This window comes from Lygodium microphyllum, chromosome 25, assembly GCF_053477565.2.
Source record: "Lygodium microphyllum isolate KBCC chromosome 25, Lygodium_microphyllum_v1.1.10, whole genome shotgun sequence".
NCBI lineage: Eukaryota > Viridiplantae > Streptophyta > Polypodiopsida > Schizaeales > Lygodiaceae > Lygodium > Lygodium microphyllum.
Window position 1 is genome coordinate 11,958,851 of NC_141159.1, and position 144,179 is coordinate 12,103,029.

General features: G+C 38.7%; 1 protein-coding gene across 12 annotated transcripts; it reads right to left on the reverse strand.

The window, feature by feature from the left end:
* Positions 1 to 49,884: 49,884 nt before the first annotated feature.
* LOC148013917 (uncharacterized) lies at positions 49,885 to 116,960 on the reverse strand. Of its 12 annotated transcripts, none has more exons than XR_015688655.1 (6): positions 116,805 to 116,960; positions 116,454 to 116,560; positions 98,313 to 98,464; positions 75,846 to 75,935; positions 50,372 to 50,509; positions 49,885 to 50,138 (listed from the first exon to the last, which is right to left on the reverse strand). XR_015688655.1 is itself a non-coding variant. In XM_087666792.1 (6 exons), exons 1-6 carry the CDS (start codon positions 116,898 to 116,900, stop codon positions 50,084 to 50,086), a joined length of 651 nt encoding a protein of 216 aa, XP_087522918.1. In that variant the 5' UTR covers positions 116,901 to 116,960; the 3' UTR covers positions 49,885 to 50,083. The 12 variants fall into 12 exon arrangements, 9 of the variants coding, with proteins under 9 accessions (XP_087522918.1, XP_087522923.1, XP_087522919.1 ...); XM_087666792.1 differs by lacking the exon at positions 75,846 to 75,935 and adding an exon at positions 96,475 to 96,581 and having other exon boundaries at positions 98,317 to 98,464; XM_087666797.1 differs by lacking the exon at positions 49,885 to 50,138 and adding an exon at positions 75,048 to 75,116 and having other exon boundaries at positions 50,374 to 50,509; positions 98,317 to 98,464.
* Positions 116,961 to 144,179: the final 27,219 nt, after the last annotated feature.

Here is a 144,179-nt window from a genome sequence, read left to right on the forward strand (position 1 = left end):
TAGGCAGGTCTACTAGGGTATCGTGATTGTGGGTGGATCTAAAGTTGTTAGAGATCCTTAATAAGGTGTCTTTGACTACCATAATCCAAATTCTTTTAGCTCTTAGGTGATGAACCAAATCCTCCTAAGTGTGCTCTAGAGATACTAAGTTGAGCTCATAGATATACTCTATACTTTCCAAGATACCAATGATTAGACCCCCATTCTACCCCAATCATTCTCTGAGCTCCTTAGGATCCTTTGATTGTGAAGTGCAAGCTCATTATTTAAAATATCTCGCAATAAAAAAATAATCTCTGAAATTGGACCGTTGGGGTTATCGAAAACAGCGAGATCTACAACTTTCGTGTTGGATATTTTTTCATCCAAACAATGCACAAAGAAATATCTCAAAATTAGTGTTGCAGAGTGAAACAACCACATCTTGCATGAAGATCAACTCAACTCTCTCTCCAAGAAGAGAAGCTCTTGAAAGCCTATAAAAGAGGAGGCTCTCCTTGGGTGTAAGGGAGAGGGGAAGGAAGCATCACTTTGTATGTATCCAAGAGGAGAAGAGAAGGTGCAAGTGCTGCGGAAGCCCTGCTGAAATCAAGTGCTGCAGAAGCTCTGTTGAAATCAAGTTCTAAGAGGAGAAGAGAAGGTGCAAGTGTTATGGAAGCTATGTCGAAATCAAGTTCTAAGAGGAGAAGAGAAGGTGCAACTGCTATGGAAGCTTTGTTGAAATCAAGCGCCAAGAGGAGAGCCCTACACATATTGTGTAGGAGAGAAGGAGACTCAAGAAGGATCAAAAGGTACCAACTTCCAAGTTGTGCAAGTGTTAGCCGGTTGTATGCCGTGCAAGGAACCATGATCTTGTTTCCAAGATCTAGAAGTAAGAACTGGCTTATGTGTAATGGAGGAGCTTGCTCCTTGTTAATAATATAACTCCACAAGGGGGGGATTGGCCCACCTTCTAGTATCTCGGATTCTATAACAATGAATCATCCCTAAGAATCTACTAGGTCTTAGTAAGGTATGAATATCAGCTCTTGGAATTTTCATTCCTTTATTTTTTAATTTTAGGGGTTAGAAACTCTTTTAACACATCTCCACATTATATATATTTCAAATATATTCATTGGTTTTTTTTTCTCTTTGACTTGGTAGGCTTTCCTAGCTACCCCACAACTAACATGGATTCCTAGAAACAATGGCCTAGCACGCTAGCAGAACAAGGTCACTTAGACTAACCTCAAAAAAAACTCTTAGAGTGCTTGACAATGTATTTATAGGAGGCACACAACTACTCAAACCTCCCCAAACACATCTATCCTAACCCTAGGGCTTCATGCCTTGAATGCAAATCTCCAACAAAAAAAAATACCCCACATACATATACATATACATCAAAAAGAAAAAGAACTCGTAAATGAAGGATATCACCTCGACTTGGCCACAAGAAGCTTTTACGCAACAAGAGGCTCCCTCCAAGTGCTCCATTGAATCTATTTAGTGTAGTACTAAAACAAAAAAACATTAACTGCACCTGCATCAAACAAATAAATGGCCCTCGTGGCCTAATGAAATAAACATTTAATTACTTAGATCAAGATGTATTAGGCTACTTAGCAAGTGTGAGACTATCTAAATAATAAAGGGAGAATATGAGAGCTGCTAGCTCTGTGTTATCCTATCTCTCTCTCAATCTTTGAACATGGTATCAGAGCAAGGTCTTGGTGAGAATAAGCATGACTAGAGCTGAATAGGGAATGCAGTCAATGGCAATCACAAGTAAGAAATACCAACTAGTTGAGTGTTGACTAGTTAGGCATCAACTAGAGCAAACACGTGTGCTACTGGTACATCTATTCAGCATCAGCGTGGACAGGAATGTGAACATCCTGGATCATCGTGGATAGTAGTGTGGACTATAGATATTGTGCATGGCTTCCTGGTTGATAGCATGGATTGACTGCAAAGATTGTGCCTTTTTTCTTCTACTTGCCAATGTGGAGAGCATTTAAGCTATAGTAATGCTTAACTACATCACTCAAAGGTGGTACCTCTATGTTGAGGCCTTCTGAAGAGGAACTAATGGTAGAAGATAGAGCACTTGAGTGTGCTGATTGAAGTCAAGGTTAAGCAAGGGCAGATTTGTGTCTCTTTGGGTTGATTGGCATCTGGTTTAGAAGTGATCTAGATCTACAATTCATTGGTTGTTTGATTCTTGGTGAGTGATGAAAGGATAATGCTTGTTAAGGAAAGAATGCTTGAGTGGTATGCCACTTGATTTGACCAAGGCCATGGACTGAAATGCATATGCTTCAAAGCTGAATCTGAGTTGGAGTATGAATGGTACTATGCCTTGGGAGCATAAGACACAAGTTCATGGAGCCCTTGTACATGAGATTGAGAGCCCATGTTTTTACTGGAATGCTAAGTCAGTGATCAGCCTATGAGCTATAGGAATATGCTTGCTTGATGTTTATGAATCATCCTAAGGGCTGAATATGTATTGAGAATATTGGTTGCATCCTAAAGGGAGTACTTTTGTTGTCTCCATTGTATGGGAAGCATTACTACTAATAATTCGAGCTTCTCTTGGTCTACATTGGGTACATGTGTCAGTAGTTAGTTGGCACTGTTGTAAGCCTATTAGAACGTGATGGCCAAAAATTCAATAGAGTGACATAATCAAAGTCTGCTATTATGTGTGACTGAAAGGTCCAACCATATTCAATGATCAATGCAGAAAGGAATAGAACTTGGACACTGAACAAAATGTTGGCTTTGAACTTGTCATGCAACTTATGTGGCTGAATACTTGGGCAAACAAATTGGAGGAATAGTTGCATGTCATGTGATGCAAGGAAGTCTAGATAGGTTGTTTTTCATTGACAATAACTCATTGAAGCATGACTTGATGCTCATACATGCTTGGGTGTTGCTATATGATTATGTATTGCTATTTGAGTAGCTATGAGCACAAATTGTGAGCTAAGGTTGTACTGAATACTACAATTTCAAACTGTTAGAAGTTCTTTTTTTACATGAATACGAGAAGCTTGAGCTACTATTATGACCGTAATGCTTAAGTGTTGATGCTCAATTGAGAGTATACATGTTGGAACATGTTTGGACAAGCTTGGAAGCTAAGATAATGTGCATACTGCAGTGAATTTACTATTGAAAACAGAAGGACTGAAATTGTCTTGAATATATAGTGAATAGAATAATTGTTCTAAGTAAAGTGTATCTTGGCTTGCAAGGTGTTAGGCAATAATAGGTTATTATTGCATTGAGTATATTGAACTGTTAAGATTGCAAATGCAGAGAGAACAGATAATATAACTCAGATAGTGGGAGACAAACTTGATAACAACAATCATGCTATTTGTAAGTTTTGGATGGAGAACTTCTTGATTGGAAAGGATCATTGGGATTTAGTTACGGGTGTTGAAGCTAAACCCAAAATTCCAAACAAAAATCCTACGATTGAATAGAGATGGGCACATCGAGCATGGATGGAAAGAGCCCTGATGAGTGTTGCATTGGTTGTCCTTGTGCATCTTTGATGCAATGGTCATGTAAATTTTAATGAATTGTAAGTCACTAGAGGATGCTTGGAATATTTTGATGCGGTATTATGTCACGACCACTAGTGCTCACAAAATCCATCTAAAGCAGAAGCTCAACAATATGGATAGGACATGTCGATGTATACAGGACTATGTGACTTAAACTAAGACCATTGTAGATCAGCTAGCGCTAGTCGAAGCTGATGTTGATGATGAGGATTTAGTGGTTATTACTCTAAATGGTTTGGGACCTAAGCACAAATCATTTGACACCTCTATATCCATGTGGGCTGAAATGCCAGACTTTAATGAGCTTGTGTCATTGCTAATCCATGAAGAAGTCAAATTGGGGTTAGCTATAGGATCAAGTAGCTCTAAAGGCAAAGATGTTGTGTTCTATTCTAATCGACGAGGTCATAGCAGTCGAGGAAGAGGGTTTGCTCATGGACGAGGAGCACATCAGCATGCATCTCACAGTAGTAGTGCCCTACAAGGTCAGCATGCAAGAGGTGGTGGTCATTCTAGAGTGAGAGGGAGATCTATCCTTAGGGGCAGAGGATCCTGGCAGTCATAGCATACTCATGACAATTCAAATAAAGATAAGGATTGTCACTACTATGGCAAGTATGGCCACATTGCCAAAGAGTGTTGGAAAAAGTAGGATAATAAAAAAGGCAAACAACAGGGACATTATATATCATCAAGTCATACAGAGGATGCTTCCACTAATAGATTGTTTGCTATGACATATGTTCAAAATCGCACACTTAAGGATGCTAAAATAGATAATGTTTGGTACATTGATTCTAGAGCTTCAAAACACATGACATCTCATGGTGATTGGTTTACAAATATGGTTCTTGAAAAGAATGGATATGTGTGTATAGGGGATGATACTCAGCACACCATTGAGAATAAGGGCATAGTACCCTTGGTCATATATGATGGGTAGAAGAAAAGTTTGCATGATTTATTACATGTGCCCTCCATTACAAAAAACTTGTTATTAGTTGGTCAGATGACTGAACAAAACTTGCAGGTTCAATTTAATAAACATGGTTGCTTCATAGAAGATTTGGTAATGGTTGTAAGCTCATTGCTCAAGGTCATAGACATGACAAAATGTTCACATTGGATGCAACATTACCTTAGCTGAAATCAACCATGTTTGCACAAGGCCAAGATAGCATTAGAGATTTGGAAATATGGCACAAAAGGGTTGGTCATGTAAATATTCAGAGGCTGCAAGCTATGTAGAGAAATCAGCTCGTGACAAGTTTACCAAAGTTTGCATATAGTGAGATTGGTCATGTCTGTAATGCATGCCAATTTGGAAAAAAATATTACTTTCCATTTGTAAATCATGTTCGGAATAGTACAAGATCGTTACGATTGATACACTTTGATGTATGGGGACCATCCCATAATGCCTCTTTGGGAGGACCTATATATTATGTGACTTTTATAGATAATTTTAGTCGATATACTTGGGTATATATCTTGAAACACAAGGACAAAGTTTTTGCTATTTTTAAAGAGTTCAAGAGGCAAGTTGAGAAGGAATTTGACCGCTACATCTCATGCTTGGGATTTGACAGTGGTGGGAAATATGTATCTAATGAGTTGGGGATAGGTACTTAACTATGAATGGCATTCGCAAGAAACTCAATGTAGTTACACCCCACAACACAATGGCATGCTAAAAAAAAAAACAGAGTGCTTATGGAGATTGCTCATGTGATGCTAAATGAAAAAACATGCCAATGTACTATTGGGTTGAGGCTGTTATGATAGCCATGTATGTGCTGAATTGAACCCCCATTGTAGGTATACATGAAATGACTCCATACTAGAAACTTTATGGACACAAGCCTGACATAAGTCACATGAAAATTTTTGTTTGTATTGCCTATGTTCATATCCTCGATGAGAAACGTAAGAAATTGGATCCTAAAGCACACGAGTGTGTGTTCATTGGTTATGCACAGGAGAGGAAAGCATATAAATGTTATGATCCATCTACTAGAGAGATACTTTTCAACAGAGATGTCATATTTGATGAAATGGCTTCATGGTATGCATCATCTACATCCATGCTTACTGCTCTAATAAAAACACTAGTTCTCCTATTATTTTGCAGGCAGAGTACTTCTGACTTTGGGCCTATAGGTGGTGTGTCTTCTAGTGTATCTCCATGGACAGGCAACAGAGAAGTTCTACATCACCATCCATTGACACCATTATGTCAGTGAGGGGGAGAAATGAGATAGATAGAAAGCATATGAAAGGAAAAAGTTATTGCTGATATTTCTGGCATGATGACTCTTGGTATGATGACTTCTAGTTATGATTTGGTTGACAGTCTTGATAGTGAACTTGGTATTTCATCTATTTTTACACCTGGTGCTTGGCAAAGCAAGTATGTACTGCCTCATGAAAGAGGGGAATCAAGTAGTGCACCGCAGTTGAGACGCTCATAGAGGGTCAGATACCCAGTGGATAGACTCACATACAGTGGATAAAAGCGTTATGCATACATGACAAAGGTTATGGAGTATGAAGAACCTACTACATTTGCTGAGGCAGTAGTGGATAAGAATTGGTGCAAAGCCAAGGATGAAGAAATGGCTACATTGACTGAAAATTGAACTTGGGATCTTGTTTTATTACCTGATGGTAAGAAGACCAAAAGATCAATTCACTCACTTCAAATAGCTAATTGGTATAAAACTACTATCTTGAACTTGAGGGGGAGTGTTGAGACTTTAAGCTCAACTTGTCGACATGACAACTATGTATCCAGCCATCTCTAGGATGTGTGCATCACTGAATAAGTCAGTTATGACTTAGATGGAGTTATTAGAGCAATATATTTTTGAACTACTTAGATCAAGATGTATTAGGTTACTTAGCAAGTGTGAGACAATCTAATAATGAAGGGAGAATATGAGAGCTGCTAGCTTTGTGTTATCCTATCTCTCTCTCAACTGAACACTTCTTGATGTAACAAAGCTTGAAATCAAATCTCATCTAGATATGCAAGGAAAATTAGCATTTCTTGTAATGATTCTTCTTCACCCAAAGAATGGTTTAGAGAAAACCTTAATGTATGATCGTCTACCCTAGGGATCGGATATCTATTTTTTACAGTGATTTTATTTAGGGCACAATAATCAATGCACATTCTATAAGTGTTGTTTTTCTATATAACTAATAGGACAGATGCACCAAATGGAGAACTACTGGGCTTGATAAGTCCTCGGGTTAACAATTCTTCAACTTGAGTTTGACTTTCTTTCTGTTCAATTTGATTATGTCGATAAGGTGCTTCACATGGTGGTTGAGAACCTGAAATTAAGTCTATTTTATGATCTTCAAGACATGTGGATAGTAAACCAGGTGGTAAGTCAACAGTAAAACAGTCTTGAAATTGTGAAAGAAATTGTGTGTGTCTAGGATACATGCGATTTTCCTTAACTTCAATTTTATTCACCCAGATTAAATAGAATTTACTACATTTTCTTAATGCACGTTTAGCCTGTGTATGACTAAGCAATGGAAAATTATCAAAAGTGTGCATACCATGCAATGTGATTTGTTTTTCATGAGGATGAATCTTCATTGAATGCGTGGAATAATCTATATCGGGATTATATTGATGACGCCAAGGCATTCCTAAAATAATGTCACTAGATTGCAGAGGCACAACTAAGAAATTTCTACGTTCAACATAATCACCAATTTTTATTTCTAAGTCATGCACTTCTTATGTTCTATTGTATCTAGTGCCTAAGATACAATAGAACACAAGAATGCAACGTTGATGCGACAATGAGTAGAAACAGTATGTAAATTTGATTATTTGACCAATTTTGCAAAAATAAAATCGTGTGTACTCCCATCATAATGTAAAACATTCTTTTCTTTACCATGCACAAGACATTTCATCGTTAGTAAAGAATGGGGATTTGGTATACCTGGTAAAGTATCTGAAGTAGTGCCGTTATCGTCATCATCTTCTGTAAAATCTGTTATTTCTTCATGGTCTTCATCTTCAGTTCAAATAGTTGATGTGAACAGTTGGCTTTTTGGATTGATAATTTACCGCTAGATGTCCAGGTTGATGGTATTTATAATAGACTATGGATTTGGCTTTAGACACATTATTGGTAATAGCGGGAAGCTCAGGGACGTTGAGATTTGGCTAAAGAGATGGCTTAGGATTTAGATTTATGTTTGATGGTAAAGCTGGGGGTCGTGTCCAAGATTTATGGAATGAAGATGGAAGAAAGCGGTTTTGATTGAATCTTCGAAAATTAGAATTGAATTGCTTTGTACCAAAGTTACCATTGTTTGAGAATTGTTGTGATCGCTTATCTCATCCTCGAATTTTGTCTTCAGTATCATGGGCCAAGGAAATTGCATCTTCGAGAGCTGGTGGCTTGAACATGTTCACTTCCGCATAGAAGTGACCAAGCAAACCAAATATAAACTTGCGCTTATGGGTCGCCTCAGGTACATCTTCGAGCATTCGAAGTTGCAATAAAGCATTCCAAAAACGCTCAGTATATTGGAAAATAGGCTTGGGATCTCTTTGTTGCAGAAGATCCCACTGTTTGATTGTTTTTTTGTGGAATTGGGGTGAAAAAAAATTCTGCAAAAATTTCTTTTGGAAAGTCTCCCAAGTAGTAGGAAAATCAATGCTTTTGCGGACAACAGTCCACCATAGGGATGCTCTGTCCACTAAATGATTAGTGACACACTTAATTTTGTCTTTTTTGACATACTGTTCTTCATGGAAATAATTATTAAATTGATTGATAAAAGCAAGTACAGTCTTTCTATCGTGTGACCCATTGAAAGTACAAAATTTGAAATTTCTTTTACTTATCTTGGTTTCTTTCCGAATAGATTGCGCTTCAAGTGTCGTATCGATCATACGTCATATAATATCTTCAGGTTGCGGTCCATCTCGATCGGCAATAGATCGTTACAGACTGGCCAATTGAGCTTGCAAAGTTTGACATGCTCTTCGTTCCTCTTGGAGCTACATCATAATCAAGTCCAGTTTTTGCTCCATCATTAGTTCCGGTAAATCACCTTCAGCCATAAAATCTTCCATATTTTGATCGATCATCCTGGAAAATTTCAAACAACCTTATACACTCGAAATCCTGTTAGCGGGATGACCGTAGCTCAAGTTCGGGTTTATAAGGCTTGTCTTTTTTTTATAAAAAAGGTGGCTTTTTATGATCTTTCTTCTTCACAGCTACGGAAATTGATGTCCGCCTTCTTCCAAGCATATACTTTGTCCGTGTAGTCTGTGTATAGCAATCTGTTTGCTGGAATTTGTCTCTGTCAGAGCACAAGTGCGAACAGGGGCTTGCAGGGAGGTTACAAAGTGGGTTTGGAGTTGCTTCAATATGAACAACCACTATGGGAAGTTGAAAATTGAATTAAAGCCTTCGTGTAAAGCTTAGAAGCTTTAGATTTTAGTAATTAATAATTTTAAGGAATCGTTGGCATCATGCAGTACAAGAGGACGTCGTTGCCTGATTCGACGCCGTTCAGAATGTCCTTTTGCTGCAGACAATTCAACTTTGGGGCTTAAGCTTTTTATAAAGCTTACTAAGCTTTATAATTTCCAAACAAAAAGAAAATGTCTTATCTACTTGAGAAAAATGTCTTGATAAAGGAGCTTCCCGTGTGGTCCTCCGCCTCCAGAGAGTGGTCCCTCCCGATTCGACTACGTAGCAGGGGGTTCTTCACTGCCAGGAATGCAGTGGTATTGACAGATTATTGCGAGACCGACTGTAGATCCCGTTCATTCTATGAGCTTCACCTTCGTACGAGATGATAAGCGATTGGAACCCCTCAATCTCAGCTTTGCTCTTAAACCACTGGTGTGCAAATTGGATATCATATGCGTACGTAGCGAGCATCGGAAGGTCCCCAAGAACAAAGAACTCTACTTTTTGCTCGAATTCTAAGAAAGAAGACTTGCATAACATGAAGCAAGAAGACCAATTGGGTACAATCTTCCCCCATGTCTTGTGTGAGAGCTCCACAAAGAATGTATTTTATATATTATTCATCTCCAAGCTCAAAAATAGCCCAAATTTACAATTAGCACGCTTTAGCTTTTGTATTTGCTTTTGTCCAAATAAAGAATAAAACAGTTGGATGTCCCAAGAGTCGAGCTGTGCCCAAATACAATGACCAATAATGAATATTTAAATTATGCGTCCATGCATATACAAAATAATAAATATATATTAAGCACTTTAAATAAGTGTGTTAAAATAAATATTGAAACCACGCCTAAGATGCGCGCCCATAAAAAATGATCATTTTTTCTAAATAACTTGAATACAAGTTATCGCCTAGTGCTTTCCAATGCCACCGCTGCTTGCTCTACACATCAACTAAAGCATTCACAATTGTTTAATAATAATAAAATTAAATCAATAAAAGTGAATATCTAGCAGTCTTTAACTACAAAATAAATAAATAGATTGGAACTCTATCTTAACCTTAATTTAATACGAGTGCACACTCTAAACTCATAAACATCCATTAATTTAAATATGTATTTTGCAGAATCACCCACTATGGAATCACCCACTTGCACATTAAATTAACGAGACGCTCGAAAAGTACAGGCGTCCCCATCGACTTTTCGCACAAGGAATCCACCTTGTGTACGAGCCCCTACAAATATAATTTTACGGAATCTACCGCAAGTTTCACGGAATCGACCATGGAATATGCCTCCTGGCATCAAAATCATCGAGTATAAAGGAACAACCTTCATCGAGATGAAGGACCGAAATAAATACTACAAAGAGGAAAAACTACCGTAGAGGAGCTACCTAGTGGTAGCAGTGTTAGCTTATCGAAGCTATGTATGTTAACACCACTGAGGCTTTCGATTTGCAAGCCATTACAAGAGGACAAAAGGTTAAAGAAGGTGATAGGGGTTGAGATAAACCCCAAACAAGATGATAAGGGGATGCAAGTCCTTAACCCTAATGTAGAAGCTAGTCCTCTAAAAGCTTCTGATAGCAAAGTCGACCCCAATAAGGTGCTGCCAAAGAAGAAGGTAAAAGCTATGAAAGAGGCACCAAAGCCTGCTTAGCCAATGACCAAGAGAAAGAATAGTCTAGCAAGAGAAGAGAACCATTTCTAATTATTATAAATTTAATTTAGCTAGTTCTCTTTGTAAGGTAAAGCCTAATGTGAATCTCCGACAGTTGATCAAGTTATCTCCAGGAGTGTGTAAAGAGTTCAAGAAGATTCTTTACATTGGGTATATTGTTGAACCAGTAGGAATAGCTTGGGTGGAAAATGATTAGTTTGAGCATGCTAAAAAGCATTGCCCAAGGATAACATCTTACGTTGATGACATACTAGTGGAGCATGCCATTGTGCACATGAAATCCTTTGTCAACATTATGAGTTCAGAATTGATGGAAAGATTAGGAATGGAATCCAGAAGGATGCCTCCACAATCTCCAAATGGTTGATGATAGTTTAAGGAAACCTGAAGGTTGCATTACCGAATTCCACGTGACTGTTGCTAATGTGGAATGCATTGTGGACTTTACAGCTATCAAAGTTGCATGGCGTCCAAATATCAAGTATTGTTAGGAATGCTATGGATTTTGCAATCTTACTTTCAGAGTTTATATACACGCCCTAAATCCCTTGGGCACCCATCCCCTTTTTTACATGATCGGGCATCTTGCCAAGGTTATCTTTTCCTATTCCCTTCTATTTACCTTATCCCTTCACCTATACCCATCTATATTTTACAATTTTCCTAGGGAGGGATCGTAGCTCTCTTTTACAAGATTTTAGTGGTGCCTTTGCATTCTAAAATGCACCTTTGCCTTCAACTTGACCTTTGCGATTGCCCTTGTGCTTTTGGAATTTTCTCTTTTATTCCTTGTTTGGCTTCATTTTTTGCATTATTTCATAATTTTAAATTTCTTTTTTCATGTCTTGCATTGGGGTTAATATTATCCCCCTTCTAGACAAGTGCCAATCCCATGGCACTTGCAAGTCGGTGTTGATGAGGGTCCAGTGATCTGAAGGGTGGTCATGGGAGACGATGATGATAGGGCCTCGTAGGGATTGGTCCTAGGGAGAGGTTGATCAAATGATTGGAGAGTGAATTGAGTGGATGCCAGGGCCTTTGAAGTTGGTGGTTTTGCAGCATTTGTATTTACTTGTAAAGAAAGGAAGGTGCACTACCTGGGGTTGTGTCTACCTTACCATCTGGTGCATTATGCTCATGCTAGTGGAAGTGGGAGTTGGGTTGAAACCACAGGCAAGATTGGGTTGTTTTGTCCCATACTTGAGAACCTAATTCGTGCCTAAGGGAGATGTGGTGGATGCAACTTAGGGCAATAGGTCTAACCATAGGTGAGGGTGACCTCCCTAGGTATGTCCTGCCCTTGATGTGCCCTAAGCGGGAAGTGGGGAATCAAGAAAGGGCTAGGGGGTTAGGGGTAGAGCTAGCCGATCAAGGCCACCAAACGTAGCTAACTTGAGGACCCCTAGGTGCAGTGACTATGTTCTACATATAGTAAGGTGAGTCATTTGATTTCTCTTATTATTGTCTTCTCTTTTTCTCCTTTCTTTTTTTCTTTGTATTTTTTTTAAATATAATGAAGAACTAATCCTCGTTGCCATGGTCATGCAAGGGAGAAGCTGGGAGGCTTAATGGATTTGCTAAGAAATTGTCTACTTTGGATGTATCCTTTTAGGCCCATACGAGCATTAAGAGGAGTGGTGGATAGGAAGGATGGTTGCAGCTAGTAAAATAACTATCACTTATATCATCTAGGAGGGCTACATAAAAAGATGGCATGAGGGCAACACATCATTAGCCTAGCCATTGCACATCTATCTATGCCAACATTGAGGTCAAAAAAGAGTAGCGGAAGGTGATATTCTTACCAAGTGGGGTCTTGCCTTAATAATATTCTAAGGAGCCTAAGGTAATTACAAGTGGCTAGGAAGGTGGGGTCTAGTGGGCAAGAGCTAAAACTCAGTGAGGAAGTGATCAATGGAGGCATTCAGGTCTTGCTTAGAGAACGTGATCACTTCTTCGAGCTTGGTGGCATTGACATTGTAAATCTTTGGGAAGCCATATCGGCCATGGATGTCTGGATTGAAGTCCACCCCTACCCTTCTAGATATGGCATGTAAATGGGGTTATTTCACTTGAAGGGTAGGGTGTTGCTGTAGAATGACATCTAGGCATCCATGTTGCTATCCTAGATCCATCTTGATTGGCACTCATAGCCCTTCACCATCTTGGGCACTTCTATGACCTTATTCTCCCAACAATCATGAGCTTCCATTCCCCATAAGGTAGGGTTCTTCTCTCTTTCAGCAAACCACTTGTCCCCTAGCCTTCTTCTAACATTAATCACCTCTTCCACCACCTTTGTTGATAGGACTCTGCTTAATGTAGTGAGGAATTGGAAATTAAATTCGAAGGGCTCTTGGTCAGTTTCCATCCCATACTATAAGTTTTACATTCCAATCCACTGGGAAGCAGTCTTCTCTTGGAGGGATGGGCGTTGCTGGAGTCCTTGCTAGTTGATCTTGTAGCCTTTTTCGTGCATGTTTGAGCATTCTCCTTATTTTCTTTTTGATCTCCACTTTCCTCTCAACATAGGTGTCTACCTCCTGCTCTACTTGGAACTAAATCTTCATCATGGTGCCCCATGTCCAAGCTTGGCCCTGCTTCTTCAATTGGCCTTTACATCTCCTCTCTTTTATGCTCTTGTGGCCCTTCTCCCTCAAGCCCTACTACTTGTGCTTGGGTGTGCAATCCATATCTCAAAGCCTTATGGGAGATTTCCAAATGTTCCCTCAATGATTCAACAGCTTCCTCCTCTTCAGATTGCGTGGCATCTAAGAGAGTATTGAGGAAGGTGCATTGTTGGCCTTCCAAACTTATTTGTGCGGCCTCTGCCCTGTTGTTTGCTAACACCTTGTCACCTTTTGCAAGGGCTAGCTGGCTCCTAAGTCTCTCAACCTTCCTTTGCTCCTACCTGTTGAGATATCGAGCTCCACTCGTGATACGCCAGGGTGACCGTTGAGTACTTATGTCACCGACTTGTCAGTTTGCAGACGCGGTTGGTACACCGTCGATGAATAATAGCTACATGATAGCTATCCTTATCTACTCTAGTTCGTGGCTCAGTTAGTATGCCACCTTAGTTAGTTGAGTTTGGTTTTGAGACCCATATAGGGTTCTTCTATTTCTTTGTAAGAGAGTTCTTTTGGCTTACACAACTAAGAAGAGAAAAACTGTTTTCAGCCTCCACCCTTGTGTGTCTTCCCCCATTGTGCAAGCAAGAAAGCTACAAGTGAGACTCCTTCCTTCTCTCCCACAATCTTGACATGGTATCAGAGCCTTGTTCGTGGTAAGGAGCTCAAGAAAGCAAGCCAAGCTCGCGGTGTTCTGGTAAGAGGAGCAGTGTTGCTTTCATTTTCTGTTTTGGGAGCAGATCTCTACAGGTAGCACAGCCGAAAAGTGCAGGAGTGCATTGTCTCAGGTTGAGACGCCCTTCGCGGTGAAGCAAGAGGGCAGTATATGCTGCGGGAATGGCTTTAGCCCTTGGCGACCTTATTTTTTTGATTTGAGGCCATTTCGGGGCCTGTTTTGGAGGCGGAAGTTTTCTGCACGCACTCAGGAAAAGGCCCAGTTTTATGCTGTGCAGCCACTGTTCTACAAGTCGGTGAAAAGTTTCTGTAGAAATTGCATCGTATGCTTGTGCACAGAGACGTTGGGAGTTACAGAATCATCCTTGGTTCCTGTTTATGCAAAATCGTCATTAGGAAGTGACTGTGTGGTCAAATACCACTTTCGCCAGTTTTGCAGATTTGCCCTTGTGAGGGTGAAGCTGAGTTTTTGCAGTGACAGAATTTTTCGCAGTGTTCTGTAATGGCGTCTGATTCTCTCTCACAGATTGTCACTGAAAAGCTTGACAAGAACAACTTCCAAGCATGGAAGTTTAGAATGACGAATTTCCTTATGGGAAAAGGATATTGGAAATTTGTTGCAGGAAATGAAGAAGAACCAGTTCTTCCTGATGTTCCCAATCAACAGCAAATGCAGGCATTCAAAGCATGGCATGAGAGAGCCAGGAAAGTTATGTACTGGCTGTCTATCAGCATTTCAGACTCTATGATTGTGCATATTCAAGATGCAAGTACGCCAAAGGAGGCATGGGATACTCTGTCAAAGATGTATAGTACAAACACTCAAGCCAGGAAAATGCAGCTCAAGCAAGAGTTGCATAATGTGCAAAGAGAAAATATGAGCATCAATGACTACCACATGAAGGTGAAGAAGATTGCAGATGCACTTGCTTCCATTGGGTCGCCAGTGGAAGATGATGATTTAGTTTCTGTGACCTTGAATGGTCTAGGAAAGGATTATGCACAGTTTCGAACATCCATTTCTGTCCGTGAAAGATTTCCTGATTTTGAGGAGTTGATTGCTCTTCTAATTTTTGAGGAGCAGAGAAATGGTGGTGCATCTTCTTCAGGAGGAACTTCAAAAGAAGCTGTCTTCTACTCAAATGTTGGAAGAGGTAGAGGCAGAGGTAGAGGAGGCCGATTTGGAGGCCATGGTAGAAACCAGAATATGCAGGAAACTCAAGAAAACCAGTCCTATGGAGGAGGACGTGGTAACTCTAGAGGCAGGGGGAGCCAAAGAGGTCGTGGTGGATGGCAAAGAGGTCAAAATGCAAACAGTAATGTTGAATGCTACTACTGTGGTAAAATGGGTCATATGGCTAAAGACTGCTATAAAAAGCAGAATGACATCATGAATGGAAAACTGCAACAAGGAAATTATGCATCTTCTAGTAGACAGGGTGATGACAGAAATGAGCATTTGTTTATGGTGTAGCACATGAACAATTCTGTGACAAGTGCAGAAGGAAGCAATGATGTATGGTATGTTGACTCAGGTGCATCAAACCACATGACAGGTCATGCAGAATGGATGGAGGATGCAAGGAAAATGGAAAAACCAGGATTTGTGGAGACTGGTGATGATACTGCACATCCTATTGTGCAGATTGGAAAAATTCCATTGTCTATGCAGGATGGGAAAAAGAAATACATGTCCGATGTATTTCATGTCCCGAATATCACCAAGAATCTGGTTTCTGTTGGTCAAATGGTTGAGCAGGGCTTGCAGGTCAGATTTAATCCTCATGGATGCTTTGTTGAGGATATGAAAAATAAAGGTCGCTTGATAGCAAAAGGAAAGAAGAAGGGCAGAATGTTTACATTGGATGCAGACATGCCTGAATTGAGTGCAGCAATGTTTGCACATGGGACCGGTGTAGTTGCAGATATTGATATCTGGCATAAACGCATTGGTTATGTTAATGTACAGCGACTTAAATCAATGCAGGCCCAAAACATTGTTGCAGGATTGCCTAAGTTCAAGGTTGCAGAAATGCATAAGGTATGTGAAGCCTGTCAGTTTGGAAAACAGGCAAGGAAACCATTTCCTAGACATCTTCAAGAGAGTAAGAAGCCATTGGAATTAATCCACTCTAATGTGTGGACTACTAAAGCTGCATCTCTTGGAGGCTGTCATTATTTTGTCACTTTTATTGATGACTATAGCAAAAAAGTTTGGGTGTATTTTATGAAAAAGAAAAGTGAAGTTTTTGGGCATTTCAAAACTCTTAAAGCTATGGTTGAAAACGAAACAGGTCTGTAGATAAAATGCCTAAGGTCAGATGGAGGGGGAGAGTACCTCTCAAATGAGTTTGCAAGGTTCCTGCAGGAGCATGGCATAAAGCAGCAATATTCATGCAGTCATACCCCACAACAAAATGGAATTGCAGAAAGGAAAAACAGGCATATTGGAGAGGTATCTCGTGCCATGCTCAATGAAAAAGACTTGCCAGATTTTTATTGGGCTGAAGTAGTTGCTACAGCAGTCTACATAATGAACAGGACTCCCACTGTAGCAATACATGGAATGACTCCAGAGGAGAGGTATACTGGTAGGAAAAAGAGAAGGTTGATCAGCCCATGTTTGATGTGAATGCAGGTCACTCTTATGTGGATGGTGAATCCAGTGGCTCAGAACAGAGCATTGATGATGAGTTGGGTATTCCTTCTATTGTTACACCTGGAGTAAGGAAGACCAGGGATGTTTTGAGAGCACCTGGGAGTGAACCTACTTTGTGCAGGTCTACGAGAGCTAGGTATCCTGTGGATAGGCTGAAATATGATGGATTTACAGCCATTCACTATGCATATATGGTTAAAGTGATACAGGAACCAGAACCCACTTCTTTTGAGGAAGCCATGGGAAAAGAAAAATGGGAGAAAGCCATGGATGAAGAAATGGATGCCTTGGAAGCAAATGCTACATGGGAGTTAGTACCTTTGCCTAAATGTAAGAATGCAATTGGCTGTAAGTGGGTTTATAAGGTGAAGCACAATGCAGATGGTTCTGTGAACAGATACAAGGCAAGATTAGTAGTCAAGGGGTATGCACAAACATATGGCATTGACTATGAAGAAACATTCACTCCGGTTGCAAGGATGGCAACCGTAAGAGCAGTCATTGCTATGGCTGCATCAAAGGGATGGTCTTTACATCAGATGGATGTAAAGAATGCCTTCTTGCATGGTGATTTGCAAGAAGAGGTCTATATGGAGCAGCCACTAGGTTATGTGCATGCTGTTCATCCTGAGTTTGTTTGCAGGTTGAAGAAAGCCTTGTATGGCTTGAAGCAAGCACCTAGAGCATGGTCTGACAAGATAGGACAGTATCTTGTCACTATTGGCTTTCAGATTTCCAAGGCATATTTCTCACTTTATGTGAGAAAAACAGAGAAAGGTATTATGCTACTTATCATTTATGTTGATGATTTGATTATGACAGGTGACAGTGATGAAGATATCCTTCATGTGAAAATGCTATTGAAGCAGAAGTTTGAGATGAAGGATTTGCGAGAGCTGCGTTATTTCTTAGGAATTGAGGTGATTAGATCACCAAGTGGGATACAGCTCTTGCAGAGGTAGTATGGATTGGACATGCTGTCCAAATATGGGATGACAGGCTGTAAGCCTATTTCAGTTCCTTTGGAGCAGAATGTGAAGCTGAGCACAGATGCAGGTGAGCTTCTAAAAGACCCTACTATGTACAGACGCATAGTAGGAAGTTTGATTTATATGACTATTACCAGGCCAGATTTGAGCTATGCTGTTGGGTTGGTAAGTCAGTTTATGCAGGCTCCAAGGAAACCGCATTTGGATGCGGCTAGACGCATACTCAGGTATGTGAAGTCCACATTGCAGTATGGACTATTTTATGAGACTGGGGTTCAGATACAATTGCATGGATACACTGATGCTGATTGGGCTGGTAGTATTTCTGATAGACGATCTACCAGTGGATATGTGTTCTCTTTTGGGAGTGCTGCAGTCACTTGGAGCAGCAAGAAACAGCCTACAATTGCCTTGTCGAGCACAGAGGCTGAGTACAGGGGTGCAGCAATGGCTGCATGTGAGGTAGCCTGGTTGCATAAGCTACTTTATGATATGCATCAGTCTACAGATGGGCCAGTTGTCATTTATTGTGACAACATGAGTAGTATACACTTGGCAAATAACCCAGTCTATCATGCTAGAACAAAGCACATTGAGGTGCATTATCACTATGTGCGAGAGAGGGTTTTACTAGGTCTTATTGATCTAGTTTATGTCAGCACAGAGGATCAGGTAGCTGACATATTCACGAAGGCATTGGGCACAGAGAAGCTGCGCAAGTTCAGAGACCTGCTTGGTGTGCAGGAATTGGGATTGAGCTCGAGGGGGAGTGTTGAGATATCGAGCTCCACTCGTGATACGCCAGGGTGACCGTTGAGTACTTATGTCACCGACTTGTCAGTTTGCAGACGCGGTTGGTACACCGCCGATGAATAATAGCTACATGATAGCTATCCTTATCTACTCTAGTTTGTGGCTCAGTTAGTATGCCACCTTAGTTAGTTGAGTTTGGTTTTGAGACCCATATAGGGTTCTTCTATTTCTTTGTAAGAGAGTTCTTTTGGCTTACACAACTAAGAAGAGAAAAACTGTTTTCAGCCTCCACCCTTGTGTGTCTTCCCCCATTGTGCAAGCAAGAAAGCTACAAGTGAGACTCCTTCCTTCTCTCCCACAATCTTGACACTACCCACCCATTCATCCACTCTTCTCTTCATATCCTCCAAACTTTCATTATGCCTTTGGGCAAGTCATTATAAGTCATAAAGGAATGTGTCAAAGTACCCGTAATGTCTACCAAAGGAATATCCATACTATTAGAATCAATATCTCTTACAAGACTCATAATACTTTGTTTCCCTTCTTGTTGAGAGTGTAGTCCTATAGTACCTAAAGTTACTAAATTAGCCATAACTATGGAGTAAAAGCACCAATCGAAAAAGTTCTCAATTCAAATCAAGGATAACACTTCTCTCTTCAAAGAAAGCACTTAACCATAAATTTTAGATCAAGCTAGGAAAATATATGATAGTTCAAACTTGGCTGGTTGATATTGTCTAAAACTTGCCATGTTTGGATGAGCCGATAAGAGATCTATGCATCCAACTTTGACCCTATTGAACCCTATAGGCTCGCTGAAAGAGCTAAGATCAATTTTTAGGATACCAAGGCACCAATTTATGATCTATGAAAAGCAATCAAAGTCCCATACCACCCACTCTGCAATGAAGGAGTAATGTCCTGAAATCACTATATAAATTGAATCACTACCAAGATGAATCAACCATTGTCAACATGAATATTTGCATTGCCAACATGATCATTGCCATTGCAACATAAGCATCACCTTACCATCACTGTTAACACAAGAAAGACATTTCTATAGACCTATTACCATAAGCATTTAAGTGTTTGACTGAAGGATCCCATGCCATCACAAGCATGTCCTCAGCATAACCAATGAACCAATCAATGCTCTATCATCCAAGAGCTTAGAAAATAATAATAGCTTTCTAGCTTGTTGCCATCAAAAACCCCAAAATTTTTCTTCGAAATTGAATCCCATAGCTCCAAAATCTTCAAACTCTACGAAGGTTAAAGAGCCTTGCTATCAGTAAAATGCTTAATATCAAAGAATCAAAAACCCTATACATTGAAGAAATTCTTGGTGAAGGATTAGTGGTCCTTGTTGTTCATACTTAATCATAGAAGATTGAAGCTCAAGAGGTCAATTATATAGCGAAATCTAGACTTGAATGAAGAGGACGAAGGGTGTAAATGATTGTTAGAGACATTTAAAATAAAGACAAACTTTGAACCACTGAAATTGAAGAAATATCTCACAATTGTCTAAAAAATTCACCATAACTAGGGTTTATACAAGCTTCAAAATGAAGAGGCTACTTGCCCTAGAGTGGGGTAATGGAGTATCAAGCTTGTAGCTATAGTTTGAGTTGACATTTAAGACTAGAAATGGCTGCTTCATGCTCTAAATGTGGAAGAAAATAATATATTTGATGTTTTCCTATTAAGAGAGAATCAATATGAAAGAGGAGTAGTTTCCAATATTCAGTGTATAAGCTCCAAATGTACCACAAATCTTGATAGGATGGGTGTAGAGCTCAAGTTCTTGACAAAAGGTTGAAATCCCTAATAAAATCTAAAGTAAACTATGGCTATCCTGCTTATTTCAACAAAAGTGATTCACTGATGCTTCAATGGTGGAGTAAGAGTCTTTACTAGAGTCAATGGGAGGTTTTCATGGCCAAGAACGAGGCATAAGAATCATACAATGCTCAGAATGAAGAACAAACATCAATCATTTGCATGTAGGAAGAGTTGTAAAACAACACAATTTGCATTGAGTGATCGATTGATCACCTAGAGAAAATGCCAAGTATAATGGTGCTCTACTTCTTCCAAATCATGTGAAAAAGCAAGTTAGATAAGCCATTGGAGGTGAATAGGACATGGAGAGAAGACACAACGAAAAAATCCCCCATGGAAGCTTGATTAAGAACTTGGAGAACAAGGGGGAAAAGTTCTTTTGCAAAAAGTAGTCAAGATTTTAGCCTTCTCTAAAATGTGTAACCCTATTTACCTCAAAACACATCCAAAAATGGTAGAAATTTAACCATGACTTGCTAGCTTTAGGTGATCTACCTCTAACTTGTCCAAGACTCCATTAATGTATCTTGTCTTGTTGTTTTGAAAGTCCACTGGCAGTTAATATATTGCTCCATGTAAAGACTGTATCACATGTACTTAACTGTCACAAATGATCTAACTCAAGAAAAATAGAAAGATTTAGTTGAAACATGACCCATTTGGGATCAAAGAACCATGCTCTAATAGCAGTTGTTAAGGAGTGAACTTGAAGAGAGAAGGAAAGGTGAGAATGATCGAAGCTTGCTTGGAAGAGCTATAGCGGGAGAGCAAGAGCAAGAGCAAGAAAGAGAGAGAGAGAGAGAGCAAATGGAAACTCCAATAGTCATAATGTGTGATCGGGCCTTGCTTTATTCAAACTATCACTAAAAGAATAAATAATTAAGTGACAATGACGAGCACTCGTTGCCTGCAGTGTGTAGTGGTGGGCATTGTCAGTGTAGTAATACATGGACGACTAGGCAAAGGCCCCTTTACCCCCAACAACCTCCCACTTAAAGGCAAATCTGTCCCAATGAGGAGTGAAAAGAAAAAGAAAAAATAGTATAATATACACATGTACAATAGGATGAGGAAAAACGTCATCTCATCCAATGCCCATCAATCTCTTGAGAAAAGCAAAGCGCTCAGTAGTGAGGCTTTTCGTGAGCACATCTGTAGGATTTTCATCAGTGGAGATCTTGACCCTCCATGACCCCACATATAAAGTGATAACTCACTTCAATGTGTTTCATCTTCTCATGGAAGACCGAATTCTTGGCTAGCTAAATAGCACTCATAGAATTCGAATGCAATGTAGGTATAGTATCAATCCCAAGGTCATGAACCAAACAACCTAACCATATGGCCTCCTTGCAAGCCTTAGTACAACCAGATTGCCACCATTATATTACAACCTTGATTTCCCTACTTTGAGCCTCACTCATGCAGAGCTTAATAGTGTGATCAGAGTAGATATAACTAAAGTGGAGACATGAAGGACTTGGTCCACTTTGTAGCCAATAAGGGGATGTGCCAACTTTGTGGATGGAGCCATATTGCAATATTGCAACCAATGTGATCGATGGAGCCATATTGCATCCAATGAGAGGATGTTCGAGCTTTGTGGATTTTCAGCCTATGCCCAGTCTGGTTCTCAACCAATGCAAGCCATCTCTGAAACATAGCCAAGACATTTGACTTAAGCTCAATGGGCTAAACCCATACTTTACGTGGAAAATCATCAATGAACATCACAAAATACTTTGCACTACCCATAGATTAACAGGGCATGGGTCCACAAACATCCAAATGTACCAATGCCATGGGCTCACTCATGTGTGTCCTACCAAAATTCTGTTATATATTCCTAATTTGTCTGCCATAAAGACAATGCTCACATGAATCAAAACATGCATAGTCAAGGGGTGGCAAGTACTATAAAAACTAGAAAGCATTTTCATTCTCTTCAAGGACATACGGCCCAAACAGGCATGCCAAAGAGATACATGTGGGATGGAACTGACTGACAAAACATGGTCAACAGAGGACCCATCAACTATAAGAGGATAGAGGCTGCCAGCCTCGGCACCTCTAGTAAGCACAAGTTTGACGGGTGATCTTCCAGGTAGAATCCCCAAATGAAACATGAAACCCAGCATCATCAAGCTACCCTCCTATAGACATAAGACTATAAGCACAGGTACATGACGTACATCCTGTAATAGAAAAGCACTATAAGTAGAAAACTGCAGACGTACATCCCCAATGCCAATAATAGCAAGTGACCTATCATCACCCAAGTGAACTGAACCGGAGATAGTGCAGTAGGAATGGAACCACTCACAGTATGGTGTAACATGAAATGAAGCACCAGAATCCAAAAGCTAGCACTATGTATACATAGAGTGAACCTTGGTCAACGGCGTAGTATCACAAGAACTAGCTGCAAGTAGTACTTCCCATCGGAGTCATCAGTCTCTGCATGACATTTACCTCCTCGATTTTCACATTTGGATTTCACAAGCATAATGCTGCGATCAGATGACTTTTCATATACTTTGTCTTTCCCCTTCTCTTTGTGGTTCTCATTGTGCAACTCATGACATTGTGAGCATATATGACTCTTCTTGCCGCAATGATAACATGTCACATTACCATTTCTCCCACGAGACTTGCTGTGTGACTTACCACGTGACTTAGACCTAGACTTCTGTGAGTCTCTGCCACGTCCATACCCACGATCATTCTTTCCATTACCATCTTTGCCTCTAACAGTAAAAGCATGTAACACACAAGACGCATCCAAGTTCTTACGGTTGATCTCTTCTTGCAGAAGAGCACTCTCTCTACATCAAGCAAGTTCAAAATAGTAGCAGGAGCACATAAGGCAGTGTGGAATACATCCCATAACTCATTTAGAGTCCCAAGAAAAAAAAATGGAGTAACCTCATCATTAAAGGTAATGCCCTAAAAATTAAAGGTAATGCCTCTAATAGTAAAAGCATGCAACACACAAGACGCATCCAAGTTCTTACGGTTGATCTCTTCTTGCAGAAGAGCACTCTCTCTACATCAGGCAAGTTCAAAATAGTAGCAGGAGCACATAAGGCAGTGTGGAATACATCCCATAACTCACTTAGAGTCCCAAGAAAAAAAATGGAGTAACCTCATCATTAAAGGTAATGCCCTACAAAGTCATGTTCTTGAGAATAGCATGGAACTGGCTCAATTGAGCAGACATTGTCATATTCTCCTTCATACACACGTCCATAAACTGCTTCAATCAATACATCTGACTTGCTGGAATTTTCTTATCATATAGGTTCTTAATTTTATCCCAACACTGCCAAGCACTCTGTACTTCCTCAACCACATTGTAATGCACCTATTCAGTGAGAGAAAAGATGAGGGTGGACTTGCATAACTCATCAAGCTCATCCCATTCGTCATCAATCATAGTTTCAAGCTGCTCGCCATGCATTCTTAGTGGCTTGATTTGAGATTTCTATACCAATACCTACTAAACTTAGCTCTTCTAATAGGCATAATTCATACCATTAAGCTTAGTGATGTTGAAGATAGCTTAGTGGTGCATTTAATCTTAATGTCAACAATATGCTTTGAGAAGCTACCTTATAATTGGATCTATGTTTTTAGCTAAGGGTTGATTGTAGATTGTAAGGATTTTAGTTTTGGGTCATATTTCCAGTAGACCTTCAAGTATTTAATAGCAGTGGCATCCAAAATGGGACTAAATTTTACCTAGCTCTAGTTATAATTGGTGCAATGACTATCTACCATGTATTTTATGGCTTCGTAATGCTAAATCCAATATGTGATATTCTATTTTGACCATGATTTGCATTGTGTGAATTTTTAAGTTTCCAATTTTGTAAGTAGTTTCGTTGAGGATAAATTCAATATGCGATATTTCATTTTACCCATGATTTATTTTTTGTGAATTTTTAGGTTTTCAATGTTTCATATACTTTAGTTGACAATACATTTAATATACAATTGCGCACACTCATTGGTGCATTTTTCTGTTATCAGTGAAGTATAATCCAATTATTAATATATTTTTTTAAAAAGATTGAATTGTCAATTTTATAAATCAGAATCTACTGAAACTTTACCCACATGTCGGTCGGGCATAATAAAAAATCATGGATATTCAAAAATTGACCCCATCAGAAGCCTCTAGGACACTTGTCCAGAGGCTTGTGGAGCCCTAGACAAGCCTTCGAACAAGTTTCCTGGAGACTTTTGATGGGGCTAAATTTTTTTTAGGTGGTTGTTGTGTCTAAGAGGAGTCCACATGTAAAATTTCATATCAGTCAAATCACTGGTCATCTTTTTCCAAAGCCTGGATATATTAATTCAAGTTTAAGGATTTTTATAAAGTTTGGCTATAAGTTTAAAATTTCACCTCATTTTACACATTTCACTTTTGAGTTTTGAGTTTTCTCTTCTAGAAGACATGGCATGTACTAAGAAAGTGGCCTAAAAATACCCCCCTAGAAATCCCATACACAGAACAGAGGCCACCTCCCCCCAGCTCCACCACCACCGTGCAAGCATTGCAAGTGTTGATGGAGGCGAGGCACATTGGCTCTTCGTAAGATCTGCTATTACCAAAAGACCACGCACTGCTTGATACCAAAGGCTCCATTCCAAAAGCTGATAAATCCTACCTTATCAACTTGTTCAGAGACTCGATCTACGCACTGGTGCATGTAGGGAGGATTATTGTTCATGGAGATAGGGATCTACAGATAGTGAGGTTCTTCCGGCATGACGAAAGGATAATCCTCACATAGATCAACAACGATAAGGGTGTATACTGCTTAAACAGATATGATCTCATGTAAATTATTATGATATGAATACAAATTTTTTGGCATGTCTTTTTTTTAGCTGCTTATTATTTATTTTATTTATTTCTTTGAGCTATTGTTACATGTGTTTGAATGAATACATATTGCATACGAATTTGATAAAGCATTGCATATTAAATTTAGGATACGAATCATATTGCATATAAATCTAACAAATAAATGTAGCATTCAAGTAAAAAACAATAATAAACTATATGTATCGCAAACTATGTTGTACGCAAATCCAACAAACATTGGAAATTCATTGCTTCAAGAGAAGATTACAAAGTGCATTTGATGAGATATCATTAGGCAATAAGTATATCTACTCTCTCCTAGGCTTCTTCGAGCTAGGCTCCCATAGTCAAAGCTATTCTTAATCATAAGAAACAATACATTTTGCCCTAATAGTTCATGCCTAATGATATGGGGTCTTCAACACCAGCAACCATGCCATGGGTCACCATGGAAAAAAGTGGACCAAACCTAGTACTAGTGAGTAAGTAGAGTAGCTTTAAATGTTGAAGCAATACTACTTTCTCCAAGCTAGAGTTGCTCGGGATGGACTTGAAGGGCCTAGCCTTCATTACTGCCCTCAACTTCAAGAAGTTCTCAACAAAAGCAAGAGAGCGAGTCTTATGAAATACAATAATGTCACTGATAAGTTGCCCAATATACTCCTTCAATGCCAAGTCATCCTACACCCTTCCTTGGCTACCAGATCTGCCACCTTGCCTAGATAAAAACTTATCTATATAGATAATGTCTTGCATCACACAAGCTTAGTGTCAGACTCACTATGCATGGAGTGTACTAAAGATATATGCATCGGATTTATGTGCAACTTCATCAATAGGGCCTCTAGGGCATCGAGACCCTCCATATCAAATTTTGTTGTTATTGGGCTTCCATAACAGCCATGGCCAGAGACTCGCGTCTAGGGGTTCAATCCCGACAAAATTTGATATGGAGGGTACCAATGCCCTAGGCCCTACTGGAGAAGTTGTGTGGAAAATCAAGAAGCTTACCTTCTCTACATCATCTATCTGCTCTGCTGTAATGGAGCATGCAGGTCTGCTCCTACAATTGGGCTACCCTCATCTCTCTCGTGGAAAGGTACTGTGTAGTTAGGTTGAGGACCAAAAATGATTTCTTGCAACCGCCCAAACTCCTCATTAGATATCTCATACTATGGCACTGCATCCTCAATCTGCACTTGGATGCTCACAATCGCAGAGATGTCATCAATGCTTATACCATTATATGGAGCCACCTCATCAACATGTGCTAGGGCATCCTAGATATTAAAATCTAAAAAATCATTAGGTACATCATGTACCATGATACAGTATAGTTCTTCTTCTCTTAGATCCAAAATCTCTAATACATCATGCACGAGTAGATATTCCAGCCTCTTGATGGTGACATCATGGAGAGAAGTGAGGAGTGGCTCATTGCTTGTCGACGTCTCAACAGGGCAGGGAGGTGGATGCATAATGGCTAAGCTCTGTGCTACCTCTACGCTCATATCAAGAGTGATCTCCTCAAGCTCCCTCTCAAAATACTCTAGTTGTGGCTAAGATGATGCGTCGATATCTTCGTCACTATCCTCTTGCACCTTAGTGCACAAAATATATATGACAAAGGATGCATCGCACTCGATGAGATCCATCATGGCATGGTCCTAGGATGAGGGGGGCACTGCTCTAGCACGGAGATGTTGCCCCACATGCATCAAGGCTCAATTTATCACCTTTGCATGGTTCGATCTAGCATGTAGACTATACAAGAAATCTATGTGAACCCACCTGAGAGTAGAGTCTGGAATAGAGTAAGTGAGAGGGCTCGTCGCATCACAAAATGATGCCACTATACTAGAGCTAGGGTCTACAGTGGAAATCGAGCTCTCTAGACTCAAGGTCACACAAAACCTAGGGTATATTTGGTCTCCTATTATGTGTGGAGCTAATCCATGCAGCAAAGGTGGGAGTGGTAGCCATGGCACACAAAGAGAGAAGAAAGGAGAGCACAAGTGTAAGGAAGTAGAGAATAAAAGTGAAAATAAGTTTAGAGTTATAGATTTTATGTATCTAGGGGTTCTTATAAAAATTAAATTAAGACTCTTATCTTAGTTTCTTTATTTCGATACTTTAAAGTCACTGTTAAAATTACTCATATAGACAAATGTTTCATTCTATATTATTACATCCTTGAATATTATTGGATTGCTAAGTATATTCAAGTCCAACTAGAGAAAATATAGAAATTTTTAAAGAAAAGAAATCTAAAATACCTTCAAAATCCCTTTGAATCCAATTTAATATCTAAATTTAAGAAATAAGTAGAAGAGATGAGCTACAATATATCATTATACAAAGATAATATTCCATAGATTATAGAACTCCAACCTACAGTTCAATTATAATTTTAACTAGCAGGATTGACTAATTACAATATGTATTATCGCATGCTTGGATCACAGTAAACTAACTAAGATTATCAAAATTGAAAGTACTCAGAGTTTAAAAAAGGTTTGGACTCGTTATTTATTAAAAAAATTTACGTACTCGTTCTTTATTAAGAAAATTTATGTGCCCATTCTTTATTTAAAAAATTTACAAGAATTCCACTATCTCAAGGATATGTAGAGAAGCACATTGTTTACATGTCATGGATTGCTCATTACAAGTCCTGACTTTTCTATTATCTAACTTGAAATAGAAGTGGCAGAGAGGCTCATCGGACATTCATTGGATTTCTTGTATCAGAAAAGAAATGGGCCAATGACTCTCTACGCTGACTATAAAAGGATTATGACCATTCCACAAGATAACTACATCTATGAGAGCTCTCTCTTGGGTATCTTGATCCAAGTTGATCCACTTCCCTTGCAAAAGTTGACATCTTCTATATTGAAAGCGAATCCACAGATTTTTTTAGTGATGAAATACATGTAATAAAAACAAAAATAATGGTAAGTAAATGTGACTAACACAACAATTCATCTAAGGAAGACCTATGTTAATTAAATCAAGGCATGCAAAGTAGTAAAAAAGATTTACCTGAATGTAAGATCAGATTGGTTGACCTTGCACTCAATTCTCTCATCAAAATGGGTTCGTTTGACTTGCCAAGACTCACCCAATAGCTGATTCATCCATTCCTCGAATGGATACTTGCATTGATAAGTAATTTTTATTTTTTTTAGAACATCACATGAACCAAACAAATGTGCAAACAATGAGAATGGAATAAACCAACTAAGATGCACATCTTTGGAGCTTGTGATGGTTTTCATAGCACTATTGATGTCAAATTTTATCTTGGACTTACATGCTCCTGATAACTCCAAGCTACCAATCAACCATTCACCAATACAGCATTGCCACCACTAGATAGTGGTGGCAATGGAACATGTTGCAATCTCTGGCTTTCTACTACATATAATAAATTATAAAAAAAGATATTTTGAGTTGCAAGTTGACTTGCAGAGTTATTATCATAGATCAAAGAACCTATGTTTTCATGCCAAACATGTATCTTATTGCTCAAACATTCCACATTCTACCATTCATGCAAAGTTGATGAATATAGAATTGTCAGTAAAATAAGATTGAATTAGAATACCACAAAGATTTTCAACAACTTTGGTGCAAAAGAGTAAACAATGATAAATTTTAAAAAATTTCCTATTTTTTAATAATTTGCAATGTAGTTCTTTTCGTATATAGAGATTTGTTTGTGCGTATAAACATGTTGGATCAACACTTTTGTTACTGTACTTGTTCCATTAAACACTTTTTTGAACTCTAAAATTATACCTTTCCAATGTTTGTTGTGGTTTGCAACATCCTTATGTCACTTGACCTTGAAACTCCCTCCGAGTACTTGGGTGTATCAAAATCCAATCCAACTTATAGTACTTATCACAAATCCAATTACCGCCATTATCTTTCCTATTGAAGACATCCATTACAAGTATTTTACTGATATTTTTCCTTCATGAAGATATCTATAATAACCAAATAGAAAAGTTATCTATCATCATGTATATAATTTGCAAATGTTCTCTGAAGATATCTATAATAACCAAATAGAAAAGTTACCTATCAGCATGTATATAATTTGCAAATGTTCTCTCTGAATAAAATAAAATTTAAATGGAGCAATTTAAACATTATTCTCTCTAAAGAAGCCTAGAGATGTTGATGAACAAGACGTTGACTTATAACAAGACCATTTTTTCTTCACTAACAAATTCCTGGAGTATAAAAACAAAAGAAATCTCGGGTCAAAGCATACATATAACTTACATAGGCTTTGTCCAAATGAGTTGAAATTTAACCATGGAGCAATAGAAAAAAATAACAATACACCTATGGCTCTCATTGCAAAGAAGTCCAAAGATGTTGAAGAAATCAAGTTTTTAAAAAATCATTGTTCTTCACCCTCAAAGATTCTTCTTGTACAAAAACAAAGGAAAGCTTAGTATGTATATAACTTGCACACATTTTGTCCCAATGAGATAAATTTTAACTATGGAGCCAAAACAAAAAGACAACATATGTGTAACTTTGTTTACAAAGAAACCCTAAGATGTTGAAGAAGAAGTTGAGTGTTCAAAAGATCATTATTCTTGACAGCAAGAGACTCCTAGAGTACCAAAACAAAAGAAATTACATGTTAGAGAATGCACATAACTTGCATAAGTTTTGTCCAAATGAGATAAAACATTACCATAGAACATCCATGGAAGAGAACAATATACTTGTAAAGTTTTGTGAAGAAAATCTTAGGCTTTGGTAGAACAAGCTCTGTTCCCATAAAACATGTGAAACTCACTCTGTATTTGTGTAGAGAAAATGAAATTTCACAAGGTTACAGATAGGGCAAGCAACAATGAGACGGTAAAATTTCATCAGGAAAGAAAAAGAAGGGGAAGAGATATGATCAATTTGAGTTTGGGAAAACTAAAAAGGGGAGAAATAAAAAGTCAAACATAAAAATTTAAGAAAATAAAAATTCAAGTCACAAACTTTCAAGAAGTGGCATTGTATTTCTCACATTTTCTCTTATTTTATTATTGAGGGAAGATTTGGGCCAAGATATGGCTAGAAGATTCATGTTACTACATGTGAATCTAGGACTCATGTTACATGAATCTAGAATCCTAGCTCTCTCATTGGTTAGACCTATATTTTTTACTTATTCTTTAAGAGGCAAAAAAGAGAGTCCATATTTCTCCTAATGCATATTTGTGAATTAATCGTGTTGATGGAAAGTGCCAAGTTGGTGAAATTTTCCACGGAGAGCTACTCTTGTACCTTATGCATCCATCACTGCTAGTTGTAATGGTACACATGCTTCAGCACAAAAATCTTTAATTTTTATGATATCATACCCTACTCCCTTAATTGTCCAAGGAATAAACTCTTGCTAGGATATAATGCCCATAGCTACTCTATAAAGGTGATTGAGCAAGGTCACTACACTTATTAGAAGTGAGGGATTCTTTTTTGCTTTGTTGAGAGAGTCTCTAACAAAGGACTGTGGGCTAAAGCTTCTCATTTGATTATACTAGTAATCGCCTAGCTTATATTTCTCACACAACTATTTCCAATTTAGATTTTTCCTTGTTAGATCAAGCAGGAATGCAATTATTGCATTTTTTAGTACCCTAGTAGTCTTCATCTTCCAAGCCATCTCCTCCATGTCCATTCTTTGAAGAGTATGCCTTCCCTTCTTAAGCATTATTTCCTTGTTGAGGAGTGTTGCATGCAATTCTAGGACTTCACTCTTCTCAAGGCCCAAAATTCACTTAAATGATTTGGGCCCTAATGTTACTATTCCTAATACTTGATGAATTTGCCCACCCTTTAGAGCTTAGATTCTTGGACTTTCATTTTGACCTTCTGGTTGAGTTTCTCCCTTTGTATTTGGAAGCTGACCTTGTGCATATAGCCTCATGATCTTTTGCCCAATTCTTCCATATGTCACCCTCATATAAAAGAAAATGTAAATCATTTCTAACTAACCCTTTTGTGAAATGTGCTCTATGGTCTCCACAAAGGCCTGCAAATTTGAAAAGTACAAAATCACTTTCAAGTATAAATCGGTTTACCTTATTAGCATTCATCTCTATAGGGTCTCAAATTGGATATCTCATATTAGTCAATATGAAATGTTATTTGATAAGCATGTATATATGGTTTTTATGATTAATTGTTAGTGCTACAATAGGATATGGAAATGAAGCTCAAACTTGAGTTTGAGGCTCACTAGTTACAACACCATAAATGAGGCTTAAACATAAGATTGAACCTCTCTTGTTGCTAGTATTAAACTAGCATATGGAGATGAGGTTCAACACTTTCTTTACACTTAGGATTAGTTGTAGAGAACCTTATATTTATGTTTGCAAATATTACTTTATTACACATATTAAGAAGAGTAAGGAGACAACATGTATACATGCATTCCTAAGTTTTAGGAAAGAACCAAAAGAGTACCTTCCACGATTCAAACTCCCTCTTTGTTTGGTTGACACTAGGTGGAGGTTTAGGACAACCATTTGCATTCCATTGTAATTGTGCTTACATTAGCTAATTGACAAAGGGCTCCTTTTGCATTGACTTGGTAATAGATATGTTCACATCTTTGGAGATTTCTCATGAGATCTTGAGAGGGCATGTGAGAATTATCTTAGATCTCCTATACTTGGATTGATGACATAGTCAAGAGGTTTCCTTTGGAAGATTTGCATTTTGAAAAATGTTTTACAACACTAATGGAGGGTTGTAAAACATTTTGAAATATGTTTTACAACATCAATGGAGTGCTTATCCAATAGTCAACCTTATGTATATCTTCTCTAGCAAGTTTGTCAAGGGGAAATTTACTAGCACAATCAAAGGGAATCAATATTTCCAGAGTGTTAGAATACTCATCCAATCCGTATTTACGTGTCTATACACATAGTCTAAAGGAACAAGAAAACATCTCACCACATCAATGCTAAAGACATTACCTACACCAAAAGGATAATAATCCTACTTGATTTCTAAGGAATTCATTACCTTGTTATCTTGATTTGAAGCCTCCACTACTAGAAACTTCCCATTAGAACCTTTGGATCTTTTGAACCACTTTGACTCTTGGCTTTTTACCTCTTTAATAACCTTTCTTGAATGTAATCTTTTGAACCACTTGCAGTCTTGGCTTTTTCCTCCTTAATAACTTTTCTTGAACGTGATCTCTCAAACTATTTGCACTCTTGGCTTTTTATCTCTTTAATAACTTTTCTTGAACATGTTCAATACTAGAAGCATCCTTTGCTCTTCTTAATCATCAATGCTTGCACCTCTTGCTCTGGGGAACCTACTTTGCCCACCACCTTTAATTTCACTTGCATGAGGGACTTCATGCACCTTATTTCTTCACTTCCTTCTCATCATGCTTTGAAGAGCTTGCACTACTCACCATTGCTTTGATTTTCTTCTCCACAACCTTCTTATCTTGAGTCTTTGTGGTCTTCTTGCCAAGAAGAGGCTTCCTTTGTAAATCCAAGGCCTGCTTTGCTTGCCGCACCACTTTCACTAGGTCTTTCAAACTATTAATCCATGAATCTCCTTGATTGAAGAGTTTATGATTTCCAATCCTAACTTTACTATAAAAAATTTCTTCCCTTATTACCACTCATATGAAGGTGTCCAATGATAAGCAAAACTTTTTTCTCTTGTGGTCTCTCTTGCTAGCAGTACATTGCAGGTAAAGCATGAGATTTTTGTCCCACCACATCATCATTGGTAGCAACAACAACCCCATATCTACATATATCATATCATGTTCAAAAAGGTAGAGATGAAGGTCAACTTTGAAGTTTTCATTGACGTCATAGTTATCCACAAACCACTTCACTACTTCTTCTTCAGTCACAATTCATAAGTTTTATCTACCTTGATTCTAAGAGTGGTGCTTTTTATTTGACTCACTATTTCAAGAGCATCCAATGTAAAGACTTCTCCACATTATTACAAGGAGGTCGATGTGTTGTTCCTAGAATCTGTTCATATGAAAAGAAAGGCGTATTTCAAGCCTTAAAAGCAATATTGTCTATGACAGCTCTCTAATTGAATCAAAAATCTAAAAATAGATAATCAAATAGAGGCTACATCAATTTTTCATAACTCCTTTTTAGGGTTTCCTTTCCTCAAGATAGCAGAAACTTTTTTTCATTCCTCTCGCAAGTTAAGCATAGCCTAATCCCATTTACCATTCTTAGATAGTTGTGAGCATCGAATGTAATGTGGCAAATAGTCGTTCTTCTTGTAGATATGACATTCGAGTTTTCTTGTGTTAGCTTCGAGGTATACCATATTTTGAAAATGATATTCCTAAGAATGTTTTGGATCCTTTGCAACTGGTTATTGGGATCGAAACCAAAAGAGTATAGACTCTAAGTCCAAATATGGTCATAAAGAGAACTTGACTTATTTGCAACTAGAGTCCTAGTTGAGCCAAGCTAAATCTTGGCTTTACTTATCATGCAAGATTTTATTTTCCAAACTGGCCCTTGCAATTAAGCTTGACATTTCACAAACGCATCTTAAATCTACATTTTTAGATGCATCCCTATTATGTGATGCAATTGAGGCTATTCATGATGCCATGCAAATCTAGATGCAAGTCTTTCCTGAGTTAATGATACAATGCAGGATTCCCATTCATGAAAATTCCTTCTAATGCATTCATGCAATTCGTAAGGCGTGACCTAAATATTCAAATTCGAGTGTGCATGAGTTCACTGTAAATGCGAGTTAATTCACTACAATAGTCTACAGAATGCCATTGACCTATAGTGAATATTTATGTACATTGACAATCTATGATTCATTTGCAAAAGTTCGAACCTAATACTTGACTTACTAATAACCCATAGATGCTTAATCTATTCATGACAACTCATGGTTATTAATCCCTTTTCAGTTACCTCTCAAAGTATGCAAGTTACTCAATGCGAGGTATGACTTCTTCCTAATAATGTCCATGCTTAAATCTTCTATTTCAATCACTAGAAACTGTAGTACTACTTGGTTTTAGAGTGTCGAGTTAGCATTCACGCTTGATAATCCATTCGTGTTGATGGTGGCATCTTTGCTCGATCCTTCTCTCGTAGTCGCGGCTTTTCCAGTTACTTGGGAGAGTTTGTCTTCTTGGGGACATTTTGAAAGCAACCTTCACTTGTCTCAAAGGATTCCTTGGTTCCAGAGTTCCCTACGCCTTGTCTTGAATTTTGTGATCTCCTTGTCTATTTAGAGGCAATCGATGGAGTAGTTATGGAACTCGCGATGGTAAGAGAGGGTACTCGAGCCTTTGCCCAAGAGAGGAGTTGTCCTTGGCCTTCTCTCTCTCTCTCTCTCTCTCTCTCTCTCTCTCTCTCTCTCTCTCTCTCTCTCTCTCTCTCTCTCTCTCTCTCTCTCTCTCTCTCTCTCTCTCTCTCTTTGTACGTTCCCCTTTTCTTTCCTCCCTTCTCTCTTTCTCTCCTTCACTGCCTCTCCCTCTCCCTCTCTCCTTCACAAATTGGCAGCAAAGGGGGGGGGGGGGGGGGAAGAATAGCTTGTCCATAGCATGGAAGGGGGGAAAGATTTACAAAGGAAGAGGGTAATAGTTAGGGAGAAAAGGAAGAGAGGAATTATCATCCTTCATAAAGGGGGGGGGGGGGGGGGGGGGTTATAGGTAAGGAAAGAAGGGTTTTATGGGGGGTAATAACTCATGGCCCCCTCCCTCTGCCTTCACCCTGGCGGCCAGATTGGCTCTCCTACCATGCAAACTTAGACTCCTGGAAGGAGGAGGGATAATGGGGGTTGGAGGTGGCACATGTGTGCCCCTCCCTCATCAAAATCTTAGTCGGCCTCATGATCTTCGGTAGTTCATCTTTGCCCACCACGTCGACTCCTTTACGTGGTCATGATGTCCTCCTCCATTGTCATCTTCTTCGCTTACGTGACACTAAGTTCAACTTCCCCCTCCCTCCGCCAACTAACGGCGTTGATAGGGGGAAGACATATTTTTTTTAAAAAATATCTTTTTTACTTGATTAAAAAGGGGAAAATTTTACGACGACAGGCGTCCCCATCGACTTTTCGCACAAGAAATCCACCTTGTGTACAAGCCCTGGCAAATATAATTTTGCGAAATTCACGGCAAAACCTCATAGAATCCACCGCGGAATATGCCTTCTGGCATCATACCCCCGAGATGGTATAGCAATTGTCCTCAATTGGGATAGCTCAATGTGGAGCAAGCAGTGAAGGGTAAGCACTTAGATCACGAGTGTGCATCCATTGGGCCTCTTCAACAGGATGATTTTTAAATTTCACCAAATATCTAGAATAGCTACAGCCAGTTCTAGTGGTCATAAAGCCAGTATCTAAAATACTCTCAGATTCAAGGATTTCAGTTCCTTCTTCTAACAAAGGAGGATTTTCATAAACAGGGTGGACAGGTAATTGGCCTTTGAAAGGTCGTAACAAACTAATATGAAAAGTATTGTGTATTTTCCAATGTTTGGGTAGTTCTAATTTAAAGGCATTGTCATTGATTTTGTGAATGATTTTGAAAGGTCCATAAAATCTAGGAGCTACTTTACAACAGGGTGTTTCTTAAGACTTTGTAGTCTTCGCTTTTCAATTTGTAACCAAACATAATCATCAACTATGAAATTCATAGCTTTTCTTTTCTTGTTTGCTTGTTTAGTATATGATTGCTGGGCTTTCGTAATCATATCTTTAACTTCATTGAAAATAGTAACATGCATGTGAGCAATATCATCAACAGCTTTAACTTTGTTTGACAATGAAGCAAGAGATGTAGGCAATCTATATCCATAAATGATTTCAAAAGGTACTTTTCATGTAGTTGTATGTGGAGTCTTATTGTATGCAAGCTGAAGTAAATGCAAGCGTGTATACCAGGTTTGTGATTTTGAAATTGTGTATACACGTAAAAGATCCAAGATTGTGCTGTTTGTAGCTTCTATTTGTCCATTTGTTTCAGGATGAAATGTAGATGAAAAATCAATCTTTGTTCCTAAGTTAGCAAACAAAGTAGTTCAAAAATTATTACAGAATCTAGAATCATGATAAAAAATAATAATTTTTGGTAAACCATGGTTAGTGAAAATAGTTTTCAAAAACAATTGAGCAGCTTGAGATGCAGTTAATGTTTTCTTGCATGGAATGAAATATGCATATTTGCTAAATCGATCTATAATGGTCCAAATCATATCGTGATTAGCTTGAGTATTTGGCAAACCAATAATAAAATCCATTGAAATATGCTCCCATAGTCTTTCATAATACTTTGTTGGTTAGTTTTGATCATGAATTCAAATCCCATTAAATAGTGTTTCCACTGACGTAAAGCTTGTACTACAGCTAGCAATTCCTTATCATAGGTAGAATACTTAAGTTCAAAGGGTTTAAATTTGCAGCTAGAGTAGGCTATGGGATGGGAATCTTGCATAAGGACAACTCCTATTCCAAATCCACTAGCGTAGGAAAAATGGTCTATTAAAATCAAGTAATTGCAATACGGGAGCATGAGTTAAAGCATGTTTCAGTAAATCAAAGGACTTTTGTTGATTGTCGAACCAATGATACACAATACCTTTCTTTAGTAATTTTGTCAAAGGTAACACAAGCAATGAAAAATTTCTCGCAAATTTTATGTAAAAGCTAGCAAGTCCTAAGAAAACGTAATTCATGCATATTTTTAGGTATCGGCCAATTCAAAATTGCTTCTATCTTTTTAGGGTCAACTTTAATACCTTCAGATAAAGCAATATGTCCTAAGTATTCAATTTGTGTTTGGAAAAATTCACTCTTTTCAAGATTAGCATATAATTAATTCTCTTTCAATAATTTAAAAACCAAGGATAAATGTTCATAATGCTTGTTCTCATTCTTACTAAAAACCAATATGTCGTCAAAGAAAACAATGACACAATGCTGATACTTCAAAAATATGCGATTCATCATACGACTGAATGTAGTTGGTGGATTAGTTAATCCAAAAGGCATAACAAGAAATTCATAATGTCCAAATTGAGTTCTAAATGTAGTTTTGAAAATGTTAGATGTGTCTAATCGTACTTGATGGTATCCAGATTTAAGATCTATTTTGCTAAATATTGCAGCCCCTAGTATCATTATGCTTCTCTTAAACATGGATATAATAAGCTTTCTCATTGCTATTATGGTCCATATCAAATTTCAAGAAAAGTATAAGATATTATCTACCAACTTGATTTGCCTTCAACTACACATACTCAGAATGTTTTCCATGTCTCTGTGAAAGGATGTGGATCTAGAGCATGGCTATGGCGGATGGAAGATGAAGATTAAGCTCATGATGACATAGAAAAGACTTAACCTGTTACACAAGTGAATTAGATTCCAAGATTGAGACTTAGACTCGTAAATACAATCTTGTGTATAAGACTGACAATGACCAAGACACTAACTAAAATGGTAAAGCATCATGATATTGCATTCATCATATATGTTAAAAAGTGGTAGTCAAGTACAATGCTTTATAGTTGTTTGATGGGTAGCAATTTCCCTTTCTGTGAATATGAGATTCAACCTATCTACATGTCCTAAGCCCAGAATTGCCTTATATAAAGAGGCCGCAGTGGTTGTGATTGTAAATCTCAACAGTCTCTTAGCTCAAAAAGTATACTAGCCTTGATATTCAAGTTCTTAAAGAACTATCTCCCTTTGATGAGGATGGATAAATCATCTATGAACTTGAGAGGATTGTTGGTAAGTGGGAGAAGGTTTCTAAGGAATCATATTGTCATGGAATATCTTATTGAATGGAAGGTTTTCCTATGGAAGAAACTTCTTGGTAGCATGCTTTATATTTGGAACTATTTCCATGGCTTCTCTAAGAGGAAACTAGCTCATTGATGAATAGTGGATAGTTTGTTGTATAAAAATTTTGCATTCAAAATAATTGGCCTACTAATATCAAAATTAAAAATTAAAGATATGGATGGTTATGTACTATTGAATTTTTCTTTTTATTTTAATTCAGTCTAAGCTAAGTTCATTTCACTACTATCCTCAACTAGATTCCATCTAGTCTTCATGCTAGCCAAATTGCAAAACCAACTTGACAATGACAATAGTGTATGGACCAAGGATAGCCAATAGATTGTATTGAGCTACTAGTTTTAAGCTTGTGAGACAATATGGATCTTGTATGTGGAGTTGTGCTTACCCTCCATTCGACACATTGTAGGTATACCTATTACAATCTTTTACATTCTTAGGGAGAAATTTCTTTTAAAAAATTCTCAACTTTTCCCAAGCTGTATGATGAGAAATTTCTTTTTAAAAAACTCTCAACTTTTCCCAAGTTATAGGATGAGTACTAGTATCAAGATCCATCCACCACTTGTAGGCCTTTCCATCAAGTGTTGAGACTTTCCTTGAGGGCTCTAATGGAATCTAATGTGTTATGTAACTGATGCATATTACTTGATTATTACAAAAAAAAATTATTACATGCTTGTTACTATATCTCATTCCTCTCCTAAAAATGCAATTGGCTTTATTTTTTTAAACTTATTAATAGCCTCATGTGCAATGATAAAGCCAAAGCGCTATTAATGTAGTGAATCTAGGAGAAACACCATGAGCAAGAGGAATACCACAAGATGCTTGAAGATTGCTGTTGTACAAGATATTGCAAAAGATCTAGGATCATTGTGAAGTTTTCATTAACAGCAACAAATCTTTCTCTAAGGTCATCATACAAGTGATCATAGGTCAGCACATACCATATCATGTGGCACTTGGTGATTCTAGGCTTTTTCATTGACTATAATAAGGTATGGATGTAGTTGATGATTGTATATCTATCACACGTGTCCTTGTGTGGGTGTTATTGATGAGTCTAAGGGCTTCTCACACGTGTTCTTGTGTATGTGTAATTAGTGATTACAAGATAATTGCATGTTTGCTTTTTGATTCTTTCCCTACTACAACACACTATTATTCTATATACATACTCATGTGGATGCAGTTGGTTCTCACAAGCCTCTCACATGCATGCTCTCTAAGCTTTATGGTAGAGCCTCCTCGAACACCAACATCATGTATATATGGACACCACAACCTCACGCAAAGATAGAAAATAAACAAAGCTTTGTCAACCTCTAAGCCACTCAAGAGAATAGCCTTTGGTGATTGGAGACCTATTTGCATGCTTGCTCTAATGATTACAAGCCTATTTCATGTGTGCTCTTTGATCCAATCTCTACAACAAACCCATTCAAATACCAATGACATGCATGCATGACTACTATAGCCTAAAGCAAACATAAGATGTCAAAAAAGCTATGTTAACCTCCCAATTACTCAAAAGAATAGCATGATTTAGGACGACCATATTGATTTATATAGGTAGAGCTTGGTATATTTCTGTAGATCTTAGTGCATTCATGACCACTTAACCCCATCAACCTTAGCATGATGGCATGTTGTTTAGTATTGATCTTTCGATCCAACTATCCTATGGATCATGTCATTCAAGACACTTTTACTACCATTTTGCGTTGTCATGAGCTCTATCATGTTGCTTTTTCTTGTCATAAAAGAAAATACATTGATATTTTTGTACTTTGGAATCATGCTAATTCCATACCTTGTAATTTCTAGCGCTTGTAAATTCAGCCCTTGCCTATGTAAATGTATCCTTAAATTTGGAGATAAGGAGTTAGGATAAAGAAGGCAAGAGGCTAAGGGAAGACATCTTTTTTGGCTCTTTTACTAAATTGGCTATTCATTTTTCTTGTTGTTAGCTTCCTTCTTGCTAGATGAAGCATCAGCCATGGCTGTCATATATTTCTAGAACTCTCATGATTAATACATGGCAAGATGTCCTGATGAAATAGTTCTTTTGTTAATTTATGTCAATTTCAATTTTTTCTTTCCTTGGCTTTATTACATTGGTATTAGAGCATTAGTTTAGATCCTGTTAGAAGTCATTTTCATGCAATAGATTTAGTTGCAGTGACTAGGGAGTGAAAACCGCAATTAAAATTCAGTCTCACAGGAGTTAGTTCTTTCATAACCGTGGTCTGACAAGGAGATCTCTCACAAACCATGACTAAGATGGAGATTCTTAGCATGAACCAGTGGACAATGGTAGGCTCCAACCAATTTGGCAACTCATGAACAAGCTTTGGACCAAAAATTAGGGTAATTTGGACAAAAAGAAGGTTACAAGACTTAGTTTGGTTCAAACTTGAGTTACTTTTCAAGAATAGGGGTTTCTTCCCTTTATTTTCAAGCTTCCCTCAAGAATCCATGGCCAAAGGCTGAGCAATATCTCTTGCCCATGACTTTTATCATGCAAAAGGACTCCATAGCCTTCTTCTCCATCTCATGAGATTCAAGTAGAATGGTTACTTGGCTTCATTAGCCTTCTTCTTCCTCTCTCCAACACGTGGACAACAACAACGTTAATTGCGCCAACAGTATCCTCTTGCCTATTTCGTCCAAATGATGAGCTATGGAGCTCAAATCATTAATGAATAATGCTCAAGTACTAATGGTAAGTGGTCTCCTTCAAGCTATGGCATGATTTCTCTCTATTGTGGACTCTCCTCTCTCCCATGGAACCCTGTTATTGATAGTTTTGGACAACAAGCTTATTTTCTCAGATTTCTTATCAAGATCATGGGGCTTTTGGTCAATTTCACTTATTGAAGCCTCTACACAAAGGATAGTACCAATGTTGCATGGATTTTTCACCATTGTGGAAGAATGGAGTGGATTCTTGAAGGATTCATGGAAGGGGCAGCCAATGTCAATTAAAGGAAGGGAATTATTGGATTCTCTTTCAAATTTTGAAGTTTCTTTGAAGCCTACTTCATACAATGAAGAGTAATCAGCATCTTCAACTCAAGTGGCATCTCTTTTGAAATCTTCTTCATCAAATTTTGGAACCAATGGATCATGGGAGCACTCTTCATAAAGATTCTTGATCAAGAAGTCAAGCTCTATTTGTGAGAGATTCCTTCATCAACAACAACATTCTTCTCCTATAAGATTAAGAGGTAATCTAATCATTTTTAATCTCTCTTTAAATCCTATTGCTGAGCTAAGTCCAATTGATGAAAGAGGGATTAAAATGATAAAGAACCTCATCCATTTTATCAAATGTATTTCATGGGAAATCCATAGAGCTATTTTAGTGATTGATGATTGCATAATCGATCTCATTCACTGAAATAATCACTTCCAAGTACCTCAAATTCTCATTTCATTTACCTAACCCTGATATTGAATTGTTTGCTCTTTTGTTTCATTGACATGAGAAAAATTTTACCCAATGGTAAGTGGAATAAGAATTGTTAAGCAGTGAGTCACTGATGAGGTTATCTCTTACCTATCCCCATTTCTATTTCAGCCTATTCCATTTAAGCTCTTGCATATCATAAAAGGGGCAATCAAATTCTTTTCATTCCATGCATTTCATGCTGATTTTTAGAGCCCAGCATTGAATTGCCATGTGTATGTATATCCACGAGGAAAAGTGGATACCAAGTGAGTTGGTAGGACAAAAGAGAGGTGACCCTCCCCTACTGACAAGGATCCTGAAGGGGAGCACAACCCGGCTTGAGAGGGAAATTTACACACCCCTCAAGTCTCGGATCCCATGCATTTAAAGTTTAGGTACAAGTGCCACTCAAACGAACAAGAATTCAGTTTTTAACATGGTGTTTTTGACATTGGATCACCATTGAGATTTTGGGACAAGGTATACAAATAGGGTCCCATTAATCTTACAGTCTATAGTGGATTATTCAACCATTTTGGTTATTGTAGAGGGTATTTTCAGCTTTGGCAGGTAGCATTCATAGGTTGCAAGAATTTCCAGACAGCTATAGTAAACTGTTTACAGAATTTTTTGTACTCAACTACTTTCAACACTTGATAATTCAAATATGTACCTTGAGCAACGTGGTCTCTCGGTTAGAGAGTATTCAAATCAGTTTTTAAACCTCTCAATGTATGTTCATGGAGTCTCTGATAGTGCCAAATTGAACAAGTATATATTTGGTTTGGAGTCTACTTTCTCATCCGAAGTTGGAGCTATGAAGCCTACATCTTTGCAAGCTGCCATTCAATTGGTTGAACGTTATAGACAGAAATACAAGAGTTTTCAGCCAAAAACAGGGCATTTATTTCAGCCTACACAATCCCCAAAGAATCAGGCCATTATGGGCATGTAAGGACTGATTTTCAGCATGGTGGGAAGCCAATAAATGTTCACAGCAATACCTACAACAAGATACCAACTTTTCCCACTGTTTATGGAACAAAGCGGGGTAACAATTTCAAATCTAAGGTTGAAAATAAGTTTGATGGAAAAAGGATTGATATTAGTGCCAAAACTTTAGCCCCTATCCAAGGCAAATATGTATCTAATGACAAGCTCAAAGAAATGTATGCCAAAGGACTATGTTTCAAGTGCGGGGAGAAATGGTCACCCGACCATAAGTCCAAGTGTAATGCTAAGAATTTGAAGGTTAGTATGATTTTTGAAGATGATTCTGATGCTGAACCTATTGAGGGAAGTCTAGCACAACTTGAAGGCTCTACTACTCAAGAAGAGATGCATGAAAATGAAGAGAGTATCCATGATGAGTTTTATGACCCAATGGATAGCTTTCCTTTTGATCTGGGTGGTCATTACATGGATGATTCTTGGACTGATTTACATTCCTCGCTATGTTCTATATCAAATGACACATGGAGTGGTTCAAGAGGGGACAATACCCTACGTCGCAAAGGTCCAATCAATGAAAGGACCATTCACATACTCATTGATACTAGTAGCACACATAGCTTTATTAATTCCAAATCACTCAATGGGTTGAAATTGAGCACACACGATGTGCCTTCTTCCCTCAAAATCCAAGTGGCAAATGGAGACTTTTGAAAATAGTAATCAATGCTGCCCAAATGTTCCTATTACTCTATCTCCATTGTGCACTACATCAGTGAGTTTGATTGCATTAGAAATGGGTCCCATTGACATTATACTTGGCTGAAATCTTTGGGCAAATTTGCTACGGATCTTAACAAGCTGGAAATGGAATTTCAATGGTGTGAACAACAAGTAATTTTACATGGTGTTGAGAATAAGAAAATAGAGGTGATCAGTCCCAAGAAGATTAAAAAATAGATAAATGCAAAGGCATGCATGTTCAATATTATTCTTTCAAAGATTGATGAGGATCGGTCCTCTCCTCCTACCAATGACATAGATCCATATCTTTGCAAGTTGCTAAAGGATTATGATGACATTTTTCAGCCATCTACTTATCTTTCTCCCAAAAGAGAAGTGGATCATCCTATAGACTTGCTGCCCAACACCAAGCCTATTAACAAACCACCATATTGCCTCTCCAAGGTGAAAAGGGAAGAGGTAGAGCATCAAGTAAAAGAGCTATTAGAAATGGGTCTCATCAAGGCAAGCCAATCGCCTTTTGCCTCTCCGATCCTTCTTGTAAAGAAGAAAGATGGCTCTTTTCACATGTGTATCGACTACCGCGATCTTAATAAGATCACTATCAAGAATAGGTATCCAATACCTAGAATAGATGACCTCCTAGATGAATTGAAGGATGCTAAGGTGTTCTCCAAGATTGACTTGTGATCGGGCTATCATCAATATGCATGAAGGAAGGAGGTGAGTTTAAAACAACCTTTAGGACGGAAAGAGGCCTCTATCAATTCATGGTTATGCCTTTTGGTTTATCCAATGCTCCAGCCACATTCCAATCTCTTATGAATAAGATACTTCAACCCTTGCTATTTCAGACAGTTTTGGTATTCTTTGATGACATTTTGATCTATAGCAAGAGCAAAGAAGACCATTTACAGCATGTAAAAGAAGACTTCGATATATTGAGAAAGCACAAACTATTTGCCAAGGCAATTAAGTGTTCATTCATGACAAAGGAAGTTGAATACTTGGGTCATGTAGTGGGAGAAGATGGAATCAAAGTGGATCCTAAGAAGGTGCAATGCGTTAAAGAATGGCCTACCCCAACTAATCCTACTTCTTTAAGAGATTTTCTTGGATTATCATATTTTTACCATAGATTTACGAAGATTTATACTCATGTTACAGCTCCTCTTACTGATCGGCTTAAAAAAAGGCCTTCTTTTGGGACGAAATTGCTGACGAGAGCTTTAATGAGCTGAAGTAATTGCTTGTTTCAGCACCAATACTAGTTTGCCCTGATTTTTCCATGACTTTAACTATCTACGCGGATGTTAGTGGTAGAGTTTAAGGGGTTATTTTGTTTCAAGAGCATGGTGTCATTGCATTTGAGAGCAAAAATTTTGATGATAAAGAGAGGGAGATGCATGTGTACAAGCAAGAGATGCTTGCTATTCTACATGCGATAAAAAAATGGTAACATTATCTCTATGGAACACATTTTAAAGTCAAAAGCGATCATAAGGTGTTGAGGTATTTTCTCTCATAGCCCAATCTTTCTCCCAAGAAAAAGAGATGGCTAGCTACCTTGCAATCATATGATTTTGAAATAGCATGCATGGGTGGAAAGGATAACGTTGTGGCTGATGCGTTATCTAGAATGTGGGCATATAGTTTATCTACGGTGTCTACAATTTATAAGGATTGGATAAACGACATCCAAGAAGAATATGTGCTGGATGAGCATGCTATCTAGATTTTACAGAAATTATAGCAAGGACGTGATGAAGAATTTCCAAATTTCAAATTTCATAATGGACTCTTATGGTTTAAGGGTACAGTGTACTTGGTTCCTAACAATATATTCAAGGTGAAAGTGCTCCATCAGATGTACTCATCACCAATGGCTGGACATTTGGGTCTTTTCAAGACCTTTGACAAGGTCCATAAAAGTTTTTATTGGAAGGGTTTATGAAAGGATGTCAAGGAGTATGTATCCAAGTGTTTAGAGTGCCAACAAAATAAGGACTCCACTTTATTACCAACCAAACTCCTTGAGCCTTTACCTATTCCTACAGGCAAATGGACCGACATTTTCATGGAATTTATAACGGGATTACCTAGTACTAGTCATGGATGGAATAGTATCTATGTGGTTGTTGATAGATTGACAAAATGAGCCCACTTTATTCCAACCAAAATACAATATTCAGCAAGGCAAGTACCTGAGCAATTTATGAAAACTGTGTTCAAGCTGCATGGTATGCCAATGAGAATAGTATCGGATAAAGATATAAAATTCATGGGCAACTTTTGGAGAAGTCTATTCTCTTCTATAGATACTTTTCTCACTCCTAGTACAGCCTATCACCCCCCAAACTGATGGGCAAACGGAGAGAGTCAATCATTGGGTGGAAGTGTACCTTAGGCATTATTGTCATGACACACAAGCTTTATGGGATCGTTGGATCCACCTTGCTGAATTTTGCTATAACAACACGTATCACATGAGCATAGGTATGTCCCCATTTTAAGCACTTTATGGGTACAAAGTCCAAATCCCATCAGTTTTGTTTCATAAAGATATCAACCCCCAAGCAAAGGAAGAGTTGGAAAGGATGGAGATGCTCATGAGACAATGCAAGGAAAGCATAAGGAAAGCACAAGAAGTAATGAAAACCTATGTCAATGAGAAGATAAGACATTTGGACTTCAAAGTTGGAGATTGGGTGTTTCTTAAAGTGCCCAAGACATACTATGCTTCATTGAAGGGTGGGAACAATAAGCTTGCTCACAAATTTTATGGACCATATTTGGTAGTGGACAAAGTTGGAGAGCTTGCTTATAAGCTCCAACTACCTTCTTCCACTAGAATACATCATGTATTTCATGTTTCATAGCTTAAGAAGTATGTTGGACCTGAAGTGCAGGTATTGGAAGAGTTGCCACCAATGGATGAAGCAGGACTTGTCATATATGAACTTGAAAGTATTATTGGAAAGAGAGAAAAAGTACTCAAAAATCATACTCTTACTGAGTACCTCATTAAGTGGAAGAGCTACCTATAGAGGAATCTTCTTGGCAACCATCCACTTATGTGAATTATTTTCCTTGGTTATTGCAGTAAGATACATGATAGACTGTGCAGGGGCAACTTGCTGTGAGATATTATTATTGGCAACAAAACTCTCTTGACTTTATCAAAAATTGATTTTGACGTTATAGGGTTATACTAGGGATTGTATACTTCATTTCTATATCTCAAATGTGTAATTTGAACCATTCTATCAAAAGTTATGACAGTTTTTGTAAATTAACCCTGTTTGGACAGCAGCCAGTTTACTCACAATTTGGTATACATCAAGTTCTCTCTTATATGGAAAATGCTTTCCTTTCATATCGGAGCTACATGGACATGATTACTATCATCCTTGGTTTGGATTTGAACTATTTATCCTTGGTTTTGAGGACAAAACCATCTTAGGATGGGATGATTTGTCATAAAAGAAAATACCTTGATATTTTTGTACTTTGGAATCATGCTAATTCCATACCTTGTAATTTTCAGCCCTTGCCTATGCAAATGTACCCTTAACTTTGGAGATGAGGAGTTAGGATAAAGAAGGCAAGAGGCTAAGAGAAGACATCTTTTTTGGCTCATTCACTAAATTGGATGTTCATTTTTCTTGTTGTTAGCTTCTTTCTTGCTAGATGAAGCATCAACCATGGCTATCATGTATTTTTGAAACTCTCATGATTAATACATGGCAAGATGTCTTGGTGCAATAGTTTTTTGGTTATTTTATGTCAATTTCAGTTTTAATTAGATTTCTTTCCCTGGTTGAATGCTTCATTACATTTCTAGGCTAAGACTCATTAGATATTACTCCCTTTCTCTACTCCTCTCCTTATGCAGATATCTATTCAAGTGGCCCTATCTAGTACACTATTGATGTTTGAATGATCTAGGCGTGAGTTATTAGCCATGGGCTCATATATTTGTTCATCTTGAATACCCTAAGACTCTAGTCATAACCTTGCCATTGGGTCTCCTTATTAATGGTATACACTTAATCTTCTGCATACCTTGGACAAGGCTTTAGTCATAGCCTTGGCATAGTTCTCTCTATTAATGGTATACACTTATATATCTCACTTTTGAGACATAGTCTCTCTTGATCTCTCCCTCTTTTTGCTCCATGCCATTAGCTTGACTATGATATTATCCCCATATTGGACCTTTCTAAAGTGCATAATGAAGAGGTCTTTGAGAATGGAGAAATTTTTCTATGGTGTGTAGAACTATTTGAGAGCCACATTTTCCATTATTCTCCTAACCAAGAGACAAAGTCTCGCACTCTCTTTGAGTTAGAGGTGAGTTTTTTTGGATTGAATACTTGCTCAAATTTCTCTACAAAGCTACAGTGGCCATCCCCTGCTTTATATTTCTCTTCTAATCTAGTTCGGTGATTAAGGGTATCTTGAATTGATATTTGGTTTACAAATTGGCTAAACCATGTTAAAATGATCAAGAAACCATCTTTACATAAGGTTCGATAATGTCATTAGATGACCTTGTTGGTCCAATATTTAGAATTAGTCGTCATCAATCTCCCTTTATATTTCTACTCTTTCTCTTTGTGCATCTATTGTCATTTCTAGAATATTTTTGAGAACATTTTTTCCTTCATCTACAATAGTTTGTATTTTTTGCTCTATGAAATCTTGGCTCATTTCATAAGTCAACTATAATAGCAACTTTAAATCTATCTAATGATTTACACAACTCCATGTATCTATTTGTTTCCATGGTGTGTAGGTTGATTGATTTATAGACTTGTGAGCTTGATTATGTTTTCAATTAATAAGGGAATAGGAGTGTTCCTAATCTCCAATTCTCGTAAGGTATATTTGCCTCATTGGTTGGTTCAATCTTATTCTTTTACAAGTTTTGATACTATGTTCAAGAATTTCATTTGTTCTTGCAAGAAAGTTCTAGTTCCCTTGAACTTGTTCGTATGCATTTTTGTCACTTGCATGCTCCCCTTGTATTATATTTCTAGCTACCAAACATGAATAGCTCTAATATTCCAAGAAAAGAAAGAAAAAATGATCACTTAGTTGTTTTGCAACATGTTCAAAAAGAGGATATATGTTTGTAAAGGATCGTGATTTACATGCCAATCCTTCAGATGCATCTTGGGAAGATCTAGGTCCTAACCTCTTCATTTCACCTCACTAGCTTTAATAGCTTTAGGTGCAAATTTCATTTTATGTGACATCTATTAACATCCTCCTATCCCAAAAAATATAATCTCTCCTTAAGATTAAGAAAAAAGAGTAGCTTCCCACGTGAATTGTTTATACCTTTAACCTTAGCTTTTAGTTATGTATGCAACCTAATAAACAAATCCCAAACTAGGTAATCATCCTTGGGGTAAAATTATATAGGCAGTATTACGCAATAGATAAAGCTCCAATTAAACCATAATGAGCACACTAGAGTACAATCTCTCTTATTCTAAGACTCAAGCATTTGCTAATAAAGTTTTCTACCAGAATTTTTTGGAGTAAGTCAAGACACATTGCGTACAAATAATCTAGAATGGAAACTCTTTTTGAAGGGATCTTTCCTATAAAGTATGAAGATGCACGAGATAGAAAAGAGGTATAATCTAGTACATGAAAAATCAGTAATGGATCCAAGAGAATATTATGAGTCTTGTTAGTAGCCATCTACAAGGTTTTGCACTTTCATAGATCAATCACTCACATATCAAAGATAACAATACAAACAAAGTATCATGAGCACTATCCTTCAAAAGGATATTATCAACCTCCTTCAATGCCTTACTCTAAACATTAGAGTGACTATCTTGCTAGTCTAAGTTTCACTTTCCATGCATGCTTATAGATAAGGAGTTTGATGATAAAAGGGACAAGAATCAAGTTTGCAAGAGCTTCCACAATAAATCTCCTAATTTAGATTTCTCACTCCTTCCACCAACATAACTTTTGTTTCTTTGCTTTACTTAGCTCATTCTATGGAACATAAAATATTTTTGTATTCCACTTTTATGTTTGTCTTAGAAAAAAATTTCATGACTAGAGAACACAAAACACATGTTGTATGCTCATTTTATGCTCAAATTTCACTTTCCTCAATACTCATTAACAAGCTACTATTCATGTGGAAGAGATCAACTCTTATTGTAACTAATTGCCACATTAATTACCTTAGTATATTGAGCTAGCCTTTTACCATCTTTATACTGCATTACTATGCATCTACTCATATACATTTGGGAGCATAGTCTACTCTATTGTATATTTATGAAATAGATGATACCCTAAATTTGATAATTGCATCATTCTTCACATGAATTCATCTTAGAAAAATATATAATATGCAAGTTACATGAATGGATTCCTATATCAAGTGGTTTAAGTGATCCTCTTATGACCCAATAGATGCATTTTGTAAACATTTTACATGGCCTCTTTCTTATCTAATGTAAAGATTAATCTCATATCAAAATCCACAACTATACCTTGATGTTGTTATGGACAAATACGTAAAGCGTCAAACGAGTTCAACAAAATGATTTTTAAAAATCTGTTTTTTAGACAACTTCTACATACAAAAGTATATGATTTAATAGGGGTATTCACATGTTGAATAGAAAAAATATATACTTTATTCATTGAAAAAAACATAGATAAGGGGCTTTTAAATTAGGCCTTGAATGCACATGATACTAAGGGTATACATGTATTGAACATCCTTGAGAACTTCACAATACATTGGATAAATAATTTTTTTATGGAATAAAATTCATGGCACATTTTTCTCTAAGCTTTTGGTTTTGTAGAAACTGATTAGTAGTGTGACATGTGTATAGTTGTTGAGTAATCTTGAAGTATATACTAAATGGTTAATTGAATAACCTCCTTGAGATCTTCTTTTCTTGACCTTAATATCCTACATAAATGTGAAGTAGCTCTTTTTGAGAATTCCTCATAAGTTAGGATTGTACACACAAATATGTGTGCGAACACATATAGATCTATGCATGCATGCATGCATGTTAAGGGGTAGTCAATTGCATAGTGAGGTTGCATATTGTCTCTTTAAAGAGTATAAAAACTACAAAGACCTTTTGAATATTTGAAATTCTCCCTAAAACTTGACAATAATTTTTGTACAAGAATTACCTTTGATCTCTCTTTGGTTTCTGAGGTACATATTTGTCAAATGGTGACGACCCTCTCTTATACATTGATCGAATCCTCTCAATGGCTATTTTATGTCTTTTGTAGTAGTGTGCATTATGAATGTGAGTATCTTGATCACTATTTAACAATAAAAAAGGAAAATTTGTGTTAGCATCAATCTTAAAATTTTGGTGTAAATTGTAGGGATACAACACTTGTTATATTTTGAAAATTGATTTCAAGACTGACCTCTTTGAATTTAGTTAATTTTAATGGAAACCTATTTACCAAAGGATCTAATTCCTAAAATTCATTCTATAAGCTATCAGTCCTATTTAATATTTACTTATTGGGATCATTAAAACATAATAATTTTGGTAATAAATTCCTTATATAAGAAGTGTTTGGGAAGTTATATAAGTTGTAAGGGAATATAAATTATGATCCTTATTAGTTTACATACAAAAATTTATATTAAGCACATGTAAAGATACTCAAAGAAAACGCACCCTTGCAAAAGGGAAAAATTATTTCAATTCCCAAACCCTCTCAAAGGTTGGAGGGTGTGGCCCATAAACTATAGAGAAAATTTTAAAATCAAAATCTAACTACACAAGGGTAAATAGAGGCTTATGGTTGAGAGGAATACAATCTTGAGCCTTACATGCATAGGCCAAGAGATACATGGCAAGTATCTCATTGATCTTCTCAAGTGATTGAGAACCCAATTTGAGCTTGTTGAAAATCAAGCTCGTAATCCGTATCACCAACATGATTGACCTTATCTAGATAGCTGTTGTCTTAGCTATCACTCTACATGTGTGTTGTAATAACTCGGTTGGTTAGACTCAACCACAGTCAGCGGTATGGTCAGTTGTTGACCTAGTGTGTTTATCAGTTATGTGTGATTAGACTTTAGTAAGCATTATGGAAGAATGAGATGAAGAGAATAATAAGAGTTCACTACTCTCTAGTATAGCTCCATCTCTCTCTCTCTCTCTCTCCCCCCATCTGAATCTTGAACATGGTATCAGAGCATGAAGCCTAAAGGCTTGGTAGTGGCCATTTGATATCAAGACATTAGATCTAAAGAAAACATCATCAAAGGAGATTGTGCTTACAGCTTGTTTTTTTTTTTGCAAAATCTATATCTTGCTACAGAAATGAATTTTGGAGAAACGGTTAATGGTTCTTGACCGTTTTGATGTGGTCTACAAATTGTAGAAGAATTTTTTTTCAAGTTCTTTACATATTTTGAGATATTTAGCACAAATCTGTATAAATTGGTTGTTTACTGCATGCAATAAACAACAGGTGGTTCCAGAGCATTGGTGCCTTTCATCCTAACAATGTGTATACCCTTATTCTCATGCATTTGAGCATGGTTCCAGAGTATTAAATGCTCAGTTTTAGATCTTATTTTTGCAGGCTGGAAACAATGAATTGATTGCTGTCCTAGATTTGAAAACAGTATATCTATAGGGTTGAAGTATCTGTGATGCTTATTTGCTACTGACAAATGCTTGGATCATACCACTTGAGTAGTAGATGCTTTTTGGGATACTGAAGGATATCTATGATCTTCACTTGACATACATGTAATATATTTTGATCAATTGGACATGTATCAACTCTTGCATAGAGTGGCAACTGAATGAGATGTTTTGGGACTCTTTTGAGGTCTGAATACTCTTGTTTCAATATAGAAAATATTGCTGGTTATAGCAGTGGGATGGCTATATCTAGTATTGCTACTTGCATCCAATACAAACATTGATGCTTGTTTGGCCACATATTGAATCCGCAATATATTAGAACATGTCTATGGTGGTTTTAGGATGTTTTTGAACTAAGAATAACGTGGTTATTACAAAGTTTATGGTGTTGGTCATAACAAGTTGCTTGCATGTCATAAATTGTGGAAAAGTCTAGTAAATGTCAACATTAGTTCTATGCATCTATTTTATGCTTGTTGGACATAGTTTGTTGCTGGGATGTTTTACCATTACCATAGAATGTTTTGAACTGATTTGAGCTTGGTTTATGCCCAATTGACTGTGTTTTTTATTGCTGGAATACATCTAACAACAAGTAGTTTGTCAAAAAACTATTCTTAAGTTGTAGGAAGACTGTTCTTGAACTACAGGAAACTATTCCTCAATTGTAGGAAGACTATTTCTGGACTGTAGGAAACTAATCCTCAACTGTAGGAAAGTGTTCATGAATTGCAGGAAGACTGTTTCTGAACTGCAAAAAGTCTTTTCTTGAACTGTAGGGAGTCAAGCACTTATAGATTGCATATAGCATTGAATACCTTAGTTGCAAATATGGCAAATGCTCAATGCACTGACAATATCACTCAAATTGTGGGAGAGAAGCTTGATAACAAAAACTTTACTTTATGGAAGTCCAAGATGCAAAACTTTTTGATTGGCAGAGGTTATTGGGATTTATCTATGGGGGCTGAAGCTGAACCCAAATTGCCTGAATGGAATCCTACATAAGAAGAGCAAAGAGCTTACTGATAGTGGTTAGAAAGAGCTAGTAAAGTATTGCATTGGTTTTCTTTATGCATTTATGATGTGATGGCTATGCAGATTACCAGTTGCTATTCCCCGAAGGATGCTTGGCATGCACTCATGAAGAATTATGGTGATGTCATGCATGCAAGGAAGATACAACACAACATGTCTAGGAATGGCAAGAGCATTCAAGCATATATGACGAAAATAAAGACCATAGCTGACCAGTTGGCTATATTGGTTCTCGTGTTTCAAAGGATGATATGATTGCACTGACATTAAATGGGTTAGGCAAGGAGTATAAGGTATTTGATATGTCCATTTCTGTGAGAACAAAACCCCCTGATTGGGACGAGTTACTTGCACTTCTGATACATAAAGAAGTAAAGCTTGGATTAAATACATGTTTAAGCACATCTCAAGGTAAAGACACTATCTTTTATTTTAGTCAGTGAGCTAGAGCTGGTAGAGCTTGTGGAGCTTTTTGGGGTCGAAGAGCCACTCAAAACACATATAAATAGTAGCAAAAAAATGCTTGGCATAGCTTAAATACTCAAGGACAATGAGGATTTGGAGCCTTTAGAGGTAGAGGGAGATCACCTAGAGGAAGAGGTGACTCTTGCTAGTTGCATGAGCAATCTAAGAGGGATAAAGACTGTCATTATTTCGAAAGATATGGGTATATCACAAAGGATTGTCATAAAAAGCAAGATGATATGAAGGCAAAAGGTAGGCAACATGGACATTATGCATATTCTAGTGGTACTCATGATGAGCAGGGAGTTAGACTATTTACTATGCAACATGTATTAAAGAATACGCCTAAGCAAGGCAAATATGAGAAATGTTACATAGACTCAGGAGCATCCAATCATATGACTCCTCATGGTGAATGGTTTGATGAGTTAGTAGTAGGGTCTCATCGATTCATATGTATTGGTGATGATACACAACATAATATTTAGCATACAAGTATGGTTCCGTTGCTCATGCCCGATGGCAGAAATAAGAGCCCTTCTATTACCAAGAATTTACTGTCGGTTGGAAAGATGACAGAATAGAATCTACAAGTCAGATTCAACCTGGATGATTTTTATATTGAAGAATATGGAAATGACTGTAAATTTATTGCCAAAGGCAAGAGAGATTGCGTAATGTTTGCTTTGGATGCATCTATCCCTGGAATTGAAGGTAGCCATGTTTTCCCATGATAATGGAGCAGTTTGAGATGTAGAAATCTAGCACAAACACATCGGTCATGTTAATGTATAGAAGCTGAAAAATATGCAACAGAAAGAGGTTGTACTTGGCTTGCCGAAGTTCAAGTACACTGATCTTGGACATGTATGTTGTGCTTGTTAGTTTGGGAAACAAGCAAGTTTCCCATTCATGAGACATGTCAGAAATAGTTCTTAACCTTTTCAATTGATACATTTGGATTTATGGGGTCCTACCCATAATGCATCTTTTGGTGGTGCTAGGTATTATGTATCCTTCATTGATGATTTCAATCGATACACATGGCTATGTATTCTAAAGCACAAGGATGAGGTGCTTGATGTCTTTAAGGACTTTAAGAAGCATGCTAAAAATGAACTTAGCTATTATATCTCATGTTTGAAATTTGATGGAGGTGGAGAATATGTATCTAAAGAGTTTTGATATGTACCTTGCTAAATATGGCATAAAAATGCAGCTCACATGTAGTTACATACCTTAGTAGAACGGTGTGGCAAAGAGAGAAAATTGGATGCTTATGGAAGCTATGATGGCAATGCTTAATGAAAAGAATTTTCCAAATGCTTATTGGATAAAGCAGTGGTTACTGCAATTTATGTGTTGAATCGAACACCTACAGCTGGGATTCATGATTTGACTCCGTATGAGAAACTGTATAGGCACAAGCCAGACATTAGTCACCTAAAAGTATTTGGATGCATTGTCTACATACATGTGCCTGATGAAAAGAGGAAGAAGTTAGATCCCAAGGCTATCAAAAGTAATTTTCTTGCCTATGCACAAGAAAGAAAGGCTTTCAAATGCTATGATCCATCCACTTGGGAAACCTTGATCACCACGGATGTAGTTTTTGATGAGCTAGCCTCATGGTATAGTAATCCGAATGCAGTGGTCTTTGATGGACCAGCCAGCCCTACTTATACTAAAAATTATCCTCCAACTACTAGTACGTCTATGAGTGGGTCAACAGGTTCATCTACAGTTAGTGTAACATCCCGCGGCCATTTCTTGGCCTACTGAACTTTTCCCGCCAATTTTTAAAATAAATATTAGAAATTTTTTTAATCCCCCCTATCGTCGTCAACCGATAGGTGGCAAGGGGAAAAAGAAAAGGAGAAGGATGGCGTGAAGATGATCATGAAGAAGAAAGGGGAAGTTGACATGGATGGGAGGGAGATGAGGGTGACGATGAAGTCGAGGTGGATGCTGATGGCGAAGCTAGAGTCCCCCACCGCCATGCAAAATGGGTGGTGGTCACCACTACCACCACACCACCTTCTCTCTGCGTTTTTTCCCTAATAATACCCCCTTCACAATAATTTAAAAAAAAACCCCATCGCAATGAAGGTAGGGCCACATTACCTCTCGCCCCTCCCCCCCCCCCCCCCCCCCCCCCCGCTACCGTTGTGATGAGAAGAGAGATAGACCACCTCTTGCCCACCCAATCGTTGCCGGCTTGAGAGTGGGGAGAAAGAGAGAGGGAGAGGAAGAGAGAGAGAAAGAGGGAGTTATAGAGAGAGAGGAGAAGAAGAAGAAGAAGAGAGAGAGATAGGGAGAGGAAGAGAGAGGGAGAAGAAGAGAAGAAGAAGAAGAAGAAGAAGAAGGAGCCTTTCCCCTCCACTGGTATACCTTCTCTACCATTCGCCGTGGATCAATACTTCATTTCCACATGATTGTCCCTTGACCGCAAGCTCATCTCACTCCCCAATTGGCCCTTGTTAATTGAATACAAGATGCGAACGTCTTGTGCAAAGCACGTCTAAAAGAGAAGAGATCGGGGATGGCACTCAAGCAGAAGTTGTCGCACCCAGATGGCAATTCTGCAATGAAAGCCTCGAGCGAGGACATCATCACCCATCCAACCATGGTACCAGTCGTAAGTAACATATTTCCATTTTGATAAATGCTTGCTTTGAGTCCCGCATGAGATGCATTAGATCTGTACGAGGATAGGACATTAATAAGGATAAATTGCATTGCAAGTATTCGACAAACTAAATTTTCCAAATGCACATATGAGGAGAAGACCATTGTATTTAAATATTGTACAATGAATTCATAAAATACTCAAGCATTATCAGTTTTCCATCCTCACAATAGTAGGTGCAATTTTCATCATTTCAAAGGTATATGTTGCAACTCGCATATCTGATAGATTGCATGGCAAGCAACTTATTCTAGAAGAGATTCATTTAGAAAGCTCTAGACCTTGGCCAAACTCTCGCTAGTAGCTCATGTTGTTAGATTGGGAATCTTGACATTGTACTTAACTTGTAGAAACAATGATCATAAGGATTAGAGGCTAAGCTGCCTTGGGATCCGCTTGATAAACACTATGTTTATCAATCCAAATATGGGGATTGGGTTAGATACAGACAACTCCAGGCCTCAAAGGCAAGTAGAGAGCTTAAGGGAAACCCGAGACAAAGGAAAGGCCAATGCTTTCGAACTCGCCGAGAAGAGAGTTAGATTATTGATCAATATAAGTGCTTAATAGAATTTACATTCTTACTTAGTTCTATAAGACCTTTGCATGTGTCTTAGCCAAAATGTTAAGTAGATTTTGCATGAAATCACTTAGACCCTAGGGGGGAGAGTGAGTATGCGATGTGAGGTTATTGCAACTGTTCTTGCAATGTTGAAAAATGTTATCATTGTTTTTGTTGAATTGAGATAACATCGCCTTAAAATGCTTTTTCACTAAATTGATTGTGGGTTGTGATTCGGATGATTATTACAAGGACTCATGTTTGATGGAAAATGCATGATTGGGATCAGTGATGACAAGTTGCCATGGGGAAAATAAAGGAATGTTTTTCTTGAGAGATGATATTAGACTGATTGCCTTGATTGTGCTTGATCCTTAAATTGGGTTAATTAAGGAAGGATATTTTTCTAGGGTGGATCATCTCCAAGGTCACGCTGCATTTCAAGCTCCCGAGAGAGCACTACTCGATTCACGAGTTAAAGGTCGAGTGGTGAAAAGGCCAATCACGTAAAGTGTCTCACTCCCAAGTCCCTTGGGATCAATGGAGCTCTGGATACCCCTTGTTGAGTCCGAAACGGAGTTGTAGTCTGTCGTGAGCCCGACGTCTGGAGCATTGGAAGATCCTATTCTAGATATTGGATAAAATTTATGGTGCCATGTGATTTGGACGGGGTACTTTTGTTGGACAAAAGGGATACATAATTCTCATGTAGGGGCAGGAGACAAAGATTAACTTGAAGATAAATTAAGGAACTTGTTTGTCAAAAGGTTTACTTACTTTATTTTTGTGTCTGTACTGTAAATTATACGAACGACCCCTGTTTCCTAAAAGGCTTAATTAATGAAGCTAATTTTTAATGTCACACATAATTGTGATAGGACCTAATTAGAAAACTAGAGCTATCAAGGGAAGCAGATGGGTGGAATCCCTGACGGGTCCGTCCTACGATAGGGTAGTCCTAGAAAATTGGGAGGCTCCTCACAAGGATTTATCTCTGTTTGACTTTAAGTATTGTTAAGTTAGAACCAGATCCATGCCATTTTAGGGGACCGAAATGGGACTATGCCCTACGGGCAGAGAGGTTGAGCAATGCATCCCTCTCATTTTCCATTCTCTTTGAACCAAGTGTGTTATGGATCTGCTTCGGATTAGGTATATCTGCTTAAAGTAGGATGTTCAAAACCCGACGCTAGAATGTTGTTAGGAGACCTTGGCCCTAGGAACTCAGATTTCAGATCAATCCTAGTGGATTCGGCCGTGAATGTTGTGTTGCAAGGTGAACTCAGAAAGCCCTAGGCGATAAATTTTGAAACATTCCCTGGGAGTGCCAAGCGATGACGCTTAGATTTGTTTCTGGATGGATTGCTAAAATGTGCTTGGACAGCTGATAGACGGGGCATGTTACCGTTGGTATCAGAGTGAAACTTCATGATGATGTGTGATTGATTAATGTTTGATTCATAGACATATCCTAAACAGAAATAACATGAGTGGTATGGCTTGATTGTCAAGCACTCTCTGCACCCACGAATGCTGACATGCAAGAGAAGAAATTCATTCTCAAGAAAATTAAGGCACCCAAGTTTGATGAAGAAGGGTTAGACGTCACAGCAAAGGCAGAGACATGGATTGAGTCGATGGATGACTATTTCTATGCTTCGGAAAGTGCCTCCATGAATCAAGCAATGATAGCCAAACTTAAGCTAGTTGGCCAAGCTCGGTTATGGTGGAAGCAATGGTGCAAAGATCAAGGTATTTTTGAAGCTGCTATCACTTGGACTCAGCTGAAAGATGTTGTACGCAAATGATACCTTCCGCCAACGTACCAGACTTTGAAGATGAATTAATTCTTCAAGCTCAAGCAGCTGGAATTAACTCTGAAAGCTTACTACTCAAAGTTTGTAATGCTACTAAAATACACACCGCCTATGGATATTGCGCAGCAAGTTTCCAAGTTTTTCCATGGCCTAAACACTTCTCTGAACCACCGTCTAGAAGCAATGCATCCAACGGACTTGCAAGATGCATTACTTCGAGCAAAGTCAATTTTCTAAGAACTTGGATCGGGCAATTGTGACAAAGATGTTTCTCGAGATAAAGGCAAGAGGTGCCACACGTGCGGAGAGATAGGGCACATCCGTAGGAGATGTCCCAAGGAAATGAGGCTACAAAAGTACGGTCTATGGATATATGGAGGAGTCAGATGAAGATGAAGACCTAGAGCCTACTACACCTCTTCAAGATGATTAGAAATCCTAGAAAATCTATCGATATGTAACACAAATTATATTAGAAATAAACCCTACTTTTGTACCTATGGTTAATTGCAATAATGTGAGTTGTACTATTTGAGTCATTAAAAGCAGCGTAGAGGATGCATGATGCCCTATCCCATAGGCCTTAAGACCCATTAATGCTTGTCTTCCCCAGCTCTTTTGAGATGACAATATCTCGAGTTCTCTAAGGGGAGAGGATGTAACGTCACATAGCCATTCCATGGTCTATTGGACTTTTTCTCCCAATTTTTAAAATAAATATTATAATTTTTTAAATCCCCCCTATCATCGTCAATGACAGATGGCAAGGGGGGAAAGAAAAGGAGAAGGACGGCATGAAGATAATCGTGAAGGAGAAAGGGGAAGTTGATGTGGACAGGAGGGAGATGAGGGTGATGATGAAGCTGAGGTGGATGATGACGACCAAGTTGGAGTCCCCCACCACCATGCAAAACGGGTGGCGGTCACTACCACCACCACACCATTTTCTCTCCGCATTTTTCCCCCACTATCCATGTTTTTCCCCCTAATAATACCCCCCTTCACACTATTAAAAATTAAAAACCCCCCCACCACAATGAAGGTAGGCCCCCCCCCCCCCCCCACTTGCCGTTGTGTGATGAGAAGAGAGATAGACCACCTCTTGCCCCCCCAATTGCTACCGGTCTGAGAGTAGGGAGAGAGAGAGAGAGAGAGAGGAAGAGAGAGAGAGGGAGTGAGAGATAGAGGAGAAGAAGAAGAGAGGTAGAGAGAGAGGAGAAGAAGGGAATAAGGAGAAGAAGAAGGAACCTTTCCCCTCCATAGAAGGGGGAGAGAGAGAGAAGAAGAAGAAGAAGAAGAAGAAGATGAAGAAGAAGAAGAAGAAGAAGAAGAAGAAGGAACCTTTCCCCTCCGTAGAAGGTGTCCACATGTATACCTTCTCTCCCATTCATCAAAGACTGATACTTCGTTTCCGCATGATTGTCCCTCGACCACAAACTAATCTCGCTCCCCAATTGGCCCTTGTTAATTGAATACAAGATGCAAAAGTCATGTGCAAAGCACGTCTAAAAGAGAAGAGATCAGGGATCGCATCCAAGCAGAAGTTGTTGTGCCTAGAAGACAATCCCGCAACGAAAGCCTTGAGCAAGGATATCATTGCCCATCCAACCACGGTAGCAGTCATAAGTAACGTATTTCCAGTTTGATAAATGCTTGCTTTGAGTCTCACATGAGATGCATTAGATCCATACGAAGATAGGACATTAAGAAGAATAAATTGCATCCCAAGTATTCGACAGGCTGAATTTCTCAAACGCGCGTATCAAGAGAAGACCATTGTATTTAAATGTTGTACGATGAATTCATAAAAGACTCAAGCACTATCAGTTTTCTATCCTCGTAATAGTAGGTGCAATTTTTCATCATTTCAAAGTTATATGTTCCAACTCGCATATCTGTTAGATTGCATGGCAAGCAACTTATTCCAAAAGAGATTCATTTACGAAGCTCTAGACCTTGGCCAAACTCTTGCTAGTAGGTCATGCTTTTGTATTAAAATTATTTTACATTAAACTAATTGTGGGTTGTGATTCAGATGATTATTCCAAGTACTCGTGTTTGATGGAAAATGCATGGCAGGTTTCAGTGATGACAAGTTGCCATGGGGAAAATAAAAGAATGTTTTTCTTGATAGATGATATTAGAATGATTGCCTTGATTGTGCTTGATCTTTAAATTGGGTTAATTAAGGAAGGATATTTTGCGTGGGTGGATCATCTCCAAGATCAGGTCTTGTTGGCACTGCTCGATTCACGGGCCGAAGGTCGAGTAGTGAAAAGGTCAACCACGGAAAGTGTGTCTCACTCCCAAGTCACTTGGAGTCAGTGGAGCCTTGAACACCCCTTGCCAAGTCCGGAACACGGAGTTGTAGACTGCTGTGAGCCCAATATCGTCTTAAAATGCTTTTGCATTAAACTAATTGTGGATTGTGATTCGGATGATTATTCCAAGTACTCATGTTTGATGGAAAATGCATGGCTGGGGTCAGTGATTACAAGTTGCCATGGAGGAAATAAAGAAATGCTTTTCCTGAGAGATGATATTAGAATGATTGCCTTGATTGTGCTTGATTCTTAAATTGGGTTAATTAAGATAGGATATTTTGCGAGGGTGGATTATCTCCAAGATCATGTCACGTTTCAACCTGAGAGGGTACTGCTCGATTTTTACGGGCTAAAGATCGAGTAGTGAAAAGGCCAACCACGAAAAGTGTCTCATTCCTAGGTCGCTTGGGGTCAGTGGAGCTCTAGACACCCCTTGCCGAGTCCAAAACGCAGAGCTATAGACTGATGTGAGCCCAACGTCTGGGCATTGGAAGATCCTATTCTAGATACTGAATAAAAATTATGGTGCCATATGATTTGGACCGGGTACTTCTGTTGGACAGAAGGGATACATAATTCTCTTATATGGGTAGGAGACAAAGAAGATAAATTAAGAAACTTGTTTGTCAAAAGGTTTGCTTGCTTTGTTTTCGTGTTTGTGCTGTAAATTACATGAATGAATCTTGTTCCCTAAAAGGTTTAATTAATGAAGCTGATTTTAAATGTCACACATAAATGTGGTAGGACCTAATTAGAAAACTAAAGCTATCAAGGGAAGTAGGTGGGTGGAATCCTTGACGGGTCCGTCCTACACCAGGGTGGTCCCACAAAATTATGAGACTTCTCAGAAGGATTTATCGTCGTTTGACTTTAGGTATAGTTAAGCTAGAATCGGATCCATGCCGTTTTAAGGGACCGAAATGGGACTATGCCCTACGGACAGAGAGGTTGAGCAATGCATCCCTCTCATTTCCCATTCTCTTTAAATCAAGTGTGGTATGGATCTGCTTCGGATTGGGTATCTCTACGTAAAGAAGGATATTCAAAACCTGATGCTAGAATGCTGTTAGGAGACCTTGGCCCTAGGAACCCAGTTTTCATGTCGATCCTAATGGATTCTGCCATGAATGTTTCATTGCGAGGTGGACTCGGGAAGCCCTAGGCGACAAACCCCGGAACATTCCTTGGGAGTGCCAGGCTACAACGCTTAGATTCGTTTCTCGATGGACCGCTAAATTGTGCTTGGACAGCTGATAGGTGGACATGTTACAATTAGTTCTTGGCCATGACGACTCCGTAGTCGTACTACTACATCCATTGACATGGATATATCAATGATGGGGAGATTGGATAAAGGAAAAGAAAAGATGTTAGATGATGTGACTTGCCCATCTGGACATGAGTCACTTGGCAGTGACAATCTTAATAGTGAATTGGGCATACCATTAGTTATGACGCATGTTGTGAGGCAAAGCTAGTATGTGCTACCTCATGAGAGGCAAGCCCAAAGTGCACCGCAATTGAGGAGGTCTGAAAGGGTCAAAAAACCAGTTGATAGGTTGACATACAGTGGATATTCATCCAAAAATTATGCATATATGACTAAAGTGTCAAGCTATAGAGAACCTACGAAGTTCAGTGAGGGAGTTACAGATGAGACTTGGTGTGTTGCCATGGATGAAGAATACATATATATAGCATTGGCTGAAGATGAGACATGGGAATTGCCCTGTTTTCCTGAAGGAAAAGTACCCATTGGTTGCAAATGGGTTTATAAAGTGAAATGCAAGTCAGATGGTTCATTGGAAAGGTATAAAGCCCAGTTGATTGTAAATCAATATGCACAATAGTACAACCTAGATTATGAGGAGACTTTCAACCCAGTTGCCAAGATAGCAATGGTGAGAACAATTATTGCATTAGCAGCTTCTAAGGGCTAGAAATTATGGTAGATGGATGTCAAAAATGTATTCTTGAATGGTGACTTGCTTGAAGAGGCGTATATGGAGCAGCTTGAGGGTTATGTACATCTTGACTATTCAACATGTGTGTAAGCTAAAAAAGGCCTTGTATAGGCTGAAACAGGCACCAAGAGCATGGAACACTCACATAAGCACTTATTTATAGTAACTTGGTTTTTAGATAGGTCATGCATATCAAAGCTTGTTTACAAAGAAGACAGAGCCTGGTTATGTTTTTCTGGAGATTTATGTCGATGATTTGATCATCACTAGAGATGATGATCATGGGATCGTTGAAATTAAAGCAATGTTGCATGCTGAATTCAAAGTCAAGGATCTTGGTGAGTTGAAGTACTTTCACGAGATTGAGATTGTATCTACACCTCAAGGTATATGGCTATTACAAAAATAGTTTGCTCATGATGTGTTGTTGAAATATAGCATGATGGAGTGTAAAATCATGGAAACACCATTGGATCAAAATGTCAAACTTGTGATTGATGTTGGAACTGAGATTGACAATGTCACTATGTACAAATAGATGGTGGATAGCTTGATTTACCCTACTATTACCTGAGTTATATAGTGGGGTTGATTGGCCAGTTTATGCATAGACCTCATAAGCCACACTTACATGCAATCAAGAGGATTATGCGGTACGTGAAGGGTACTGCTGATTATGGGCTGTTTTATGAGCATGGGAAATTATTCGACTTGTCAGGTTATACAGATGTTGATTGGGCTGGTTGTCTCTATGATAGGAGGTCAACCAGTGGTTATGCTTTCAGTTTGGGCAGTAGTGTGATTAGTTGGAGTAGTAAAAAGCAACTCACCATTGCTTTATCTAGTACAGAGGTAGAATACAGGGGTGTAGCCTTAGTGGCATGTGAAGCAATTTGGCTTGTAAAACTGCTACATGACTTGGGTATACAGTTGGACAACAAAGTCACATTGCATTGTGACAATCTGTGTCAAGATTGTGGGAGAGAAGGAAGGAGTCTCACTTGTAGCTTTCTTGCTTGCACAATGGGGGAATACACACAGAGGTGGAGGCTGAAAACAGTTTTCCTCTTCTTAGTTGTGTAAGCCAAAAAGAACTGAAGTACATAGAAATAGAAGAACCCTATATATGGGTCTCAAACCAAACTCAACTAACTAAGGTGGCATACTAACTGAGCCACGAACTAGAATAGATAAGGATAGCTATCACGTAGCTATTATTCATGGGCGGTGTACCAACCGCATCTGCAACTAACACGTCGGTGACATAAATGCACAACGGTCACCCTGGCATATCACGAGTGCAGCTCGATATCTCAACACTCCCCCTCGAGCTCAATCCCAATTCCTGCACACCAAGCAGATCTCTGAACTTGCGCAGCTTCTCTGCGCCCAATGCCTTCGTAAATATGTCAGCTACCTGATCCTCTGTGCTGACATAAACTAGATCAATAAGACCTAGTAAAACCCTCTCCCGCACATAGTGATAATGCACCTCAATGTGCTTTGTTCTAGCCTGATAGACTGGGTTATTTGCCAAGTGTATACTACTCATGTTGTCACAATAAATGACAACTGGCCCATCTGTAGGCTGATGCATATCATAAAGTAGCTTATGCAACCAAGCTACCTCACATGCAGCCATTGCTGCACCCCTGTACTCAGCCTCTGTGCTCGACAAGGCAACTGTAGGTTGTTTTTTGCTGCTCCAAGTGACTGCAGCACTCCCAAAAGAGAACACATATCCACTAGTAGATCGTCTATCAGAAATGCTACTAGCCCAATCAGCATTAGTGTATCCATGCAACTGTATCTGAACCCCAGTCTCATAAAATAGTCCATAATGCAATGTGGACTTCACATACCTGAGTATGCATCTAGCCGCATCCAAATGCGGTTTCCTTGGAGCCTGCATAAACTGACTTACCAATCCAACAGCATAGTTCAAATCTGGCCTGGTAATAGTCATATAAATCAAGCTTTCTACTATGCGTCTGTACATAGTAGGGTCTTCCAGAATTTCACCTGCATCTGCGCTCAGCTTCACATTCTGCTCCAAAGGAACTGAAATAGGCTTACAGCCTGTCATCCCATATTTGGATAACATGTCCAATCCATACTGCCTCTGCAAGAGCTGTATCCCACTTGGTGATCTAATCACCTCAATGCCCAAGAAATAACGCAGCTCTCCCAAATCCTTCATCTCAAACTTCTGCTTCAATAGCATTTTCACATGAAGGATATCTTCATCACTGTCACCTGTCATAATCAAATCATCAACATAAATGACAAGTAGCATAATACATTTCTCTATTTTTCTCACATAAAGTGAGAAATCTGCCTTGGAAATCTGAAAGCCAATAGTGACAAGATACTGTCCTATCTTGTCAGACCATGCTCTAGGTGCTTGCTTCAAGCCATACAAGGCTTTCTTCAACCTGCAAACAAACTCAGGATGAACAGCATGCACATAACCTGGTGGCTGCTCCATATAGACCTCTTCTTGCAAATCACCATGCAAGAAGGCATTCTTTACATCCATCTGATGTAAAGACCATCCCTTTGATGCAGCCATAGCAATGACTGCTCTTACGGTTGCCATCCTTGCAACCGGACTGAATGTTTCTTCATAGTCAATGCCATATGTTTGTGCATACCCCTTGACTACTAATCTTGCCTTGTATCTGTTCACAGAACCATCTGCATTGTGCTTCACCTTATAAACCCACTTACAGTCAATTGCATTTTTACCTTTAGGCAAAGGTACCAATTCCCATGTAGCATTTGCTTCCAAGGCATCCATTTCTTCATCCATGGCTTTCTCCCATTTTTCTTTTCCCATGGCTTGCTCAAAAGAAGTGGGTTCTGGTTCTTGTATCACTTTGACCATATATGCATAGTGAATGGCTGTAAATCCATCATATTTCAGCCTATCCACAGGATACCTAGCTCTCGTAGACCTGTGCAAAGTAGGTTCACTCCCAGGTGCTCTCAAAACATCCCTGGTCTTCCTTACTCCAGGTGTAACAATAGAAGAAATACCCAACTCATCATCAATGCTCTGTTCTGAGCCACTGGATTCACCATCCACATAAGAGTGACCTGCATTCACATCAAACATGGGCTGATCAACCTTCTCTTTTCCTTTTTGTGATACCTGCATACCACTATCTGCATTACTTTGAGAAGATTCTCCTGATCTCAATCTGCCTGTCCATGGCGAAGAATGTGAACCACTGCTAGAGGACGCTCCAGGTCCACTAATATTTTGTGACTGCTGCTATGAATTCTGTGCAGAATTTCCATTTTGTGCATCTACATCATCAATCACATTTACTGGTTTATACCAGCTACTCATCTCATAAAAAACAACATCTCTGCTCACTATAAACTTACGAGTAGAAGGGTTATAGCATCTATACCCTTTTTGATGCAGAGAGTAACCAATAAAGATGCACTTCTCAGCTTTTGGATCCAACTTGGATCTCAACTCATCTGGCACATGTACATAGGCAATGCAACCAAAAAATTTCAAATGAGAAATATCTGGTTTCCTACCAGTATACCTCTCCTCTGGAGTCATTCCATGTATTGCTGCAGTGGGAGTCCTGTTCATTATGTAGACTGCTGTAGCAACTGCTTCAGCCCAATAAAAATCTGGCAAGTCTTTTTCATTGAGCATGGCACGAGATACTTCTCCAATATGCCTGCTTTTCCTTTCTGCAATTCCATTTTGTTGTGGGGTATGACTGCATGAATATTGCTACTTTATGCCATGCTCCTGCAGGAACCTTGCAAACTGATTTGAGAGGTACTCTCCCTCTCCATCTGACCTTAGGCATTTTATTTGCAGGCCTGTTTCTTTTTCAACCATAGCTTTAAGGGTTTTGAAATGCCCAAAAACTTCACTTTTCTTTTTCATAAAATACACCCAAACTTTTCTGCTATAGTCATCAATAAAAGTGATAAAATAATGACAGCCTCTAAGAGATGCAGCTTTAGTAGTCCACACATCAAAGTGGATTAATTCCAATGGCTTCTCACTCTCTTGAACATGTCTAGGAAATGGTTTCCTTGCCTGTTTTCCAAACTGACAGGCTTCACATACCTTATGCATTTCTGCAACCTTGAATTTAGGCAAACCTGCAACAATATTTTGGGCCTGCATTGATTTAAGTCGTTGTACATTAACATGACCAATGCGTTTATGCCAGATATCAATATCTGCAACTACACCGGTTCCATGTGCAAACATTGCTGCACTCAATTTAGACATGTCTGCATCCAATGTAAACATTCTGCCCTTCTTCTTTCCTTTTGCTATCAAGCAACCTTTATTTTTCATATCCTCAACAAAGCATCCATGAGGATTAAATCTGACCTGCAAGCCCTGCTCAACCATTTGACCAACAGAAACCAGATTCTTGGTGATATTCAGGACATGAAATACATCGGACAGGTATTTCTTTTTCCCATCCTGCATAGACAAAGGAATTTTTCCAATCTGCACAATAGGATGTGCAGTATCATCACCAGTCTCCACAAATCCTGGTTTTTTCATTTTTCTTGCATCCTCCATCCATTCTGCATGACCTGTCATGTGGTTTGATGCACCTGAGTCAACATACCATACATCATTGCTTTCTTCAGCACTTGTCACAGAATTGTTCATGTGCTGCACCATAAACAAGTGCTCATTTCTGTCATCACCCTGTCTACTAGAAGATGCATAATTCCCTTATTGCAGTTTTCCATTCATGATGTCATTCTGCTTTTTATAGCAGTCTTTAGCCATATGACCCATTTTACCACAATAGTAGCATTCAACATTACTGTTTGCATTTTGGCCTCTTTGCCATCCACCATGACCTCTTTGGCTCCCCCTGCCTCTAGAGTTACCACGTCCTCCTCCATAGGACTGGTTTTCTTGAGTTTGCTGCATATTTTGATTTCTACCACGGCCTCCATATCGGCCTCCTCTACCTCTCCCTCTACCTCTTCCAGTATTTGAGTAGAAGACAGCTTCTTTTGAAGTTCCTCCTGAAGAAGATGCACCACCATTTCTCTGCTCCTCAGAAATTAGAAGAGCAATCAACTCCTCAAAATCAGGAAATCTTTCACGGACGGAAATGGATGTTCGGAACTGTGCATAATCCTTTCCTAGACCATTCAAGGTCACAGAAACTAAATCATCATCTTCCACTGGCGACCCAATGGAAGCAAGTGCATCTGCAATCTTCTTCACCTTCATGTGGTAGTCATTGATGCTCATATTTTCTCTTTGCACATTATGCAACTCTTGCTTGAGCTGCATTTTCTTGGCTTGAGTATTTGTGCTATACATTTTTGACAAAGTATCCCATGCCTCCTTTGGCGTACTTGCATCCTGAATATGCACAATCATAGAGTCTGAAATACTGATAGACAGCCAGTACATAACTTTCCTGGCTCTCTCATGCCATGCTTTAAATGCCTGCATTTGCTATTGATTGGGAACATCAGGAAGAACTGGTTCTTCTTCATTTCCTGCAACAAATTCCCAATATCCTTTTCCCATAAGGAAATTCGTCATTCTAAACTTCCATGCCTGTCAAGCTTTTCAGTTACAATCTGTGAAAGAGAATCAGACGCCATTACAGAACACTGCAAAAAATTCTGTCACTGCAAAAAACTCAGCTTCACCCTCACAAGGGCAAATCTGCAAAACTGGCGAAAGTGGTATTTGACCACACAGTCACTTCCTAGTGACGATTTTGCATCAACAGGCAACAAGGATGATTCTGTAACTCCCAATGTCTCTGCACACAAGCATACGTTGCAATTTCTACAGCAATTTTTCACCAACCTGTAGAATAGTGGTCGCACAGCATAAAACTGGGCCTTTTCCTGAGTGCGTGCAGAAAACTTCCGCCTCCAAAACAGGCCCCGAAATGGCCTCAAATCAAAAAAACAGGGTCGCCAAGGGCTAAAGCCCTTACCCGCAGCATATACTGCCCTCTTGCTTCACCGCGAAGGGTGTCTCAACCTGAGACAATGCACTCTTGCAATTTTCGGCTGTGCTACCTGCAGAGATCTGCTCCCAAAACAGAAAATGAAAGCAACACTGCTCCTCTTACCAGAACACCTCGAGCTTGGCTTGCTTTCTTGAGCTCCTTACCACGAACAAGGCTCTAATACCATGTCAAGATTGTGGGAGAGAAGGAAGGAGTCTCACTTGTAGCTTTCTTGCTTGCACAATGGGGGAATACACACAGAGGTGGAGGCTGAAAACAGTTTTCCTCTTCTTAGTTGTGTAAGCCAAAAAGAACTCAAGTACATAGAAATAGAAGAACCCTATATATGGGTCTCAAACCAAACTCAACTAACTAAGGTGGCATACTAACTGAGCCACGAACTAGAATAGATAAGGATAGCTATCATGTAGCTATTATTCATGGGCGGTGTACCAACCGCATCTGCAACTAACATGTCGGTGACATAAATGCACAACGGTCACCCTGGCATATCACGAGTGGAGCTCGATATCTCAACAATCTCAGTAGTATAATGTTGGCTAGCAACCCTGTCTATCATGTTAGATTCAAATACATAGAAGTTCATTATCATTTTATTAGAGAGATAGTACTTGCTGGAAAGATTGATCTACTCCATGTGAAGACAAAAGACCATGTAGCAGATATCTTTACCAAATCACTTGGTAAAGAGAAGTTTGTGCATTTAAGGGAGCTACTTGGAATACAACAGTTAGCTTGAGCTTGAGGGGGAGTGTTGAGAATCAAGATTGTGAGATCAGTATTACCGACATGACCAACCTTATCTAGACATCTGTCATCTTAGCTATTACTCTACATGTGTGTTGCAATAACTGAGTTGGTTAGACTCAACCACAGTTAGTGGTACAGTCAGTTAGTAACCTAGTGTGTTTATCAGTTATGTGTGATTAGACTTCAATAAGCATTATGGAAGAATGAGAAGAAGAGAACAATGAGAGTTCACTACTCTCTATTGTTACAGCTCCATGTCTTTGTCTCCCTCTCTCCCTCTGAATCTTGAACATAGCTTTCTTTACCCAAAGCACGCTCCAAGGTGCTTGAAGGCAATAAAAATTCATCACATTTCCTTGCCAACCCAAAAAATTCTATTAATTGACCAAAAATGACTTCCCCCAATTCATTTGAAAGCTAATAAATTTAGCACAAACAATGATTGAATAACCTATTAGACTTTGTTCAAATTCATTTTATACCTTGAGAAGTATGAATTGATCATGTGAAAAACATTGGCCCATTAGTACTTTTGTTTGTTTGCACATTATCCTTTCTAGTGAGTTTCTCTCTTAGATAGATTATCTAGCATGAAAAAGAATGGATGTACACAAATTGAAAAAAGAAGATGAATTTTGAAGGTATGCCTTTGAAGAAAAAGTATATTAATGGCTTTGCTCAAAACAAACCCTTTTCCTATTCAACTTATGTATATGCCCAATCAAAATTATACCCTTATATCCTTTTCTATTGAATCCACATGGAAAAATCACATATTTATGAATGACCCCCACACCCCACATCCATTGGAGTATGAAACTAGGAAAAGTAAAAACATAACTAATAAAGACTTTGCCAATCCACAAGTACAAGGAACTTGTACTCTCAACATCGGTGAGGTAAAAATGATCTATGAGATCAAAAGGTAAATATACTCTATGCATCCTAGATGAGACTAAGGAAAAAAAAGTGATAAAGATTCTACCAATCCAAGAGTATGAGAGGATCAATGAGACCTTTTTGGGGATAATCTTGTAGGTGACAATGGTAAGCCTTCAAAGAAACATAGAGGTTTGAGCCCTTTGTTGAGGGTATAATAACAAAGATATTGCAGATTTTATGTGTTCATATTGAGGGATTTGGGCCATCCAAGGGGTGGGTAGCATGTATATTTGATATCATGTCATGATGCAGGGGATAATGAAGAGCAAGATGTGTAGGTTGATGAGACAAGGTACTTGAAGGATCATATGAGAAGCACTCATGGATGTAGATGGTTATGCTAAAGGTTTTGAAGCCTTGGAGCAACCTCTCATGACGATCTTATTGGGCATCAGCTTACAGTTATCCAAGGTTTACAATAGCCATTGAATGCATATGATAATGAGTATTTTGATCATGGTTATGATGATTGATATGTGTATGATGATGATTTAACACATTATGTGGATATACATGAAGATGAAGATGACATTGTGCTTCCCTATGACTTGGGGGATTATGGATGTGATTATGAACTTGACTATGGGGATACTTTTTAATATACATTTGATCTAGATGGATAGGTGTATGTGATTGATGGTGTTGCAATACCTTTTGATTTTGGAGCTTAATGGATTTCCTTGGGACCTCATTTAGGCCAAAATCCATCTCAAGGGAAATTTCTTATTTTAGGAGGCTCTTTTGATTAAGGATAAGTCAACTATGGCTCTATTTTAGTGCAAGGAGAATTTAGGCACCTCAATGTTTTACACCACATTTTATTCTAAACTGTGGATATCAAAACCCAAGCTACATGGGTTGAAAGCACTTGCCAAGAGTTTCATGTTGATATATAGCATACTTGAATTGCATTTTTCTATAAAAAACAATGCCCAATTTACTATAGTTGGCCCCTACAATAGATAGCGTGTTGTCCATTACCTATAAGTGCCTTTCATGAAGCTATAATGACCAAGTTCTTAGATCTATCATCTTACTTGGACGTATAATTGTTCTACTTGATTTTTCATTGTATTAGAGTAGTACTCCATTCTATTCCTATTCTATACATTGTAATAAGTCCTCAATCTTATTTTTGAGAATCAGGTAGGGATAGAATCTAGGAGAGTGGGTAGGGGCATATAAAAATGGTAAATGACATATGTACAATAATCTTTTTTTTTTTGGCAATATGTAACTTTGTCCTTCACCTCTCAAGCTTCTCTCTTGTCCTTTCATGGTTGCCAGTCATCTCTCTCCTACTTTCCTACCTTTCTCTCTCCACTTCTAGTATTTCTTTCTTCTTGTCTAGACTTCCTCTTCCTCTACACTTTCTTTCACTTTTGTAGCCTCATGACACTCAAGAACTTTTCGTAACTTCCAAATTGTATTCTGTTCATAGATTTTAACTCCAAAAACTTTTCAAAAGACTCACTTTTGTACTAAAACAAATAACCCATGTCCACTTGCTACGATTTTCAAAAGGATATGTGCTACACTAAAGGAAACATTTTGATATGGATCCAAAATATTTGCAAGTTAACATACCCAATTCTTTTATACCATAACTCAATGTGCTACACTAAAGGAAACATTTTGATATGGATCCAAAATATTTGCAAGTTAACATACCCAATTCTTTTATACCATAACTCAACATCCTTGTCTTATCCATGTCTAGTCTTCACATACGTAGAACTTTGTATGATAGTACTTGTATCCAAAGCAAAAAACATGCCTTTATTTTGGCCACAAGCAATCAACCTACTAGGTTTTCTATTTCTAAACTCCTCAATGAAGCAACCACATTTGTTAAGCCTTACTTGCAACCCTTAATCAATCATTTTTTCACTTGAATCCAAATTCTTAGTTATGGTAGGCACAACATATCTCCAAGCTTATTATTCTCTATTCCATCTCTAGTCATTAATGGCACACTACTAATGTGAGTGATCTTATGCAATGCATAATCTATTATAGCCTCATGTTCTGTAATTTGCATTTGTTGTTGCATGATGTATCATATGGTTTATAGCTCCTACATCCAAAACCCAATCATCCTCTCTATGGGAATATATCAACATGCTTCATTGCAAAAGGATGACCTCTAAATGATGCACTACCTTTAGAACCCTAATATTGTGCCTGCATAATCACTTGCATAATGACCATATTATGTCCTTTCATGACCTCTAGACATAAGATTCTTCTTATAATAGCAATCCTTCTCAATATGGCCAAATTCTCCACAATAATGTGACCAGCACCATCTATGTGAGGACTAGACCATCCTCTACCTTGAGAAGAAGATCTCTCCCAATTTTTAAGCATAAATTTTCCTCAACCAAAAAAGCTATGACCACGTGCAAACCTATCTCCATGACTATATGAAGATTCTCTAGCTTTGGATGAGCTGCCACAACCTCTCTAATGGTAGAATACATTGTCTTGACTAGCATTTTTCCCACTCCTAGATGCATTTAGGCATAACTTTATTTCTTTTGTAATAAGTGGTAGGTTCAAGTCTATTCAGAGTAACACAAACCAAATCATCATCATCCATAGTTGCATTCATCGAAGTAAGCTCCTTAGAAATCTACTTTATCTATACTATATGTGTTGAAAGATAAGCATAGGAACTCTCCTTACACTGGAGAGGATAAGGGTGGCTAGGTGTAAATGAACTGGAGGATAGGGGAAACCCTAACCCTAATTCCTCCAGAGGCTAATAAATAGCCTAAAGTACACACTCAAATGAAGAGGAGAGTGTATTAATTGTACCTTGAATAACTGACTAAACAAGTTCTTATTCTTGTACTTAACCTCTCTCTCTCCCTCTTGTGCACACTCTCTCATGCTTCCAACTCTGATTTGAAATATGGTATAAGAGCCATCTCTGATCCTTCAGCTTCCCTCAGCCTCTTTACACATCTAGGTGCATAAGAAGAACTCTTGCCCTCTCATTTACCTTCCTTTCCACCATAGCCAGCTTGACCCACCTCTATTGGAGGACCTAGGGAGAGCATTTCAGCTCTCAATTTCTCCTGGAGATCTTCTTCTCAACTCAAGGCAATTTAGCATGGCACATCAAAGGCTCAGATCAGGTGACGTGGAGGGTAGCATTACCTTTTTTTTAAAACAAGCGCAAATTTGTAGGCGATGTCCATCATGAGCTGTTGTGCATGTTGGCAATGGCGCAATCATTGGGACCACCATAGGGCTTTCATAGCCCTCCTAGTGGACCATCTCCCCCTAAGAGGGTTTGGAGAAATTCCATCTCTGCTGGTTGCTATAAGCCAAAACCTGATTGTGGGTCTTTGGCAGCTATAGCCAAGAAACTTTAGGCTTTTTCATTCTTCAAAAATTTCAATGTTTGAGCACTAACAATGATTCTAATCACTGAATTATCCTCTCCAAAGTTAGTTGAAGGTCTGAAAGCTTAACTTCAATACTCTTACACTTGGTGGGTCGTCCTTTCAATCCAGCAAACACTTCACATCTTAATCTCAAGTGGCATAAAACTTGAGATGAATGCTTGTAAGCACTAAGACACATTGCTCAATCATCATTGTTGCTGATACTTACATGATCTGGTTTTTTCATTAGAAAATTAAAACAATTAAGTGCTCCACTTCATTTTGTAAGGCTATATATAACTATAAACACATAGACCATCCTATCCTAAACTTGTATTACATATCATGTGTGGTTTTTTCAAGTACTTCGGTCAATGAAATTAGAGGGATGAGTGTCATTGTATTCTCCTTGGAGTCATTAGCAACAAGCATTGAAATCATAGACCATCCTTGTCCTACACAAGGTTCATCTACTAAACCATACCACAAGGAGGAGCCCGAAGTCCAGTCTAGGTTCACATCATTGAAGCCTAAAAAGACCATTAAGTCTTGGAAGAAGATTGCACACAAGAAAGGACCACCAAAGCCATATTTTGAAATATTACATACGTATGATTTTCAGCCTTTCTCCTCATTACAACTATGATATCAATTGTTTGTAAGAGTATCCTTGATTTGCTTCCATATTCATTAGCAAGTTTGTAAGGGACTAGACATTACCCTTGTTCTAGCAAGTGGTAAGACCTTCCCAATGGCCACAACATATGTTGATGTCCATCCTCGAATTCAAAATTTTAATAGAAAAGATTTCCATCCTTTGCAAGTCTTGGTCAAATACAAAATGATGGAAAGAGGATACTGGCCCTTCATAAAAGGGGCCAAAGTAATTGGCCCAACCAATCCCCTTAATGTAGAAGAAACAAGCTCAAGCCATCATCATGCTTCATTTAGATGAATCTTTAATTCATCACATTGACCAACTCTCAACTGCAAAAGAAAAGTGGAATGAGCTTAAAAGGCTCTATCATGCTACAAGGAAGAACTCTAAGATATTTCTCAAGATTGAGTTTTTAGCTTGGAATACAAACAAGGAGAAGATTTAAGCAAGTTTATTTCACATATGAAGGGGCTTATGGCATAGCTTGCCTCCCTTCAAGCACCCATCCATGATAAAGATGCCATTGCCATCCTACTAAAGTCTGTGAAGAGAATAGAAACCATACCAAAGGGTCTTTAGCATTTACTTCCCGTGAGCAAGTGTTACTCCATACAACTTCTACTAAGTGCTCCTTCTGTCACAAAAAGGACCATATTGTGAGCAACTGTTGGAAGAAATATCATGACAAAATGAAGTGTAATAAATACAAAAAGACCGGGAATATACTAGTACGTGTCCCAGTGTTCCAAAAGTACCTAAGGAATAGAGACCAACTTTGCCTCTCAATCCATAGATGACCAAATCTTTTGAGTCTTATACACTCTCTACCTATAACCTTCTCTTGTAGCCTGATTTATAAAGGCATCTCATTGTGTATTAAGGGGAGGCATCCTATCATGCTTTATCCAATGCCACCTAGCATTGAGAGGGGGTGTTGAAAGATAAGCATAGGAACTCTTCTTACACTAGAGAGGATAAAGGGGTAGCTAGGTGTAAATGGATTGGAAGATAGGGAAAACCCTAACCTTAACTCCTCGAGAGGCTATATAAATAGCCTAAAGTATACACTCAAATGTAGAGGAGAGTGTACTAGTTGAACCTTGAACAAGCTAAACAAGATCTTGTTCTTGTACTTGAGATCTCTCTCTCCCTCTTGTGCACACTCTCTCATGCTTCCAACTCTGATTTGCAACAATATAATCATTAATGCTTCATTCCCATGCCATGCACTATGCAATCTTTGCTTTAAATGTATCTTCCTTACCTCTATGTGAGTGTAATACATTTTCGCAATAATGTCCAAAGTATCTTTATATGTACCAACCTTCTTCATGTGTGGGATCAATATCTCTAGAATGTATACCTTTGTAGGCCTTCTTTTGTTCCTCCATTGGCTCTTTAAGAAGTTCATGGCATGCATCTTCACATTTAATAAGGTCCCACAGATATCTCCCTATCGAAAAAAATTTAATGCGACAGGACCATACACTATAGTTATCCTTAGCCAACTTGTCACAACAATGCCACAATTTTGAAAAAACCAGCAATATGCAATATATCAAACCACTATTCAATTGTGTGAATAAGTCTTGAGCATTAGACGCTCAAATCAAAGACTAAAAAGTATTAAAATTTTCCAAGAAAATACATATAAATTGAGTTTCAATGATGTAGCTATCATACATGTCTCTAACTACTTCATATATATCCATATGTCATGGTCAAAATACAAGTCTGAAATTGACATTTTTCCTAGTATTTTTAATAAGTTTTTATGTCAAAAATCAAGTCTAAGACAATCTCAAACTAGATAATTTTTAAAATAAAGTTTCCCCTTCAAATTAGCATTTGAAAGTGTAGTGTACCCGGCTTGATTTCTTGACGGATAACATTTTAGTAGTTGCACAAAGTTTACCTTCTAGCCGTCGCTATCCGTACTCTAATCAAAATGATCTTGTCCGGCTAGTTAACCCTAGGTTTACCTCGCAAGGGAAGTGTCCTGTCATTACCCACCATGGAGGACTGACTTGAAGGTTCTTAATTGACCTAAGAATCACCTATCAACAACTAACTCACATCCGTAGGTGTCCTTCAAGAGGCTTGCCATTACCCTTGGTTCATGGAGTACAACACTTTTTTCTAATAGCAGACTAAGAATTTATGAGATTCCTCATAGTGCTTTGCGGCACAGTCGTCGTACCACTTCCCTAAGATAATTTATAGTTCAGGTTCTGAGACTAAACCCTAAGTAAGTCAATGAATCAGCCCTTCCTAGAGTTTCTTCCTATTGTTTGTTTTTTGGAAAACCTCTCGGCTAATCGAGAGCACCCTACCATAGGATTGGATTCGTGTCGAGAATCCATCCACCTGCTTCCCTCTATGGAAGTTCTTAGTTATTTAATTGCCTATCATATTACGAAAACATATAAAAACAGCTTCATTAATTAAAATCCTTTTATGCACAGTTGTTCGTTTACGTAATTTACTCACGGACATACAATAATAATAAAACAATTTCATTGATTATATTCCATAATGTGTGTTCTTTCGCCCATACATGAGAAAAATTACAATTTGACGTGCTACCTCATTTGGTACATCTGCACATCATCAAGATCAAAATCCATCCATAGCTAGCATTTATAGGTGTCCCAAGTAGAACTCAAACCATACAGGGGACCAAGTAGTTCCTAGGTGTGAAAAAGAGATTTACTAGCCAAAGCTCCTCTACCACCCTATCCAACTCCTACTTAATATGATCCTTGCTAGTGGAAGACCTCTCCCTATCGGAGCTGGTCCATGCTTTCGCGACATAAAAAAAAACCCCTCTTGGTACGGAGATTCAGCACCTATCCTTACGGAGGTATAGGGCTCCTCAATTTTTATATGTTCCAATACTTAATTCAATCGAGATCTAATATAGTAGATCACAAACAAAATTGATGTCTGCAAAAAATTATGACTTCAATTAATCATGCAACTTTCAAGTGATGCTTAATTCTAGTAGCAATCGACACTTGAGTTTCACATAATGAAATCTTTCCCTTGGAATTTAACTAGGGGTATCTAGATTTTGGGGTCCCTAACTTCCCAATTTTTGTAACTAAGTTTCTTGGCCTTAAGTCAATATTTCTCAAGAGACTTATCTTGTTTGGATAGAACTTTTTTAGAAAAACCTGTGGTATAGGGTTGTTATCCATGTTTGTGACTCCGTTAGTGACCTCTGTGCTCGCAACTCCAATTGTTGCTTCCACAACAGCATAATCATTCATGATTTTTGCTTTTGAATTCTTTTTCTTTGGGTCCATGACAGAAATATGATTCATATAAGAAGAATAAGAATATGGCATTAATACTGGTTGGCAAGGGTGTAAGACTCTCGATGATGATGATAGATATTGCGGGATTCAATGATGTAGGCCTTGCAAATGATTCTTCTTACCTCATGGAGAGCAATACTTCACTCTCTCTAGTAGATGGAATAGAGACGAAAGTAGAGGTATAATAGAATAGGATAGAGTTCTTCAATGTCTTCTCTTCTCGGATCAGCGTAGAAGAGGATGAGAGACCTTCAGCATATCCCCTTCCTTGGGTTGAACGGAATGATATCTCTTTTTCTCGTGAAATAAAGTCTCCTCCTTCTTGATCAATGTCTCGTCCCATCAAGATTGCTCTTGTCGCTCTTTTTGGTCATTCCCAAGCCCTCAATTTATAGTTTTGCAAGGGGGTGGAAGAGAGGATGCTTACTTTTTTTAGCATTTTTTGATGACATCATCGATGACGAAGAGAGAACACATTCTTTTAGCTCTTCTGATGATATCACTGATGACGCCAGAGAGAGAGATCTATTTTTATAGTGTGAAGATGAAAATTTATGAATCTATCGGCGAGCATCATGCAGTGCACCATCAGGTGGCCATCACTTCAAGACTCACGATCAAGGTGGCGACCAAGGCATAGACCTTGGCATACTTGGCAATAGGCTACAAAGGCTTCATTAGCGCCGTTGGCTGTGCGCGAGAAGCTCCCACTAGCTTGTAGAAAAATCTTCCTTGGAGGTCACCCATCCCGGCAGTGTTGTCACCCAAGTGTGCTTAACTGCCAAGTGACTATCCATTAGGCTAGTTCTTTTTCTGTTGTTCTATACTAGAAACATAGTTTTAATAAGCTAGTCTTGGGAGGGTCTCCCAAGTCTTTCTTCCATGAATTGGCATATAATACCTCATTAATTATCTTCATAATGAGAGTCAGTTTCATAATTAGAGCTAGTATTTAAAAAATATATATGCAACATGAATCAATTTTCTTTAGAATGCATATGCACATTAAAATAAACTAAGTAATGGAGACATTACATTCTTCCCTCCTTAGAGAAATCGAGATATCCTCATCTCGAGAGAAACTGGGGGTATCCTTTCATAAGGATTACCTCATTGACCCAAGTGGCATCCTCTTCAGGATAATCCTTCCACTAGATGAGATATTCTCTAAGGGTCATATTCCTAAGGATTCTTTCTTTTACATCCAAGATTCTATAAAGTTGAAGTTCAAGTAAACCTTGGCTCGGCATTACAACTTGCTGATAATTGGGAATATGATCAGGATTAGGTACATAGGGCTTCAAGAGACTTACATGGAATACATAATGAACTTTTAGGATTTCAAGAAGTTACAGCTTATAAGCATTAGGTCCAAGATTCTTTATGACTTTGTAAGGTCCACAGCTTCTTGAATTTTTCCAAGGATAAATGACTCCTCTTTGGGCATACATAGATAAAAACCTTGTCCCCTTCTTGAAACATTAGCTCTTTTCTCCCTAGGTTAGCATAGGCTTTCTGCCGATCCTTGGCAGCTTGTATAACTTACTTGATGGTTTTAACTTGAGTAAAGATATATTCAAACCTTAAAATAATTACAGATTAATTTGAATATATCTTCACTCAAGTCAAAACCATCAAGATAAGGTCTGAATATATCTTGCATTAATCTGTTGAAGGTAGCACGGGCATTGGTTAATCCAAATGACATTACGATAAACTCGTAATAACCGTACCTTCTGCTAAAAGAAATTTTTGGGATATCTTGTTTGATTCTGATTTGGTAACACCCTAATTTGAGATCAATCTTGGAGAAAATCTTCGCTCCTTATATTCGATCAAGTAGTTCATCGATCCTTGGAATTGGACACTTATTCTTGATTGTTACCTGATTTAGCCCTCAATAAGAGATGTTTGAGTTGTTTCTTTAGTTCTATGGCTTCCAGAATGGATATTCGATATGATCATTTTGCAACTGGTGTAGCTCCTAGTACTAGCTTGATTTCGTGGTGAAAGTTGAGTTAATTCTTTAGGAAATACATTATCATATTTCCTAATCCACGACAGTTCATCTTTGGCTTTTTTTACCATGTTCAGTCTTATCTAATTTGATTAGGTATATAGGTAAGATTTTTCTTAAACCTTTAGCGATTTGAGAAGCTTTCGCTAATCGAATCTTCGATTTTCTTGCTTCTCCTTGTGTGGTCACTTGTTGTTCTACAAGATTCAAGAATATGACTTGGCCCTTTTCACAATGAATATGAGCATCATTGGGAATTAACTAGTCCATTCCTAACATGCACTCATAGATTCCCATGCTCATGCACTCATAGATTCCCATGCTCATTAATCTAAAATTCATATTGGTCTGATTGCCACCCAAATAAAACTCCACCTTGTTTGTTGTGTTGAGGAAACTTCTTTTCCATCAACTAACTCAACTACCAGCCCAGGTGCATGCATTGTGTCTATGCCTAGTTTTCTAGCATACCTTGGTGATATGAATGAATGTGTGTTTCCACAACCAATCAAAATTTTAAAGGGTTTACCGATGTAGGTTGATTGGTGTTTGAATCATTGAGAATTGTCGATTTGGTCCCATCTTGTTGAGAGAGGTGTGACTTCTTACTTTCTCCATGTTAGTTTCCAAGGTGGGACCTTGATCATCTTCTACTTCCTTGAGGGTTATGCCGACAACTCTTCCTCTAGCTATGGCTGTTTGGCTCTAGTTGTTACAAAAATTAGGGAAGTTACTATATGTATATCCTCTACATCACATGCCTTTAAGACCTATTTATAAATATCCTTATATGTGAATTTTTCCTTAATAAAACATAACCCTTTTCTATTTGTAACGTGCCCGCTATCCAAGCACGTTTTTGGCAGTCTATCGAGAAACAAATCTAAGCATCGCCGCTCGGCACTCCCATGGAATGTCACGGGGTTTATCGCCTAGGGTTTCCTGAGTCCGCCTTGCAATGGAATGTTCGCAACCGAATCCACTAGGATCGACCTGAATCTTGAATCCCTGGAGGTCAAGGCTTCCTAGTCACTCTACTATATGTGGAGTTATCCAATCCAAAGAAAGTTCATACCCCACTAGGTTCAAGAAGAAGTAGGAATGAGAGGGATGCGTAGCTTCACCTCTCTGCCCATAGGGCATAATTCCCATTCCGATTCCCAAAAATGGTATGAATTCGGGTATTAAGCTGCGTTGTCTAAAGATTGAATGACAGTAAAATCTCATGAGAAGCCTTCCAGTTTTCTGAGACCACCCCGCCATAGGACAGACCCATTGGGGGTTCCATCCACCCGCTTCCCTCAACATGCATACTTTAAGTATCTGATTAGCCCTGACAAATTTATGTGTGATATGTAAAAGCAGCTTCCTTAATTAAGCCTTTTAGGAAACAGGGTTCGTTCACGTAATCTTATGGTACTGATATGAAAACAAATTCAAACAATTCATTGGAAGTAAACTTAATATTAGCATTTTATCAGAGATACAAGTCTTGTTCAAAAGGAATAATATTCACAATTTGTGAGGATGCATTTTATTTCCTCCAAGATTCCACCTTGCACTAGTAACAAGGGCCCTCAAGAATCTATCTCGAGTCGCGTAGATTGTTTGACTAGGACCCGGAGGTAGGTAATTTACAGCCAGAGCCCCCCTAGCATCCAAGTGTCCTCCTACATTCAAACCAACCCCCGCAGAGAGACCTCTCATGGCAGATTCGGTCTAGGTTCCATCACCGCTATTTAGAACCCCCTTGGTTAGGGTTGGCGGCTGGTTGGGGGTGGTTTGGTGCGCCCTCCAAAAGTTCAACCTGATTCATTATTCCCATTTCTTTTATGAGTTTGGGATTATACAGTCTTTTACAAGCGGTGTTCCTAACTTACAAGCACAAACAATGGTGCAGGTGAGTGCTCAGGACATCTGCTAAGGTGAGATCTCTCTCTTGACACTTAGTGTTTGTCCTTCTTACTGGGGTGACAATTTCCAATATCCTCCGAGGGATATGGAATACCTTATTTTCGACCCCCCTCCTGTGTGAAAGGAGCGACCAATTATGCAATTCGATCTACATCTAATAGTTCACGGATGGTAGCTGTCTTGGCTTGCTAGCCTTTAATCCAGGGTTCTTGTCTTGGAAGAACAACACTCAAACTCTTTTGTATTAAAATCATATTGTGTCATGGTTAAAGGTTATATCTTCAAGGTTGTTTTAACTTTATCGAGGCTAGATTTTGAATAGATACCAGTGAGTGTTTTACTTGTCTCATGGTCCCCCTATGAAGTAACAATAGATTGGCTCAATTACTTTTAAAAACCCTAAAAAAGTTGAGTTGAGCCCTATCCTTTTGTATATAGCGTTCATTTTATTGAACGGCCCTGAGCAATTTTTAGCATTTCGTATGTGTGACTTATGGTAATCTTCAAGATGAATCCCTAGCAGTACAACTGAAACTAACCATGATGCCATGCAATCTAGATGCGTATCTTTCCTAAGACAATGATGCAATGCAGGACTTTTGCTTTTGGGAATTCATTTCAATGCGCTTATGCAAAACACAAATAGAGACTTGTATTTTTCTTTTGAGTGGAGGATGTGAAGTTATCAAGCCTAATGCAAAAGCAAACCACTTCCCTCTGAAGGTTTATAGGAGCCTAATACCTGCCTTAGTATCACAATGACCTAGATATACTTTATCGTTATCGTAGCAATTCACGAACCTCATGTACTTGATTCCAGCCTTTACTCCTACCTTTCCAATTTCGCAAATCTCACGATGCAAAAAAAAAAAGATTTCTGCTTAATGACAAATATGCTTAAGCGTCTTAACAACCCATTTCTTTTCAATACCCTTCAATCATGCCAATGCTAGTGCATAAACTAAAGCACTACAAACATAAGCAATAAAGTCCTTGATTTTTAGTGTACACGAATGCAAAATCTGTTGTGCAATTTATTCGTTCAAAACATGCCAAGTGCACTTGAAACACAATTTTCAACATGATTGAATAATGCAACCTAAATGATGGTTAGTTATCATAGACTTTTACCTAAATACTTCTCCCTTTCCAATGAAGTTGACCTATGTTCTTAAGGGCTCCCATCAAGGTAGGATTTATGGGATGCACTTGATTACCAAGTGATGTTGTTCCTTGACCCGCAGCTCCATCGGTTGAAATGGGATTCGCGCTCGATTGGACCTTACTTTGCTTGGAAGGCATCGTATAATTTTGGTTTTTTCTTTGCAGCTACACACCCAGGTTACGAGAGACATGACTCCTTGTGGAGGGAATTCGTCCGTGAGAAGCCTCTCTAAGAGGGTTGGGGGAAAGAAAGACGGCAAGCTTGGAAGTCTTCAAAGAGTGAGAAATTTCCTCTCTCTCTCTCTCTCTCTCTCTCTCTCTCTCTCTCTCTCTCTCTCTCTCTCTCTCTCTCTCTCTCTCTCTCTCTCTCTCTCTCTCTCTCTCTCTCTCTCTCTCTCTCTCTCTCTCTCTCTCTCTCTCTCTCTCGTCAAACAACGTGAACGGGCCACGATCTCCTCCTTCTCTACGCTTAGGGCCTTTTATAGGGTCTTGGGGGGGAAATTTAGTAAGGTATGGAGCCCCCCCTTCTTATTCCCAATAGGGAAACCAGCTAGATGGCTGCCGCCATGCAGAGAATGGAAAAGGGGGAGTGGAGTAACCGTTACACCCTACCCATGTCGTCTTGCCCTCCACCCGTTCGACATCCATGGCAGCCCCCCTTCGTTGACACATGGTAGCCCCCCTGCATCTACGCACCTCTGGCACCACTATCTTCCTAGTTGCAGCCCTCTGGTCGAGCTCCTCGCAAGATGCCATCATTTCCATCCTGCGCCTCTTGGGTTCTCCCCCATGCCCACGTACATTTGCTAGCAGCGTGGAGGCACATTTTTTCTTTTCTTTTCTTTAATTTGTTTTTCGTTAAATAAAGGGGAAATATTATATCATTCCCCCCTTAAGGAATCGAGATGTCCTCATCTCAAAAGGAATTGGGGGTATTGTTGGTTGAGAGTATTCTCGTCAATCCATGTGGCGTCTTCTTCTTGAAAGTCCTTCCATTTGATGAGGTACTTCTTGAGGATTCTACTCCTCTCTCTTTTCTCAAATGTCTAGGATTCTAGCTGGCCAAAGCTCAAGGACTCCTTGGCTTGGCATTACAACTTGTTGATGATGAGTACATGGTTAGGATTGGATACATGTTTCTTTAGTAGGCTAACATGAAATACATCGTGAAACTTTACGTTCTCAGGGAGTTGGAGTTTGTAGGCATTGGGCCCTAGGCATTTGAGGATCCTGTAGGTTCCGCAATGCCTTGGACTTAATTTTTTAAATTTTTCCAATGATAGGGAACTCCTCTTGTGCTGTACATGAATAAAAACCATGTCTCCCTCATTGAAGAGTCGCTCTTGTCTATTTAGATCTGCATAGGTTTTCTATCTATCCTTGGTGGCTCTAATATCTTATCTAATGGCTAAGTAATTTTCTCATCCATTTACTCAAGCATTTCCTTAGAAGCTTTTACCCTTAAAGTAGGATCTGAAAAGCTCAATGGGGTACAAAAACATTGCCATACAATGCTTGAAAAGGTGTCATTTTAATGCTTTGTTGGTAGGAAGCATTGTAGGAAAACTCAACTAATGGTAAGACATTGGATCCATTTCCTGGGTTCGCGACTGCAATAAGCTCTAAGGATATCTTCAATGACTTGGTTGACCCTCTTTGTTTGGCCATCAGTTTGAGGGTGATAGGTTGTGCTAAAACAGAGTTGAGTCTTGATGGCCTCGAATATTCCTTTCTAGAATTGAGATGTGAAGAGGGAGTTTGGTCACTAACGATCCTTCTAGGCAATCCATGGAGTCTGAATATCTCCTTGATGAATAAACTAGCAATATTTGAAGCTTTGTCTTGATTGAAATAAGGTGCGCAACCTTGGTGAGCATGTCCTAGTACAGCCATAATTGAGTCGTAGCCTTCTTGCACTAAGGGTAATCCAACAACAAAGTCCATGCTGATAAATTTTCACTTCATTTGGGGGATGTCAAGAGGTTGGAGCTTCCCAGGCATCTTGACATGTTCTACCTTAATGCGCTGGCAAGACAAACATTCCATGACATATTTGAGCACGTCTTCCTTAAGTCTTTCCCAATAGTAGCTCTTTTTGACCGTGTTGAGGGTCTTGACATATCCAGGATGGCCTGAAAAGGGGAAGTTATGTGCTTCCCAAAGTATTCTCTATTTGAGTTTCTTGCTTGAGGATATGCATAATCTTGTCCTAAAATAGACAAGTCTCTAATTGACAGAGAATTCTTGATATTTGACCTTAAGTCTGGGGTTTTGGTCATTTTCCAAAATTTTCTTTATCATCTCTAGATATTCTAGATCATGGCTAGCTTCTTCCTTGGCTAGTTCGAGGATAGGGTTGTCAGGCATTGACACCATAATTGCCAAAGATTCGGCCATTGAGGGTTCCTTTATAATAAGAGAGTTGAGGAATGCCTTGCAACTTAGGGCATCAACGACCACATTCTCTTTGCCGGATCAATACCTGATCTCAAAATCATACTCCTGCAGAACTTCTATCCAACAACGTTGCCTCATGTTGAGGTCGGCGATTTGAGTGAAGATCCATTTAAGGCTCTTATGGTCAGTGACCAAAGAAAACTTGTTACCAAGCAAGTAATGTCACCAAAGTTTGAGGGCATGAAGTACTTATAAGAGTTCTAGGTCATGAGTGGCATAATTCCTTTCATAGATTTTTAACTTCCGCAAGGAATAGGCTATAGGATGAGCTTCTTGCATCAGTATACATCCCAGTGCAAGTGAGCTAGCATTTGTGACAACTTCAAATTCCTTACTTAAATCACAAAGCTTCGGAATTGGTGTTGTCACCAAGCTATGCTTGAGTTGATCAAAACTTGCTTGTTTAGAGGGCGTCCACACTATGGCAACTTGCTTTTTCAGCAAATTTGTGAGGGGTGTTGTGATTAAGGCATAGTCCTTAATGAAGATCCTGTACCAACCTGTTCATCCAAGAAAGCTACACACTTCTTTAATAATAGCCGATGGAGACCACTCTTGGACATTCTTAACCTTGGTAGGGTCTAAAGAGATCCCTTCATTTATCACAATAAATCCAAGATATTCAATCTGCCTTTTAAGAAGGCACACTTTTTCTTCTTAGCATAGACCTTATGAGTCCTCATGGTCTCAAGGACAATGCAAACTTGGGACTCATGATCCACCTCCTCCTTGGAATAAACCAAGGTGTCATCAAAGAAGACAAGTACGAAATCATCGAGGTATGGTCTAAAAATGTCCTGCATTAGCCTCTTAAAGGTAGTGGGGACATTAGTCAATCCAAAAGACATTACTGTGAATTCAAAATGACCATATCCGGTATTGAATGCCGTCTTTGGAATATCCTCATCCTTGACGCAGGTTTGATAATACCCTGACCTCAAATCAATCTTGGAGAAGTTTTTTGCTCCCTACAGCAGTCGATTGAGCAACTTGTCTATCCTTGGAATGGGGTATCTATTCTTGATGGTTACTTCGTTCAAGCCTCTATAATCGATGCAAAGTTGAAGTGTACCATCCTTTTTCTTTTGGAACAAGACTGGAGCTCCCCAAGGAGAATTATTGTGCATATGTATCCTTCCTTGGTCCAGTAGTTGTTTGAGTTGTTTCTTTAACTTAATGGCTTCAGGAATGGATATCTTGTAGGGCCTTTTTGCAATTGGTGCAGCTCCAAGCATTAGCTTAATCTCATGATCCACTTCCCTAGGTGATGGTAATTCAATCAATTCTTCTGGGAACACATCCACATATTCCTTTAACCATGATGGTTCTTCATTGGTGTCCTTTACTTGATCTGGTTTGTTTATCTTGATCACGAAGAGACAGGTAATCCCTTCCTTATTCCTTGAACTATTCGTGCTGCCTTAGCTAGCTATATCTTTGGTTTATCTGCTTCACCTTGTGTTGTAACTAGCTCATCCTTAGGATTTTGAAAGGAGACTTGACCTTTTCCACAATGAATGTGAGCATCATTGGGGATTAGCCAATCCATCCCGAATAGGCATTCATGGACTCCTAGATTCATTATCTTGAACTTAATAGTTATGGGCTCGTTTTCGAGTAGGAATTCCACCTTAGTAGTTTGTCTAGTGCAAGTGATTCCTCGTCCATTTGCTAGTTCGACAAGCAAAGTGGGTGCAGCTATAGTGGTTATCCCTAATCTTCTTGCACAGGTAGGTGAAATGAAAGAATTAGTGCTCCCATAATCAATCAAGGTTTTGAATTCCTTACCCTGGTAGTCCAATGGCGTTTGAATCATTGAGAATTGGCGATTCGGCCCCTTCTTATGGAGAGCGGCATGAATAGTTGCCCTCTCAATCTCGGCTTCCATGCACAAATCTTCTTCTTTATCTAATCCTTTAGTGGTAATATTTGAAGTTTTTGCCCTTCCCAATGCTGCACGACCGTGGCCATGGGTAGCCCTGGCTTGGCCTCCGAATTTTCCTTGACGACAATCCCCGCCAAGTTTGGGACATTCCCTTTTGAAGTGTCTAGGTTCATTGCAGTGGAAACAACACAGGCTTTGATCACTTCTTTGAGTGGGGACAAAGTCATTGATTGCATTTGCTCTTGACTTCTTTCGTTGGCCTTGATTTTGTCCTTGCACCCTTTTAATTTGAGCTCTCAACATCCCTGAACTCTGGTCTCTATAAGTCCAAGGTCTAGACTTTGGCTGGGACTTCTTGGGCAATAGGTCCTGCTCTTATCAATGCATCTTGCAAGTCTGAAGGACGCATTGATTCCAACTAAGTGTTTATTGGCAGATTCAGCCTATCGCAAAACTTCGAGACTTGTTGGGGGATACTCATTGTCGGGGCGTATTTCAGCAAGGAAACAAATTTCGAATGGTATGCCTCCAGAGACATGCCCAACCATTCAACTCGAGAAACTCATTCATTTTCTAAGTTTTGTATGCAGGGTGGCATATACCTTCCATGCATTGCTTCCTTTAGTTTTTTCCAAGTTATTGTGCTTTCAGTGAGACTGTTTGGTTTTTACACCATTGCTTCCACCATAACCTAGCTTATTGGTGAGCTTGAGCTTAGCAATCATGGCTTGGTTCAGAGGTACTGTTCCAGCTGCACTGAAATAGTCTTCCATGGATTCAATCCATATTTTGACATTAGCTTCAACGTTCTTCCCTTTTTTGTCAAATTCTGGTGGTTTGATTTGTTTGAAAAGAAACTTCTTCTCTTGTGCCTCTGTTGGGCTTAGTGCGGAAATAGGATTTTGGGTCTGCGTTTGGGGTTGTATTTTAGTTGCCAATTTAAACTTTCCATATTAGGATTGCATTTACACATCCCTATACGACTTAAATCAATGCGCACATATTCTCCATTGCTATTATGCAATCCTTTGAATGAACATAAAGTTCTTATTTAACCATAGGGAAGTGTAAGCCTCAATTATAATTATTTATAAATAAATAGGGTTTATCCTGGATGATTTTCTTTTCAGGAGTTACATTAACGCTAGGTTAATAATTCCCTATTGGAATCAGCTACAGGGAAAGAATAGTAGTATGAATTGGGAAAATGAATTCTTAAGAAGCGACAAGTCATGGGAAGTTAAGAAAATCCCTATTTTTTATAGCCATGACACTCATTTTGTCCCATTAATTTAATTCTATCTACTGGTAAGATTTTAACCACCTCTTCGTAGATGTAGCGATTCTGATCTACTTGCCGGCGTCCAATGTGTAGGGTCGAGTTCACACAAGCCTCATGGAAGATGAATAACTTGATAATCTTCAAGTCTTCCAACTATTTTAACATCTTCAGATTGTTTTGAAGATGTTTTGATAATCTTCAAGTCTTCCAACCACCTCTTCGTAGATGTAGCGGTTCTGATCTCCTTGCTGGCATCCAATGTGTAGGGTCGAGTTCACGCAAGCCTCATGGAAGATGAATAACTTGATAATCTTCAAGTCTTCCAACCACTTTAACATCTTCAGATTGTTTTGAAGATAGGCAAGTCGATTGGCGTATATGTAGAGCATTATCCCGTGCTCCAAGTCCAATGCCTTTCCACATACAACAATGAGGGGTTGTAGAGCTGATCCAGGATCCCCACCATGTCAGACCCTATCTGAGATAGCTTGAAGAGTTCATAGCTGTCCTGAACATGATATGAAATATCAGGAACCTGCTCCATGTCTCGTAAGTCTAGAAGCGGCAGTAATCCACAAGTGAGTAAAAAGAAAAATATTTTCTACTGAAAATATCCCCTCACTCTTCCCAATTTTCTTCCCTAATTGTATTAGTTGTGGGTCAGCTCTGATACTAACTGTAACATGTTGGCTGTCCAAGCATATTTTTGGCAGACCATCGAGAAAACGAATCTAAGCGTCGCCGCCCGGCACTCCCACGGAATGTCATGGGGTTTGTCACTTAGGGTTTCCTGAGTCTGCCTTGCGACAGAATGTTCATGGCCGAACCCACTAGGATCGACCTGAATCTTGAATCCCTGGCGGTCAAGGCTTCTCGGTCACTCTACTATATGTGGAGTTATCCAATCCAAAGAAAGTCCATTACCCACTGGGTTCAAGGAGAAGTAGGAATGAGAGGGATGTGTCACTCCATCTCTATGCCCGTAGGACATAATTCCCATTCTGGTTCTCAAAAGTGGTATGAATTCGGTATTAACCCGCACTGTCAAAAGATCAAATGATAGTAAAATCTCGTGAAAAGCCTTCCAATTCTCTAGGACCACCCCGCCCTAGGATAGATCCGTTGGGGGTTCCATCCACCCGCTTCCCTCAACATGCGTACTTTAGTTATCTAATTAGCCCTAACAAATTTATGTGTAACATGTAAAAGCAGCTTCCTTAATTAAACCTTTTAGTAATCTTATGGTACTGACACAAAAAAAAATTCAAACAGGTTTCTTGGAAGTAAACTTAATATTAGCATTTTATCGAAGATACAAGTCTTTTTCAAAAGAAACAATATCCGCAATCCGTAAGAATGCACTTTATTTCCTCCAAGATTCCGTATTGCACTAGTAACAAGGGCCCTCGAGAATCTATCTCGAGTCATGCATATCGTTTGACTAGGGCCTAGAGGCACGGAATTTACAGCCAGAGCCCCCCCTAGCATCCAAGCGTCCTCCTACATTCAAACCAACCCGCAAACAGACTTCTCGTGGTGGGTTCGGTCCACGTTCTTGTCATGGCTATTTAGAACCCCCTTGGTTAGGGTTGGCAGCCAGCTGGGGGTGGTTTGGTGCGCCCTCCAAAAGTTCAACTTGATTCATTATTCCCATTTCTTTTATGAGTTTGGGGTTATACAATCTTTTACAAGCGGTGTTCCTAACTTACAAGCACACACAAGGGGTCCCTCTCTTGATGCTTAGCATTTGTCCTTCTTACCGTGGTGACAATTTCCAATAGTTCGCAGATAGTAGCTATCTTAGCTTGCTAGCCTTTTAATCCAGGGTTCTTGTCTTGGAAGAAACAACACTCAAACCCTCTTATATTAACGTCAGATTGCATCATGGTTGAAGGTGATATCTTCAAGGTTGTTTCAGCTTTATCAAGGCCAGATTTAGAATAGAGACTAGTGAGTGTTTGATTTGTCTCATAGTCCCCCTATGAAGTAACAATAGATTGACTCAATTACTTTTAAACCCTAAATAAGTTGAGTTGAGCCCTATCCTTGCGTATATAGGGTTCATTTTATTGAACGACCTTGAGCAATTTTTAGCATTTCCTATGCACGACTTACGATTATCTTCAAGATAAATCCCTAGCAGTGCAACTGAAACTAACCATGATGCCATGCAATCTAGATGCGTATCTTTTCTAAGACAATGATGCAATGCATGGCTTTTACTTTTGGAAATTCATTTCTATGCGCTTATGCAAAACACAAATAGATACTTGTATTTTTCTTTTGAGTGGAGGATGTGAAGTTATCAAGCCTAATGCAAAAGCGAATCACTACTCTCTGAAGGTTTATAGGAGCCTAGTACCTGCCTTAGTATTGCAATGACCTAGATATACTTTATCGTTATTGTAGCAATTCAAGAACCTCATGTGCTTGATTCAAGCCTTTACTCCTACCTTTCCAATTTCACAAATCTTGCGATGCAAAAAAAAAAAAAAGATTTTCACTTAATGACAAATATGCTTAAGGGTCCTAACAACCCATTTCTTTTCAGTACCCTTCAAACATGCCAATTCAGTGAATCAACCCTCATAGAGTTTCTTCCTAATGTTTGTTTCTAGGAAAATCTCTCTACTAACCGAGACTACCTTGCCATAAGACTGGATTTATCGGGAATCCATCCACCTACTTCCCTCTATGGAAATTCTTAGTTATTTAATTACCTACCACATTACGTGAAACATATAAAAATAGCTTTATTAATTAAAATCTATTTACGCAGAGTTGTTCATTTACGTAATTTACTCACGGACACACAATCAGAATAAAACAATTTCATTGATTATATTCCATAATGCGTGTTCTCTTGCCCATACAAGAGAGAAATTACAATTTTATGTGTTGCCTCATCTGGCGTATCTACACGTCACCAAGATCAAATCCACCTATAGCTAGTGTTTATAGATGTCCCAAGTAGAACTCGAGTCATACAGGGGACCAAGTAGTTCTTAGGTGCGAAAAATGGATTTACTAGCCAGAGCCCCTGGCACTATGTCCACCTCCTACTTAATACAATCCTTGCTGGGAGACCTCTCATCATCGAAGCCAATCCATGCTTCCGTGGTGGTAAAAACATCCCCTCTTGGTATGGGGATTCAACACCTATCCTTAGGGAGGTATAGGGCTCCTCAATTTTTATTTGTTTCAATACTTAATTCAATAAGGATTTAATGTAGAAGATCACAAACAAGATTGATATCTGCAAGCAGTTATGACTTCAATCAATCATGCAACTTTCAAGTGATGCTTAATTTTAGTAGCAATCGACACTTGAGTTACACATAATGAAATCTTTCCCTTGGAATTTAACTAGGGGTATCTAGATTTTGGGGTCTCTAACTTCCTAGTTCTTGTAACCAAGTTTCTTGTCCTTAAGTCAATATTTCTTAAGAGACTTATCTTATTTGGATATAACTTTTTTATAAAAACCTATGGTATTACGATTGGTAAAGAGTTGTTATCCGTGCCCATGACTCCCATGCTTGCAACTCCAACTGTTGCTTCAACCATAGTAGGGTCATTCGCGATTTCTGCTTTTGAATTCTTTTTCTTTGGGGCCATGATGGAAATATAATTTGTAGAAGAAGAAGAAGAAGAACACGACAGTAATACTAGTTAGCAAGGGTATAAGACTCTCGATGATGATGATGGATATTGCGAGATTCAATGATGTAGGCCTCGCGAATGATTCTTCTTGCCTTGTGGAGAGAAATAGTTTACTCTCTCTAGTAGACAGAATAGAGATGAGAGTAGAGGTATGATAGAATAGGATAGATTTCTTCAGTGTCTTCTCTTCTTGAATACTTAATCAGCGTCTCATCTCGTCAAGATTGCTCTTATCACTCTTTTTGGTCATCCCCAAGCCCTCAAATAATAGTTTTGCAAGGGAGGAGAGGAGGAGAAGAGAGGATGCTTGCTTTTTTTAGCATTTTTTGATGATATCATTGATGACAAAGAGAAAACACTTTCTTTTAGTACTTTTGATGACATCATTTATGATACCAGAGAGGGAGATCTGGTATCTTAGCCTTGGCATACTTGGCAACAGGCTATGAAGGCTTCATTAGTGCCATTGGCTGTGCACGAGAAGCTTCCATTAGCTTGTAAGAAAATCTTCCTGACAAGTCACCCATCTCAACAGTGTCATCACCCAAGTATGCTTAACTACCAAGTGACTATCCACTAGTGTTGAATGTTGAAACGACTAGATTTTTTGGTTGATTTTGGTTGTTTTTTAGGCTTGAATGGTTGATTTTTGATGGATTTTGAGTGATGTTTGGTTATTTTGGAAGTATTTGAAAGTGTTTTTTGATGATATTGATTATGTTTTGAAATATTATGATGATTCTTAGTAAAAATATGAGGCTCTGTGGTGTTCTAATAGGTTCTGTTGAGATTCCAATTGGTTTTGATACCTTCTGTTTAGCTTTTGTTTTGTTTTGATTTTCTTCTCTATAAAGCATGGATTGATGATTGATGAATATTGAGGTATTTTAAAAGATTATTGAATAGTTTTTTATATTCTAGGATGGTTTTAATATGAGTTATGAGGTTCTGATGTTCTCTGATGATAAGCCTATGTTCTTGTTTTGTTCATGTTCTGTTTTATTCTATAGATATTCTGTAAGTGTTTTGTGATATGAGGGCGTACTTTGGAAAAGTTTTTTAACTTTTAGAAAGAATGAATCTAAGTTTAAAAGAGCTAAAACAAAAAGAGGACTGAAGTGAAGTGATAGTAGTGATCTATGAAGAGACACTGTAGTGGCTTTGGTACCCTTTCATATCAGACATGCCTCTTGGAGGGTGCATCCACGACCTAAGAAGGATTATTGAGAGTGATTATTGAGTATTGTAGTGAGGAGATGATGCACTATTGATAAAAAAAGAGAGAGGGAGAGTTAGAGATGGCCAATTCTATCAAAACAATGTATCTATCTATGAGAGATTGAGAGAGAAAACTATGAAGACAATGAAGATAAATACTATGTGATTATTTCCATTAAAAAGTGGTGTATTCTTTGTGTTTCTTGTTCTATTGATGGATTCTATGAAGACGTTGAAGATTATAGTTGATTCTATCAAATCTGTGGGAGATATCTACTATGATGCTGCTTGAAGATATCTACTATGATGCTTGAAGATATTTACTATGATGCTGCTTGAAGATTTATTACAAGATAGATTTCTTGCAGTAGAAACCCATTTTCCTTGGTGTCTTTCTTGGGGCTCTAACTAGGCTAGTTTTCTTTTTGTTGTTCTATACTACAAATATAGTTTTAATAAGCTAGTCTTGGGAGGGTCTCCCAAGTCTTTCTTCCATGAACTGGCATATAATACCTCATTAATTATCTTCATAATGAGAATCATTTTCATAATTAGATCTAGTATTTTTTTTTAAAATGTGCAACATGAATCAATTTTCTTTGGAATGTATACGCATATTAAAATAAACTAAGTAATGGAAACATTACAAGAAGTTGCATAGAAATCAACCTTCTAACCCTTGAAATAACTAGCTCTTTTTCACTACAGTATATAATAATTGTGAACCAATTTAACAAAATAATTAGTTCCATTCTACTCCAATGTGAAAACAATTCAATAAATATGCAGTTCATGCCGCCATGCTATTGTGAACACATCTAAATGGGACTATTTCATGCCATGCTATTGTGAACACACCTAAATGGAATCAATTCAAGGTAATGCTAGTGTGAAAGGATATTCCTTGGGGAGAGTGGTTAATTTAACTTTAGGCTAAGGCTTTAGAGTCTTTGAAAAAAGAAGAAAGCTAATCATTGTAGCATACATTATGTTTTCAATGGAGCCATAGAAATAAAGCCTTGTATGTGCACTATCTAGATTGAATGGTCAATGAACCTTCTCTTATCCTACACAATTAGATTTATGAGCTTAAGCTTAATTACCTTGCACAATCAATGAACAAAAAGAATCTCCTCTTTCTCTATTCATTGTATGAAAAAAGCCCCTACTTACAAGCAGGCCCTATGCTTATGTCACCAAGCTGCTCCTATGTCTTGGGCACAACCATGCCCCCTACTCAAGCAAGCCTTGAGCTTAAGCCACCCTTGAGCTTCATACAACCAAAACATGAGCCAATTTGGAACCAAAAGCAACCAAACCATTGCTCTAATTCATGATTTCCACCCTTCAATGGCTTCTTGAGTGCATCCAAAGCAAGCATTAATGCCCAAATCTAAACAATGGCTCTTTGAATCTATGTACATGTTTTGGGTTGATTAGAGGAGGATTTGCACCTAGTTTAATGGTAGACATCGAGCTTTAAATCCAATGCAGTCCCTGATTTGTTGCACTCCTCAATTCGATTCTTGACTCCCCAATTGAAAGGATTTGATTAGATATGCAATAGAAGGGACATGACACAAGATATGGAGGCTCAATCCATCTTTCTTCTTCTTCACCATCATCATTCTACTCTTCCACAATGGATACATTGAGTATCTACCAAAGTGGATTGATACTTTGACTTTAGAGACACTTTACATAGCCTCTTTTCCACTTTAATACAACCATACCTATGTTCTATTTCTCAATAGAATGAGACCAAATCCATTGCAAAATAGATAATTATACCTTCTCATACCTCTAAGGTGTATGTCCATCTTCTCAACTTGAGATTGATCAAAAGAGGCCTACAAAACCTAGATGATGTGTACCATAATCTAATGTTGTAACCATCCTCTAACAATTCTAGATGGTTATTGTACTGTAGCCATACTTACACCTAATTCTCTTAATGTCTATATAGTGAATTTTATGTATTACCTATTTGATGGGAATATCAATTTATCTTGATCTCAGGATGAAACTATTCTCTACTGGCCATAGAAAGCAAATAAAATCTTAGTACCTAGATCTTTTAGTGTTTAATATTTGAGTTCTCTTACTATCTATCTTTTTAATATCCATCATAATACATTAAGCTATATGTGCTCAAATTAGAAATTTGGTGCACATACATTGTATATAATGGTGGCAATGCATACATCTTGAGCTCACAAATTATGGACCATGCACCAACTTCTGATATCCAAATAGGTTGAACTATCAACTCGTAGTACAAGCTAATGGGAGGAACACAATGTTAGCGATATTCTATACATGGATCCTTCTCTGTGATTGGTCTATATATGTGATTGCCCATAAAAAGGCCTAAAGCATCATGATGATCATAAATCTAGTGGATAGTATATAATGACCATTTTAGAAGTACAATGCTAGTTGAGAACATATACATAGATCCATCCTTTTATATATATGTGACTATCATCATGATTGCAATAGTCAACTCTATTCTCACAACCCCATACAGTATTGATGCATTATTAATATCACCTAAACTTTGAACCATAGAACCAATAGTTTACATTGCATCATTTTAGAAAACTATAGGATACTTCCTCAAAGGATTGGTGCTTTTGGTAAGTCCACAATCCACTTTTTTTGGTGTAATCAAATATTTTCATTTTCACAAAAATTATATGAAGTTTTTAAATAATCATATATTGTAATTTATATGGTTAAATTAACTTGCATATATACATGCATGCATACATGTGCACACTGTGTGTGTGTGTGTGTGTGTGTGTGTGTGTGTGTGTGTGTGTGTGTGTGTGTGTGTGTGTGTGTGTGTGTGTGTGTGTGTGTGTGTATGTCCCACATATGTGTCTATGCATGTGTGTTAATTATTTATAATGAATCTAAAACTCATGAGGCTTTGTGAACTAGATACATTAACACTGCTTAACTATTTCTCTTCATTTAATTTTGAGGTGGTCTTATTATCTTATGTTTTAGCTTTTATATGTATAATAATGAGCCATGCTTTATGTTTATGAGAAATTTTTGGAATACCTTGAAGCTAGGTGACACGCTCTTTCTTGATGTGTTGGAATGTCAGTACTAACATTCCAAAGACATCCATCTACTTTTGCAAATAAACAACGACTCTTAATTGTGGCCTATGTATCCAAATCACCATAGTAACATGAGAGTGGAACTTATATATAAACTTAATTCCAAAATAAGATAGGAAAATAGTCTAAGAAAGTATAATGTTTTTTCCTCATGACTATATTCCAAATATTTTTATGATTACCAAAAGCATAAACTTTGGCAAAAAAAAGGACAAAAAACAAAGGCAAACATATGGTGACTAGATCCAATGAGTGAATATTTCCCAAAACCATTGAGAATAATAGACTACAATCATAGTTTTGTAATGCCAATTTAATAAAACAACATATTTATATATAGAATTTTCCATGCAAAGATTGCATTTGGTGACTTCATGTAGTTATGTATTCCATTCACACAAAATGATGTAAATGCATTGTAGCTATGGAGACATGATTAGTAATTTGGTAAGTTAACTCATGAAAATATAACATCTATGGTCGATGACATTCGTTACATGTGTTCAATGGGAATGCACCAAGTGATGGATGCCATAGAATTTGAGGTGTAGGGAGTGGGTTGCTACTATGAAAAGATAGCTCACTTTTGTGGCACAAGCTCTTCAAGGACATTTTTGGGAAGATTGTGTTTAGTCTTGAATATGAATAAATTGTGCCACTAGGGAATCGTAACCCAATGTTTCAATTCATGTACCCACAACATTCAACTTATAGTCAAGACAACTTGGCTATGGCTCTATTGGAAAATTGTGTTTGGTCTTACATGATTAAACATTAGGCATCTTTAAAAACACATTTTTACAAGTCAATTAATCTTAAACCTGGTTGATTGTACCAGACCAAAATTATCTATGTTTCTTAAGATTGTCAAATATTGAAAGCATATTTCAATTCTTTGGACCCATTATCAAACAAATTGGTTTGGCCTAATGACTAAACAACTCTCAAACCATGTTTTGAAGCTCAAGTGATCTTCAACATAATTGAGCAAACATAATTTCCCTTTTTATAGCATATATTATAAGTATCTCTAAGTTGTTTCCATAGCTAGTAAAATAGGTCCATTCAAGTACATATACAAGTCAATAAAGCAACAATACTTATATTGTTATTATGCTAGTGTTTACATAATGTCAAAAGAAATCACATGGAGGGGTTAAGATCAAGTCAAGAATGCCCCTCAAGTGCCAATTTTAGAACAACATATAGAGAAGTCAAGAAGCATGTAGATTTTTGTCTCATATATATAATAAGAAGCTTTTGAAGTTGGTGTTTGTTGGAATTAAAGTGCATGGAAAAATCTATATGGCTATCCAACCTCTATTATAATGGAAGTGACCCCATCTTGTTAAATATAAGGTGGACTTGATGTGTCTAAATTCTTGCATTGAATTCACACATTCTTGGTGATTATCCAATGATGAAACTAAGGCCCTTTCATGGTCCCCTTTACCACTTACAAAATATCATTTTATTGGACATCCATATCACGAGACTAACTTTCTTAGCCTAGTGCACATAAATCAATTATGGATCCATAGTAAACATGAAATTTTGGAGGGATTCCAATACTTATGATGCTTATTTAAACCACAAAGAAATATAATTATAAGACCAAGAAATGACAAATCTTGATTCATATAATCACATCAAATTTGAGTGACCAATTTTGACTCATATGATCAATACATGAAATTATTGAATTTAATGTTGAAGTTTGATCAAAAGATAAGCATGAAGGTTTTAGGATCATGAAAAAGTACATGAGGGGTATACCTACTTGGAGGATGAGTTTTTGGGAATCTCCTTGAGCATATTCACATTTACAATAAGACCAACATTGAAACCGTCTCAATTCAGGTCGATTGCAAAGTTGAGGAACAGTGCACACATTATTAAGTTTGTAGTGGCCAACGTCTCGAGAGAACCTAGTAGCATTCACATTTGAGGTTTTATAGAAAATATGATCATCTTTGTAATTCAAACCTACAAAGCTATTTTGGAAAATTTTACTAAAAATGTATTAAAATCATGATGGCATGCTCTTGAAGTAAATGAAGATTGATGTTAGAGGCATACAAATGTATTAAAAAGCACAATGGCATGCCCTTGAAGTAAAAGAAGATTGATGTTTCAGGCATAACCCTCATTCAAAATAAACATCGTAACCTTCTTAGAGTTAATTATATTGTCACCTATCTTTATTCTTTCAATTAGATGTATAACCTTCTTTCAAAATAAAAAACATAAGTTTCTTAGCATGTGCTATATTCTAGCCTACCTTTACATTCAAGAATAGAAGATAAAGGTATTCTATATATGGAAGCCATGTTAAGCTATCCTATAGCAAGTAGTTCAATCAAGAAAATGATCTCTCCATGATTTTCACTCCCATGTGGAGTGCATAGTGCATGTACAAAATGTGCATAAGTGTAGACAAGTATCCTAGATGATAGGGGTGTGTGAATATACATATATCTACATAGGTGAATGAGTCTGTAAATACATGGTTATGTCATATTAATGAAAGTATATATTTGTGGAGTGCATAATGCATGTACAAAATGTGCATAAGTGTAGACAAGTGTCCTAGATGATAGGAGTGTGTATACATCATATGAATAGAGGTTAGGTATGTATGGATATATGTACTTACCAGATCTAGATGAGGACAGTTCAACACACACACACACACACACACACACACACACACACACACACACACACACACACACTCTCTCTCTCTCTCTCTCTCTCTCTCTCTCTCTCTCTCTCTCTCTCTCTCTCTCTCTCTCTCTCTCTCTCTCTCTCTCTCTCTCTCTCTCTCTCTCTCTCTCTCTCTCTCTCTCTCTCTCTCTCTCTCTCTCTCTCTCTCTCTCATATGTAAGCATACATTCATATACATATACATATATACATGTATATATATCTTTATCTTTACAATGTCTATATAACTCCCAAACCAAGGAGAAAACTCCCAAGCCTATGTAGCTTAAAGATGAGAGGTTTGGTATTCAAGAAAAAAATAGGGGTTTTTAAACATAATATTTATATCACATAAATATTATTTTAAAAATATTAATAATTAGAATGAGAAAGAGAAAGTAACAAACATTGAAGATGTAGCTAAAGATGAGTTGACATATAAACTTAGAATACTAGGTGAATTTACAAGGATTGGAATGTTACAAGAGCTGTCACTACTAGGGATGGATATTGAGGGATACATGCAAGATGGGATGCATGTGCTCTTGATGCATTGCAATTTTGGTGGTAGTAGTTGGACTCGCAACATGAAGATGACAGGTGTTTGGGTTTTAAATCCTGGTGGGCTACCTGTGTGACACCTCCTTTGGAGGATATGTAGGCTTGGAGGGGATGGATATCATAGGATTTTTGACATAAAGTGTGAAAGTGGGATATGCTTTGTCTTGTGAAAGAGTTCACGCTTTGTCTAAAAAGTAGTAAGTGACAAACTCCTTAGTCAATAGACTTCTCTAACTTTCTCATTGCCATGATAATAAGAGTTAGTCAAGTAGAGTCTTGGGATTTAATGACCATGTGGCTTTGATTAGTGATAGTAGTAATTTAAGTGACTTGTTTTGTGGGCTATGTGGTGGAAAATAAATCATGAAATCAAGAAGACCATTTAGCATAAATTTAGGGGTACCAACAAGGCTAATTGGGCAGCTACTATCCAATGTGGCCACAAAGGTGAAGGAGATGGTATGCTAACTAGGAGGAGAGGACACAAGGGAAAGGTGAAGGAAAGAGCTAAAGAAAGTAACTAGGCTAGTGGATCATGCATTGATGGAGAGTATTGGGGCTATTTTAAATAGGAAAAGGCAGGGCACCAAGCTATCTTTGAAGTTCTTCACCTCTTATAAGGTCTTGGATGTGATCCTTCACTCGATTCTTAGTCCTAAACTTCAAGGAAACCTTCCTTGCTCATCAAAGAAAAGTTTAGTGGGGTTATGCTCTTGTGGACTATTTTGGGCAATGAATAATAGGCAAGAAGAGGGATCCATGATGCAATTGGTGTTTTGATGCTCCAATAGGGTCTCTTTGGTGGTCTATCAATTGGATTCTGCTCTCTAACAGTGATAGACATAGTCTAGTTAATAAAGCTTGGATTCTTCTTCCATTTGGAGTAGGATTAGTACCATGTTTTACTAATATAATAAAACTATAATTATACAAATGAAGTGCTTTTGAAGGCCCATATAGGGTATTGGTAGGATTTATACAATCTCATTCATGTGTCTCTATCATCTTCCATAAGTAAATTCATGTATGTATGAAATTTGAGGTGTTACCTACAATGTTTGGATTTTATTTAGTAGAGATTATTCATTTCTTAATGTGTATACTAAGCCATAGTCTCAATTTGTGTTGGACTATCATCTAAGTGTGCGCATGTGCATGGCACATCTATCAAGTCTATTAGATGTATTGCAAATTAATTGCTCTATTGAGCCGTATGAAATGAAGTCAATTGGTTTCACCTCTATCTATCTTCAGTAAATCTTTCAAATTCTAAATTCTATTTCTTTTATCTTGTTCCATCTCCCAATCTTCCTATAGCCTTTTATCTCTTATCCCTTCAATAGACCTTCAACCCTACAAGGGATCAATCTACTTTGTTTTCAATCTAAGACTATTTTGATGTTTGTTTTTTACATGAAAGTGTTGTGCAAGCCATTTTATCATTTTCTATAATTCTGTGCACATTGTTGAAAAACTACAAAACAAGTCAAGGATTATGATATCCATCATAAAGATGTTGTATATACGTTAATCGAGCATTCGTGAAAGTGAATATAGATTGATAGAAACAAGTAAGGTACAAGTTGCATATTGCAGATTTTATAATTTTGGAGGTTGTTATTGGCTACTATTGTATGCAAAAAGTGATAGTGGAGTACATATCTCTAATATATATGTTGTAGCAATTTTGAGCTATGTAGATTTGTAACATTTCCCTCCCTCCTGCCGTATGACCCCCTAATTAAACATAAATAAATAAAATAAAATAAAAACCCCCCCTTTTTTTCCTCACACTGCCAGCTGGGGGGCGCAGAGGGGTTGCCGTTTGACGACATGCAGGCATGGGGGAAGCTCCAGCTGGTGAGGTCGGAGGGGGACCGCTGTGGCAAACGACTGGTGGATGATGGGATGACGTGGGGGGAGGGCAACGATTACTCCCTCTTCCCCTCCCCCATACTCTGCATGGTGGTGGCCATCCACCTGGCCGCCCCCTGATAGGAATAAGGGGGGGGGCATACCTTACCAATCCCCCCTCCCCCCCTCCCTTTTACACTATAAAAAGCCCTTAGGACTAACAAGGAGGGGGATTATGATCGTGATTCCTCCATGCTGTCAGATGATATATATATATATATATATATATATATATATATATATTCCCCCTTTGAAGGTTTCCAAGCTTACCCTCCCTTTTTTCCCCCTCTGAGAGGAACCCCACGAACAAATTTATTCTACAAGGAATCAACTCTCCTGTAGCCTAGGTGCGTAGCCATGAAGAAAAAACCGAAATTAAACCATGCCTCCCAAGCGAAGCAAGGTCCAATCGCGCTCAAATCCCGCTTCAACCGATGGAGCTGCAAGTCAAGGAACTACGACACTTGGTAACCAGGTACGCCCCATAATTCCTACTTTGAGGGGAACTCTTAAAAAGGTAGTTCGACTTCACTAGAAAAGGAGAAGTATTCTAGTAAAAGTCTATGTTAACTAACCACCAATTAGGTTGCATTATTCAATCATGATGAAAATTTTGTTTTATTGCACTCTGGCATGTTTAGAACGATCAACTTGCACAAATGATTTCGCATTTGCACACACTGAAATCAAGGACTTAATTGTTTTTGCTCGTAGTGCATTAGATTTATGTTCTAGCATCAGCACGTTTGAGGGGTAAAAGAAACTGAAAAATGGGTCATTGGGATGATTAAGCATATTCATCATTAAGCACAAATCGTACTTTTTTGCATCGCAAAATTTGTGAAATTGGAAAGGTAGGATTAAAGGCTTGAATCAAGTACTTGAGGATCGTGAGTTGCTACGATAACGGTTAAGTATATTTAGGTCATTGCAATACTAAGCCAGGTATTAGGCTCCTATAAACCTTTAGAGGGAAGTGGTTCGCATTTGCATTAGGCCCAATAACTTCATGTCCCCCAGTCAAAAGAAAAATACAAGTCTCTATTTATGTTTTGCATAAGTGCGTTGAAATGAATTCCCGAGAGCAAAAGCCTCACATTGCATCATCGTCTTAGGAAAGACACACATCTAGATTGGGTAGCATCATGGTCAGTTTCAGTTGCACTGTTAGGGATTCATCTTAAAGACAGTTGTAAGTCACGCATATGAAATGTTGAAATTGCTCAGCGCCGTTCAATAAAATGAACCCTATATACGCAAGGATAGGGCTTAACTTGACTTATTTAGGGATTAAAGATAATTGAGCCAATCTATTGTTACTTCATAGGGGAACCTTGAGACAAGCAAAACACTCATTGGTCTCTATTCTACATCCCTTGATAAAGCTGAAACAACCTTGAAGATATCACCTTTAACCATGACACAATCCAATGTTAATACAAGAGAGTTTGAGTATTGTTTTTTTCAAGACAAGAACCTTGGATTAAAAGGCTAGCAAGCTAAGACAGCTACCATCTAAGAACTATCGGTTATAGATCCAATTGCATAATTGCTCGCTCATATCACAGAGGAGTGGGGTCGGAAAGAAGGCATTCCCTATCCACTGGAGGATATTGAAAATTGCCGCCAAGGCAAGAAGGACAAATGCTAAGCATCAAAGATAGAAACCCCATCTTAGCAGATGTCTGGAGCACTCTCACCTACACCATTGTTTGTGCTTGTAAGTTTAGGAACACCGCTTGTAAAAGATTATATAACCCCAAGCTCATAAAAGAAATGGGAATAATGAATTAGGTTGAACTTTTGGAGAGTGCACCAAACCATCCCCAGCTAGCCGCCAACCCTAGCCAAGGGGGTTCTAAATAGCCGTGATGGGAACGTGGACCAAACCCGCTACGAGATGTCTCTCTACAGGTTGGTTTGAATGTAGGAGGATGCTTGGATGCTAGGGGGACTCTGGCTGTAAATTCCCTACCTCTCTGGGTCCTACTCAAATGATCTGTGTAACTTGAGATAGATTCTCGAGGGCCCTTTTTACTAGTGCAAGGTGGAATCTTGGAGGAAATAAAGTGCATTCTCACGGATTGTGGATATTGTTTCTTTTGAACAAGACTTGTATCTCTGATAAAATGCTAATTAAGTTTATTTCCAAGGAACCGGGTTGAATTTTTTTTTGTGTCAGTGCCATAAGATTAGGTGAACGAACCTTATTCCCTAAGATGCTTAATTAACGAAGCTGCTTTTACATGTCATACATAAATGTGATAGGATTAATTAGATAACTAAAGTACGCCTATTAAGGGAAGCGGGTGGGCAGAACCCTCGATGTGTCTATCCTATGGAAGAGTAGTCCCAGAGAACAATGAGGCTTCTCACAAGATTTTACTGTCATTCGACCTTTAGGTAGCATGGGTTAGTACCTGATTCATACCGTTTTAGGGGACTGAAATGGGAATATGCCCTATAGGCAAAGGGGTTGAGCGGTGCATCCCTCTCATTTCTCATTCTCCTTGAACAAGTGCGATATAGATCTGCTTCGGATTGGGTAGCTCTGTGTAAAGTGGAATGCCCAGGTCTCGATGCTAGAATGCTGTCAGAAGACCTTGACCAATAGGGACTCAAGTTTCAGGTCGATCCTAGTGGGTTCGGCCACGAACATTCCATTGCGAGGCGGACTCGGGAAACCCTAACCGACAAACCTTGTGACATCCCAAGGGAGTGCCGAGTGGCGACACTTAGGATTCGCTTCTCGATGGACTGCTAACACGTGCTTGGACAGGCGGGCACGTCATAAGATTGTCATACTATCCATACCTATTTGCTTGTGAATGAGTAAGAATACCATTATTTGGTATATTGCAAAGGTCTTAAGAAGATTAGTCTTCTAATGTATTTCTAAATAGTTGGATGTTGTCATGCCATTATATATGCGAGGCATTTGCCACAACATTATCTTTTTCCACCATATATAAAATATCAAATTCATAGCTTTGTAGTATTACTAGCTATCTTGGTTGCTTTGGACAAAGGGTGGGTTGTGAGAGAAAGTATTTCAAAACTGCTTCTTGATCTCAAACATACCTTGTTTCTACACCACTCATCTTCACCACTATCACCTTATTCTCCACATTGTTTCCATCTTCATATTATTTAATCATTTGTCCCTTTCATAGACCTATTTATCAAACCAAATGCTAAGCATGTAAAACACTAGCTTTATCCAATGAATCCACACTATGCACATCATATGAAAGAGGAAATTGAGAAGCTTCAAAAGGCTACATTCGTTTGTGAAATTAAACATATCGAGTGGGTACTCAAGAAAAAGGGTAAGATCTGAGTATACATCAACTACAAAAAGTTGAAAGTAGCTATCATGAGAGATTAGTACCCCTTTCTGTAATGTGCTTGCCTATCGGCTGTCCAAGCACGTTTTTAGCGGTCCATCGAGAGACAAATCTAAGTGTTATTGCCTATCACTCCCATGGAATGTCACGGGGTTTGTCGCCTAGGGTTTCTCAAGTCTGCCTCACAACGAAACGTTTGCGACCAACAAACCCACTAGGATTGACCTGAAGTTTGGGTTCTTAGTGGTCAAGGTCTCCTAACAGCGTTCTCGCATGGACATCCTACAAAATGCAGAGATACCTAATCCAAAGCAGATCCATGCCACACTTGGTTCAAAGAGAATGGGAAACGAGAGGGATGCACCGCTCAGCCTCTCTACCCATAGGGCATAATCCCATTCCGGTCCCCTAAAACGGCACGAATCGGGGTTCTAACCTAACAATTACTAAGGGTCAAAAACCTTGCGAGAAGCCTCCCAGTTCTCTAAGACCATCTTGCCGTAAGGCGGACTCGTTGAGGGTTCCACACACCTGCTTCCCTCAATAGGCGTTCTTTAGTTATTTAATTAGGTCCTACCATGTTTATGTGTGACATTTAAAATCATCTTCCTTAATTAAGCCTTTCAAAGGAAGAGGGTTTGTTCATGTAATTTATAGCATAGACACAAATACAGAGCAAGAATTCCTTTTGATAAACAAGTTCCTTAACTTATCTTCAAGTTAATCTTTGTCTCCAGCCCATACAAGAGAAATTATATGTCCCTTTTACCTTGCAGAAGTAATTGGTCCAAATCACATGGCACTACAATTTCCATCATTTATCTAGAATAGGATCTTCCACTTCCACAGATGTTGGGGCCACAGAGGTCTTCAACTCAATTCCGGACTTGGAAATGGATGTCCAGAGCTCCACTTAACCTACAAGTTGCCTAGGAGTGAAACATTATTTCCATGGTTGGCCTTTTTACCACTCGACCTTCGCCCCATGAATCGAGCAGTGCCTTTTTCGAGTTGATCTGTGGTGCGATCATGGAGGTGATTCACCCATGCAAATATCCTTTCCTTGATTGATTCATTTAAGAATCAAGCATATCTAAGGAAGTCAGCCCTAATATCATTTTCCAAGAAAATATTCCTTTTATCCCCATGGCAATTTGGCATCATAGACCCCCACCATGAATTTACCATCAATCACAAGCACTTGGAATAATCATCCAAATGACAATCCAATAATCACTTGAATGCAAAAGTATTTAGGATGTTTGATCAACCAACAAAACCAGTTGTATTTTTTCAAACAATGCAAGAATAGATGCGATAACATTTTCATCTGCATATTCGCTCTCCCCCTTGGGATCTAAGAGTAATATTATGCAAAATTTTACTTAACACTCCCTTCCTTCGGCTAAGGCATATGTTAAGGTCTCATACAACTATACAAGATGTAAGTTCTATTGATCACTTACATTAATCGATAACCCAACCTTCTTCCTAACAAGTATAAAAGTATCAGTTTTTCTTTGACTTAGGTTTTTCTAATCCTTGGGCTCTCCACTTGCCTTTGAGGCCTAGAGTTATTGTTTGCAGCCTAACCCAGAGTTGAATTGATAAACATAGTAGTTATTAGATAGATCTCAATGCATCTTAGTTTTAATCCTTAGGATCTTTACTTGTACTAACTATGCAAATCATCAATATCCCAATCTATCGTGAGCTATCAGTTCGTGATATTAGCAAGAGCTTGGCAAAGGCCTAGAGTTTCTAAGATGAAATTCTTTTAGACTAGGTTGCCTACCATGCAATCCATCAAGCGTGCAAGCTGCAACATATACCTTCAATGTGACGGAAACATAACTATTAATTTGCAAGAAGAGGGAATCAATAACCTTATATGATTTTCATGCTACGTATGAATTTTCCACATAGCATCTAGATGTGATTAACTTCTCCTGATACATGCATTTTGAAAACTCAATCTTTCGAATATTTGAGATGAAGTTTATCATTTTCTATAAACTATTCTCATACGACCTAACGTATCTCATGCGGGAATAAAAATGCATCTATCAATTTGGAAATATAGTACTTATGTCAAGTACCATAGTTGGATTGACAGTGATGCCCTCGCTTAAAGCTTCGTTGTTGGTTGTGGGATTGCCACCCACATGTTACATTCTCTGCTTGGGGGATAGTCTCGATCTTTCTTTCTTTTTGGAGCAACTCCCATAGGAAATTTAGCAGCCTCTTGCTCGAATAGAGGGGGACAATTGGTGGGAAAATAAGCTCGCGGGGTAAGGAATAAGCTGTGTGTGATTACCCTCTAAGGAGGGGAAAAACAAGAACCTTCTAGAAGGTTCTCTCTCTTCTCCTCTCTCTCTCTCTGTTAGCGTGCCAAGGCATCCTTCAATGGGGGGGGGGGGAGGGTTTATAATCGGGGGAGGTGGGGAGGAAGCAAAGGGGTGGCGGTGGTGGTGGTGTCCAACCCCACCCACCACTTGTCATCATGGTGCATGGTAGCGGGCTTCTTAGCCTCCCTTTTAGGCTGCGGACTAGTCAAGGGAGCCAGGGGTGGTAGGCCACATGGCCTCCCCCCTCATCATCATCCTCTTCCTTATCTTCTCCTCTTTCCCCCCCCCCCCCCCCCCCCCCCTTCCCCCCACCACCTATTTGGCATCGACAAGGAGGAGGAGATAAAAAATTTTGAAATGAAATTGTTGAAAAAAATTATATTTAGGGGGGGGGGGGGGGCACCACCTATTTGGCATCGACAAGGAGGAGGAGATAAAAAAATTTGAAATGAAATTGTTGAAAAAAATTATTATTTAGGGGAGGGGGGGTATTACATCCTCTCCCCCTTAGAGAACTCAAGATGTCCTCTCAAAAGAAATTGTGGGTTTCATTTTGGAACTTGTGGGGTAGGACCCATCACGCATTCGTTGCAACACTCTGACCACTCATAAACAATAACTTATTGTATTTGATATATCTGAGTCTAGATTAGAAGAGAAAAGTTATTGTAGTTACATCTCATAAATATCTTCTAGGCTTTTTTCTAACTGCCTGATAATTTCCTAGTAGATTCTGGATCACTGAGGCTTGTACAACTTTATTTCTTGTAAGTTCAAGTTCTCTTTGAGTCCTGTTGGGACAATTCACATGGATATGTCCAATGTTGTGGCACTAGGAGCATTAGTGTTTAGGGTGCTTTGGACATTCCCTTTTGAAATGACCTAGCTCCTTGCAATAGAAACAACGCAAAGCTTTATCACTTGGGATCACAAGATTCTTAGTTGTCTTTGGCAGGATTTTCTTCTTTAGACAAAATTGCCCTAGGATCCTTTTAGCAACCGAAGTGGTCCTTTATCTTGGACACTCTGTTTCCAAATTGTCCTCTTTTTAGATCTGGACTGAGATCCATGGACAATTGGCTTTGGTTGTAATACTAAAGAACACTCCCAAGCTTCAACATGCTAGTAATACCTAATCTATATTAGTTGAGAAAGAGAAATTCATTGTAAGTTATAACTGTCGTTCCTTGCTAAAGTATCTTTGATCACTTGTAAGTTCTAGGTTCAAAATTGATGCAACTCATATTACTCAAGTTAACTATAGTTACAAGAGTAAGGTTTATTTCAATACAAGTTATATTACATGTTATTAAAATTTTTCTAGGATTTCTAATCATCTTGAAGAGGTGTAGTGAGTTCTAAGTCTTCGTCTTCATCTGATTCCTCTATATATCTAAAGACTACACTTGTGTAGATTTGTTTCCTTGGAGGCTCAATATCTTATAGACTTAAGTCAGGGTAGTCTGCTTGGACATGCCCTAGCTCATTTCACTGGAAGCATTGACGGTTGGGACATCTCTTATGGATATGCCCTATCTCTCCGCACATGTAGCATCTCGTCCTGATCTCGAGAATCATCTTTGTCACAATTTCCCGATTTAAGTTCTTGGATGATTGGCTTTACTCGAACTAATGCATCTTGTAAGTCCGTTGGATGTACTTCAAGATGGTGGTTCAGAGGAGTGTTTAGGCCATGGAAAAACTTGGATACTTGCTGTGCAATATCCTTAGGTGTTGCATATTTTAGTAGGGTTACAAACTTTGAGTAGTAGACTTCCAAGGTTAATTCCAGCTGCTTGAGATTAAAGAATTCATTCATCCTCAAAGTCTGGTAGATTGGCAGAAGGTATCGTCCACGTACAACATCTTTCACCTAAACCCAAGTGACAACGACTTCAGATATACCTTGATCTTTGCACCATTGCTTCCACCATATCTGAGCCTAGCCAACTAACTTACGTTTGGCTATCATTGCTTGACTGGTAGAAGCAGTTCCTACAACAGAGAAATAATCATTCATCGACTCAATCCATATTTCTGCCTGTGTTGCGACGTCTATTCCTTTTCCACAAAACTTGGGTGCCTTAATCTGCTTGAGAATGATTTTTTTCTCTTGCATGTCAGCCTTCGTGGGTGTAGAAGGTGCTTGACAATCAAACCATACCACTTAGGTTATTTTGTTTAGGATATGTCTATGAACCATACATTAATCAATCACATATCATTACAAAGTTTTGCTTTGATACCAACTATAACGTGCCTGGCTCTGTCCAAGCATGTTTTTAGCAGTCCATCGTGAGATGAATCTAAGCTTCACAACCTAGCACTCCCATGGAATGTCATGGGGTTTGTCGCCTAGGGTTTCTCGAGTCCACCTTGCAATGGAACGTTCACGGTGAACCCATTGGGATCGACCTGAAATTTGGGTTCCTAGTGGTCAAGGTCTCCTAATAGCATTCCGAGTCTTGGACATCGTACTTTACGCAAAGATACCCAATTCAAAGTAGATCCATGCTGCACTTGGTTCAAAGAGAATGGAAAATGAGAGGGATGTGTCGCTCAACCTCTCTACCTGTAGGGCATAGTCCCATTCCGATCCCCTAAAACGGCATGAATCAGGGTTCTAACCTAACAATTACTAAGGGTCGGACGTTAGTAAAACCTTGTGAGAAGCCTCCCAGTTCTCTGGGACCACCCTGCCATAGGGCAGACCCGTCGAGGTTCTGCCCACCCACTTCTCTCAATAGGCATTCTTTAGTTATTTAATTAGGTCCTACCACATTTACGTGTGACATTTAAAATCAACTTAATTAAGACTTTTAGGGAACAAGGTTTGTTGACATAATTTATAGCATAAACATAAATACAGAGCAAGGAGTCATTTTGACAAACAAGTTCCTTAACTTATCTTCAAGTTAATATTTGTCTCTTGCCCATACAAGAGAAATTACATGTCCCTTTTTTCCTACAAAAGTAGCTGGTCCAAGTCATAAGGCATCACAATTTCCATCCTTTATCTAGAATAAGATCTTCTAATGCTATAGACGTTGGAGCCACAGAGGTCTTTAACTCCATTCCAGACTTGGCAGGAGGTGTCTAGAGCTCCACCTAAGCTGCAAGCTACTTGGGAGTGAAACATTATTCCCGTGGTTGGCCTTTTCACCACTCAATCTTTAGCCCATGAATCAAGTTGTGCCCTTTTCGGGTTGATCCGCGGTGTGATTATGGAGGTGATCCACCCATGCAAAGAACCTTTCCTTAATTAATTTATTTAAGAATCAAGCATAGCCAAGGCAGTCAGCCCTTATATCATCTTCCAAGAAAACATTCCTTTATCCCCATGGCAATTTGTCATCACAGATCCCTCCCATGAATTTGCCATCAATCACAAGCACTTGGAATAATAATCCAAATGACAATCCAACAATCAGTTGAATGTAAAAGTATTTAGAATGTTGTTTGATCAGCCAACAAAACCAATTGTATTTTTCCAAACAATGTAAGAATAGACGCGATAACATTTTCATCTGCATATTCGCTCTTCCCCTTGGGATCTAAGAGCGATACTATACAAAATTTACTTAACTCCATTCCTTCGACTAAGGCATATGTTAAGGTCTCATACAATTGTACAAGATGTAAGTTCTATTGATCACTTACATTGATTGACAACCCAACCTTCTTCCTAACAAGTATAAAAGCATCGGTCTTCCTTTTTGACTTAGGGTTTCCTAATTCTTGGGCTCTCCACTCGCCTTTGAGGCCTGAAGTTGTTGTTTGTATCTAGTCTAACCCTGAGTTGGATTTATGAACATAGTAGTTATAAGACAAATCTCAAGGCATCTTAGTTTTAATCCTTAGGATCTTTTCTTATACTAACTATGCACATCATCAAGATCCCAATCTATCATGAGCTTATCAATTCGTGATATTAGCAGGAGGTTAGGCAAAGGCCTAGAGTTTCTAAGATGAAATTCTTTTAGACTAGGTTGCCTACCATGCAATCCATCAAGTGTGCAAGCTGCAACATATACGTTCAATGTGGCGAAAACATAACTACTAATTTGCAAGAAGAGGGAGTCAAAAACCTTATATGTTTTTCATGCTATGTATGAATTTGTCGCATAACATCTAGATGCGATTAACTTCTCCTAATACATGCATTTTGAAAACTCAATATTTTGAATATTTGAGATGAAGTTTATCCTTTTCTATAAACTATTCTCATGTAGTATAGTTTGGGACCTAACGTATCTCATGGGGAAATCAAAGCAATCATCTATCAATTTGGAAATATATTACTTTTGTCAAGTACCGTAGTTGGATTGACAATGATGCCCTCGCCCAAAGCTTCATTGTTGGTTGTGGGATTGGCACCTGCACGTGACATTGTCCGCTTGGGGGCCATTCTCGATCTTCCTTTCTCTTTGGGGCAACTCTCGTAGGAACTTCAACAGCCTCTTGCTCAAATAGAGGGGGGGCTATTGGTGGAAAAATAAGCTCATGGGGTAGGGAATAAGCTCACGAGAAAAAGGAAAAGGGAAGGTGCATGTGGTCACCTTGTACAGAGGGGAAAAAAGAAGAACCTTCTCAAAGGTTCTTTCTCTCTCCCTCTCTCTCTCTGTTAGCATGCCAAGGTGCTCTTCTCTCCTTCGATTGGGGGGGGGGAGGGGGGTTATAACGGGGGGAGGTGGGGAGGAAGTGGAGTGGTGGTGTCCCACCCCACGCACTACTTGTCATCATGGTGCATGGCGGCGGGCTTCTCAACCTCCCTTTTAGGCTGCAGACTAGTCGAGGGAGCCAAGGGGTGGAAGGCCACATGGCCTTCCCCCTCGTCATCATCATCTTCCTTATCTTCTCCTCTTCCCCTCTGGCCACCTGTTTGGCGTTGACAAGAGGGGAGGAGATAAAAATTTTGAAATGAAATTGTTGAAAAAAACTATATTTAGGGGGGGGGTTGGGTTCTTATGGATCACGCTAAAAAGGGGTGGTTTATTAGACTTTCCTTATACTCATTATATGATAGAATGAGTAGCAAGGAAGGAGGCATGTAGCTTCCTAGATGGATTTTCAAGTTACAATCAAGTCCAAGTCTACCTGGATGATTGATCTAAAATACCTATTGCAACAAAATGGGGAATCTTTGCCTATATGATCATGCCCTTTGAATTGATTAATGCACTTGTGAAGTTCCAAAGATACTAATGTGTACCATTTTTAAAGACATGCTTAGGAAACGGCTTGAGGTATTTATTGATGATTTATGTGTGTACTCTAATTGGAAGGATTATCTTGAGAAACTCCAACTTATCTTTAAAAGATGTTGGCAATATATAAGCTATCCCTTAATCCTCGTAAGTGTCAATTTTGGGTAAACTATGGCATCAACTTGGGCAATGCCATATCCAAAAATGGCATTGAAATAGACACTACTAAGGTGAGGGTTATCATCAATCTACCACCCCCCATCAACCACGAACTGTAATGCTTTCTCCGGCACACTGGGTACTATTTGGCTTTGTCCTTGGTTATGCAGTCGTCCCTTGACCTTTGTACAAGCTACTAGTATCCTAGAAGTGGACCGAGGAGTCTCAAGACTCTTATGAAGCATCTAAAAAGGCTCTCATGATAGCACCTATCTTACTAGCCTCTGAGTGGTCGATTTTTTCTCATGTGCATAGATGCCTCCAAAGTTACAATTGGGATGGTATTGTGCCAGTGTGGCAAAACATAACATCACTTCCCCACCATAAGCTTCACTAATTGATAATACACTAAAGTCAAAATGAATCATTCCACTGCTAAACAAGAAGGTTTAGCTATGGTATACACACTGAAGAAGTTTTGCCATTATTTATTACCTATATAGGTCATTTACCTTTCTTACGGACCATCAAGTCTTGTTATATCTTGTAAACAAGCCAGCCCTATGCTACTGGACACATTGCTAGATGGCTTCTTTTATTGTTAGAATTTGATTTTTGCATCGTTGTAAGAAAAGAAAAATAACATTTCATGGCTGATCACTTTTCACGAGTAACTAGTGGTTGCAAGGCCACAGGAGTTGACAATTAACTTCTTGATGCTCATCTACTTCACATTAACTATGAAGCTCTTCAAGGCTCATCTCATGCCCCATTGGGTTGATGGCATAGGATACATTCTTGAATCTGGCCTTCTAGAATGCCCAAATCAAAGGGCATGTCTCACCCACGTTTTAATCAAAACCAGACCATATTGATCATTAGTCAATTGTATTGCTTAGGAAATGTCAGACTTCTCAAAAGATGTGTGTGTGAGCATGAGATAGAAGTATTTTCGGAGGACACTTTGATGTAGCCACCATGGCCAAGAAGGTGCTTCAAGCTCAACTCTGGTGGCCCACACTATTCAAGGATGCTAGCTGCTTTGCTAAACACTACAAAGAGTGCAAACACATCAAATTGCCCACTTGCAATGACAAAATGGAGCTCGCATTAGTTATTTCCAACCAACTTTTTGAAAATTAGGGTATAGATTTCATGGGACCAATCAGCCCAATTTCTCAATAATCATAGGCTTGATACATCATCGTAGCAACCAACTACATGATTAAATGGGTAGAAGCATAAGCAACCTATAAAAATAACACATGAAACACTACTAGGTTTCTTTGGGGACAAGTCATCTCACAATTTCAATGCCCCATAGGAATAGTTAGTGATCAAGGGACACACTTCCCAAAAAAGTTAATCCATCACCTTAAATCCACATTCCTCATCATCCATTAAAAAATCTAGCCAATACTATTCTCAAGCCCATCAAGGCTAAAGCTACCAACAAAGTCGTCGTGAGTGTCTTGACCAAGACTATTTTTGGTTCATGATCTAACTAGAATCACAAGCTCACAACAACTCTCAAGACATATCACACAACTTATAAGCTTTGTTTCATTTGACATATAGCTCTTATCTCCTCATGCCTATAGAATTCTTAATCAATAGTCTATAAATCACTATTCAAGATCATTAGGAAGGCACTAAAGCATAGCAATTTACTTGCTTAAGTTGGAACAATTGACTAAAACACAACTGCTAGCCACTCATGCCCTACTTGTTGAAGAAAAGGTTAAACAAAAAGCCTAGTTTAATAAGCATATCAAGCAATACTCTTTCAATAGGGGGCCTTGTCCTACTTTGTTTAATTGAAAGACACAAGAAGAAACTCACATTATGAGACCTTGGACCTTTTTGTGTTTGCATGATCAATAGAACCAAGAATGTATAGTAGAATCTCTAGATGGCCAACCCATTGTCCACTTCGATGTCAAAAGAATTTGGAAGTAATACCCACCCAGAAACCCTTTGCATGAGCCACCAATGGTAAATATAGATGTTCTTGTGCCACGCATAGAACAAAATTTGTTCTATGTATAGTATAAGCAAAGCTAGCACATCTCTTCACCTGTGCTGAGAAAGCATGATCATTAATAGCATTGAGTTAGAGGATGAGTCTCTCATCCCAGTTGCATATCTTTGGAATCTCCTTGTTGCTACCGACCAATAACAACCAATCATCTCATTGATGAGGGATCTAATTATAATACCTTGCCATATCTCTATTGGAAGAACCTAGGGCAACTTGCATTATAGCCTACCAATGCAAGGCTTAACCCTTATGGAGGACAACCATACTCTTTGTTGAATTGATGCAAGCTCACAATCACAATTGACACAGCACCATTCCATTCCTCTTTGATGCTCTTCCCACTGTTAAAGGAGTAGGTGTCGAGATTCTCTTGGGAAGCACTTTTAAGCATCTGACCAATTGTCACGTCAACTACATTGACAAACACATTCAACTTCAGTTGATCTATTCTCATGTGCATTTGTCTCCCAAAATAGAAAACTAAATCCAATTCTGATAATTAGCATTCTCCACCTAGCTAACCCAACAAGACCATGACCCTATTGGCCTAGGAACTAGATGATCAAGCAAGACATGCTCCGATAACGTATGTGAAAAATATATTTATCTAATATTACAATTAATAAAAAGTATTTAATATATACTATATATAATAATAATAATATAATGTAATATAAAAATATATTTAATATTATATATAGAAAATTATATTTATTTAATATTATATTTAATAAATATACCTTATATATAAGTATATTATTTATATTCATCTTATATTTATAAAAATACAATACTATATTATTAAATTATACACACATAGGTAGGTAGACATGCGTGCATGAGCGGGTGGATTATGCAAATGAGATCCCAGATGTGAGCAGTCAGGGTCGTGTAATGCACAGGTGGGCACCATATGGTACACGATCTGAAAAAATTTGGGAGGAGTCGCAAGCACTCGTTCACTGTCCCCAATATTTCGACAATAATTATAGAGATGAATTTCCTTCATGGAAGGAAGAAGAGAGGAAATTAAGGAGAGAAGAGAGACTAGATACAAACTTATAAACATGCACATATATAGATACATATAAACACATGCAAACAAATACATCCATGCACAAACTTATAATAAACATGCATATATATAGATACATATAAACACATGTAAACACATACATCCATGCACCAACACATGCCTATACATACACATACATGTGTATCACAAGCACATATATAAGGTGAAAAAATATGTGAGACATGGGATTTGAGGGAAAAAAAAAGAGAGAAAAGAAGAATCTAATCATAGAGCATCAAGGAGGTATGTATATGCATGTGTCTATATAGCATTTAAGGTCTTTAAATATGATATCATAAGGGGTGTAAAAATAGCTATAACTCTGCCTAAAAAATGAACTTGAATGCAAAGTGAAATGCATAAGTGTATGTCATAACGTTTATGATTTCTAATGAGAACTTGAGATTTTAATGTGAAAAAACTTATTTACCCAAAGTGGGTGAAAAGAAGTTTTGTCCATATCAAGTGGAAGGAAAATGAAAAAAAATTCAATCTTCGATAAATCTAGTATCTTGATATATTAGATTTGTATCAAGCCATAAAGACGTGAGGGGGGCACCTGGGGGCAGTGTCCAACTCGGTGGTGATGTTCCATTTGGGCTGGCGGGTTCCGGAGAGGTCCGGCGTCAGCATCTCGTGCACCACCCACTCGCGAGCTGCTTTGGCCTGCGCTGAGCCCCCAAAAAGTAATTAACGGCTAGTGATCCCAGAGAAATGAGACACGTTGTCTATAAACAACCACTGGGAGCGATGGGCTTATCATAGTACTTATTTGATTGATTATTCTTATATTATGCGCGCAAGATAATCTGGAAATCTGATAAGCGTCGTTGGATAAATTGAAACGCAGATACCTACGGTGATATAATAAGCAGGACGTCACAATCAGATGGGTACGAGAGAGGATTACCTCGGGAGGGGGTTCGGGTAAGGCATGGTCGTGGCGCTTGTATTCCAGAGGGCTGTGGGCCCGTCCTACTTTACCACCACGAATAGCCGGATGCATATTGCGTACTATCAATCTGTGCACGACGCATATGAGAGAGAGAGAGAGCCCCCTCACGTCCTTTTGTCTCAACCGTCCGCCTCATGTATCAACTCTCACATTCCGTTTAGAGACCCCCTGAAATTTGTATATATCTAGATGAAATATCATAGCACCGTTTCCTCTTGACGTATGCACATTCGTGCCTTTGAAAATCTTGTTACTTAAATTCACTAGATGTTCCACACCTAGATTTTATTGGTGCTTCACATCCATGTCTTCATGATATTTTGCAAATTTGGGGTTCAAAAACATATTTTTTATAGTAAGAGGATTCATGGAAGATTGATATAAAAAATATAATCTAGATTTTGAATTTGAATGCATACAAATATAATAAATAGAGATGTCGCACACACTAACATATAGGGATTGGAAGATTAACCTCAATAGGGTCAAGCCTAAACTATATATCTAAAGGATCCATTATGACCATTTCTCAAAGAGACACACATTTAATAATGATTTCTATTCACAATGAGTTTATTATAGCATGCATATTCTACACACATGGAGCTTACAACAATATATAAATTTGATAACCTATACATATATTGACAATTACTTCTTCTTTTGCCTCACACGCATTTAGCCATTAGTCTAGTAAAAATAAAATTATATACATATTTTAAATTTATTAATAATTATCTATGATATTTGATTGAATATGTTTGTTGACTTAGATATTTCTCCCACGAGAATGATTGAATATTATCATTGCACCAATGTTACTAATAATAATGGCATTTCGTATGCTAGGATATGCTTCATGCAACAAGAGATTCACATGATACACTACAAGGAAAGGAAAGCATAGCAATGATAAATTTTTATGAGATTTAACGGTGTCGCTAAAAGTGCCACTATTATATCTCTATATGCATCACTACACATAGCAATGCTTTATGACACATATATTGATGCTTTTTTTTGTGATGTATATTAGGACACCAATAGCGATGGGTTACTAAGAAAAAAAGTGCCAAAACCCAGGCATGGCATTATACAGGGAACTTATAATGAGAGAGAGAGAGAGAGAGAGAGAGAGAGAGAGAGAGAGAGAGTGCTCAAATCAAGGGAGAGAGAGAGGAGGGACCACCATTGTTACCACTACCACTATCTTTTATGAAGAATGAGGATAGGAGCATCGAAGAGAAGGAGAAAAGTTGCAAAGGAGAAGAAGGAGAACAAGGAAAACATAAAGATTCTTCTTTGAGCTTTTAGGTAAGTGCATTGTCTCTTCTCTCTTTTTTATTTTTCTTCTCCTGGGAGGAAGAGAGGGAGAGAATGTGTGTGTGTGTAGAGAGAGAGAGGGGGGAGAAAAGGAGAGTGAAAAAGTTTAAAAAAGCTATGATATGCATATTAGAGAGAGAGAGAGAGAGAGAGATTTTAAAAAGGAGGAAAAAATAAAGAGAGGGAAAGAGAGAGAAGTAAAGAAAATAGAGAGAGAGAGAGAGAGAGAGATAAAGAGAGAAATAAGAAAAAAAAGAAATAGAAACAGAAGAAGAGAGGAAGAGAGAGAAAATAAAAAATAAACAAAAGGAGGAAAAATGGAGAGAGGGAGAGAAATATATATGGAAAGAGAGAAATAAAGAGAGGGAGAGAGAAAAATAGAGAGGAGGGGGAGAGAGAAATAGAGAGAAGTTAAGGAGAGAGAGATAAAACTAAATAGAAAGAGAAAGAGATAGATAGAGAGGGGAGGACAGAGAAATAAAGAAAATAGAGAGAGGGAATGAAAAAAGAGAAAGAGAGGGAAGAATAGAGATAAAGAAGAGGAAGGGAGAGAGAGAAGTAAAGGGAGGGAGAGATAAAAGAAAAGGAAGGAAAATAGAGGGGGGGAGGGAGAGAGGTAGAGAGGAAAATAGAAAGAGGGAGGAGAAGGGAGGGAGAGATAGAGAAATAGAGAGAGGCTAGAGAGGGAGAGATAAAAGAGAGAGAGAGAGAGAGAGGTAAAGAGATAGAGAGAGATATATATAAAAATAGAGAGAGAGAGAGAGAGAGAGAGAGGGAGAGGGATAAAGGGAGAGAGAGGTAGAAAGAGATAGATAGGAAGGGAAGGAGACATAAAGATAAGGGAAGAAATGTAACGTGCCCGCTTCTCAAATCGCGGGACACGTCTTAGCAGTCCATCGAGAGATATATCTAGAAGACGCCGCCCGGCACTCCCAAGGAATGACACAGGGTTTGCCAACTAGGGTCTCTCAAGTCTGCCTCGCAAGGGAACTTATCTGGCCATTCCCACTAGGATCGACCTAAGGTCCGGGTTCCTAGCCAACATTGTCTAGGGTCATAGATCGACTTCCCTAACATTTCTCGTTAACATTTCCTTTGAGGAAAGCTCTCGACTAACTGAGACCATTCCGTAGGATAGACCCATTGGTCACATCCACCACGCTTCCCTCGGGGAGGGGGGAGGGGTTGTTTTAGTTATCTAATTACCTACCACATTATGTTTGGCATATAAAAGCAGCTTCCTTAATTAACCCATTAATCATAGGTTCCTTCATGTAATTTAGACCACTGACACAAAGACAAGATAAAACACTTCCTTAACTTATCTTAAGATTAATGTTTGTCTCCTGCCCATATAGGAGAATTAAGTGTTCCTTTCTGCCTCCACAGAAAAATCCTTCCGTCTTTCGGCAATAAAACCCAAAGGTTTATCCTACCAAGATTCCGCCTTGTAACTAGTATCAAGGCCTCGAGATCCCATCTCAAGTCACGTAGAACACTTGTGTAGGGCCTGGAGGCATTGGGATTTACGGCCAGAGCCCCCACTGGCACCCAAGCGTCCTCCTATGCCAAGTAATTTCCACGGAGAGACCTCTCGTGGCGGGTTCGGTCCACATTCTCGACACGGATTCATAACCCCCTTTGTTAGGGTTTGGCCGTTCGCGGGGGGGAGGGGGGAAAGAGGGGGGAAAGGGTAGCTAGCGCCATCCTTCCTTAATTATCCCTTTAGAAAATCAACCACAGCTGAAACAACCAGCATAAAAACAATTACTAGGGAAAACATCCCTTTTGTTTCCATGGCAATCAGTCATCTCAGACCCGGCCATGCAATCATCAATCACACCCCACTTGGGTTAACATCCAAAACCACATTAACAAACAATTGAATGCACAACCTCTTGCTTCAAGGCATCGCAATCCCATTGCATGCACAATCAAAATTTAACTTGGATGTATCAAAACACTTGCTTAAGGGATTTTCAACCTTTTCAAACCACCAAGCATAACTTAGGTCAACAATCCATTTAGGGTTAGGTCACCAGCTTCAATTAAGCTAGGAGTGTATCCGTTTGCGATAGTCCATGGCAAGATCAATAAAACAATTTGCAGGCAATTATACTTATTCCTAATGCATCGGATCTCATGAAGGTCTTGTTTTCTATCCATCAAAAACTATCATTTCATGTGTTTCTTTTAGTCATGATCGCGAAGCATGAATTCTAAGTGACTATTCATGCACTGAACTAGTTTAAAAGCTATTATTTTATGTGAAACAATGCAAAAACCTTATCATTTTATGCATGTAAAAGCTATCATTTCATGCTTACAAACTTGTACGAATTCCGTACTCTACACATGCAACCTAGCGCTTGGAGTAAACAAAAGTCCTATGACTCGCCCTTATTCCATGCACGTGGCTAACCCTTTCATTTCCTTCACATGAGATAATACATAATTAATTATAAGCTTAAAGAACCTGGGTTTGATTCGTGTTCGTAGGGGCATTTACTGCGTTGGCCACTCCGCTCGCCTCTCCCGCATTACCGGTACTAACGGTAGCTTTGGCACCTACGCTTCCCGCGATTTTCTTCTTGGGAGCCATTTGCCCCACGGAGACTGGACGGTCTGGACCTCGACGGTTTTCAGGACGATAGGCTCAGGTAGGAAGGGTCATTAGATGGGGGGTCCTTCGTCAAAAGGCTGGCTTCATGAACGTGACTCCTCGAGGCTACACAAACTCTCACTCCCTCTCTTTCTTTCTCTCTTTCTTTCTCTCTCTCTCTCTCCCACTACTTCTCTTCTTCTTCTTTTCTCTTCTTCTCTTCCTCTACTCCCTCTCTCTTCTTCCTCTCCTTTTCTTCTCTACCTCTCCTCTTTTTCTTCTTCTCTTCCTCCTCTCCTTCTCTCTCACTACTTCTCTTCTTCTTCTTTTCTCTTCTTCTCTTCCTCTACTCCCTCTTTCTTCTTCCTCTCCTTCTCTTCTTCTCTCCTCCCTCCTCTTCTCCTTCTTCTTCTCCTTCTCTTCTCCTTCTCTTCTCCCTCCTCTTCTCCTTCTCTCTCACTACTTCTCTTCTTCTCTCCCTCTCCTTCCTTCACTTCTTCTCTCCTTCTCTCCTTGCTCTCCTCCTTCTTTCCCTTTTCTCCTTCTCTTCCCTCTCTCTCTTCTCTCTTTCTCTTCTCTTCTCTCCCTCTTCTCTTCTCTCTCCCATTCCTTCTTCTCTCCCTCTTCTTCCCTTCTCTCTCCCTCTCCTTCTTCTTCTCTCCCTCTTCTCCCACTCTCTCTTCCTCTCCTTCTTCTCCTCTCTCTTCTTCTCTCCCTCTTCTTTCCTTCTCTCTCTCTCCTCTTCTTCTCTTCTCTCTCCCACTCCTTCTTCTCTCATTCTTCTTCTCTCCCTCTTCTTCTTCTCCTCTCTCTCCTCTTTCTCTCCTTCCCTCTCTTTTCTATTCACGGAAAAAAAAGGGGGCCGTACTGCTAGGCCGTTGGACAGGTTGATGGGGCATCGGCTGGCGTCCTGGTGGCCTGACGGAGCAGGGGAGGAGCTGGGCGCGCAATTACTGCATACCACGGGGGAGGGTGTCCTGGCTGAACGACCGGGGGGGGGGGGGGGGGGGGGGTGGGGGGGGTGGGGGGGTGTAGCTGTCCGCCGCCCATTGGACACCTCACTTCCTCTCTCTCTCCCCGATGTGCCCCCCCATTGGACACCTCACTCCCTCTCTCTCTCCCCGACGTGCCCACTGCAAGGGGAGAGAGACGGGGGTAAAAAAATTTCAGAAAAATTAATTTAAAAAATCTAAAGGGGGGGGAGTTCCTATGGGGGAGGCATGGGGGTCACCGAGGGGGGTGACATTACAAGAAAAGAGATAGAGAGAGAGGGGGGATAGAAATAGGAAAAGGGAGAGGGATAGGGATAGGGGGATAGGGAAAGGGATAGATATAAAGAGAGAGGGAGAGGTAGAAAGAAGGAAAGGGATAGAGGGGGATAGAAAGAGTTAGATGCATAGAGAGGAAAATAGGAAGATAGAAATAAAGAGATGAAGAGGGAGAGACTGATATTGAGAGAGGGAGAAAGTGTGAAATAGAGAGAAGGGAGAAGATATAAATAGATAGAGAGAGAGAGGAAGGAAGAGAGGGAGCAATGAATTAAGAGAGAAAAATGTATTATCCATTAAATAGAAGAAATGGCAATGATAAAAGTCACAATATTGGAGATCAATAGGCATATCTCAATCAATATATCCAGTATCCTTGCACTTATTATAAGCTTGCAATTCAATAAAAATATCACTTGTCTATAGACCTTATGTGACGCTTTGTGACTTTAAGCTAAAAATTGTTGATTAAGTGGTCTTGGACTTTGAGTTAATAGTGATAAAAGTGTTTACTAATAATGCTTTGTAATCAAACTTTGATTGAAGTAATTTTCAACAATATTAAACATGCATGAAAAATATCCATATCCATCCTAAGCAATGCATCTATTGCGATCGATAAGAAGATTTTGTGGATATACAATGAAAGGAATACACAAGCTGATAAACCCTCAAAGAGGAAACTTTTTTGAGTACACCCTCAACAATAAAATATATAAGGGACCTTCTAGATCTTCTGCAAATCTTGGAACTTATGATAGAGGGGATGATTGATACATTACTACCGATGGATATTGAGTTATTTGATCCATTGAGAGAGAAGACATCCATACCATTATATGATGGACGTCAGATATCTCGCTTAACGATGCTCTTTATACTTCTGAGTATACAAGCAAAGTATGGATGGAGCGATGCAAGTGTGACCAAGTTGTTTAAGTACATGCTATACTCTTTTATTTTTATTGTATAAATAAGAAAATATTTTTTATTTCTTCAAGGTATTTGATTTATTAAAGGATATGAAAATGTCACGTATTATTACCATTTAGAAACATGATACTCAAGTCTCATGATAATGTGCAACAACAAGTGTTACAAAAGTTGGACATAGATTATAACAATATTCATACATGTATCAATGATTGTGTGCTTTTTCAAGGAGAATACAAGTTTATGGAAACATGTTCAGAGTTTAGTGCTCACAAATAGTGACAAGATCTATAAATTTAAACTCTCTCTCAAAAGGTTCTCAACACTACAAGGGGGGGAGGGGGTTTTAGCATTGTTGTGACGGGTGTCACAAATGCGATGCCCAAACGTCGCTACATGTGCATTGCATTGTGACACGCTTTAAGGATGCAATATGCGATGTTTTGGCATCGCTTATACGCCATCTTATAAGTTGCATATGCGATAGCAAACATCGCTTAAGCGACTAAAAAAAGGCATCGCTTAAGCGATGCTCGAACGTGTTTTTTTTAAATTATGCGGATGACACACACACACTTGCTCTCTCTCTCTCTCACTTACACATATTTGGTCTCTCTTTCTCTTATATGCACATACGCTTTCACTCACACACACACACACACATACACACACACACACACTTGCTCTCTCACTCTCTCTTGCCCTTATGCAAACATACGCTTATTCTCTCACTCTCACTCTCTCACACTTACACACACACACACACACACACACACACACACTCTCTCTCTCTCTCTCTCTCTCTCTCTCTCTCTCTCTCTCTCTCTCTCTCTCTCTCTCTCTCGTGTGCATGCAAATGCAATGTTGAGTAGTATAAAATGGACGTGCTCTCATACAGAACAATATATACATCGATCACTTATGCAAGACACAACATGGATCATGGTACACACTTTCTTTTTTCTCTAATGATCAGGGCTTTTAAAAAAAACATTTTATCAAACATGAGTTGATTCATAAAACTTTAGAAAACACTTTATCAAACATGAAATGATTCACAAGACCAAAACTAATCAGATATATATAAATCAATATATATACAATGTCATGGAATGTGTTACAGGAGTCTGATTGAGTATGTGGGAAAGATTGGGAGAGGGGAGCTAGTGATGGGATGTGTTACAGGAGTTTGATCAAGTATGTGGGAAAGAATGGGAGAGGGGAGTTAGTGATTGAATGCGCTATCCAATGTGCTCTCTGCATCTCCATGGCCTCTTTGTATGGAACAAATAAGGCAAAGAAACATACTGCAAATAAAGCCTTAGACTAGGTCATGTATGCATGGTTTATTAAACCAGAGTTGATGAATACCATGGTCACTTTTCACCTTTCTCCACCTACCAATACCACCTACTATAAGCCTATAAAAGGCACTCATCCCCACACTGATTACATCAATCATTTTCATATGATTCAGTTGTACTTGCATTATGCTTGGATAATATCAGTTATTCTTCTTTGTCAATGTTTATGTCTCATTATGATTGTCTATTTGCTCATCAGTGATCCTCCTTAGCATGCATCCTCAATATTTTAACATGGTATCAAAGCAGGTCTCAAGTTAATGAGTCATTAGGCCACTGATTGGGTCATTCCAATTTGAATTTCTAGCTCCCTCCACTTTCCCATGAATTTCTCACCTACCTCCATAGCCACCCACCCTCAATGGAGGGCTTGAATCTCTCAATCCAGGCCGTTTCAACTCATATTTTCTTCTTGGGAACTCTTCCTCTGCTCCAGACACTCCTACCTATCACTTCTAGTGTGACATTGCCCAACATATGCTTCAGCATTGCGCCTATATCAGCCCGCTGCCATTTTTTGCGCCTTCTTTGTTCGTACCGTCCATTCAACCTACAGCGCAATGATGTTGATGAATGAAATAAGGCTTTTGAAGCTTGACACTTGATCTTTCTTCTCATCAAGTTTTGTGTCAAATGGCTCACTCCTCAATCAGCTGTGAACAACATATTAGTCGCCTGTCAAAACCCTAAAGAGGGTAGCCATAGCTATCAAGCTTCAAGCTCATGCTTCACTTCTTTTCTCTCACTCCTTTGGCTCAAATCAAGTCATTGACTCTCTAATCTGTCTCAACACTCAATCTTCAACAAGCATTCCAGTGATTTACCAGCAAGGAGGGAAGATCTTGACAAGATTTGTAAGCATTTCAAGAAGATACAAGCACAATGTCCATTGACACTCATTTGGTGCTTTTAGCACTTATGTTATCTAACACAATCAACTTTGCCTTTGATCAAATCTGAGTTTTTTTTGCTACTCTAGCATCAAATCAAGGAGAGAAAGACTCGAACCACAGTTGCAAGACCTTGAAGATCCCAAGTTTAAAGGGCATACTGGTCACCTAGTCACCTAGTATCTCTTGATACTAATCACCTGGTGCTTCTTAGCACTTGTGCTCAACTCTTTTGCTGTTGAAGTCTAAAATTTTTGGAGCTGATTTGCTGCTGATTGTGCAACCTCAACATGGGCAAGGACTCATCGACAACTCGATTCAATGGTGTTGGATTCCATACATGGCAAACTAGGATCAAACTAATCCTAATGAAGAAAGGCTTGTGGTCAATCACAAGTGGTCAAAAGAAGAAACCAAGGGAAGCTGCACTTTTAATCGTATGGGATAAAAATGATGATAAGTCTCAAGCTATTATCAAACTCGAACTTGATGACAACTACATTCATCATGTTGATGATTGTGAAACCTCTCACGCAACATGGGATCGTTTAGAAACCCTATTTGGAGCCCATTTAAAATCCTCCAAATAAGGCTTACTGATTGAATTTTTTAGGCTTGACATGCAAAGTAATACCTCACATGCAACTCATTTGAATTTTATGGAAAGCTTGTTGACACAACTTGCAGTAATCAACTTGAAGATGGATGAAGACATTTATATTGGAGTGCTTCTCAAGAGTCTTCCATGTGAGTTTGATCATGTGTCTACCACATTAATCAACATGCCAAAGCCGAATCTTGTGGATATCAAAGCCTCTCTCCTAGAAGAGGAAAAAGAAGATCAAGAACAAGGGAGAAACAAGCATCTCAAGAGGAGACCAACAACTCCTCTATGTGAAAGGGAAGAAGAGCATAGTTTGTGACTTTTGTAAGAAAATTGGGCATATTGAGAAATTTTGCTATGCTAAGAAAAGGTCTCAAAGACCATATCTTGCTACAGTCAAAGAAGATGAAGATGACAATGAAGAAAAAGGAGAAGAAGAACCCCAATAATAAAAGGATAGGACTCACCAGTCCCTGTTTTATAGCTCATTTTCCGATAGACTTTTTCAAGTTTAAAATGTGGACTTGCCTAATGTTTCCACCATAAGCTCCTATACTCCTCATGTAATCTCTGCACACTACAACCTCTACACACTTAGTGAGGCCTTGTAATAGTCTCTAACTTTGTATGGTTGGTTTTTTCCATGTCTACACTTAGCAAGGTTCTACTCATGATATCCTATGTATACTCAGTGTCTTTTCTTGGTTGTGATTGAGGAGGGGTGTTGAGAAATGTGCAATCACATCCACCATAGCCTCTTTGTATGGAACAAATAAGGCAAAGAAACATACTGCAAATAAAGCCTTAGACTAGGTCATGTGTGCATGGTTTATTAAAACCAAAGTTGGTGAATACCATAGTCACACTCTACCTTTCTCCACCTACCAATACCACCTATTTTAAGCCTATAAAGGCACTCATCCCCATACTAATTCCATTAATCATTTTCATCTGATTCAATTGTACATGCATTATGCTTGGATAATATCAGTTATTCTTCTTTGTCAAAGTTTATGTCTCATTATGATTGTCTATTTGCTCATCAGTGATTCTCCTTAGCATGCATCCTCAATATTTTAACACGTGCCATAGTAGCTGGGGTCCGCTCCTCATCTATCCTCCTACCCTCTACCTCCTCTCGGGTGGCAACATCCATATCTGTCTCACCATGAATCTCATGCATTAATAAAGATCAAGTATTGACACAATTAACAAATTGAACTATTAAAAAAATACTTGAAACAATATCTAAAAGTAATAGAATGGATAATCACAAAAGGGCATGTTGAGGAAGCCTCCTTTGAAGGGCTCTATACCCCTCAAAAGTCAATGTCTAAATCTCTGATGTGCTGCCATTGGGGGATGACCATAATCATTGGTCTATTCAAAAATAGATCCAAAGTTAGATTATTTTGGTTATTTTTCTTTCTTATATGCTTCTAATTACAGAAACAATAAAAACCTATGGCATATACTTACAAAAGTAGCAACAAAACCATCTCTCCCCATGCGACCCAGGTGAGATGTATGTCCGTTCGAGACTCTAGCCACTACTGCCTCCTATATCAGTTCATTGAAATCAAAGGACAAATTATATTATACAATTTTAACTCTGTAGGAATTTTGAAGTCAAAATACTTCAATAAAGCGTTAAAAAAAGTACTCTCTGTTGTGGAAATGTCACTCGTAAACGATACAGTTGACGGAAGTACATCCATGACTCCTCAAGAAATCCACACTCTTGTTTCTGGGATCATGTGCATACCTCTTGATTGTGTTTAAAAAAAGAGTGTGAATATACTATTTTGATTTTATATTTCTCACACCAGCACGTGCACTCTATTTGTGAGTCAATGAATAAAAAAGATCAGCACCAAGTTTAATCTCATTTATCTCTATTTATGTAGACTCAGATTCCTCTTGTACGTCATCACCTCCGCATTACAGTCATGGTGGTCATGTGGCATTCCTAATTCCAGAGAGTGCTCCTTCACATGAATCAGAATCTTCATCTTATTATGAGGAGGAGCAAATTCTATGTTGGTGTAATAGGTGTCGAGGCTCTATCGAAGGCCACGACGCCAGTTTTGTTCCCATGAGTCAAAGTATGGTGATTTTGTTCATGCACTAGTACTAGCTTGACTACATCGGCCTATGGTTAGTGTTCTTTACATCTTATTTACATTATTTTCATTTTTGTCCAAGGTATATTTTAGTAATCATCACATTACACATGTAGGAATATGCAACTTCATTTGATGGTGAAGATGACATCTATGGCCGAGATGCTCATCATTCTCATATATGGCTTGGTCAAGCAATCCAGCAGCTACAACTTGATATCTTGTGATAGCCCCTACCTCCTAGCCTTGAGAGTGAGACATCTTGCGATTATGCGTTACTTCCTAATCATCTATGATCTCTTGTATAGATTTACAATTGTAGGCTCTTTGGAGGATGGCAAGGAGGATCTCTTCCTAGAGATGGAGAGACTTTTATCTTTTGGGGCACTCGCTACATGACAGCTCCTTCTAGATTCTAGATGGAGGGCGTGGCCTCCTCATTGCACAATACCTACAAATTCCACCCGATTCGGAGGTGACACTTATGTGCTTTTGCAGACCTATATATGGATGGGGTCCATGGCACCAACTAGTGTAGTATACTTTGAGCATGAGCACTTATGGTATGTGCCTCAATGCAACCTCTCTTTCAGATAGAGGCATCATTCATGCTCAAGGACAGAGACTTTATGAAGATGGGAGACCATACACACGAGGAAACATAGCAGGTCTAATTAATAGCAGTTGAGAAAGAAGCGCAAGAACCAATTACACATTTGTGGAATGTGAAAATTGTCATGAATTAGGATACATGAGTAGAGATGTTTCAAGATATATTCTTTCCAATGCCATTAGATCATTGCGTGCTGGTAATGAACTATTGGCGAACTATGGATTTTGTAGACTTGCAAGAGCATCTCCACCTTTGGATTGAAGTTTAGATGATTTACTTCTCTTAGTAGGGTCCTTTTCCTTGAATCATCCCTTTCTATGTATGCTCGTTCAACTCTCTATATATGGAAGCATGAATTGTGTTCTTTATTTTTTCCAGCTTCCTCAATCTTTACATGTATATTTGATAATAACGAGTTCTTTGTTTAATCAGATTATCTCCTTGCTTAATGATGAATATAGAGAATGATGTGACAAGTTCTAGCTTATGATATAGAGAATGATGTGCGTCTACCCTCTCATGGCACCTCTCAAATGCCAAATGAGTACATGAGACTCCTTCGCAAGAGTGATCCAAAAAGTTATGACAGTTTGAAGAAACTTTATGACATGGATTTTGAAAAACCGCATGAAGACTTCAATAATGATGATGACATAGACAAATTTATTAATAATTGGTATGAAGAAGGTGAAACAGGCGAGGATGAAAGCTTCCTTAGAGCTGAGGCACTTTAGCAAATCTATGAAGGCTAAAAATTGTTACAATTAAGTGCGATTTTACTTATCTTGAACCTCCAAAGTTGTTATGCTTGGAGTAACGCATCCGTTTCAGCACTATTAAAGTAAGCTACTTCTCCCATGCCAATGTTGAATGTGTTATTTAACAAAATCTAAGAGTTATGTGTGCTTGAAATGCTACAAGCTACTATCACAAAAGTTTTTACCTACAAACAATGTCCTTCCTATGTTAAGAGACGAGGCAAAGAAGATGATCACCAAGCTTGGATTGGACTACAACACAATTCACACATGTCCCAATGATTGTATATACAAAGATGAATATGAGAATGAGGAGAAATGCCCAAAATGTAAAACATTGCATTACAAAGATGCAAGCAGAAAGATCCCTTGCAAGGTGCTTTGACATTTTCCATTGGCTCCCTATATACAACATATATTTTAGACCCTAGAGTTAGCAAGACTTATGGATTGGGGAGCAAAGAATGTAAGCACATATGGGATTTGCGAATTCCCTCGAACTGTCTTGCCTTCAAGCATATCAATTCAAAGTGACTAGAATTTGAACAAGAGCCACGATCCATTAAGATGGGTGTTGGATTGGATGGTGTGAATACTTTCTCCATGCGCTCAAGTAAATGGTCCACTTGGCCAGTAGTTCTTGTGAACTACAACTTGCTACCATTTATTTGTTTTAAGAAAAAACACCTAATTTTGTCCCTCGTAATCCCAGGAAAATGTCAAGTCAAAGACCTTAATATTTATTTGGCTCCTCTTATTGATGATCTCCTAGAGTTATGGAGAGGCATAGATGTGCTTGACTTGTCAAAACAAGACAACAAAAGAAGGTTTCAAATTCGTGGAATTCTAGCATAGCTATACATGACTTTCTTGGCTATGGATTTTGTTTAGGTATTCAAGTGTGATTTAAGTAGCACATACGGGAGTATTTTCACTTCAATTTAATCTTTCATGCTCATACTAAATGCTTTACTATGGATGCAGGGTGTTCAACCAAGGGTTATAAAGCTTGTCCCCTATGTGGTGATTGGTTGAAATCTATGTATAGTAAGAATCTCAACAAGAACATATATCTTTGGCATAGACGATTCTTGCCTGAAGATCACTTACTACGTTGAAAGACACAAGCTAGACACTTCAATGGAACCGATGACGCCTATAGTTTGGTAAAAGAGTAGACAAAAGGACCTATTGTTGATCCATAGTCAGAGCTTGCAAGCAATGAAGATGATGAATGTGGTCGAGGAAAAAATTCTCTAGCTCCCTCTATCTCTATATGGTTTTGGCTAGAGTATTTGAAGGATATGAAGATTTGTCATCTTCTTGATTCTATGCATATATTTAAGAACGTAGGACACTCTTTGGGTGTTAACCCCCACAGAGATCTCAACAATCAATTAGTGGATATGTTCTATTCAAACACCCACAGGATATGGTGCATCATTGCAAAACATATTTCTTGTGGATGATGCGAGTCTTTCCAACTTGAAAACACATGACTCACATAATTTCATCAATGTAACTTTTAATTTTTTTGTTCTATAGCTCATTGTTGTCCTAACAAGTCGTCTGACTATATTGTAAAATAGACATATGCAACATGTCCTCCCTCTTGTCATCAATGGTGTTTGTGACATTATCTATTGCTTGGGGAAGCTCACAAGGTACGTCTACACTTTGTACATGCCTATATCTATGCTTGGAATGGGATTTCACTTAATGTTCATCTATTTTTTTAGATGGATCACATCTAAGGAGATAGATGTGTTGTCAATAGCGCAAAAGAAAAGGAAATGCATTGAGCTCCTTTGACTTGATGGAGAAGGAGCTACCAACTTCTTTTTTTGACATTCAAGTCCACGTACTAATCCATTTGGTGGATGAGATAGATATTGCAAGTATTGTTAGCACTCACTGGATGTTTTGGGTAGAGAGGTTCATGGGAGTCATGAAGGGGCTTGTTTGCCAAATACCTCGACTAGAGGGCTCAATGTTGGAGGGACCTCATATGAGGAACGTATGAACTTGTCCACATTTCTTATTCACAACTCACAGTGTATGGAAAAAATTGTTTCTTTCCAAACGACGCTTGAATCATAAAAGCCAAGATATTATATCAAGTGTTTTGTCTTGATCATTCCAACCACTTTATTAATGATTGTGGGAAAATCAAATTGGTATCAACGAAGCCTGCTGGTAAAAACTAACACATTTTTCCATTGATCATATTCATTCTTTCATTGATCTCTTTAAATCTTACTAACAAAGGGTGGGTTGGGTAGGGAGTCTTGTGGATGATAGCCATCTATGGCTAGAGTTGGGGTTTGATTCCCCATAGATTCGATCTTCTTTGTTTAAACAAGTTTTGAAGATGCATCACTACCCTAACACCAAGGTAGGACATACCAGCCTCTCTCTCTTACCCAACATCTTTTCTCATAACATTCCATTTCATCTCTCTCTCTCTCTCTCTCTCTCTCTCTCTCTCTCTCTCTCTCTCTCTCTCTCTCTCTCTCTCTCTCTCTCTCTCTCTCTCTCTCTCTCTCTCTCGTTGGAGGTACTAAGCATGCATTGTCTCGTCAATGTCTCAACAGTCAAGCCATGTCACGCAACACCTTCTTATGGCTCCATTTGATACCAAACTCATGCTCTAATGACTGAGGACAAACTTTTTGTCGAGATCTATCTGATCCCTGCATTGCAACAAAAAAGAATTAAACCAACCTCCTGATATTTTGAATCATTAAAGCAAGTCAAAGATACATGCGCCCATAGAACATGCACTGTAGGCATGTAGGTCTCTAGCAGAGCAACAATCCGATGCGTCAATGGAAAAGATGTCCGCCTCCGACGGGTACCACCCATCCCTTGGCGTAGATGTTGTGACCCCTAACTCTCTGGTCTAGGTCATCCTAAATGGTGGCTGATGTGCTACAAGGCTCTTTAATAGGGTCGCGGACACCTAGGAGCCTGCATGCTCCCTAGAACCTATCATTGCAGACATAGATGTGGTGGCAGAGGTCCCGTGGCACTCTCATGGAGGCTTGCTACAAGAAACAACACAAGATAATTAGTCATACATTCATAGGACCTCACACTGACCTAAAACAGAGGGGCAAGTTATATAATTGTGTCTCAATCTCCTATTGAGTCACAACCCCATCACCCAATGGCTGGGTAGTGTTTCAAAGGGAGTCCTAGTAGCATTGACAAGTTAGAATTCGGCCCCTAAACTTATTATATAAAATATAAAACACTTTATTCCCTATGTAAGAGGTGATTGACACATGTATGGTCTTCCTGCACCTCATCTTGAACGTGGCTTTCGAAAAGAGCCCTCATTAGGGCGAACTAGCCTCAAAATCTACTGAAGGTGAACTATTGTCACCTCCAGCTCCGTGTCGAGGAGGTACTCATAATTTGGCCAATCTTCTGCTATCTGCTCTCTAGGGATGCCATTCGTCCACAAGATAGTCCTCAAAGCAATCAAGAAACTAGTCCTGTAAGAAGCCATATATGTAGAGGACCTATTTTCAAAAACAAAAAAAAAAAGTAACACATCATGTGGCAATGAGGACATGCACAATCCTATTCCAGGTATTCATGTTCACTTTTAGGTGGATATGTATGTATGTATGTATGTGGGTGGGTGTGTGTGTGTGTGTGTGTTGATTCATACAATCTCTCTCTCTCTCTCTCTCTCTCTCTCTTTGGTATGTCCAAGAGATGGCAGTCTGACAGTAGGGATGATAGTCTAGCATGAATGTTGACATGAAGGAGCTGCTCTAAAGGGTCACCTTTCTGCATAGGGGGACAGCCAATGTCTTGCAGGGTCAGGTCCATACACAAGGAGACACATGTTGTCCTGGAAGTTGTAGAGGTATTGGCAATCGTTCAGAAGTCTCTATAGGGTCAATGTGGAGCTGTGTAAGGTGCAAATGCAAGCACACTAAGTGGATGCCTTGGACTACAAGATGGCAAAGACTATTGATAAAGAAACTAGTGTTGGACATGAGACCAAACTTGACACACAACAAATTGGGCTAACCATAGGAGGCACTGCATCAGAAGGGGAATATAAGACACCCACTAAGGATGAAAAGTTCTACTACAAACAAAACAAAAGAAGAGCCCGTGAAAATGCCACTCCCACAAGTGCTAAGTGATGGACAAAGATGCAAAGGCTGATTGAAACAAATGGTTTGGATGAAATGAAAGCCCTAATAAGAGCTGAGATTGCAGCAATATGTATGCCAATGATTGACAAGGCATCAAGTGACATGAATGCAATGCATGAAACATGGGGAAAGGAATTGAATGCTAAAATGGATGCAAACCTAAAAGTGTGCATAAGGGTGTGTGGCAACATGCAACAAAAAGTCATGAATGACATGGATACAAAGCAAAAAGATATGTATGAAAATTTGCAGGAGACATTCGGGAAAGAACTAAGTGTTGTTGTAGAAACAAATGGAAAATCATGCTTTCTAATAGTTGGGACAATGAAAAATATAAGGAAATCAAGGCTCACTTGCAAATGGATATGATAGATAACTTGAACATGGCAAGGGACACTTGGAAAGAAGATATGGATGCATTGAAAGCTGATACAAATGCACGCATAGTAGCCAAGGACATGGAGATTGCTTAACTCAAAAGGCAGTTAGAGTCATGTAAGAATGAATTAGGGACATACAAGTCAATGATGGATGCACAAACAACAATGCTAGATGCACCAAAGTTAAAGAAGGAGGTGGAAAGTTTAAAAAAAGACATGTATACATGGGTGAATGTGGTAGAGGGAGCTCAAAAGAAAGTAGAAAATGTTCAGCAAATAGTGAACAAAAATGCACAATGAAATTGAGGTAGCCAAAAGAAACAAAGGGATGCCTCAAAACAAAGTAGAAATGATGAATGCAACACTAGAGGAGGAAGCGAAGAGGAAATTCCATGCATTGTGTGTACCTGTGGTGGGATGGGCTTAAAAAGGAAACCCCCAAGAGGATGCAAAAACACTTTGTGCTAAGATGGGTACATACGAGACACGCATTATGGATGCTTGGAGGATAAGGTGATCCAAATGACAAAAGAGGTCAGATCCTCATGCTGAAATTTGAGGACATGGATAGCAAAAGGGCCTTCTTATCAAAGAGAAAGGCTTTGAAGGGCAAAAAGATTTATCTCAATGAGGATCGCACACCCGGACAGTTGGAGCACAGGAGGGCTAGCATGCCAAAAGTGTTGGAGGCATGTAAAGAAGGCAAGTACTATGTGCATGTTTCTTGTCTTTGACCACATGTTAGAGTAAATTTTAGGATTGCATGGTCGGCTGCTATACCAATCGGCTTATCACATATCCCAAATGCTTAATTTTTGGGATTAACATTAGCAAGCCCATTACATAGTCCACAATGTTGGCCCCTTTTTTGTTGTTCCAACAAGTGAAAGCATCCACCCCCGACCATCTTAATAGTCCATTGAATATATTCAATTTGTGAGCACTTCCTAAAGCTAGCAAATGGGATCCATATGCTATCACCTCCTTATCTTGAGATGTCTTGACAAGCCCTAGTTCATCCAATGCAAAGTCCTTAAACATGTCATGTTCAGTACATAGAAGGTGGATTGCTCACTTCCTATTTGAGCATTAAAGTCTCCCACTAGTAGTATGTCTCCCACTGCTTGCATATCTCATAATATCCTCATGTAGTACTTACTTCAAATGGCGATCCCTCCCTAAGAGCAAATGTTGAAGAGGCAGGTGGGAAGTAACATACTGCAACATATAGATCCCTCGGGTGCCTTATCCTCAGCCTTAGCCACATATATCTAGCATGCACATCTTGTGACACCACGTAAATCATGCCTTGGAGGCTCTCACGATAAATAATAGACACCCCACCTGAACCCCTAGTTCCTCCTGGTCTACGGGGTTGAGGTCTATAGACACTCTCCCATTTGTATCCCATAACATTCGGTAATCTAGAATTTATACATTGATGTGTCTCTATATACATAGCCATGTCTATCCCACAAAAAGTATCCTCAAAATAACATGCATCAAGTCTCATTGAACCATTACAATTCCAAAGGGACATCTTTAGTATCTCATAGGCTTTGTACCGTCATTGTGACCTCCATTCTACTATGACTACTTTGCGATCTCTTCCCACATCATGAATTTCTAGAGAAAATTTGACATATCTATAGTGATGTAGTACGAGATGGCTTACGCTAGCTAGACCAACTTGAACCACTGGAAGATGTCACTAGATCTCTAGCAAAGGTTTTACATGCTGGAGCTTTTTAGAGGCATTCCCATGTAGTAAGATGGGATCTACACCAATACACAAATATACTACCCCTCAAAAATGGATATTACGCTAGAGATATGCAGACAGAGGGATATTACATTAGAGATATTCCTTGCTTTGTGTGTGCATGTCTCTAGTGTAATACATAGATGTACTACCCCTCAAAAGGCTGAAACAATGAAAATATGGTCTGCAGGACAAGCTGGCTTCCGCCGTGGTGGATACAACATGCTAGACCATATATTCACACTAAGGGCCTTGATTGAGAAAGGACAATCATGGAGATAAAAAAATCTATTGTTACTTTGTGGATTTTCGCAAGGCTTTTGATATTGTACCACATGCAAGACTCATGCAAAGGTTGCGAATCATTGGGGTCCCAAGGATATGCATGGGTGTGTTTATGCATTGTATGAAACTGTAACAGAGAGAGTACAAATGCCTGGAGGTACAACATACTCAATGTCTAGCACGGTTGGTGTAAAGAAAGGTTGTCCCCTCTCTCCTCTATTGTTTGGACTCTACATTGACGAGAATTCTGATTACATACAAAGATGGGGTGGTATGGGAGCCAGCTTGGCTGGGGTACTGATATTAATTTTGTTATATGTAGATGATATGGTGCTCATCTCAAATTCACCCAAGGGACTACAATGACATCTAGATGCATTGCATGTGTTTTGTGAAGATAAAGGTCTCAAGGTTAATCTTGGAAAGACTAAAGTTATGGTCTTTAACACCTCGGCAGCTTGGATGACACGTTCAAAGCATCACTTTATGTATGATGGTTAGCTTGTGGAAATGGTTAGACAATATGTATACCTTGGGGTCACTTTCAAAGGGCCACAGTTTTCATGGAAGGAAACTTCAAAGGCTAGGATTGCATGGGCCTATGTAGCTTTGGGTACCCTAAAGTCGGACAGTGTACATACATACAATTTCAAGAGCCTTGTACCAAATTGTGGCTTTTTGACACTTTAATTATGCCCACACTACTCTATGGGGTAGCCATTTGGGGTCCATGCCTTTATCATACTAGATGGATGCCACTTATGGACTATGATGGACCAAAAGCACAACATTATGATGGTTGGGAACATATGGAAAGATATGACAACTCCCTAAAGATCGATACCCTAGACTAGCCTTGGAGTCTTCAAGACAGCTTGCAATAGAGGGACATAGATAGTATCTCCTACTGATAGGCATCATCGAGGGACATCATCGACCGACATCACAGTTGACAGAGATACAACATTACACAAAGCATGGCGCCCTAGAGTACCTACTTGGCGACATAGGCATGCCCATATGCGTCACATTCACATCATGATTGGTCATCAAAGATGCAGATTGGCATATTGACATAGTCGAAGGTAGCTTGTAGAGTCTTGGTGGATTCCATAGAGACTGAGGAGGAGATACTCTACACTCTTTTAATATTTTTTAACCTAGTTTTTTCAGCTTTTTTAGATTTTTTAGTTCTCGATACTTCTCATACCTATCATCCCAATCCATCATGTAGACCTACACATTTATCTCTATCTCTTCTTCTCTGATGAGAGATGATGATACCACTTGTATTGGTTATGGTCTCATAGGCCATTCTGGCCTTTTAGAGACATGAATAGATCTTATCTTATCTTATATATATATATATATATATATATCTCAAATTGGTATCATGTGACGAGTCCTAGGGTGTTTGACCATAGCATATTGTAATGTTTTTGTGAGAAGACGCTTATCTGGAATGTCTTTGAGGTGCTCATTGGGCGACCGACGTGACGTATTCGATGACAAACCAATAGTAGTCCATGGGCATCTATTTATCAAGTGTAGGGTAGTAGTAACTACCTTAGCCCAAAAATGTTACAATAAGCCTACATGGCTAAGCATACTATGGACTCTCTCTTGAATTGTCTTATTCATGTGCTCTACAAAACCATTTTGGGGTGGGATGTAAGGGGCAGTCAACTGATGCTTAGTGCTTCACTCATTGGAAAATTGCTCAAATGCTTTAGAGACATATTCACCCCCATTTATCTGACCTTAGATATTTCAACCTATATCCAAACTGATCCTCATAAACAACAGCAAGCCAATGCCAAAAGGTAGCCAATACATCCTATTTTTGCTTTATGGGTTATGCTTAAGCCTTATACAAATAATGATCAATGAAAGTCACAAAGTACTTCATGCTATAGAAAATGTCAGATCTAGAGCATGGCTATGGAGGTTGAAAGAGGAAGAGTGAGCTCATGAGGTAACAAACATCAAGACCAAATATCACACAAGTGAATTAGGTTCCAAGATGGAAGCTTGGACTCATAAACACAATCTTATGTAGTGGACTGACAATGACATAGAAACTTTGCTAGAAGTACAAAAGTACTATGACATTGCATTCAAAACGAGAGCAAGTTCAATGCTTTATAGGAATAGACTAGGCTACACTTTCCACCACTCTACATATGGGATTTTGCATCCTGAGCCCACACTGCTCTGTACAAAGAGGCTAAGCTAGGTGTGATTGCCAATATCTCAACACCCCTCCTTAATCACAACCAGAGAAGTATAAAGTATGTAGAGGCTTTAGTGAGTAACCACCTACAAAGTGTGGGCACACCACAAACATGGTAATCACTAGAGGTTGTCATAAAAAATGCTAAGTGTGGGTACCAAAGACATGGTGGATATCTAGAGGCTATAATAAGGGCCTCACAAAGTATACTGAGACTATAGTACAAGGTTACATGAGGAGTTTACAAGCTTATGTCAGAAGCATTAGGGCTAGGCAATACAAGGCTAAAAAAGTCTATCAGAATAGAAGGATTGATGAGGTTTTTGGTGTTCTTTTTCTTATTTTTCTTTTGCTCCATGGTCTTTTTATTCTTTGATAGCAACTAGATAGACCTTCTAGGACATCTTCTTGGCATGACATAATTTCTCCGTGTGCCCAATCCTTTTGCAGAAGTCATATACTACTTGATCTTTCTTGCCCTTGTACATATAACGTTTGTTCATCTTTAGAGGTGCTTGATTCTTCTTTGGATTTTGCTTTCTTTTCTTCTTCTAGCAGGGAGGCCTTAATGTCAACCACTTTAGGACTAGGCATGTTCATCAATATAGTTGACACATTATTATAGTCAGGAGGCAAGCTTTTTACCAACACACCAATACAAATATCTTCATCCATCTTGAGATCAATTCTTGCAAGCTGAGTTAAGAGACTTTCCATGTCGTTTAAGTGAGTTGCAAGATATGTGTTTGATTTCATATCTAGCCATAAAAATTCAATCAGTAATCGATACTTAGATGACTTTGATTGTGCACCAAATAAAGTATCTAATCTCTTCCATGTGTAATTAGTCGTTTCACAAGTAATCTCTTCCATGTGTAATTAGTCGTTTCACAAGTATCCACATGGTGGATGTAGCTATCATCCAATTCTAGCTTAATGATGGCCTGTGCTTTGTCATCATCCTTTTACCAAGTAATTGCAAGGTTCTCATCTTGAGGCTGAGCTTGATGCGGGTTTGCCAGGTGTGAAACTCGACCTCTTTGAACCAAAAAGTTGGAGAGTCTTTGCCCATGCTGGAGCAGCAAATTAGCAGCAAAACACTCAAATTTGAGCAATAGAAGATTTAATTGTGTCAAGAGACACAAGGAATGTAGCATCAAATAGCACTTGATAATTATCAATAGATACTATGCTTTCAAGCACTTGAGTTTGATGCTTTGATGCTTGGATTTCTCCCCTCCTTGATGATTTGATGGGAAATTCTTGCTAGAAATAGCTTCAAAATGGCTTCACTTGATTGAGGTTTATTAGTAACCAAGTTGACTTGCAATGTGTTGAAAAACACAAGCAATGGTAGTATAAAATTTCACTTTGCTTGATGCTTGTACTCCAGTGAAAGCTTCAAATCTTCAAAAGATTTCCAAGGCTTACTTGTTGGATACTGAAATCTTGCTGGAAACTTCAATTCTCAGTGGATCAAAGTGGCAGAGGTTTGGTTTAAGTGACAAGAGAGAGAAAATGAAGGAAAAAATGAGCTTGAAGATAAGTGGCTATGACTGCCAGTTATGGTTTCAAGACATCAGCTTGATATTTTGGTTGTAGCTACTTCTCCAGTGGACCATTTGAGTTGAGATTTTGTTAGGAGGTAGCGCATATGATCAACTTTAAAAGGCCTATGGTAGACCTTGAAATTGTGAGGTGTGATGATGGTGCCATCAATTGGAACAATAATAGGCTTTGGCTATGGCTTTTTGTAGTACCACCTCTAAGTAATCTTCTAATATCTCTCTACTAGAGTAGAATTTTCTCAAGAACTCTTAACTGAAGTAAGTCACCTATATGACCAACAAATGTACTATGATAACTTTTAGAATAATGCTCATAATAGGGAGAGAAAACATGTCCAATTTACAACAATGAAATTTGTGCCAAATTTGTGTTTTTCAACAATGTTAGGATGTATGTTACAGAATGTCAAGAATTTTTGGGCTCAAAAGATGTGCTTGACCTAAGGAACAACTCTTGAGAAGAAATCTTGAAGAGATATGGCTGTTGCAAGAAAGGTAGGTAGGTGCTATCATCAGCCAAGAGAGATAGAGTGAAGATATAGGTGGAAGATGAAGGGTTTATGCCAAGCTGAGCAAACCAAAGATTGATAGGAGATGAAGGAGTGATTTGTAGAGCTGAGCCATGCTCGATTGAGCTCTAATACCATGTAGAAAATGTCGGATCTAGAGCATAGCTATGAAGGTTGAAAGAGGAAGAGTGAGCTCATGAGGTAACAAACATCAAGAAAAAAATGTCACACAAACACTTTGTTGGAAGTACAAAAGTACTATGACATTGCATTCAAAAAGAGAGCAAGTACAATGCTTTATAGGAATAGACTAGGTTGCACTTTCCATCACTATGCATATGGGATTCTACTTCCTCAGCCCACACTCCTCCATACAAAGAGGCTAAGCTAGGTGTGATTGCCAATATCTCAACACATACCACCTAGTGATTGACAAGGCATAGGACCACATACATCAAAATGAACAAGAGCTAGAGGCTCACCCATGCACCCATGCACACCAGAGGCTCACCCATACCACCTAGTGATTGACAGGGCATGGGACCACATACATCAAAATGAACAAGTGCTAGAGGCTCACCCATGCACGCATAATACCAAACTTCTTCTGAGAACTGCATGTCTACCTACCACAAAGACAACGATCATATGAATCAAGACATTTGTAGTCAAGGGATAGAAGATACTATAAATGAGAAAGCATTATCATTCCTTTCAAGGACACGTGCCCAAGGCAATGATACCATAAAGATACATATGGTATGTCAGCCCACCATAGCTAAAACATAGTCAATAGATCTAGATATAAGCAAAGGATAGAGGCTACCAACCTTGGCACCTCAAGCAAAGACAAGATTCCCATGGGCAACCTTCCATGCGGAGTCACCAAAAGATACATGATACCTTGCATCATCCAAATTTCCAATAGAGAATAGGCTTATGATCAAAGTGGAACATAACATACATTATGTAAAATAAAAGTGAAGTAAACTGCAGTCTAATATCACTAATGCCAAGTCATTTTCTAGTCTCACAGACTCGCATGTCATGCTATGATAGGAATGAAACCAATCCTTATGCAGGGTAACATGAAAAGAAGCACCTGAATCAAGTAGCCAACACTAAGAAAAAATGGACGAGGCATCAACCAACTAACTACATCAAGAGAAGAAGGTACCAAGATGTAATCATTATCAAGCTCTAGCTCCGAGGCATTTATTTCCTCAATTTTCATTCTATACTTATCAGGAACAATCTTATGATAATCAAACTTATCATACACTTTGCCCTTGCCTTTCTCCTTGAGCTTATCATCACACATCTTATGGCATTGTGGCCTAATATGACCCTACTTCCCATTGTGAGACTACCTATGAAATTGAGACCTTTGCGAGTCTCTACTATGGCAATCATTACCACTCTTACCATCATGTATGTCCCTAACAATCAATGCATGAAAATTATGGGTTACATCCACAAACGGAGTGAGAATAATAGAAATATAGAAAGATGAAGCCCAATGTATGAGAGAAGAGTCATAACACCCCAAGGTAGGGGTGCTACATGTACAACCATGTGTTATGGTAGCAAAGTAGCCAATGGCGTGATGATGCAAATTGGAGTGTGGAGGGAAAAAATGGATTTTGTGATTGTGTGGATGGATGAGTTTAATAAAGCCATCTTGGTCTTAACATGAATTGGCAAGTTTTCCAACCAAATCATTCTTGACATGAACAGTTCAACAATCATAGTCAATTATTATAGGCCTAAAGTGGAATCACTAGCAAGCTAGACCAAGGTAGTGAACCAAGGAAAAGTGAATGGTAAAGGAAAAGGGAATATGACTTGGGCAGAGGTTAGATCAACCAAGACAAAATGTAGTAGTAGCATGAATGCCATGAGGGCACTAGTTGGAACTAGTGGAGATAAGGCTAAGAATCCGCAATGGAACCCTAGCATCAAGGATATCTTAGAAGAGTTTAAAGATGTAATGCCATAAAGATTGCCCCCAAAGCGATCAGTTGATCATAGAATCAAATTGGTGCCAAGGGCCACTCCCCTGGCATGCCTGCCCTACTGCATCATAAAGGAAGAACTTGAAGCAACTCAATGAACTATTAGAAGCTAGACTCATAAGGAGAAGTCGTTTGTCCTCTATGGGGCACCAATCTTGTTTGTGAGAGGAAGAAGGATGGGACTATGTGGCTACTGCATCACAAAGGAAGAATTTGAAGCAACTCAATGAACTATTAGAAGCTAGACTCATAAGGAGTAGTCGTTTTCCCTCTATGGGGCACCAATCTTGTTTGTGAGAGGAAGAAGGATGGGACTATGAGGCTATGTGTGGATTACCGCGCCCTCAATAAGATCACCATAGACAACAGACATCCCATGCCTCTAGTGGATAACTTGCTAGATAGGTTGAAATTGAGGAGCACAAGGAGCATGTAAGGAAGGGTTGAAGCAAGAAATGTGAATTTGCAAGGTGAAAAAAAGTAGAGTTCTTGGGCTTCATTATGAAGGAAGGAAAGGTAGCCATGGATCCAAAAAAGGTTGAGGCTATACAAAATTGGGAGCTGTTGAAGAGGCTACGACAACTTAAAGAGTTCTCAGGCTTCATAGTCTTCTGCCAAAATTTCATCAAAGGGTATAGTAGAAGCACATGGTCATTGGTAGCCTTCAAGGGAGTAGCACAAAGTTCTCATGGGGAGATATGGAGCAAGAATCTTTCGAAGCACTCAAGTGAGCTATGAGCTCCATGTTAATGCCTAAGATGCCGGATTTCACAAAGCCTTTTGAAATTCACATGGATGCTTTTGATTATGCTCTAGGAGTGTTAATTCAAGATGGTCACACTGTATGCTATGATTCCAAAAAGTTTACACCAATCAAATGAAGATGGACTACTCATGAGAAGGAGATGTTGGCAATGGTTCATTGCTTATGCAAGTATATGCAGGATGAGCACACCAAATTTCATGTTGATAATATCTCTTTGAAGTATTTTTAGACTCGACCAAAGTTGCCACCTAAGAAAGCTAGGTGGCACGACTTTGTGGTGGTTGAATTTAATGTGGAAATCTTGCACAAGCTGCTCAACCAACAAGATGGAAAATGCATTAAGCCAAAAGCTGAATTGCAAGGACTAACTTCCACAACCTTGAGTGATTTCATGGGTGTAGTAAAGCAATCCATGAAGGCCAACAATGAGATGCAAAAATTGGAGGACAACACCTCATGGGGAATGTATGAGATCAAGGATGGCCTAGTTTACACACATGGGAGACTCTACATTCCAGATGACATTGAACTACAGAAGTATCTACTCAAGGGAGCATGTGATTGTAGATTGGCATATCAAACAAGCTAGACTAGAACATTGGAAAGACTACAATGTCATTTGTTCTAGCCAAAGATGAGAGAAGAAGTGATATAATTTGTCAAGACATGTCTAACCTACCAAATGGTGTGAAGTTGTAATGTTTGAAATTGGCTGCTCTACTACAAGCTACGCCAATACTGTCACTCCCATGATTGTGATTAGCATGGAATTTATAGTAGAATTACCAAAGTCTCATGGGTACACACAATCTATGTTGTAGCAGACTACTTAAAAAACAAGCCCATTTCATGCCCATGGTTATTCCACTCACTACTGCAACCATGGTAGAACTCTTCTTTAGTTGGGTCTTCAAATATTGGGGGTTGCCCCTTGTCATAGTCTTGCACTATGATGTATGATTCATGAGCAATATATGGAAGAATTTGTTCAAACTTCTAAATACTCAACTTAGATTTTCTTTTGGATACCACCTTCAATCATATGAATAAACAGAATAGGGTGAATTAGGGCATTGAAAATTACCTCTCCTCTTATGTTCATGCAAATCAAAAGGATTAGGCCTTGTTTTTGGATGTGTTGGAATTCTATTACAAT

Coding starts and splice junctions, on each gene's coding strand:
- LOC148013917 (XM_087666791.1), bottom strand. CDS start 116,900: ATGCATCCGGCTATTCGTGGTGGTAAAGTAGGACGGGCCCACAGCCCT. Junction 75,936..98,316: donor CCCAAAAACTCATCCTCCAA/GTAGGTATACCC, acceptor TTTTTTCGATAG/GGAGATATCTGTGGGACCTT. Junction 74,812..75,047: donor TAAATGCTAAAGACCCTTTG/GTATGGTTTCTA, acceptor TTTCTTTTGCAG/TTGAGAGTTGGTCAATGTGA.